Source organism: Mugil cephalus, chromosome 22 (genome assembly GCF_022458985.1).
Source record: "Mugil cephalus isolate CIBA_MC_2020 chromosome 22, CIBA_Mcephalus_1.1, whole genome shotgun sequence".
Lineage (NCBI taxonomy): Eukaryota > Metazoa > Chordata > Actinopteri > Mugiliformes > Mugilidae > Mugil > Mugil cephalus.
In genome coordinates this window covers 2,170,084-2,272,507 of record NC_061791.1, presented here as the reverse complement: position 1 = coordinate 2,272,507, position 102,424 = coordinate 2,170,084, and the positions used below count along the sequence as shown (strand labels likewise).

Sequence of the window (102,424 nt, the reverse complement as noted above, 5' to 3'; positions counted from 1 at the left end):
GAGAATCGCTGACAGTTGGACGCGTTGGACATGTAAAATGAAACCTGTAGACGGAGACATGTTGGACAGTGGGACATGTGCTACTCTAACAGCAGATATATTTGTGTTGTGCAAACAGCAACTTGAGAGAAATGTGGATGTGGAGATTGTGGACACATGAAACTCTCCATGCAAGATAAGAAGACAAATGAAACTGGAAGCTGCAAATGCAGAAAACGTAAAAAATAAAAACATAACCATAGTAGTTTGTAGCTGTAACACGCGTCTGTGTCACCTCAGAACTGGATATATTTTTTGTTTTAAGCAGTTTGACCCATATTAACATGTACCACATTCAGTTTAAAACGAAAGTCAATTTTCTCTGTTTCCTGATTTGAAACATAATTTTCTCATTAAATAGATTATAAATATTGTATGAGTGCAGGATGATTTTTTTTTTAAATTGAATAAGTCATTGTATTTGATTGCTACTAATTGTGTCTATATCCTAATTTAAAACATAATTTTCTGATTAAATAAACAAATATGAGTGCAGGTTGATTTTTTTTATTGTTATTATTTTTTAAATTGCTATTACTTGTGTCTATCTTCTAATTTATTTGGTAATTTCTGGTCAATTAAATAATAATAAAGAATAATTAAAAAATTCAAATAAAAAAGTTAAAATAATGCAGATTTCTTTATTTACTCCATGGAACGCAATTTGTTGTACAGCCAGCAAAGAAGATTTATTTTCATTTATATACACTCAAATATACAAAAACTATACACTGTCTATGCAACAACGGTTAACAGATCAGTGTAACACTAAGACATAATACATCGTTTATTTAATTTCCTTGTCACAGTAGCGCGGGATTAGACAAGAATATATACAAAAACAAATTACATAAAAAATATATGGAGGAAAATAGAAATATAGAGCATCTTCAGTATTATTAAGTAGGGACCCTCTACCTATTATATATGTTCTGTATGAAACTTAGCTCAGTGCTATTTATAAATATACATTATTATTATTTTTGCATTAAATATTGAGCTATCCCTTATCCCTAAAACAGTCTTATACTAAAGACTTATACTAAAATATGTTGGATTCATGTTAATTCATGTGTATTTAATGAAACTTAAATTTGTGGGTGGACCTTAAAAATTATATTTTAAAAATCAACCAAAGATTTTCTGTTTGAAGACCTATGTTATGGAGACTTTCTGTATTGCTAAACTCAATGTATATAATAGAATTGCTAAGAGTATAAAATGTAGACAGTGAGGCAGTAGTTTGTGCAACATAAGGAGGGACATTAAACAACAACAAACAGATTTATTTGCGCAAAAAGAAAGAAAACAAACCAAACTAAAAGATGAGTTATTGTTGACTCTGGCTGGTGTTGTGCAGCCTCATGATAATTGGGATGAAGGAATACTGCTGCTATTATTATTATTATTATTATTAATTATTATTATAATTATTATAGTAGTGGATAGTGTATATGTTGCGGGCAGGGCTGAGCTCCATCCTCCAGCCCCCTCCAGCCTCCATCCTCCAGCCGGTGAGGCCCCGTCAGGCCGGCGGGCGGCGCATCGCTACCTGTGTGTGTGCGCGTGTGTGTGTCTGGGATCCTGCTCGGAGTTTGAGAAGTGCCCTGGACTTCCTGGTACGGGACCATGGACGCGCTCTGCTCCAGTCCGTGCGGGGATATTCCCGCAGCGATGTGATCGAGCAGAGGGGACCCGTCGAGTTGAGATTAAGGTGAGCAACCTGCCCCCACCACCTCCTCCTTCTTTGCTGCCTTTGCCTCGGTGAGTTTTATCGGTGCTTGTTGTTGTTGTTGTCGCCGGGGGTTGGAGAGAGAGAAGGTGGTGGTGGTGGTGGTGGAGGTGGAGGGCGGGGAGGAACTCCTGCAGTGCGCCGGTGTGGTCTGCGCTCACTGCGGGGCTGAATGACGGTCGCCCCGTGAGCACGGAGCTTTTTTTTTTTTTTTTTTTTTTTGTTGCAAAGTGAACCGGAACGTGGCGCCGCGGCTTTTCGCTGTTTCAGGGGGGCTCCGCGGGGGCGCGCGCGTCAAATTTTCTCCCGGTTTGTTTGGGGGTTTACCGGAAAGGGTACGTTGTCTTTTATTATTTTAAACTTTGTGCTTATTTGTATTCACCGAGGCCTACCTAGCCACCCCCCCCCCCCCCCAACTCGGCTACTCACCCCTCCTCCTCCCACTAACACCACCAGTACTGTGGAGCTAGCGGAGAAGAAGAAGAACGGTATCCGGTATCGCTCTACAAAATAAAAGCTCTAAGCTACATAGATGGGTAGATATAGATTTATTTATTTATTTTTTAATGGAAAGTTTCTCAAACGTTAATATTTAACTGATTTTTTGTATGGAAAAAAATATGGAAATAGATATTAATTTGCAAAGTGCAAAAATTACACTTTAATTGCATAAAATTAGCAGCTATTTTGTCCTAATTTGTCCCCTGTTTTAGTCAGAGAAGTGGACAGAACACATTGAGACCCACATTTATGTGACCAAATTGCACTTATTTGTCTTTTTTTTTTGTGGAAAGTTAGTGGAAAAATAATTGTATTTAACAGTTATTCACTTGTACTTCTATTTATTGGTTATTATATGCTGTGTGTTACCGGATAGATAGATTTAATTTTTTTAACCATCAACAAAACAAAAATAAAAAACAAAAAAACAAACAAACTCATATTTAGGACGTTTACGTGATGTTTACAATCATTTTGGAGCTCATACATGGTCTTAGTCTCTTTTGAAAGCCTTTCTGAAGTTGCTATCAGGCCGGCTTAAGTTCACATTAAACTGTATGTGGTCCCTGATCTAAAATGTTTAATTTTTAATATAATTCTTATGTGTAAAGATTCAGCTGATAACAAACGTAATCTAATAGTAGTAAATATACAAATGCAGTGATTATTTTTTCAAGCTGAAGCGCTAATTCTGACTCCTTCGTGTCTAAACTTTAAATTCTTTTCAGAGCATTAACGTGACAAGTCGGTGTTTTATTTTGTAAACCAAAACGCTCTAATTCCGGTCGGTGTTTCCGGCTCCTTGTTGAGACGCGCTCATTGGCTGCCAGCGTGAGTATCCTGGCTCCTGATTGGCTGATGCGGACTGTCGCTCATTTTGATGAGCTCCGAGCTGCTGCTGCGTTTACAGCGTTAGGAAATAAATAAATAATACGACAATAAAGAAGCCGCGTTCTTTACACCGTAAAACCAAAAGGGGCTTATTTTCTGTCATTATACACATATTTTGTGTATAAGTTTGTGTTATTTCCTGCTTCACGTGAGAGGGAACGGAGTTACCTTTGCAGCAAGGTGCGTGAAGTTGGTCAGAATGAGGCTATAAACGGATATTAGGTGAAGATCCGTACAAAATAAAGCGCAAAACGTGTCAATCACAGGAATCTAATTGACAAATACGAATGCTTTTATCAGTGGAATCAGTTATTTATTATATTAAATGCACACATAAGCAATGATGTAGTTAAAAACAGACCATTAAACAGAACATGAAGCTGTGAACGGTTTGACAAAATGACATTGAGGCTTGAAAAACTGGTGAAATGCAGTTTTAGGTTTCAGCAGACACCCAAAGCACGCTTCATTCACTTTGGATTTATGCAGTCCAATACAGTACATTTAAGTTTTATTTTGGAAAATCTCTGTAGGAAATGAGAAATTGAAAATGCCGGCGACTTGACGGTGCACTGTGCCTTTCAATCCTTCCTATCCCACTTCGGGATAATGCGGCTTAGTGCAGTCAGCAGCTTTACAGTTTAAAAACACCAGGCGTTTGTAGTGGAATAAAAAAAAAAAGAAAAGGCAGAAACATACGACTGAAAGGCCTTGAAGGTTGATGAGCCCGCTTCTCAGGAATATAAGTGGTAAATAAAGATTAAATGAATCACAAACTGGGGGAGTAAGTTTGTGCAGTATGTCAGGATGTGTCGGGGCCAGACTATTCGCTTTATCAGCTCCTATGTGGATCCATTGTGTCAGTGCCATGCTCCTGAGTGGCTCTTCTGGGATCGGCCCTTTCCCAGCTCTGATCCAAAGCAGAGATAGAAGGCAGAAATTAGACCCAGCATTCCTGGGGACAGGAAGTCACACCAGCACCAGGCTACAACTCATTCTGCTACACCTGCTGCTGAAATGCAAGGACCAGAAGCAATGGCCGAATAAAAACTAACAGTCGTAGATGGCGTTTCCCTGCATTAAATGTTGGTGTTTTTGTGTCATATTTGTAACAGTCTCTCAGTGTTTGGTGTTAGGAAAGTCATGTTTACTTTGGTCAACGCCTCAAAGATTAGTTCGACTTGGTACCCACCCACGTCATGTAGCCAAAGTTTTCTTTTTTTTCTCCTACCATCGATATAACTCGCTGAATTTCATTACGACAACGCCTCTTCTTGTTTTTGTGGCATCTCCATGTCCTTAAACTTCTTTCATTTCCTCTGAATGAGTTCTGTAGCCGTCCGAGTTTCAGTTTTTAGCTTAATTCTTGTAAGATCACAAGAGATTCAATCTTCCTGGGAGCTGAAATTCTCTACTTCTACTATTTCTAGGAATGTTTTTTTTTTTTTTTAGGTGTACACTTCCGCTGGCTGCTTGGTTTTCAAAACTTTTCAGTCGTGTTTAGACCATTTTGGCCCTTTTCTCCATGACTCCCCAGATACAACCACTTGTGTGAAGTTGGTTCTGGCCTTCAGAAGATTTGAATTAAATCAACCAGATTTAAAGTCGCGAACCAACAACGTTTAAGATTAGTTTTGCTCACAACAAGACTTACAGATCCGTTCACAGCTTGTAAAGAGTGTGATGTTTTTTGAGGGGCGGGGCTTAGCTGGAGGCAAAACATCTCATATATGTATATATAGCCTGTAAACGCCAGTTAGCATATTTTGGAGAGAATGGACAAGGAAAACTTTTAGAGAATCTGCAATAGCCCACCCGTGGACACCCCTGAAACACACAACTAATGTTGCGCTAGCTAGCGGTTAGCATTAACTTGTAACAAGATTCCCTTAAATAATGATTAGCTTAACGTAATTTCAGTCACAATTTAGTCTAACCCATTACCTTATCTAGGTTGAAACTGACGATGGATCACATATTAATCTTATCTGTTGAGTGTTATTGTTTATCTTCTCACTCTTTTCTTTCAATTGTGTTCCAACAGAGTTATCTATGACTGACAGTAGTAGCTGGTATGTTATAAAACTTTTTCGGTTTTGGCGCCAAAAAATACAGCAAGACGATTATTTTCATGGTTGACAGTGACAGTGTTTTCGCCTCCAGCTTCCCTCTCTTTTGCCTCCAGCTAACGCTGTGACGTCACCGTGACGTAGGCCGTGAAGAGGTCTGTAGGTTATTTATGATTGTTTTGCATCAATAAAGACGGAACACATCGAGGAAAGGTCAACTGAGGAGACACAGGCACTTTCGGCGAAAGTTACAGTCGAAAGTGAAGCAGGAAGTGGAATCCCGCAGTAGTTTGTAGCTACTCCTTCTCTTAGCCAACGTACTGTTGCCTTATGGACAATAATAATAATAATAAAAAAAAAAGCCATTTGGAAGTGATTTGACGGCTTTAACAGAGACGAAAACGAATTCCTTTAACTCGTAAAACTTTCAGAGAGGGAACAGAAGATGGACCGAGCCCAGCAGGTTTCTGTGTCTTGCTTCCAGAATCTTGGCTTTTGTTTTCGGGTTGATTGCTGCAGCATTTCGAGGTTAAAGGTCTGATTAGTCTTTCTACCACTCTGCTGCCAACACTTGACCTTTTTACACAAACCCCCCCCTGCTGCCTTCTCCACAGTGCCACGGAGACACCCTGCTAATAATAGTTATCTGTATTTTCTTACTTATTTTATAGGCAAAGCTCGTAGTGCAGCAACAACCTGCAGAATGACAGGTGTTTCTAAAGCTACTTTATAAAGTTTTTGATGATAATTCTTGCTCAACGAGACAACTATAGCCAAGAGATATTTAATTTAAAGTAGTTTTAAACAGAGAAAATAATAAAAAATCCACATTTATTAAATTAGTTTTGGTTTTATTGACTAATTTGTCCATGTTAATCTAAAAAAGCATCTTAATCCTCCGTACTGTTCTGTTTTTTTACACTAGACACATCCTTCTCTCACCTTCCGGACGTTTTTTTTTTTTTAACTTTCTTTAATCTAAACATCTTGTCCACGTTTGGATAAAGAACATAGAACGTCTGAGGATCCGTGGCTCAGTGACAGGAGAGGAAATGGAAAAAGGCCCACAGTCGTCAGGGTCAACAACCACAAATTAGTTCATCTCCTCCTCCTGTTGCTTTTTATCCCTCGGTTACTATCTGCAGAAGCTGCACAGAAACAATTGAATAAGTTGGAGTATGTGTGTGTGTGTGTGAATGAGAGAGTGTGTGTCATATCCTGTTGAAAGGGCAGTTTATTTGCCAAGGCGTCAGGTGGCTTCCAAAACGTCTGTAACATAGCAACGAGGCCTTTACTAGTTCAGTGTGTCGCTGTTTGCAGTTTTATACCTGACCCCCGGGTAGCGGCAGTCCCTGGAGGAGGAGACGGCATAAAAGACTTCAGCCAACTAAGTTTAAAGTTATTTAATTAGATTTCTGTCTCTTCCTGGCTCAGTTTCTCAAAGTTATCACCTTTAAAGAGTGACCAGACCAACTTTCTGCTGCACAAAAACGATGGTTGGGGAAGTTGCTCTAGGTCTTTCAAGTTAGCAATAAAAAAATATTAGCGCAATAAGAAATCACTACCACCACGTTACGGTTAGCCTGAAGTTGTGCTGCGATGAAGCTACTCAGTATCAGTTTAGTCATGCAAATGGTTGTAATAGATAATTAAGTTTTAATTAATTGAATTAATCAGAGTTTGATTTCATTTATTTCAGCTCCAGCAAGAAAAAAAATGTATTGTTTTTGTTTTGGTAAATAAATTGTATTTGAATCCGTTGCTTTTTAATCAAATTTAGTTAAAAAAAAAAAAAGGTTGAAAGAACGCCTTGGCAACGCAAAGATGCGAGAAAAGCTCCCCCTGGTGTCTGGCTCCAATATAGGCCATAAGCTCCACCCCCCTCCATGTTAGTGGGCGGGGCTTGGGCAGAAAGAAAACACTAAAATACACGCCAAGTTGAACTGTTATCCATGTAGTTTTTTTTTATTTAGTTATTTGATGCTATAGAAACAGAATACGACCTCATGATGAATATTGGTTGCAATGCCGACCGCTCCAAATCAGTCTTGTAGGACCGTGATTGTAGGAATAATAATATTATTAAATAATACTGAAAATAATGAGCGAATTAGACTGCTGAAAACTGCGGAGATGAGGAAGCAGCCGGAAACACTTAAGTAGAAACAGGCTGCTGTCTGTTACTGTATCCTCACATTTAACTATTGATAAGACCGATCATTTGCATCAAACTATTCATTTAAAAATTCTGCAGAATCCCCTGTGTGTGTGTGTGTGTGTGTGTGTGTGTGTGTGTGTGTGTGTGTGTGTGTGTGTTTTTGTGCAACATGCAGCCTCCTGGTACGTGCAGGTCAGCTGAATTTCTGTAGAGTGGATTTAACCTAGCTTGACAAGGCCGGGCACTCACACCAGATGTAGTCCACACATAGTCTACATTCCCTCAGTGCTGTCCAGGCCTTGGCTGCCGCCCGTCTTTATTGGCTGCTGATCCCTCCTGGCTCAGGCCACAGCTCTCTGTTATAATGCCCGGCTACCGAGCACCAGATGCTGAGCTTCCCTCTGGTCTGTTAGAGTTCTGTTTGGCTCCTGACCCTGTCTAACCTGATGGTCAGTGTTGGGACAACATGGGCTTATGAAAGGCCGATACAGGGCTAAGACAAGGCCGCCAGCTGCCTGTTTTCTGTTGTGATACGTAGAGTCTTTAATTGAACCAGAAAACAAGAGATGTGTTTGTTGGGGAGTTCAGTGGTTGAACAGATGCAAGTTTGTAATGCATCTTGGATTATTTGTCCTAATCCTGAAAGTCAACTCTCTAAAGGAGATATTCCAGATGTCCCTCTACCTAGGAACATTTTCTACTTCCTAATAAGGTATTTCCTGAGCCTACGCTGCAGTGTTTTTGTTTGTGTTTCGTTAACGAAGACGACTGCGACAAATGTTCGACCTTTTTTTGCCGTGGCTAAGATGGGACGCTGACGAAAGTTTTGTTTGATTTGCGGCTTTTTTCTTCCTCTTGTCACTTAAGAATTATGAAGGATGTGCTATAATTCAAAGTTCGGACAGATGTTTGAGTGTAAAGTTGAGATGTCAGTGAACTATTCACCTGTTCAGACCAGGGTTGAAATCATTAAATCAATCATTAATGTCTTCATCTGTAAAGGTGGAGCAGATTTAAATCTCTTATAAATAGTATCAAAAATATATTTTATTGTCCATTATAATTAAAAAAAAAAGGTAGAAAAGCAAAGTAATTACACATTGGCGTGAGATGGAGAGTAGCAGAGCCAGAACAATGGGATGTAAATTACAGTAAAACACAGTTTGTATATTCCGTGTGAATGCGCCACATGAACCACAGATGTAGGAAGTAATATTTGCATCACAGGACGCCCTCAGGTACAACTAATCCCATGTGAATAGGGCTTTGGTTGCGTAAGTAGACCTCCGTTATTAGTCGGAGTAACGCGTTTACATGCGCTTAAGTTGTCCAGTTAGAGTCAGGTTAATTCCCGTGCATGTAAATGTAACTTACCATACCCAGGACTCATCCTCACCAGATGCCTAAAGAAACTACCCCATCTCTAAGTTTGAGCTCACCCTAAAGAGGAAACAAGTTTCAGCCTCTTTCAGTCAGCACCCAAAGTTCATGACGTTAGGTGATGGTTGGAACATCGAATGGATTCGTAAAGTGAAAGTGTTGCCTTACGGCTCAGCTTCCTCTTCACTGTCCAGAGCTCTACGGCCTTTGACTTGGAGTATTATCAGTACACTGTTGTGTGGAGTTTGTGGTGAATTGTCCACCGTACGACACCTTAATATTACAGCTCTGATGAACCCTGGTGCAACCCACTCAGCTCCACGTCAGCATTATGAGTTCATATTGAAAGTGTTTTTATTTTGGGGAGAGCGTGCACTCCCTCCATCAAACCTGACCCTGTGTCCTCAGACCCCAGCTCCTCTGTGGTTGATTAGCTGTAGTTCAGTCTCGATAACCGGCCGGTCTGGTCTCAGCCCTGAGTAGAGGTGAACATATGGCGGATCTAATCTGAGGTCGGCCGCCTCCAGACTGAGACCGTCCATCTGAAACCCTCTGAGATCTCACTTCCTGTGTATCAGCCCACACATATCATCTCTATAATGGAGGAAGAGTTGGAGAGTGAAAATGACATATGATTTGGCTTTTTTTTTTCTCCCTTTACTGATGTTTCTGCCTCTAATAGTTTTTTAGTCTTATTATCCTCTTGTTCCACCGTATTGTTGGACTATTGAGTCGTAAATATGTCGATTCTCATAGAAAATGTTGAGTCGAATGTGCACTGTTCGCTTGAATTTCTTCACTTTTTGCGCTTAGCAAGTAAAGACCTGTAACCAGTGTGACCAGTATTCAAAGCTGCCAAAAGAAGAAGGTAAATGGTGCGTTCCATTTGTACTTAGAAGTTGCAAGTTGGAATTTTCTACTGGAACAACCCCCTGAAGTCGGATTTCCTGCTCAGAAATTCGTAGAATCCTCACTTCCCCCCGCGTTGAGTTTCCAAGATGGCCGCCCGTGTGTAAACAGTAATTAGAAGCTCCTGCATTATTCTGTTTATCAGCACTTCTCATCAGTTTTTGTTGCATTAATCCGGTCGTACAGACGGTATTTTACCACACACATGTTGAAAGCTCATGTCGCGCTAACAACGGCTACAAATAATAGCCTGGTAAAACCAAAACAGAGCCAAAGACTATTGTAGCAAACTGTGATTAACAGTGTATTTTTTTCTACATTTAAATTAAACAATTAAAACTTAATTAGTATGTTAGTGGATTATTTCATCACTGCAAAATTTTTCTAGTAAAAAATCCACAAGTTGGTTCAAGTTATCTGTTCATTTACAATTTGTGTAGCTTAAGTAGCCTAAATTTAATTTAACATTATAGCAATAATATCAAGATTTAAATTTATTTCACTCTTGTTCAAACACACAAAGTTTGGACAAGGCAAGAGCTTTCATGTACGCCCATCCCTAGTACAAAGAGCAATTGTACTTTATCGAAATCTCTGAAATGTCACTTTTATTTTTGCTTCAGTGGAAACAGCAGCTAGCGCTAATGATGTAATGATGGCGTAACGATGCCATTAGGTGGAATCGGCTCTGTTTTCCTGCGTCAGTGCATAAATCTCTGCACAGTTTGCTGCTCTGCCTCTTGTTTGTCATCCTCTCTGCTGCTCTGGCATTCTGCTGACCTGTGCTGCTTTTACCCGGAGCCCCGGAGGATATTGGATTCTCCACATCTGCAGTACTCGTGCTCATGGCAACATGGGGGGTGGTTGGATGAGGGTGGAGGGGCTTAATTTCTACATCACCTGCATCATTTCCTCCTTCCTCAGCCTTCCTGCCAGGCCCTCCCTCCATCCTTCCATCCCGCCATTCCTCCTGCTCCTGCGAGCATCTGCAGAGTGATCAAATTACCCATTATTACCGCATACTGTCATCAGATTACTGTTATTTAGTCCAGGGGCTGCCTCATGCACACACACACACGGACGCACAAAGTGCCCTGCCATTTATATCCCAGTGAAAATGTTAATGATCCTTCTCTCAGATGTGTGTGTGTGGAGCTAGTGGGGCCATGTGTTAGTTTCATTGATGCCTACGAGCATCTGTTTGCTGAAGAAATTCATTTATTGATTAGAGCCTCATCCATAAGTTATTGTTTTGTCTATTAAAGGTCAAGCTCAAAGATGACTTGTTTGTGTGCTGATATTGAGCGTCTGAAGTGCTCGTACACACACGAAACCAGCAATTTGCAAGTCAAACCGATCTCAACTTTGCAGAAAGAAAATAACCTGATTGTATAAGATGCAGATTAAATTGACTGAGCTCTTGGGGGAAGACCAGTTTCTTGCCATATCTGCGAACACGAAGCTGTAACCTGAGGCAGTTAGCCCTAGCGTAGCAGGTAGATCAGAGACCAGCTGCGATGGGAGACCGCAGAGTTTTAATTAAAGTCGGCCAGAAAGGGTTGTAACCTTGGCAACACAAAGCAGACGGGCAGGCGCCAAGCTGAACTAAAGGGAACACTGTGCATGACTTTACCACCAAATTCACTGGGCTGAACCCAGATAGAGCTCCAGCGTCATGGACACTATTTTATTTTCTTATAGAGCAGTAGGTCAGTAGGTTAACCACCATAGAAGAAGAACCGCAAAGTTTGTTTACATCTGCTGATTCACACAGGTTATATAAGATGTGGATTTTGCTCTATTGAGGACAAAGGAGGAAACAACCCTCAGTGTGTTTAGTGCAGAGTTGAAGTTTTTTTTTTTTTTTTTAGTAGTTGTACTTTTTTATTTCATGCATTTTGCATAAAAACAACAACTTGGTTAAAATGTCTGTTATGATTAATGCTTGAAGAAGTGGCTGAGTAGTTTTAATGCGCAGTGAGTGGGTCCTTGGATGTTTTTGTTCCGGCGTCATACACGCCAGCGCAGCGGGTTAAGGGAGCATGCGCACACGCGCCCGGTTAAAGTTTGAATTGACGTCACTGCCGCCTGAGGCCACGCCCCCCCTGAGTGGCAACAACATGGCGAAATGTAGCGGTGAATACAGCGAGACCGGGAAAAATGTGGATTATCAGATCAAATTAAGGACAACTGGACTCGACAATGAGCCACACGAACTAGTATGTATTTGTGAAAAAACGGATTAGCCTTTAGTTTCAGTTAGTTTTGGCTAATTTAAGTTATGATAAATGTAGCTAAATAAAATATGCTAACGCTAGCTTCGCTAAGAAGTAACGTTAGCTATACAATACGGTAGCTTTGAAAGGATGACGGGGATTCCGTTTATTGTTTTATTTATTGTTGGATCTGAAATAGTTACTGTCGACCGTAACTACACCAAAACAACAACGTCGACAAACTTATACTAAGGTATGACTTCATCAAAAAAAAAAAAAAAAAATTAAAAAAGCGATCCATCCATTTACTTCTCTTTTATTTGGCGGATATCTGTAAAAATATATCACTGTCTGCTTTTCAAATCTGTTGATACAGTCAATCACACAACAGCTCCTTTTTTTTTTAAATTAATTTTACAATTTAGACGCTATTATAGCCTGTGGTTCAAGCTAATGCTGCTAATCTCCATGTTCAACCGTCGCTTTTTGTCACCTAGTGACCGTAACCACGGAGACTCCAGCTAACTGTGACGTCAGTTATTTAGTTTAATAGTTTTAATGTTTTTTTTAATGTTATTTCATGTGTTATCTTTGGTTTCCTCCTCAGGTCATGAGTGCCTCTAGGAGAGACCCAGCGGAGAATAACCTCACCTGTCCGGAGCCCCGCCCTCGGGCCTCGTCCTGCCCCCCACCCCTGGACTCCCATCATGAGTAAGCGCCTCATTATTATTATTATTATTATTATTATTATTATTATTATTTTGTTTTCTGCCAGCTCTTTGTGTGCACCCTGGCGTGGTAACTGCGGCTGCTGGGTTTGAGAATTTTTGTGCGTTTATGTTTCTCACAAGTATCGTTTTTTGATAAAATGCTGGTTTGATATGATGAGAAAATATAACAAGCTCTGGTTTGGACATGATGTTAGGAGACTTTTTGGGCTGTTAATGGTGTCTGCCATAGTAAATGCATAGTTTAATCTTCCCAGTGGCTTTATTCATTTCTTCTTGCTTTCTTCTTTTGTACATTTGGTAATTTTGGAAGTTGTCGACGATTAAGAAACCGTTTCAGTCAGAGTTGTGTAGTCGGTTGGTGTCTTGGTGGATTTTTTGCAGCAGCTCAGCTTGACTTGATGAGGCCACCCTAGGAAAACCATAAATTTCTTTTATTACCAGGCGACTCCGCTGCTCAGCCAATAAAAATGGACGTGTGTTTGCTGCACAATTTTTCACCTTCTGTCTGTTAAATATTTAAGATGTATATGAGTATTCTTCCCTTACGCCGTCCTCCTCCTCCTCCTCCTCCGCCTCCTCCCTGGTGGTGGAACCATATGGCAGAGAGGAGCAAGTGATGCAACCCTCGCCACCTCATCCCTCATCAATCACCCCTCGCAAAGCATGATGGGAGGGCGAATGTAACGGGACGTGCACTCCATCAGCTCCGTCTATAGTGCATCTGTGCGCGCGTTGCCGTACATCAGCGTGAGTGCGACGGCCTCACATGTGGGCTCGGCGTGACTCATCCGGCAGTATATTCTGTTAATGCCTCACATCTTCATACGTGTGTGTGTGTGTGTGTGTGTGACGCACACACTGCACCAGAGGAGCTGTTTGCATCACACAGGGGTTTTCTCCTGCTGATTCAAGTGTCCGTTAATGTTGAGGGTTGAACTCACAGGTTTGTGAATTTAACCTTAATGCTCCTCGCATCGCGGCAAATGATGTTTGGCAGCAGGTGCATTCGAGGGAAAGGGAGTAATGACAAGAAGGATGAGAGGTGTTTTCAGCTTTCAGCGTCTGTTACGCATCGGATACTTGTTTTGTGTCACAGGGAGGGGAGTGGTCTCAAGGAGACAACTCCATTTGGCTCATTCTGTTTTGTTTTTGTTGTGCGTTAGCAAACGTGATAGTGTGTCGGGTAACTCCTGTGATAATACATAGATTGATAAGTAGATATTTTATTTATGCTGTGGGACATTCAGCAAAAACCCCTTTGGTGATGAAGTAAAATTGTTTCCAAACTCGAATTTCACTAAATGATTTGATGTTGACACTGTGTTGTCAAAACGGCCAAAAATCTCCAGAGCAGAAACAAATGGGCAGAAATTGATTCAGTGGATTCAGTGGTTTGGATGGATGTGGAAATATTTTTGCAAGTTCAGCTTCAAAGTCCTGCCAGATGTTACCTGCACTGACTGTCAATGTGAACTGAGCGGGGAGCTTTCTGAGAAGCTGGGATACAAAAAAAAATAATAAATAAAACCATCCATTCCTGGTACATTCGAAACTTTAAATCTTGAGAGACCAAGACCATGAATGAGCTCCAAAATTTACTTCGGGATTGTCCTAAATAGGCGATTTTGTTTTGCAAAAAAGTTTTGTTAATGTTACAAATCATTTAAAATACAAATACAATTTCATTTCATAATTTACAGCAGGACATGATTTTGTAAAAACTGATCTCCCCAGAAGAAAAACAAGACCTGTTATTAAATTTCTACCTACATTCTAACCCTAAACAGAATTTAAACACAGACTAGAAACTAGAATTTAAACACAGCAGCAACGCATCAGACACAGGTACATGAAAATACCTTTCTTTTTTAAAAATAGACAGGGATGCAGACTCTTTAATGCTGCTCTCAACCTCATTCCAAGTCTGTGGACCTTTAAATGTCACACTTGTAAGATGTTAATGATACGAGGAAACGATAAGAGGTTAATTATTTCATTCTACTGACAGTCTTAGTATTTATAGTCTATATTTAACTGCAGCAAACTTGGCAATAAAAACCTGTTTCATAACAGTTCAATAGAGAAAATTGCTTACAGGTAGAATTTACTGACACGTGTTAGTGTCTGTGTGTTTGTCCTGGTGTTGTTATGTGTAACAGAAACAGTTTAACTCGTCTTCAAACAGAGATCGGTTCATTTCTTCACCCTCCACAGATTTATTTCTGGCTGCATTTCCTCGGACTCTTCTTGTGCCCTTTGCTGTTTAGCTCGCTTCACTGATAAGGGTTTGAACCGGGTCCAGCTTCGCCTTCCTGCCAGCAGCGGTAACTTTGTGCTGCTCGGTGCAGAGCTGCAACGCTTGTGTGTCTTGTACAGCAAGAGGTGGCCTGAATGGAGGGAGGGAGGGAGGGAGGGGGGGGAGGCCGGGAGTGGGTTACCAGGGCAACCCGGCACATGTGAGGCTATTGGATTAAGCATATGCTGCTGAAGGGTAGCGCTGAGAGCTTTAACCCGATTACTGCCTTTTCCTTTGCACACTCGTCTGTTTGTGTGTGTGTGTGTCGGAGCGTGGGTTAGGTGGTTGATCTGATTGATTGTTGTGACCGATGAAAACAGAGGAAAGTGTGATTGACGAGTCGTGGAACAAAAGGAGAAGCCCGCCGGCGCCTTTTGGGGTTTTATCTGATCAGCTGCAGTATAAGCTTTGACACCGCACGTAATTAAATTTTCACGTATAAAACAAACAAAAAAAAAGTTAAGCGGCTTGTAAAAACCTATAAACTGCTAAACGTCAGATGGAATCGTTGAGGGGAAGTTAAAACGTCTTGAGAAAAGTTCACACCGGTCACATTTTCCCACCGAGGAATTCAATTAGGGGCGAAATACAACAGCTGAAGCCACTTGTTGTGCTTCTTGTTGTCTTAATTCAACCTGAAAGCGCTTACTAAGCAGCCGGCGCTCTGGGAGAACGGCTTTTATGTCTTTCATTATTTATCTCAACCTTTGATAGACTCACTCTCTCTCGCCTGGAGATGGTTGACGATGTTGATATCCTGAGCTAATTACTTTAATTAGCCCCCCCCCTCAGCACACACACACAGACAGCACACACAAACAGCCGTTAGCTCGGGGCAGGGCGGGGCTAGCTTCCTGTAACGAGTCTCTTAACGAGGATGGATGAGTCACCCAGGATGGTTTGAGCTTTCATGGGAGAAAGATGGCAACGCTCATGATTTTAGCGACTGCTAATAAACGTGCAGCCGCACAAAATTTGAATGTAACATGGTTGAACAGCTTTCAGATAGTCCTACAACCAGTCAGAGCAGCAGATTATGTGATGTACGCTTCTCAGTAAATGACTGAACGTTGTTTAGCGTAAATGTTAAACCTAGTCAAAGCTCGTTTGAGTTGATTTTCATACTTCTTACCTGCTGCTGTTAGCTAGGCTAATTATTTGGTGTCTGTTTTACTTCTGATCTTGGCAGAGGGTTCCATCACTTCTTACCCGGTACTGTTAGCTAGGCTAGTTAGCTAGGCTAGTTAGCTGGTGTCTTTTAGTGTTTTACTTCCCATCTTGGCAGAGGGGAGAAGTGCTGCTGTTGGCTAGGCTAGTTAGCTGGTGTCTTCTTGCTGGTTGCTAGTTGGTAGCTGATTGCTAACCTGCTGGTCGGTTTTTCAGTTGGACTAGTCTTCTAAATGTGTTTTGCCTCCAATCATGGCACAAAAGATTGTAACATCGTATCCTGTGTGTTAATGAATTGAATTGGGACAATGCACATTAATCAACATTGCGCCGGACTTAGCACAAATGCTATTCTCAATTGATCATAGAAGCAGGTACAAGTTGCATCAGTTTCCAACAACAAATAAAACAAATCTGTAAAGGCAAAAAAACCCAAAACAAAACAGAAAATAATAATCTAGTTTGAGGTTTTCGTGTTCTGCCCCCTCTATATCAGGATATCATACACAAAAACAAACAGAAATCATTTTGATCATTAAACATAATTAAGATCATTTCTGTGTAAAAGAAAGCAGACATTTTGTTGTAAATAAAGCCACCTTTCCTGCCCTAAAGATTCAGTTTTCCCGGTAGATGTTCCCCTTGTGGGTTCCAACTTGATGCCGTTTTCTTACCTAAAAGAGATGAATCAGAGCAAGAAGACTTAGCTCAGTGCTGTTCTACTCTGTTTATCTCGGAAATGTTTTTATCTGGGAGATATGCAAGAGAATGTGTCGTAACTTATCGAACACATTTTGCTGCCAGAAACGATCCCTGTGATGAGAATTCGCCATCTTGCCATAAATGTAATAAATGCGAGTTAATGTCGTAAACATGTGCAACGTGCAGCCATTGCTCATCTCTGGCTAATGTTATGCTGAATTTAACATTTTTTTATCACGATTTTCCTAAACAGTTCCCAAACAATGGCTCTGCAGCTTCTTTCTAATTTTTACTTGACATTATATTACATGTGTGACATTCTCGCTTTGGCTAATATTACAGTTTATTTTTATTATTATTGACCTGTTTGTAACCTGAAAACATCTGAATTATTGCTTTTATTTTATTAATGTTGAATGTTGCTCTCATGCAGCACCTTTAACTTCAATTAGCTCAGTTTAACTAGTCCCTTTGTACATTTTATTATTGTACCATTGTAGTTTAAAAGTTGCAGACAATAATGCGACATTACCTCGTCTCACCTCATCGCTCCACCTGGGAAATGAGAACGAACCGGTAAACACCAGAGTAAAAGACGAGAAATTGGGAAGGAATGAAGACGGAAACACAAATAACAACGTCTACTTTGTACGAATGAAGCAGCGCCATCGCGGGGCGCACTTCCATTACCTCCGTATGTACATTGTCGAACAATTCATTTCATTCTCAGCGTCAACCTTTATTACACACCTGCGCTCGCTCTGCTCCGGCCAATCAGAGCCTGCGCTGGTGTTTTCAGACCGTCTGTGATGTTATCTGAGGAGAGGAGAAACTGTTTGCCCAAACACTCATTATTTCTGATAATAACACGCCGCAGCTCAGTCTGCAGCCAAACCCCTCGCAGCGCCGACGGGAGGAAATGGATTCAGAGCAGAGCGATAGCGGTGGAAGGAGAAGGAGATTGATGACAAATGAGGAGGAGAAACACGAGCTGTGCAGCATTTTTTTTATTGGCGTTGTATAAACAGCACAGTTAGTTAAAGGAGGATAATGGCTGTGGAAAGAAGCCGGCAGAACGGGACTTTCTTTGAGTTTTGAGTCAGCAGCAGCAACAGTTTACGTTCCCGTTATTCTTTAACATAACGTGCAAAAGATTCACCGAAAATGTTCACATCAAGCCACAGGAAACACTTGAGCGTCAAACATTCCTGGAATTAAAGATTAACCACATTAACGCAACATGATTAACCAGAAAAAACGGACCATGTTAAACTTTTAAATTACCTCGTCATTATTAAAAGGGCATCCAAGTGTAAAAGCTGGAGATGCACCACATCTTCATCACTTCTGAACACGATCAGCAAGGACAAGCAAACTCTTCATTAGCCTGATTCCGATGAGATTTAATTATTACATGATATATCAGTATCTCATATAAATTAGCAGTAGTTTTCCTTGGAGTTCATGGTCAATTCTCCAGCGTTCTGACCTCTGAACTCACCGGGGGAGGGAGGAGGTTTCCAGTAGGCAGTTCCCTTCAATCAGCTCACCTGTCCTTCACCTGCACCCTCGCACTCTTCACACACTTCCCTTCATCTGTCAGAGGAGGACTGATGTCACTGGGCGGCCCACGGTGCATCTGGGTGCGGTGCAGGATAATCATCTTCTTCTCAAAGCCTCATCTGGCCTCCATCTGCTGGACTCAGACACGTTTGACTTAACCACAGAGCACGTGGAGAAAATGGAGGAGAAGGTTTTTATTATCCTGCACAAAACTGCAGCGTTTATTAAAAAGGCAGCTTAGCTGTGCAGTTGTTATTAGGGATGGGTGTCGTCGAGGTTTTATCCCAAAACCGGTGCCCAAACCGGTGCTTTTAGAACGAAAGAACAACAAATTTTGTCCCAAAACGGTGCCTTAAATAGTATAAATACAACTTAGACTAAGAAATAAATGAGCCAAATAAAATAAAATGCATAATTATAGTAATGAAAACTGTGGTGTGGGGTCTGTCTGGCCATCAGAGACGCTACATTTCTGGTCTTTTAAGAAAATGCTACGTGTGGTGAGATGCTGCATCTAATTCCAGGTGTTACCTCCCTTGTTGCAGGTTGCCCAGTCTGCATCTTAGGTATTTTGAACTAGTAGGGCTAAGCTAATTAAAAATTCACCACGAAGCACCCAAATCCGAGTTGCTTTACCCATCCCTAGCTATTATTTCATCTTATATTTTATAGTTAGCCAGGGAGAAGTTCTGCTGGAAAACTTTGAACACCAAACGTCGCCTTGTCTGTATCTCTGGAGGGAATGTAGAGCATCATTCACTCCGTCACATCGGCCTCCGTGAAACATGGCCTGTGAGCTGCCACTCCTCGCGGTGATGTTAATCGCGTTGGTTAGACGCACGGCTAACGGCGCTAAACGCCTCCCTGCGGTGCTTGTCACTCTCCACCCAGGACGTTGCGCATTGCATCCAAATAGCTCTTGGCGGGCGCTCCGAGTGGAAATAGACCTCCGCTCGGATGGAGACATGTTGGTTCCGCCGGCACCCGGCGGGTGACGAGGAAGACGGGAAAATGTTCTCAGTTTGCTGCCGTTTCTACAGGGGAATAATTGTACTTTATGCTACGGAGAAGATTTGTTAAGCAAAACTGTGGAAATGCTTTGTGACTGACCTGTCATAGCAACAGTGCAGCTTCATCCCTCCATTCATCCGTAAACGTTATAGATCTCAACTGAATCTCAAATTTCAGATACGTCCAACTAATAGTAGCTACTCCTGGTAGATATTAAATGGGACACATGTCTGTAGATAAAGGTAAAGTGTTGTGTTTGTTAACTGGTCTTGTTCCAGGTGCCTCCATATAATATTAAAAACATTTGCTCTTCTGTGGTGGGATCATTTGCGTTTCTCTGGAAGCTCAGATGAGCTCAGTCTTGTTTACTACCGCTCTTGTTCCGTGGGTGTTTTAGCTGATAACGCCACATTCCCGACAGCACTCGAAGGCAGCGTTTTGTTCCTGTGTTTTGTTTCTGTCAAACCCTTCGAGCCTCAAAGCGATGATGACACGTCTCCCGGTGCGAAATGCAGCCTCGTGCACCGGATAGCTGAGAGCAAACTCTGCCCCGCAGAAATGACTCAAAGCTAATTACTAGAACGACGGGTACTTGTTTGTGCAGAAAGCACCTGAGGAGAGAGGAGCGTTTCCGTTTATTGTCGTCACACAGGTCGGGCAGGTTTATTGGCCTGCTGCTGCTTCCTCCACTTCCAGGGCCTCGCTACCCCCGAGCACGCTGTGATTTTGAATTTGAACCAAGATTAGGGATTTAGAATAGTCCGGATTTCATAAGAGGCGACGTGCTGTTTGCATTAATGCAACTGTCAGAGCCTCTTCTGAGGTCTCCCACAGAAAGGAAGTTAGCGTGGCTCTAGTGTGCCATTAACACTGCCGGCTTTATGAGCGTGTTCTCACTAAAGTGGCGAAATCCTCATCAAGCCTGTGATATTTACTCCCAGAAGCGCTGCATGTTGTGGCTGTTACGCCGACTCCTTTTCATCCCACAATTCAATTTTGTTTTGTCGGCCGCTTTATTGACACGGAGACTCCACCAAAAGCAGAAGCTGGCAAAATGTAAGGCGTTCGCCGCGGAGCGCAATCCGTCAAATAAGAATTGATTAGCTCTCCTTCGGAGTGTTTCGCCTCCCATTCTTCTTTAAAGCTGCATGACCCTGCTCTCTGTGTTAGCAGCCGCAAGTGGCAGCAATTTAGACAAAGCTTTTGCTTCCAAGGCTTCCTGCTCTTTGCTTATTTTCGGATGTTTACTACAACACTGTGACTGCTTCTGTTATTTTCGTTGATATTTGGAAAAGAATGAAAGCCAATGTCTCCTTTGAAAGTTGGACAATATATTCAGGTGAAATCTCACTTTGAAGTCCAGTTAGTTGCTGTGTTCATGCATTCAGGATTATTACTGGATCTTTTTCTTGCAGATTGGGTTTGGACGCCCGGTCTTCTTGTGCATGAACCTTGATTCAATCCATCCAATCCAATATCGATTCATAAAAACTCAAATGCTCTTTATGATACATTCACATCATGACAGCTCCTCAGAAGTGAAGCCAAGGCAGAGCTCCCCCTGGTGGAATCTTTAATCAAAACATTTCTGCACATAAATCCCTGTCACATTTGAAAGGAAACTCTTTCGGGACCATTTCCTCCAACTCTTTTTTTTTTTAACTAGCTCCTCCTCTTGTTTCATTTAAAATCTGTTCCCTGACGATTGAAGGTTTGTTGTGAAAGGCGTGATGCGATGCCAGTTGTGTGCTGGAATGCGGTTCTTTCACTCTCCGTCCCTCTCTGCAATTTCGGTCCTTTCCCCGCTGGCGGTGATTGATGCTCGGATGTCATGTTTGTGGTGACGGAGATGTGTGTCGGAGGAGGAGGAGGAGGAGGAGGAGGAGGGTGCGGGGTTACAGGAAGGAAGGCTTGTTGGAATATGATTACATCGCTCAGTAAACAGGGCAGCGGGAGGAAATGGATCCACAGAGCTGGTCCTCGGGGGCATCGGCTGCACATGTCGAAGCCACCGGAGAGAAGGATTAAATGAGTGATATAACGTTACCGAGATTCTGGTCGATATCACGACCCGAACATTGCAAACTTAGACCTGTGTCAAGTTCAGATCATCCGGTTTGTGAAACAGTCAAATAGCATCACATATGTTTTTCACAACAAGTTCCTTCTTCCTGATAAGCAATTCACTTTTTCTTAGAAGGAAGACATGTGGCAAACTCCAAAATACTGAATTTACAAGCATAGAAACCTAAGAAGCTGGAATCTAGTAAAATAAATGGCCCCTAATCTCAGATCTAGTATTGGCAGTGGTTGATTCTGTAGCAAAATAGTCGTTGGTCAATGGTTGTTGGCTTGACCAAATCACAGTTGACTGGTTTATATTGCCGGCAACCCACAAACGTACCCAGAACTTTAGATGTAGTAGATAAGTTTAAGGAGACTAAACTAAACCAAACCTATGACTTCCTGCTGTTGGAAAGAACTGGAGCTTTTCTCTGGTTGTTCAACCCTTTGGTAGTAGCAGGACTTTAGTAGTAAAACAGGGAAGAACTGTTCTGGTGCCCTTTGACTGCTAACGCCGCCATTGGCAGCTGAAAAAGGGGAGGGGCCACTCTTCCACAGTGAGTTCCTTGCCAGCTTGGATTTGCCAAGTTTGCACTTCCACCTGGTTATCTGACTGCTGCTGGGAGCATTTCCCATACTGTTGCACTTTTATCACGATTTCCAGCAACGTTGTGCATCTCAAATCAACCCTTTAGGGTTTATAAGTGACTGGCCTCTGTTTGCCCTTTTATTCCTGATAAACTGTTTCATTTATAGATAAGAGTTTTAAGGTACAAAGAGTTGTGTGTTCAACCTGTTGAACTGGTTTAGACTCGGACGTCAGACGTTTCACCGAATAAATAAATTAATATTGTTAAGCCAAGATGAGCGTTGACTTTTCCCAGAAGATGACAAAGCAAAGATTTAGAGAAAGCAGAGGAACCTTTTTGCCAAACAAGATGATTATGTTAGAAACTGTTGATACCAACCAAAACTCACTGTTATGGACACACATTAGTTTGAATGGTCACAAACTGTTCAGACCACCTCACAATGTGGTACCAAATATGTCTTAGATGTGATCACAGTGGGGTCGCCCAGGACACATCTTAATACCAGGTATGAACATATTAGCATGGTAGCTTCTGCGTAGCCCGATGGCGTAACCTCCAGTGAAATACTAAACTAAACAACAGTGGCTGTGATTGGTCCAAAATACAACAGATTCAAATCTCTCTTGTTAAGACCAGTAGAGCTGCCACAAACTATTATTTTGATTTTTGCGATTAGTTGAGTAATTGGATATATTATATAATCAATGTTTAAGGTATGAGAAAAGTAAAAATAAAAACACGTAAGATGATAGTTCATTCAACTTTTGATGAAATTTGCAGCTTGTTCCAGCATTTCAGACACATTTAAATATGGTATGAAAACTAAAATGAAGGCACAAAGATGTCACCGTCAGCTCTAAATAAGTAGTTCACTAACGCTGATGTTACTGTTAGCGTCTAACTAGCTTACCGAGATGACTTTATATTTTTGTTGAAATGCAGATTAGCATGTTTTAGCTAAAAGTTAGTGGGTGAAGAGCTGCCGCACCTATTGCTTGATATATATATTCAACAAACCAGGAAGAAAACACTGTTTATTTTATGATGTATTAACTATAAATAGTAGCTTATCGTTTTGTAGCATGGGCTAGCTAGCTGTAGAGACTCTCTGTGTGTGAGGTGAAGTAGAAGTATCTCCCACATCAAGATCTGCTTTTCCAGTTAATCAGAGAGTTTTGCGGTTTCTAAATGCTTATAAGAATGTGTTCCTCATTGCAACATTGTCTTACTAATGTTTCACATGTAGTGATGACACACACTGACTGTAACGAGCTGTTTGGCTTGAAGGGCGTGGAAGAATCACGCAACCAGGTCCAGACAGTTCAAGGTGAATATCTGCACCAGAGAACAACCAGAGGACAGAGATTCTCAACTTTAAAAACAGCCACAGCCGAAAACAAAGCGCTGCACACAGGCAGGATAAAACCACAAGACGTGAAACAAACAATAAAAACATGGGTTTTAAAAATGGACACGGAGGAGTCACAGGAATTATAGAAATCAGCTCAGAATAGAACAAAGATGTTTATGATGCATGATTCTCAGGACGTCTTATCAGGCCTCGAGAAGCTACACTTCCCACAACAAGCAGCCGCCTCACAGCGAACACACACACACACACACACACACACACACACACACTCACACACACACACACTGTACCCCCCCCCCACTCGGTGACAAACGCCTCTCCGCCTGTCGACCCGTGATAAACGACACACACCCTATCGACCAATGTCAAGCGGGATCCACCTGATCGACTGCGTGATGTATGAATGCGAGAAGGGAGAGGAGCAGCGAGAGGCCGGGAGTGGAGCATTGTGGGTAATGGCTGTACACTCCCACGCCGGTGACACAGTCGGTGGGGTCGGTGTGTGTGTTATTAATTCAGGCGACATATGTTAAATCTGTTCACACACGTCTCAGTGTCGTGGTTTCTCTTGAAATGACCAACGATGACCAACTTTTAAAATCAGTTTATTTTTTAGAGAACTCTGAAATATGAGGTATTAATTCAAACCATGTTGTGGCTGATTTGTGTAGATGTTTAAGCCCGGGTGGTACACAGCACCTTGTAATGTTTTTTTATGGAGTTACACGATGGAGTTTCCCAGGAGAACATTGAATTGTCCCACGATATGGTTGAATGTTACTTCTCCTGTCAGTGGTCCTAATGTTGTGGCTGATGTATGTCATATTTAGTTCACTCACATTTTTTTCTCTTCTCTGAGTAAAGGGGTCTTTGGGTAAAAGTTGTGGCACAAAATTGTAATAATAATAACAATAATAATAATAATAATAAACAAAGCCTCTCAGGGAGATTTGTGGTTTTTGGGATTTTCAGATAAAATGGACGTGACCTCAGACTCCTTCACACACTCAATTATGAGTCGGACTTTTATGGATATTTTTGAGACAAATATTGACTTTGGACTGAAATGCAACACAAGTGCCCTGGTGCATTTAAAGCCATCATGACGAGTGCTGTTACGGCTGCAGGAATGAAACTCACACGAGAACTTACGAGCTTACGAGCCGTGTGACTGTTGTTTTACAAACCGCGGTTTTTCGTTTTATGAGGCGGCGCAAATCCTGACAAACCACATGACAAAAAAAAAAAAAAAAAAAAAAAAAATGCTTCAAATTAAGAAGCTCAGAGTGGACGAAACACAGACAGAAAACAGGCTCAGATGCACCTTTAAAAAAAAAAGAAATATCTTTCACGTGCACCACCTTAGTTTGGTTTGGTCCAGGTTACAGCTTATTTTAAAAATGTTCCAACCAGGAGTACAGGTGCAGCTGGAAAATCTGACAGCGAAGGACATCAATTGCCCCCCCCCCCCCCCCCCCCCAAAAAAAAAGAAAAAGTGAAGCACACTTCAAACAGGAAATGACACGGGGAGGGCAGACAGGAAGCGCGAGGCCGAGCCGTAATGTTGTTCCAGCGTGTTTTCTTTCCCGTCCGTTCATGTTCCCTCGCTCGGCGTGGCGCGACGCCAGGCCCGGGGAGGAAGGAGGGAGGAAGGAAGGAGGGAGGAAAGGGAGTTAGAAAGTCAAGAGAGACGAGGGCATTTTGGGGGAATTCCCACCACCCCTCTTGTCACCCTTCTCCCGCTTCATCCACAAAACCGTTGTGAAAAAATGAAAAAAAATGCTGACTCAAAGTGTGTTTGCTTCGTTGTCTCCAGGGAGAGTTTGCACTGTGACCTTTGGGTTTGTTTCTGAGGCCTGTTATTGACACACAGTTCATTGTTATTATTATTATTATTATTTATTTTTAGCATTATTTAAGATTCAATCCTCGATTAAAAGACAGATCAGGGTGATTAACCTTCACCCTGCAGCTTTGCATTTTGCATTGGACGCTTTTTTTGATTCATTCTTGCCGAATCAACACTTTAATCCTCATTTCCTGCTGTTTCCAAATTACCAGCTGGTGAGCGCGACAACGCGTTAGCTCCGAGTTTTAAGGGTGAGCTCATTCGCGAGCCGACATGTCGACGTGATTAGTCGGTGGTTCCTGCGCCTCGTTGGCATTCAGCGGCAGGAGTTCCGTGACGCACTGAGGCGCATTAATCAATGCGCCCGGCTTAATTCAATCCCTCCGTCCGACAGAACGCTGTCATTAGGTCGACAGATGCACGCGCTTGCGTTCACGCCGACGTGACGGGATTTGGCTCGTGACCCAAAACAAAACCCTTCAGAACAGGCAGAGCGGGAACAGGAAGCAGGTAGTGGTGCGTTCAAGTACAGGCGCACCTTTGTTATTGTTGTTGTACAAGTCAGTCAGGGACCTCATTCTGATTGGATGAGAGAGAACAGAAGACTCTTCCTAGAATCAGAGCTAATGGTAGCATGTCCTAGCCTCCTAGCTAATGACAGCTCTCCCTAGCTTCTCAGCTAATGGTAGCTCTGAGTCTAGGAGGAGCTAGACGCAGAGCTAATGGTAGCTCTTCCTAGCCTCAGGACTAATGGTACCTCTCCCTAGCCTCCTAGCTAATGGTAGCTCTTCCTAGCCCCAGGGCTAATTGCAGCTCTTACTAGTCTCAGTGCTAATCTTAGCGCTTCCTAGCCTTGCAACTAATGGTAGCTCTTCCTAGACTCAGAGCTAATAGTAGCTCTTCATAGCTTCCCAGTTAATGGTAGCCCTCCCTAGCCTCGGAGTAATGGTAGCTTTTACTAGCCTTCCAGCTGAGGGTAGCTCTTCCTAGCTTCAAAGCTAATGGTAGCTCTTCCTTTCCTCTCAGGTAAGGGTAGCTCTTCCTAGCCTCAGAGATACAGATAGCTTTTCCTAGCCTCTGAGCTAATGGTAGCATATCCTAGTTAACGACAGCTCTCCCTAGCTTCCCAGTTAATGGTAGGAGGAGGAGTCTAGGAGGAGCTAGACGTAGAGCTGATGGTAGCTCTTCCTAGCGTCAGAGCTAATGGTAGCTCTCCCTAGCCTCCCGGCTAATGGCAGCTGTTACTACTCTTAGCACTATACTTAGCTCTTCCTAGCCTTGCAGCTAATGGTAGCTCTTCCGAAACTCAGAGCTAATAGTAGCTCTTCCTAGCTTCCCAGTTAATGGTAGCCCTCCCTAGCCTCGGAGTTAATGGTAGCGCTTCCTAGCCTCAAAGCTAATAGTAGCTCTTCCTTTCCTCTCAGCTAATGGTAGCACTTCCTAACTTAGGCTAATGGTAGCTTTTACTAGCCTTCCAGCTAAGTGTAGCTCTTCCTAGCCTCTGAGCTTATGGTACCTTCTCATAGCTTCATAACCTCTCTGCTAATGGTAGCTCTTCCTTTCCTCTCAGCTAATGGTAGCTCTTCTTAACTTCAGAGCTAATGGTAGCTTTTACTAGCCTTCCAGCTGAGGGTAGCTCTTCCTAGCCTCTGAGCTCATGGTAGCTTTTCCTAGCTTCATAACCTCTCTGCTAATAGTAGCTCTTCCTCTTTTATCTTTATCTTGCTAGAAAGAGTTCACTGTTTTCCAATGAAGACCACTGACTGACACCTCTTATCTCCACTACAGCTGTACCTGTAAAATGTGTAGACTGTTGTATATTCTTGGTTGCTAACACAGTAGCTTGTGAATAGAGGTTTCACCAGCTTCTTGAAATAAAACATAACTCCGGGCAAAACTGGGAATGTAAACACAACGATCCAGAGTGGGATCTTGGTATGTGCCACTTTATTTTGGGATATAGACGTAGGTAAAACCACAGATGAACAAAAATAACGAAACAATCTTGTTTTGCTGCTTTTACAAACCGGAACAAGCAAAGTGATTTTTGTCAGTCAACATTTCTAATTGCCCAGTTTGTCTTTTTCCTCGTCAAGGATGAGAAAACATTTAAACACTTGATTGTCCTGCAAAGATTCCTCAATCGATCTTTCCACCGGCCTGTTTCAAATCATCCCCGATGTCACTTACGTTCTTTTTTGGTTTTATTTTTTTAAACCTTCGTGCGGTGTCTCTTTGTTTCTGACGTCCCGGCATCGACGCTCTCCAGTTTGAGTAAAGAAAGGCTGCCACCGGGCCGAGCTCTTATCAGGCCCGTATATTGAAGAGGGGAAGTTTCAGCCACTTGTTCCGACTTACAGTATCTCCCTGTTCTCAATCAAATAGGGGAAGGCCTATTGATTCTGAGCCTCAGCGAGGGGCCTCAGTAAGACTATACATATGGGTGCTGTTTGAAGTCCTCCATCGATACCTTCCTGCTAGAATCCATATCTCTGCAGGCGCATCCCCCCCATTACCCCCCCCCGACTTCCCTTCGGGCGCTCACCTGAGTTAATCTTTATTTCACATGCGTTACTCCTCTGGTAATCCGTCCAGAAAAGCAGAATGTGAAGCAACTTTTTCAAAGATTGCATATTGATCCTTGAAGAGGCTCTTTCTTGTGAAGGCTTGAAAGGTGAGGATAAAGTCGAAAGGTAATTCCAAAAATCCAGTCGAGCACGGTAAACAAACGGTGTATGTGTGAACTGGAGCTGCTGAATAAGATTGGAGAGCTGGTTCTTTAAGATGTACATACGTAGCTGAGATTTGTAGACACGATCATGACTCGATTATAAGTTTGTGACGGCTTAACAGAGCGAAATGAAAGGAAACATGTGTTGTTGTAATTACTAGAGCTGTTGTTGCTCAGTCAGTCGGCTCGACTTAATTCTTTTACGTTAGAGCGGACGATGAATGAACGAGTGGAAGTTGTAAATTCTGTGATGGAGATGAACTGTTTGCATGTGATAGAGATGCTTGGAGGCAGCAGCCTGTGACGCTCGCATCCCTCCTCTCTCTCAGCTTATTACCTCCTTTCTGTTTCCACCAACAACCATCAAATAAAGGGCATTAATAAAAGCCAGACATAAATACCTTGTTTTGCCTTGTCTCCAATTAAGAAGAAAATCGTCTGCTGAAAAGGAACGAGGCTGAAAACGACCGAAAAAAGCCTCAACCTGATGTTATAACTGTGGGGATTCATTAAAGCGCTTACTTGAAATGAAACAGCCGACACATTTACCAGCTACACCGGTATATACATCGACCTGGCATAGCATCATGACCCCCCTTCCTAATGTTGTGTAGGTCTCCCCTGTGCCTCCAATCACATGATAATAATGACACAATGATAACAAATGTTACAAGTCTCAATTTAACCAGCTAGCAAACTCCTACTTTGTGGATCTGTTTTTTTTTTTAAATAAATAAATAACCAGCTATACTCTGTTAGTGGGGGAGGGGTAATATATGGGCTGCACAGGTCCGCAGCATCTCCAGCAGCATACAATACAGTATATTTATTGGCGAATGCACCTGCGTATTGGCTGATATCGATACCAGTAAAAAACGCAAATAGTGAATCAGTCGATGTCTAATCAGGCAACAGGATGTTGTTTAGTGGGAGGGGCCTTCGTGTCATATGGGCTGAGGGGAGGGGCCTCTGTGGATCATCCCACAGATACTTGGGATCTAGTTCCTAAAGTGTGTGTGTGTCATTGCTATGTGGTGGGGGGTGCCTGGCCTGGTCTGGACTTGGTGGGTGCCATGATGGTCAGCGTTGTTGACTTATCCCGTGGTCATAATGTTGTGGCTGATTGGTGTTTAAGGCTAAGAGAGAGTGGATGGTACTTTTTTTTTTTGGAGTTACACAAGAGAGACCCACACAATATTAGGAAGGTGGTCATAATGTTATGGCTGATCTTTGTACTCACACTGTAATAGTTCTGACCCAAGCATTTGCCTCCTAAAGTCCGGATTCTATGACTAGTCTGAGTACAAGTGTGCGGTGAATGAGTGCGCTACACTTTCTTGGCCCGGTACAGTTGGAGGAGGAGGTGGACTTTGACACACAGTTGCCATAACCACAACACAACAACAATCCGTGCTTTGGCACGACTGGCTCCAGTGTGAGTGCAGCCTTAAAGCAGGAAGCTAATGCACCTGGTTGAATCGGTGTAATGCGCCTGTTTTCCTGAGACTGATTTTTCAGAAGCAGGTGCTTTTAAGGATGAAAGGCGGCCACGATTGTGTTTGCAAAAAAAAAAAAAAAAAGGACACACTTGGGCTTCACGCGCCGGGGTCACAGCCTTAGCAACGGAGGGTCTGAGGCATAGCAACAACGACGGCCACAGAGTCGGTCCAGCAATGCGGTAATTGGGCTTTTTCTGACACGGCGGCGGAAGGAATCGGCGACGCTATCAAACACTGGCACACTTTTCATCACGAGGACGCACGGACGCCGCTTTGTGTTTGGCGGCGTGCATGAGCGAGCGCGTGTCGTTGCCATTAGAGGGAAAGAGATTGTGAGGAGGAGAAAGCGTTGGCTTTCATTTGAGCAGAGTGTTATATAGCGACTCCATTAGTGTAACAAATGGACCTGGTCGCTGGTGTTTGCGATTGTTCTGCCTCTCGTGTCTCGTGCATGCGTCTCCGTCCTTGGGTCGGCGCAATATGTATGAGGTGTTATATCGTCTCATTCAGCGTCGCTCTGAGCGCCAGCGGCGCGGTGGTGGTGTGTTCATGTACCTTGAAGGTATGTGAAATGTCGCTGCTCAAGGTCACTTCTGGGCCACTCATCTTCTCGTAGAGACATGGAAGAACATTACTCATCAACGGGGCTGATGGGAAATGTTCCCTTTCATTTCCCCGTGGATATTAAATTCCATTTTCACTGTTGAATTTCTTTGTTTTTTTTCCTTCTTTTTTTTTTTTTTAGAAACCAAATTCACCTAAAATAAAAAGCAATTTGTTATTTTTTGGTTAAAGAATTTCATTTGGCATATATATTTTTTTATATATATTTATTTTAATATATTTTTTATATTCTTTATTTACTTTTTATTTCTTCAAGTAAATATTTTTTACTACCATATTCCTATTTAGTTTATTCACTTTCTTTGTTGTGGACAGTATTTTCATATAAAGTATTATTTTTTTATATTTTATTTATATTGTTTATTTTGATTTCTTTATTTTTCTACCATTTTCTTTAATTTCTTAATTTTTTGATTTTATTATTTTATTTTTATTTGTTTTTATTATAATTGTTTTTATTGTAACTAATTCCTTTTTTAACACATTTTTAATCCTGCATTTGTAATTAATTATTTTAATTAATTGCACCTATAATTTGATTTGTATAGCTTTTATTATTATATTATTTTGGACTGGAGTCACTTCAGCTTCCAGTTCCATGGGGGAGACATCATGGGAACCCTTAATCCAAACCCCGATAGCAACTACGAGCGAAAAAAACGCAAGCTGTTCATTCCCTTTCTACACTCGGTGCATATGTTGTTTACAAAGCAATCATCTTGTCAGAATTCAATAACATTGCCTGGATATTCCTGCAAGTAAAAGGTCAACATAAGTGTAACACACATGGAAAACTGGAACTGGCCTAAACTGAATAAATGGGATCTCGAGGGATGCTTCGCCCAAATGGGAAGCATAAATGGATTTATTACAGCGAGATGATACAGTTAGAGCGAGGACCAGGGAGGAGATGCAGTATGTGGACAGATTAGAGAGGGAATAATGGACGGACGGAGAGCGAGGAAGAGAAGGAATGATGTACTTACAGCTAACGAGAGAGATGGAGCGTCACAAAACATTATCTGCACTAGAAACACTGGACATAATCTCATTAAAGAGGAGTCTCAGGGGGAAGAAAAAATCTCTTATCAGCCGCCTTTCTACACTTGAAAGTCCAGATTTCTAGGAAAGGATTTGTCAGTAAGGGAACGGATATTGGATTATGTGTCATTTATACATAACGTTATCAGTATTACATTTTTAGAGATGAATTACATCGAAATAGTTGTGAAATAATCACGCGTGACCTTTCATTAAAAAAATGCAAAAACATGAGACACACCTCGGGTCTGTTTCTAAACCACAATTACATACCTCATCAAAATGATGTTAGGAAAAGATAATAGGCCCTATGATTGATCCCTGTGGAACGCCACATCAGGAAATGACACTGCCAGCGACCTTTAAAGTGGCTCCTTCATAACCAACCTTCCAGCCAATCTTTAAATATTAAATATATAGTCCTGATACATTCTTAAATAAGTCTTTCCTTGTCTTCTCCCAGAGTCAACTGGATTCGTTTCAACAAATCTTTCAAAGTTAATGTAGCTCCTACTTTGTGTTGTCTAAGATTTGTCTCTAGGAAACCTTTCTCTTCCTTTTAATGCAGCGTTCAGTGTTTGTTGTTGTTGTTGTTGTTTTTTGGGTGCAGCCTTTGAATCAAGTTGATAGTATTGAATGATGATCTCCCGCTACCACTTCGCCCAACATTTAGGTTGGTAGGTCAAGCTTTTCTAAAGAGCATTACCGATGTGATCGTTTTAAAAAATATGCCTGGATTGGACACCAGTCTTTTGGTACTGAACGATTTTGGACATAGACGCAACAATTGAACTACTTTCTGCCATAAAGGCAGAGCTAGGGTCTAAACCTTTAATACCAAATAAGGAAAAATAAGGACAGTGGTGTCTAAATGTGTCTTCGTAAGATTGCAGTTTTGTCTGCATGAACAGCTCATAAAACGTTCTCTTCTTACAACATGTCGTCCCTTGAATTCCGCTGGTAATTTGCTAAAAAGCTTTTTAAAAATATCCTCATTACGATGACGGGAAAAGCTGGGGGAGAGAAGACAAAGACGGAGGTGGAGGGCAACGACAGTTTGAGAATAACGAGAGGGTGTAACCTCTGGATGAAAGTGTTCGTACAGACGCGGCATCTGGACGTACTGTACATCTCTTTCCTTTACATTCTGCCCACAGCTTCACTGTAGATGTACATGAGGAAAAATAGGGAGGGGAGGGAGGAGGGGGAGAGCTGCACAGAGAGAAGGGGGAGAGATGGGGAGGAGGGAGGAGTGCAGGAAAGCAGGAGGAGGCGAGGGAGAGGGAGAGGAAGGGAGATGCGCGAGTGGAGTGGAAGTGCTCGTTTAATTTGAATTTAGAGGATGCGAAGAGTCGGCCGGCGTTCGCTGGGACCTGAGGGGGAGGAGAGGGTGAGAGAATAAAAGGGAGACGGACGAGAGGAAAAGAAGCCGAGTTTGAAAAACGAGATGAGAGAGTTGGGCAGTCGAGAGGCGTCAGTCGCCCGTCAGCTGTGCAACTATTGATCAACGGCAGCCAGGTGGTCGTCTGACGGAGAAGAAATGATAGAGAAACCGAGAGGTGGTGGTGGGATCTAAAAGAAGAGGATCGCTCTGTTCTGCTTTTCTTGATGCCAACCTGTGAAATGAGGAGAGTGTGTTTGAGAGCACTCCAGCTGAGCGACACTCATCACACGCCAGATAAAAAAAAAAAACCCATTCAGTTTGCAGAGTCTGTGCCACCGGCGAACGTCCACCGTCTACTTTGAGGAGCTGGCAGTAGTTGAGTTGTGATTTACAGGCGGCGGCGGCGGCTTCACGTGGACCTGAGACGGCATTCAAAGCAGCTTCCAAGCATCTGATGAGAATACTGCGAAAGAGTGTCTGAGGACGTTTGCGTGGTTGAGAGTTTTCTAAGCATTCCTTGAAATCTGGAGAAAGAACAACCACATCCTGGAATAGTTTTTGCATTTCTAAGGGATTCATAAAGATCCCAAGGGAACTGGGAAGTCATGATGTGGATACGGACATGAGGAGGGATGAGGTGCTGGTGGGTGCGAGGGCAAGAATGGGCTGCCACTGCCCCGTGGCACCTCCGACTGCCTCCACCACCACCAACACCACCACCACCGCCACCACCGCCGCCTCCCCGTGAGCATGCAGGTCCTACAGATTGTCAAGGAGCTGGTGTCGCCGTCCAGACGCAGGGCAGCGGCCAGATTTGGAGGTGTGTTTGTGTGTCTGCACAGTGAATCTTTGTTTTCTTTCTCGTGTAATGACCCGTTAAGTCACTGTCATGGCCATTGGTTGGGGTTCTCCGCTCTGTGCATGGACGAAGGTTGGACCCAACTGATTATGGTGCTAGTTATCTTGTCTCTTGGGTTGTCCTGATATGTATCTGGATCCAGGCATATTCAGAATGACTGTAACCGATCTGTTTTGGTGTCAGCGTAGCCTGATCTTTAGTAGTTGTTTTAGGTTGTGCCCTAAACCAAAACCATGTCCTTGTAGAGTCAAAACATCTTTGTCGTCTTCTGTTTTAACGGTGGATGGCTAGCGTCAACGATGTAATATAAGAAAAAGTAAAGGAAGAGAAAAGTTTCCTGGAAAATAAATCTTCCAGAGAAGATCAGGGAGTTTATGGCAGCGTTGGAGGACCAGGATGTTTCTGGAGAACGCAAGGAAAGAGCTACCTTCTCCACACTAGACAGATTTATTCGAGTTGACTCTAGGAGAAGACAGGAAAGACTTAGGAATCCACTTTAGGACATTTAATATCAGCTCTAGACTAGGATTGTGCGATACTAGTATTAAAAGATCGGTATCTGATTGGGGTTCAGATGATGATGATGATGATGAACGCTGCTTCACTTTCTGTCAGAAGCTATTAAACCACCTGAGACAGCTTCATTAGTAGACAGGTAGCTTTTTATTTGGTGTCTCCATCTGAGCGTCTTCCCAGTTTAGATCAGCATTTGTGTTTCAGAAGTAGAAAGTCTCATCCAACTACTTCTCGAGACGATAACTCTTTACGAATGGCCGTACTCAAAGGAACTTCATGAGTTATGGGAAGAGGAGTTGAAACCATGTCTGCTTTATCATCCATGGTGCTTTCTGTGACTTGGATTTGTGAAGTTACATGACTGATGGATTCAGAAACCCAACCAGCACCAACGTCACAATGAAGGAGGTCGGTTTACAACACACCTGTCTGAAGAATACGCTCTGAGAGCTCCAACCTAAACTCTTTATGGGAACCCAGAGAGATGATGTGCTTCCATATCATGAAACGATAATCAGACTTTGTACATTTGCCACTCGTTTAGTTTCCCCTTTGATTCTTTGCTGGTAAATTGGCCTTATTAAATGAGGTTTGTTCGTTCTTAATTGTTGCACACTGGCTGTCGTTGTGGATGTGGTTCAACGTGTTTTTTTATTTTTTGCTGTGCCATGTGTCATTAGTCTGAAGTGGAGGGACGTTCCCCCCCGGAGCTGCCTCTGTAATAGCCCTGTTGCTGTGGGATGTATGTGAATGCGAGGGTTGCATTTGTCTGGTGAGCGATGAATAATGAAGCATGGCGCTCGGCTCGGGGTAATAGAACACTCTGACCCTTGATCCCTTGTCCCGTATCCTTTTTTTTTTTGTTTTGTTTTGTTTTTTTTGATCAGTCACTTTGCGGGCTGTGATCTCCGCTATTGGCAAGCAGACGATTTTATTGTCGCTGCCATGCGATTATTTGCCCCTGCAGGGGGATGACGGCCACAGCTCGCTGACTTCTCGCTTCAGTGCTCTTAAAATAAAAGAAAAATGGGAAATTTACATAAACTGATGGGTTGAATGGCAGGTAAATTGGTGCTTCTTGCAGGTTTCCTCCTAAAAAGCGTATTAATCAGGACATTGATGATAATTTATGGTAATCTTCTGTCATGTTTCTCAGGTTATGTGTCCCTGTGGCCGTGCTTTTTCATATTTTTCAACTCATACATATTCAGTTTTCATTAGAAAAGTCTATATGTACAACACTCTGTTGTGGTCAGTGGAAATTTTCTTTAAGTTCAAATATAATTTAATACATTGTCACTTATACGGTTTTCTACATGGTTGTATATGACTGAAGATGTGTTTTCCAAAGTCGTGATCCTTTTATCATCCTGTATTAAAACACCTGGACGTTAGCTCGCTAACGTGTTAGCCTGTGTTGGCTTTTAGGCATCAGCAACAAGTTCCAGTCGAAGATAGAGCAACACAAACAGATTCCTATTCACGATTTGTACTATAATGTACTATATGTTAGACATGACACCAGGCCACAGCTTTCTGAGGTACAACATTTTTAGCCAAAGAAGCTTAATGTAAAACTCCTTATATAAATACCTTTTAAAGGATTTTATTCTTTGGTGTTTACCCTTTAAAGCCAAAGGCTTCACCGGTGGCATTACAGTGGATTACAGTTTTCACGTGACAGATTGTGCTATTGGAAAAATTCAAAAAGTTTCTGAAGGCTGAGACGTTGCACTCTACAACCAATACGGTGTCATTGTGGTGATCTCACATGCACCCATCCTGGAAGGTTATTACACTCTTATAAGTGTCAGACATCGAACTTTCCAGGTAAACACATACTCACAGGAGATTTTATGACATTTTTATAGTGAAAATAAGCAAAAATCTGGTCAGACATTCTGAGGCTTGAGTGTTAAAGGGTTAATTCACCAACTAAACCCAATCATGAACAGCCAATTAAACCTCTGATTTAACCGCTGCAGCTTGGGTTCTAATGGGAAGTCCAAATTTTGAGTGGAAATTGTTTCTTTGTTCTTGAATGACTGCTGGTAAATAATTTATTAATTTGGTTCCACAAGGGACCAATAATCCACATAGTCCAGCGCCACAGGAAAAATAACAACTTAACCTCTTAACCTGAACTGCAGGCTACTCAGTGATGGCTTTAACGGATTCGGCCCAGAGGTCCTGCCGTTGATGCAGTTGATAAATGTTGCAGCAGAGGTTGCATGATTATTTTTTTTACCCCTCATTTTTATTGAACTCTCTTAAAAAGCATTATCACCTCCCGTCTCCTTCCTTTATCTAATTGGAGCTACTTTATCTGATTGATCAGGGACTCCCCATACAGCATTTCCCTCCGCGCTGAGCTCAGTGAAATGTAGACAAGTTTTTTTTTATTTTTTTATTTTTTTTGAAAAACACTTTTGAACGTGTAGATTTTTCACGCTTTCTGCTCGGCCGCCGTCTTTATCTCGGCCCATCAGCCCTGCGGAGGAATTCACCTTGGCTCTTCTCTCGGCTCCGATCAATGCGGGCAGATTTAGAGATGGCAGCCGACAGATAAAGGACACACATGCGTACATTCGCACATTGGCTGCACTGATGCCACGGTGTTATGACTGGGTGCTAGGTGCTAGCGGAGTGATGTATTCCTTCGTTGCACCCAACGTGATTATTGGGGTTTGTACTTGAACCACTTCCTTGAGCGTGCGCAGTGATGTCTGCCTCCGTACACGTTTCATGTTCTCTTTAACGAAGCGATGTTTCCTGATACGTTCATACCGAGAATACGTCCTCAGCCCTGATTACATGGACGCTGCCCCAACAATTCAAACCAAATAAAAGCTTTTTGACTGGAGCGGTTCGTCCACTGAGAAACGTCCAACTTTATTAACTTTAGAAGAAACTTTATTAGTGGACAGCGTGGAGACGTGGAGACATCTTGCTTGTCTTCTAAGACTCTAGACATTCAGGACTGGAGACAAAGATGGAGGAGGACAGTTATTCTTCTTCTCCTCTTCCTGCTCTTTCTTCTTCTGTTCTATTTCCACCAGATTTCACGATCCAAAACCTCAGAACAGCTTCTTCTTCTTCTCCCGTATCTTATCCTGCCTTCTTCTTCTACTCCTCCTACTCGTCCTCTGTCTTCTTCTTCTATTCCTCCTTCTCTTCCTTGTCTCTTTCTTTTTTTATTTGTTATACTTCTTGTTCCTTCCTGGTTCCAGTACATGTGACATTCCTCATCATCAGAACCACTTTTTCAATCAAGTTCTGTGTCGCTTGATGTTTTGAGGTGAACACATCTATCTGGCCACTCATTTTTATTTTGAATTTAGTCTTTTTACTCTAAGCTTTTTCTAAAACACTGCAGCAACATTTATCTGCACTGAGAGCAGGACAACCAGAGCAGCTTGGGTTTATAACAAATCTAAAGCTGGACTCTGAGGCTGAACCATGGCTGCAGCCTTCACCAGATCATCACCACCACCAACCACCAGCTGCTCACAATCTCACTGCATTATTCAGCAGCTCGATGCTCTGCCTCTTTCTCTCTGTCTCATGCCCTCTCTCCTCTGTGACATCTCAACGGTAGTAAAAAAAAAAAAAAAAAAAAATCAAACACTGCACCAGCAGCATCTAACAACTTCTCAGTGTTTTACAAACCAACTTGTGAACCATCTGTGGCCTTTCTGTGGGTTTGTGTGTGTGCGTTTATATTTAAGTGTGGACAGAAGCTTGAAAGAGAAACCGCATGCCCGTTGGTTAAGGACGGAGCGGCAGCCAGTCCGGACCCAGCGGGTGTTGGGTTTGAGGCCGCCTGCTGACATCAACGCTGTAGCAGCCGGGCTAATTGCCCGTCCGTCCTCCCTAAAGGGCGAAGCCGCTGTTCGTTTCACACCGCTGCTGTCGGCTTTCAAGGCAGAACACAGTCTGCGGTGGCATCATCTGAGCATCCAGGCTTGTTTTTTTTTTTTTTTTTTTTTACCATCTTTATGGTGGTTGAGTGTGAGCTGGTGTGATGGCATTTCACTGCACTCTTTCGTCAGGTAAACAGAATGACTTGTGCTTCAGTATCTTAGCTGTTCCCAGGACTGTCACGGCTCTTCTGGACTGACTTTATCCACCACCACTGTGTCCGGTTAGTTAGCTAGGACCTGCTAGCTGTTGAAGCTAAAGTCAACACAAAACCTTGGCCCTGTTGGTGTGGCCCATTGGGACTTGGGTGCAGATGTTCCCGTACACTATCCCAGCCACTTAGTACTTAAGACCTGGTCTTGTGCTGCCATGATTAGCGCCTCTGTGGTGGCTTTTAGTCCAGCTTTTTCCAACCATTGGTAGCTTTTATTGATATCAGTCGATTTCTCTTGTGGCTGAATCCTCCTGAATTTTATTCTGCATTTAATCCTCATTAGATTCTTTTAGTGGTTTTCATGGTACAACAAAAAGAATAAAAGTCATGAACAATGTTTACGACTGCAACAAAATATAAAGACATCATTTGAACTTCATGGTCATGGCCTTTGTGTTTTTTTTTTTTGTTTTTTTTTTTGGGCATCTGATTTCAGCAGTGAAACCTGCTGAGGTTGTTTTTCATCCGTCCCGACTTGTCCCGTCTTGTTGATGACAAACTGGTCTGAATTAAAGTTGTAGCTGCATCACATTCTCTGCATAGCTTGTGTGGTTCTGCCCCAGTTTAAAGAAACGCATTATTAAAATCATTTGTTACTTGCGTTTTGTTTGTTTGTTTTTTTAACTGCAGAGCTTATTTAATTTATACAACTGTGGTTAGCTTTGTTTGCTAACTCTCTCCCGGCTGTGACTGCTGTCATAATCCAACGCAGTTTGAATTCTTCAAACCACGGAAGCATCTTTGCAGCCGTTTGTCGTCTTCGTGTGTCGACTGTGAGAAAATTACAGCTATACAGCCTTAAAATCAGTCTGTTTAGACGGGGTTTACATATTTTGGGCTTGTCGTAATGAAATACTGATAATACTCCATCAAAGTAGGTCAGTTCAACTTTCATGGCGGTGTAATGGCTGTAGATGTAAGCGTGTGCACGGTCGGCGAGCCAGCGAAACAAGGAAATGACTTCCGACTCTAACCAAGGAGGAAGTTGGACTCGAGGCCAGTGAGGAACTGTGATTTTATTTACTTTCTGTTTGCTGAGCTTCACCCCTCGTCCAACTCTGCTAAACATCTGTCTGCAGTTGATTTGCTCCTGTCATACGGGAAAATGCAGAGTAAATGATTGAAAACGAGTTAAAATCAACACGAGAAGTAAGAAATTATCTCCTGGGACGTGTCTGTATTTAGCTCTGGCTGCCTCTGATCTGTTCACACATTTAGACTCTTTGAACAATGTGCTTGTGTCTAATTATCTTCTGGGGTGATGTTTCGCCCACTGACAGACGCTTTTTTATATTGATTAATGTTTGTCTATCTGGTACGTGCTGCAGTGTAAAAATACAAGTCTGAAAGTGTGGCTTTGGTTTATCACCAAATACCTGCAAAACTAAACAACTTTCATCTCCACTTGTGTTTATTCGTTAGCTGTGTTTCCATTACAGACTTTCGCAAAATAAAATCACTATTTCTGAAATTTCGATAAAGTACGTGTTTCCATTGAAATGTGTTTTGCGAATGAGCTGTAACTGATATCTCGTCACTTGGAGGAAGATGGACTTCCTGCCTCATCTCTGATGATGCTTAACATGGCGTCTACAGCTGCCGCCATCTTGGCAATTGCTAACCCTCAGCTAATTCCAAAACATTAACTTGTAAATATGTTTTTTTCTGCTGTTAAGTTAGATATTTCAATATGGAGTCAGACTTTAGTGGCTGTGTGAGGAACTGCAGTTTTTGGCACTTCCTGTAGATTTAGCTAATTTTGCCGTGTTTACACAATAAGCCAAGATGGTTACCGTGGTTAAAAATTACAACATATCTTCGTATTTCCAGGAACTAAATCAGAAACAACAAGGTACTTTCTTTTTTATCGTTTTCTCCAGTGAACGCAGCTTGTATTTTTTAAAGGTGAAGGCAAAGTAAAAGCTCTAATAGGCCGTAAGGGAAGTCTCATCTTGAAAAGCAAGCATTTTTGGAACGCGGCTTGTTTTCTTTTCGGGTCACGCACAAGCACTTAAATGCAAATTTGTCTGAAGTATCAGTTCACCGATCTTATTTTCCTTTTAAACAAGAGGGAGACTCTTCTAGAAATTAGATGACACAGCGTATTCCTTCCTTTTGTTGCAAGCACATTGTCAGATTCAATGGCCGTGTTGTTGTGTGGAGGCTTATTTCGTTTTTTTTTGTCACACGGCTGAACCCACTTTTTACTTTTAAGTAAGTCTGAGGCCTCCTGGTCATTTTCTCTCAAGCTTTTTGTCGTTGTCCTTGTTAATTTATTCACAAGAACATTTAGGTCGGTGCTAGGTTGACCGCCCACTCAGCAAACTGCCTGTTTGCATTTCATATACAGAACTGAAGACAGGAAGCAGATGTAGGATTAAGCTGCACAAGTTGCAAAAGATAAAAAAGAAAAAATACTACACCGGAGAAACTGCATTGGTTTGTGTGAGGATAAAGTTCTGCTTGCTTTATATCAAGTCACACCTAGCATGGATTTTAGAAGATTTAAAGTCAGTGAAATGTGAATCCTACCCCAGTCACTCTTGGTGCTTCCGGATTTGACCGGTTTAAAGTCTAAATAGCCTAAATAGTTGTTTCTTCCACAATGCGGAAAGGCGGCATTGTAGCTCGCATTCTTTCTTTCATGGATCCATTAGTGGTGACTGTAATTAAACGCACTGTCAAAACTCACAGCAGTGGCCGTGACCACAGCTATTTGTATGTTGTTAGTCTGTGGATATGCCGGTTGAAACAGTGCCCTCTTTATCTTCTTGAAGTGACCCTGGAGCTTCAGAAGTGATAACACCAACTTTCCTCTCACATAAACAGAGATTTCCTGTCCCCAAGCGGCACAGCGCTAGCTAGCTGTACAGCTAGCATGATGGTAGATGACATTTTTTTAAGTTGCAAAGTAGTTCCTCACATTGGGGCTGATTGATTTAAGCAGAATCTTCGACTCTGGTACGATGGATCGTCTTGATATTGTGAGACTCCAGCTGTCTCGCCAAATAATAAAACAGTGTGAAGGACATACTTTCCTTTGGCATTCAGGAAGCCTTAAAAGAGAGGGCGAGTTTCAGAAGATGAATATGATGGATGAAACTTTGTCCTCCTCCTCTTGTTGAAGTGACCGTGGAGCTTCAGATGTGATAACAGAACTTTATCCGACAACTTTCCTCTCGCATAAATAGAGATTTCCTGTCCCGATGCAGCACAGCGCTAGCTGTACAGGGAGCGTGATGGTAGGAGATTCCTGACATTTTTTAAGGAAAATTTGCACACTAGTTCCTGGTAGAGAGCTGATTGATTTAAGTAATATGGTTCAGGAACAAGTGCACATGTTCGACTTCGGTGCGATGGATCGTCTTGATCTCGTGAGACTCCGGCTGTCTCGTCAAATAACGTGTTTTGGCTCAGGGCCTTCGTCAGGAAGTGTTTAGTCTGACTCCAAGAAAGATCTGATAAGAAGTCTGGTGGCAGGTGTAGTCATTTGGTTTGTCAACTCCATGGTAGATACAGACAGAACGTGGCCACTACTACTAAATAAAACAGGTCCATTTTGAAATACAATCAGAAACTTCTGTTGACATTCAGTAAGCCTTAAAAGAGAAGGAGAGTTTCAGAAGATGAATACGAATGTTTGAAACTGAGCCCTCCTTCTCTTCTTGAAGTGACCCTGGAGCTTCAGAAGTGATAACAGAACTTTATCTGACATACACAGATATTTCCTGTCCTGATGCAGCACAGCGATAGATTTCTTTTAGACTTTGATATGCCACATCACAAGACTCTTCACGGTACATTGCGTCCATTTCATAATGAAGTTTTAATGGAAACTGTTTATCATCAAACTGTCGTCTGACTTCTCTCTCAGCCTCTTTCTCTTTTTTTCCTCGGCTTTCACTCAAACATGTCTCGCAGCAAAGAAGAAGGGAGCGATTTGGAAATAAAAAAACAGCTCAGTTAAGTCCGTGAATCTGTTGTGGTCCACTCCGTCCTTAACACGCTTTACGGTTTCTTCATGAGCGAACTCCTCTGACATTTAGTTTCGTTAGTTGGCCTCAAACATTTTTCCAGATTCCAGCTGTCTGGGATGTGCTGAATAGCGCTTGTTGTTGTGTTTGGGTGGGGAATGTTGTGAGTGGGAATGACTCGCTCCTGAAGTCAGATGTCCTTCCCTCCCTCTCGCTCTCTCTCTCTCTCCCGGTCTGTCCGAGTTGTAGCTCCTCTAACAAACAGTAGCTTTGTGACAGCCTCTGATCTCACTTCTCTTTGCCGCTCGCTCTTCTTTCTCCCCCCCCCTCCCTCACAACCCCTTCCCGTTGCGTTGCGTTGCGATGGCGCAGTGATGGGATGAGGTTGGTCCGGCTTGTCTCTTGGTGTGTTGGACCTGGTTGAACCGTGACCGATGCGGACTAAGGCTCGCTTGGAGGAACCAGTGGATGGCTTGAAAAGAGGTAACAGATGAAAAGATGTCGCTGTAAGTTGGACTGTAGAGGTCATAAAGGTTGTGTTCATGTTTACGCTGGGAATCCTGAAATCGCTTTATATGTTAACGGACTTTAAATTGTGTTGTGTTCAAGTGCAGTAGATTTCGGTCGGCTTTATTTCAGTCTTTGTTGTCCTTTGAGGACGTAAATGGGATAAAGGGTGAAGTTATATTTATAGCTCTGCATCATACCTCCATAGAAACATAGGTACGTGTTGTTGCAGCAACTCAAACGGCAATAACTGTCGTTGGGCTTAAAAGCTTTTATTTCCCCCGTCCATGTCTCTCATCAGTACAGAGAAGTACAGAAAATTCCTCTTCCTTCTTCCTCCTACGCTCCCTCTTTCCTGTGCTGCAGTGATCTCAGTAACACACTGACCCTAAACCCGAACCGCTCGGTTAACGTTGCAGGAGCATAAATCAAACTTAACTCTTCAGCAGTTACTTGATGAATTTCCAGCTTAGTTGTCGAGTTAGCTTTTTCCAACAGGTCCCATCTAATGTGACATTCATAGTCTTCAGTCAGTTCAAAGAGTAGGTGGTCTCTGCTACCTGCTGGTCTTCTCTGGTTGCCGGTTCGTTTTAGTTGAATCAAGGATTTTACGGCCTGTTTTTAAAAGCTTTGCATGACCCGTTGCCAAGTTTGTGACCTTTTAACTTCTTACAAGCCTTATCGTTGCTTTGAAATCCTCGGCCAGGAACTTTCTGGCTGTTGTTCCTGTTCCTCGGAGACTTAGAAAAGTGCAAAAATAGTTTTTTATAAAACAGCAGACAACTTCCTGTCTCGTTTAGCTGGACGTTAAGATTAAAGCTAGCATGCTAACAGGCTAATATTGGCATGTACTTAACACCCAGCAGCTACTAACCAGCAAACACCAGCAGACGTCTGAAGAGATGAGCTGCAGCCTCCTCGCTGCTAACACTCTGCTTCTAAATACAGGGTCCTGATGACAGAATGCTAATTACAGAAATACTGCTAAGTACTTGAAAATGTCTGCAGTTTCTTCGTCGGGTGCTACAAGCTGAAATTAATGTGTAGTTTTGCCTGCGTATGTATCAAAGTTTATCCAAGTCTGGAGCAGAGTAGGAATGTTATTCTTTTTCCTCTTAGTTAGTTATATGATTTTTTTATTCAACTAACATCCCATATCTATGTAATGGCACATTCAAAAGCAGAAAGAATCGCAACTATTTGGATGAAAGATCTTAAAGAACCCCTACATGTCCTTGTTTCAGCTCGTCCTTTAAGCTTCCGCTGAACACTTATGTTTTGCTTCGTAGCCTCGCGCTGACGTCTAAACGCTTTTCTTGCACAGTTGAAATGAGTTGGACGGTGTGAAAGTCAATAATTTGTGTCTGGATCAGGATGTCGTGTCGTGTAAATGTTTCCTGGAAGCTGCAGGCGATTGTTAAGGCAGCACAGGAATAACACAAATTAGTGAAGTGTAAAGTTGCCTCATGAGTTTGTTTGTTGGTCTCTAGTATCTGTGAAGCTGCATCATCGTGTGAACGTCTCAGTCATGACTTATGTGAAGGTGCCACATGTTTTAGTCAAACTTTAATTAGCAGAGCTTTGTTTGTGGATTGATGGACCTGCCACATGTAGCGTAACAGCTGCTTCACTGGTCTGTTGTCGATGTTACAGGTTCTAGGTGGAAGCTTGGTTTGTGCAACTAAGAGTCCAGGACTAAAAATAGCTTCACTTTACAAACATTAACAAAACATTAACGTCTGATGACTTAAAAACAAAGAACTTAATGCTCTTGAGAATCTGCAGAAATAACAAAGTTGGATCCAGGTTATATAATGATCACGTTTAGCTCTTTAACCTCTCAAACCGCTCGCACGCTCAACTGGACCGTCCAGATTCTCTGCTTAAGTGTTTGATGGAACTTGGTTTTGTGATTGGACATGACGTTGAAACTCTTGTAGTTTGAGCCCCAGCGTTAAATCAGTTGTTTCAGATCAATGCAGCAAATGTGTAAAGCAAGGAAAAGTCTTAGTGGAGGAGTTAAAACCCAAGAACTTTATGCAAAATGTGACCTCGATGATAAACCAATCATTGAGTTGTTGTTGAGAGTGTTCTTTACCCACAAAGTGATAATTCCAACACATTTCTTGCACATATTAAGATTAATAGAAAAGAACGTCTACATTGCACGATAGCAATACCAGATATTTTGCAGTATTGTGGTTTCAGAGCGGTCTAAGTCTAGGATAGTGTGCAGAAGTTAATCCCTAGAGCTTTGAAAGCTTTGTGCAGATTCACTACTATATAAACTGTCCTTTTAAAGACGTGCAAACTGCACAGGTCCACGTTAGCAACGACATGTCCAAAAGTAGTAAAACTACCAGTCGGCTGCATGTTTGGTCAAACTAAGGCTCCAAAACCCAGATCCTTGTCTCAGTTCCCAACAGAGAGACTCCAGACCACAACTACGATATAAAGCTTCCAAGATAACTTCTACCTCATGAAAATTAAATTTCTTCTCAGAACAAAAGAACATGTTGGTATCATGTCGGCCGGTTGTATCAGTGCATTAGAGAGCACGTAGGGAACAATCGAAGTGCTCTGTAGGTGTGAAGAGCAAAGCAGGAACAAAAGACAGGAAATGAGTTGGTCTCCAGTCGTCCCCTCCGCTGTTATTATTACACTTATTATAATTATTCCTCTTTCCGCGCAGATAGCATCTGCGTGAGGCCAAGAGATGCATAAACAATGGTTGGAGGGGAGCGAAGAGCCGCGAGAGGCGAAGGACTCCTCAACGTCTAGAACAAAGAGGTTCTCATCAGAGCAGGAAACGAGAAGCACTGTGATTACGCCTGTCGTGTTGTTCTTTGTCGAGTTACTTTCCAACAGCGAATGACAATGAGGAACGGGCGCACAAACGCACCGCGTGTCGCTTCCCGTTTACCAGCGCATGAGTGGCCGACAACAGAATTATTATGTGGACACGTCATCCTCACGTTCACAACTGAGTCAGAATCCGGGTTTAAGAGGGTTCAAGGACGAGGCGGCAAGCAAAACCACAGAAGAAGAAGAGATTTTACTTCCTGGAGCTCTACATGAACCATAACTTAACATTTAAACGTCCCATGTTTTGCAGAATTGCAACGTTTCTAACCTCTTTATACATAAGAGACATTCAAAGACAGTCAGCCACGTCTGTTTTAATAGGTTTTATTGTCTTTCTCCTTCCTCATAAAGCTTCACTGTGTCAGTATTTCACTGCATATGTATGTACGAGGACGTTGGAGCGGGTGAGAATGAAAAATGATTGGATCCTGAGTTGAGGTGCTGTGGTTGGTTACCTCCATAACAGGCCCAAATAAAACATCTGTGGTCTGGGCTGACACCTTCTTTAGTTCTAGCAAATCACATCAGAGTGATACATATTCTCTGGAGTCGGAGGCATCGTGTCTTTATATAGATTAAAAAAATGAAGCTTGTTGACTCGAGTTTTCCTGGATAAGTAACTTGTGAAGCTGCTTTTGTTATTTCGTTGTTTCATATGCTCATTTACATCAACATTTAAACAAACAGAAGTATCGTTTTATTTCATTTATATGTGGCTGATTGTTAGCGTTAGTTCTTGGGTCAATGTACAAGTGAAATACAAACGCTGTGTTACTACTCTGGTAAGATTCAGTTTGAAGTTTCAGTTCAGCTTTTTGCTCATATGCTGCAACCTCAAACAATGAACTTCAGCACGTTTTTGCATCGTTTTCTATATTTAAACTGCAGTTAAACGCAGCGCTGCATAAAATATACCTGTAGCTGTCCTCAAATATCTGTCCTTGCAACGTGGAGTTAAACACATCCTCAGCATTGAAGGTGGCTACTGCATTTGACGCTAGTCAAACCTTTTATTGAAACCACATTAATAAAAGTCTGTCAGAAGGGTTAGCAGCAGCACCTGAAGGCAGCATCAGGCCTGTTTCCGTGCAGGTTTTACAGATCGGCTCAGTCAAAACCACAGGGATCAATTCTGTCTTGAAATATTCTCTCATTGTCGTAAAACAAACATCCTTTTATTAGAAGCCATTTCTCTTTATGTAGCACTGTAACGATCCAAATAGTCTCAGGATGCTTTCAAAGAAACAAAAAATGGACTTTAATCATCAACAGTTATGAACTTCACTGTAAATGACAAGTGAAAACCTGGAAATCACAGCGTTCAGATCACCTGCTTTAGCGGTTTAACCCTGGAGAGGAAGCAGTCGCCTGACTTCCTGAATTATTTGTGCTCCGTGATGGTTTCGCATTAGTCGTCACAGAGGAGCACGTCTGGGTGACAGCGATTTCCCACGTGGCCTGAATGCAGCACGGTGGCGTGAAGGGCAGAGCTGGAGGGCAGAGCCGGAGTCCAGCTGGTCGGGTGACGGACCGGGACATTTTAATCACAGCGGGACGGGGACGGTTATTCAGGAGGAGGTGGAAGGTCAACTCCACGGGCGGCATCCGGGTTTTACTGAAGTATGAGCGGGGTGACACGAGAGGGCACCTGTTAAAGGGTAACCCCGAGATCCCGATAAACGCTGTGACTCATAGTTTGTCTGGAGTATTTTATTTTGACTTTTAATGGTTTGACAATCTGACAGGTTGACCCTGAAAACAAATACTTGGATGATTCTGGCACAAATGCTACTTAAATATTATATTTGAAGCAAATAATTGATGTTTCTTTCATATGGCTGTGTTCACCGCCCCCATTAGCATTAGCTCATGCCATTAGCATTGTATTCAGGCCGAGCAGGAAGATGATTTTAGCTCTAACAGAACTTCTTTTAGTTAGCTAAAAAGACAAATATTCATTTCAGGAGTCGGTGGAAACCAAAACAACAGCAAAAAGAGCGTCACTGTTGGATTTATAGTCACTTAACTTGGCATTAATGTTGCTCCGTTGTCACTGTTTGCTAACAAGTTGAACATATTCAGTTAAATATGTTTACAATTAGCTTCGACTGCCGCCAAAATGCAAAAACATAACTAATTAATAGCAGTTTGACTACACTTTGAACAAAAATCTGGTTGAAATCCTGATTTAAATCAGGACCTGATCATATAATAAGAAAATTTGTTTCCTTGTCCCAAAATAAGACCACAAAACTAAAAAAAAAATTGCAAAGATTTTCTAAAAAAGAGTAGTAAAATAATTGACTAATATTTTTCTCCTCTGTTTCTAGGAATTGTGTACATGTATGAATGTATCGTAATGCAGCAAAGAAAAGAAAAATTAGTCTCCAAATAAAAATTTCCTCTTTGGTGGCACAAGATCTTAAGACACATTTCAAAGCCATCGAGTCACTCGGGTTCTTCTACATATGGCTATAAACCCCGTGGACCCACTACAAGCCCTTAACCACCGATAAAAACATAAATCCAATCTTCCTCATGGATGCCAGCGTGATCCTTGAAGCAGGGAAGGGCCTCTAATTGCATTTAGCTTAAGTCGGGCCGCTGCGGAATACTAATATGGCTTTAAAGAACCCAGAATCAAAGTTAGCGTCAGCGCAGTGAAAGGCCTCGAATCCCATTTCCTCCCCGGTTCCTCGCTATGGGAACCGCGGGGCCTCCTGGGGTGGAATTCCCAGCAGAAAAAAAAAAGGGCTTTACTGTATTTGTTTGTTTGCCCCAGACAGTTTGCCTTGTTGTGGGGGGGGGGGCTCCTTCGCCTCCTTCGCCTCCCAGCGTCTTCTGGCGCTGTGTGCGCTCTTGGCAGCCCACGGCGACATGCCTTTCACCGACACACACCATCCTGTCATAAAAATGCCAGGCAGCTCAATGAGAAGCGTGTTTGTCTCGGAGCGTTTTGGAATTCCTCTCCGGACTTTTCCTCCCGTCGAAAGCCCCAAGAGACACTGAGAGGAAGTTAGAGAATGACTGGAGTCAAATAAAACCAGCTGGAAAAAAAGCAAGAGTTCGTCAGTGTTACTCAGCTGACTTTGGTCTTTTCTTTTATATTTGAAGTATGTTCTGACTGAAAACTATTTCAAGACCATTTCAGTCATTTGGATTTTTTCCCCCCCGAGTGCTTCTCATTAAATAGTTACTGAAATTCTTCCAGACAATTTTAGATCAGGTCTAAAAATGTTGCAGCCTGACTTCAGACTTCATCTCTATCTTATTTACTGCAGGAAGGTGTTTCGCCAAAGTTACAGACTGACGTTAGTACTGAGATATTCCAACAACTGTTGGATGACGATGTGAGAAATTTGGTTCATAAGTTGACTTTCAGTCCGCTCTTGCTGCAGTTTGGTGTATTTTTTGAAAGTTTTTGTCGTTTTATTGTATTGTTTGTTGTATTTTTGTGTTGCACTGCAGCAGTGTCCTCTTGTCCAGGACAAATAAAGAAACCTAGACTTGATTTTGCATGAACTCTCATGATCCTTGAACTTTCCACCAACTAAACTAGATGAATTAGTGAAAAGGTTAATGCTAACATAACATGCAAACTTTTAAATGTTAGCATAGCTTTGTCTGGAACCCTCATACCGTCCTATAATCGTGGACGTCCCTTTCTTTAACACTAATTTATGCACCTGCTAAGACAACAGAAATTGCATTGTGGGATTTCTAGCTGTAGGTTTCCTGAGGAGCAGTTTTGAAGCTCAGTGTGGAATCTACGGGCGCCACCATCTTCCCAATGTCCATCTAACCCCCAGCTAAATCTAAAACCGTCTTCATTTGATCTTTATATCTTTTCCTTGCACTTCAATCTCTTTAGGTGATTCTTTAACTTTCCATTAAGTGCGTTTTGTTTTTTTAGATTTCTGTTTGATCCCAGGTCTTTGCCGTCGTCTTGACTTCTCATTCAGATTTACTGAAGAATTCAGTTCTAAAGTTGTAGACGCTTCAAAAAAAAAATGCCGCATAGTTTCCTGCCGGCTGCTTGTCCTCACTGTGCTTTGCAGGTATAATTCATTACAAGCCTCCATTACACCGTGCTGCGCGCCGAAGGCAACACAAACACAAACCTGAACCCACTTAATAGAGCATGCAGCAGCTTTGTTAACACACATCCAGATGGCTGAATCAGGAAGTGTGTGTTAGCCGTGTGTAAACTGTTGTTGGAAACTCTGATTTGCAGTCCTGAGGCGCACAATGTGTCGGGTTATCAGCGTGTGCGGCGACAACAATAAACACGGAAAAGCTTTGTGAGCTCTTAGCTCGATGCGGACGCTCGTGTTATCCACGCAGGCCGAGGTTAGTCGAGGTTAGCTGCAGCGTAGCGTTCATTCTCCCAGTGTGGTGAAGAGTGTTCGCTCTCCACGTCAGCTCTTGGCACAGTGACGGAGGGCTGCGGTAACACAAAGCATGTCTGTGATGACAGAGTAATCTGATGTTTAGTCAGAGACAACAACGGTCGTAGCGCCCAAGAAAACTCACACAGGAGGCAGAGAATACAGTAATAAAGCTCGATGTGGTATTTTTTTTATCCAGATAAAATCTAAATTCAGTCACTTAACTTGTATTATCCTTTAAGTTTCCATAGAGCCCCTGACTCCTCATCTAGCACCACCTACTTGTCCAACTCATGTTAAAGTTTCCTCAGTTCACTAATGAATCTTCTAAATGACTGATTTAATTAGCGTAATGTCAGGCAAATGCTAACGTAGAAAGCTAACAAGCAAACTTTTAAATGTCTAAAAGTTATTCGCTGTTTCACCATTGCTTTCATAGTGAACATTTACCCTGTCAGACGTCACTTTCTTTCTTTAACATTCATTTACTCATTGTGGGACTTCTAGCTAACATTTTAGCTGCATTTTGTAGAAGGCCTACATTTCACACGATGTATAGGTTTCCTAAAGAGCACTTTTGAAGCTCAGTGTGGCGTCTCCAGGGTGCCGCCATCTTGGTAGTTTTCACTGAGACGTCTAGTAACCTAAAGAGCAGCTCGCCTTTCACTCAATGAGTTTGATTTAATTCAAACAGGTGGATTATTTATAAATTTGCATGTTTATGTGTAGGTCTATTGAGAAGCCTCACGTGGACATTTAAGGAACTGCAGTTTTTTTCGTGTTGGCAACTTTTACGTTCATACGACTGAAACATCCACATGATCGACACAACCGATCAAAAGTTTTAGACCAGCACCAGTTTCCTCTGGTATAGTTGGTCAGAGCTTCATCCTACAGCAAGATAATGACCCAAAACTTTAGTCCAAGCTAAACCAGAACTACCTCAGGATAAAAACAAGATGGAAATCTTGAAAACATGGAGTGGACCTTGGCCCAGTGTCTAGACTTTAACCCTATAGAGCTGGTTTGTGATCAGAGAACAAGTGACACACATTTCTGGGAAGAACTCTCGGCAAAACATTTGATTTCCATTTTAGAAAGAAAGAATGTCACAAGTTCACGTGTTAAATCAAAGATTAATCCATGAGTTGAAAGTTGAAAGAAAGTTGAAAGAAACTAATGCGTCTTCCTTCTCTGTGTTTCCTCTCTAGCGTCTGATACCGAGCAGGATGCTGCAGTGAAACTCGACCAGGAGCGGGCGGAGATAGTCGCCAAATATGACAAGGTACGGTAGAAACTCCTCAGCCTCCGGCTGCAGCGAACGCACCAAAGCTCTGGTGAAGTCGCGACAATAGTTTTTCTTCCCTTGTGGTCACCCACAGCCACTTTCCAGTGACTGACTCACAGCGGAGCCTCACAACGCTGCGGTGGGATCGCTCCATAAATCACCGCTTTATTGCCCGTGAAATGCAATAATAACAGCGTGCGGCGCGGAGGATCCGCCGCTGTGTGTTTTAAACATTTTCATAAATTTAGCGAAGGCTGTGATTACCGGGGTAATGGCCGCATTTCAACGTGCTTCACTCTCAGCTAAAGCTCAGCGGCCGCCGATGGATATTAACATGCAAATGATGCATTTTAAAAAGCAACCTTGATGATTCGCACAGCGCGCTGAGCATTAGCTGCATTAGGAGGGCAGAGAACGGCAGAAACCCCTCCTGCAGGATTGTGGGTTTAATAGAAGAGGGAGTGAACTAAGCGCCAGGGTTAATGTTATGTAATGGACGTGAAAGCCGTTTATTTTACACACTAGGGTGCGACGGCGTCTACGTTGTGATGCTCGTGCGTCGGCGGCTGTGCTGCTGCGGTCGGCCATTTACTTTTATTTTTTTACTAATTGTGCGTCCTCCCACACTTTTTGACATTTGGGTTCAGGCTTTTTTTGGTTCATTTCAGGATTCGGATTGAACGTAGTCATTGAAACACGCAAATCGTTACGTTCACAGTCCTAGTTTAAAAATGATAATTCAAGTAAATCGAAAAGTTTTAGTCTAAAAAAAAAAAGTCTAAAAAAGAAAAAAAAGTTGTTGTTACTTTTAGAATGGACAAAAATAAAAGAACAAATATGGATTTTTTAAAAAAAATAAATCTAAAATACTAAAATTCACAAAAAAATTAGGGAAAAAATAATTTTTTTTTTTTTAGGTCTGACTTTTTTTCCCAGAATTCTGACTTTGGTCACAGTAGCTTAGTTGCGCATAAAAAAAACACTAAGAAACACAACTACAAATGAAAATAAAAATCTAATAAAGCTAAAATTACAATAAAATATAAGTACAAATCTAGTAAAATAAAATAGAAATTAAATATAAGTCATTTCAACTTAATATGCTATTGTCTTTGCAGTTTAAACATTTATTGTTATTATTATTTGTTCATATTTATATATTTCTCAAAAATCTAATTTGAGGATTGGATTTGTAAATTGTGACTTTAAAGCTGAGGAGCCCGTCCCCCTAATGAACCCATAAACCTGTCAGACTCTAATAAATCATCCCTTAATGTGTGACCCTTGGAGCGTATTAAACATAATAAAAGTGGCTTGTCCTCGTCGTCCTGTCACGTTTGTGGATTTGGATGAAGTCCTGGACGGTGTCTCTCTCCGCGGTTTCTCCCTCTGTCTGTGTGTTCGGACGTAATGACGGGCGATATCAGCCGGACCAGCACCAACCACCATGCTCCGTCTGTAAATTAGTCTTTTTAATTTAGTCCAGCAGGCTGCATAATCAAGCTGCCTCATTACCAGTGAATGGACCGTGGACAGCGGAGATGATGGAGGTGTGTGTGTGTGTGTGTGTGTGTGTGTGTGTGTGTGTGTGTGTGTGTGTGTGGCGAGGCCGAATAAAACGTAATCAGCTCTATATCAGTGTCATTGTCGCTGTCAGGGATGGGAGGAGCCTAATGGAGTTGGTTGTCACGTCCGACCGAACGCACACGTCGGCTGCTCGACACTTAGTTCGTTTTAGTGAATATTAAGAGCGATGTCTTCCCTTGTGTTCACGATGACGTTTCTACTTTGGACCGTCTGATAATTGTCCACGTTTGGAGCTAATAGCTGGTGTCCTGCTTCATGCTAGTAAAAGTGTAAAAGAAATAACAAACATGTCGACTTGTTGTGTTCAGACGTTCATCCTTCTAATAGTAGAATCCAGAGAGATTTGTTTGCTCCATTTCGGTGCCAGTGAATTTTTAATTAGCTTAGCCCTCTTAGCATTGTTGCTGTGCAGGCGCTACACGTGACGTCACGAAAAAAAGTTTCAGTTGCCATTGTTGAAATAGAAACAGGAAGAGGAAACAAAGATTAACCCAAATAAAAAAGAAAGACACAGCAGCGCCATCTAGTGTTTGGGTGGAGTTGTTACAAAGAAACTTGACTGGGTTATAGCGTCGAGGTCTCACCGTACGTTAAATGAGTCTTAACCCTCGGCTAATTCAAAAGTTGTTAAAGGTTTATTATCTACTGTGAACTTGGTTGTGTTTAGAGATTCACTCGGAAATGCAGTTTTTGTGTTGCCTTGATTTGCCGCTTGGCTTTACATCCATAATCGCACACTAAAAACTAGACGTTAACAGTGTAATATGCTAATGCTAACGTGCCAACGCGGCCTTAAGTGTGTTGATTTAAACGTCAGTTGTGTTTCTTCATCTTAACTCAACGCTGATTTGCGACAATAACTTGACATAGATCGTCTTGCTTTGCGGCCTCCAGTGGTCTTTTGAGGAACTGCAGTTTTTATACTCGTGTGTTTCGTTCTAAACAGCAAACACGTGAACACATTAAACATTTATTTTGAACTGAGCCGCCAGTCTGGCTTCATACTCTGAGAACTCCTTAATCCTCTGGAGCCACATTATTTTAATTAAAACCTGCTGAGAAGAAAAGTCGACCTTTGATAAGATGAGACACGCGGAGATAAAGATTTATTATAAGGGAGCAGAAGCTAGAAGGACGTCAGGAAGCACAGATCCATTGTTGTATTAATGAAGTGGAACTGCTGTTGAGACGATGAACCTGCATTGATAAGATTTTGTTGATATTTTTATTGATATATCAGTGTTCATGATTTTGTGTGAACAACAGGAAATCTATAGAGTTTCTAAAGAGAGATAAGAGCTTCAGCGTGTTGGGTTCTGGATGCTCGTCCTAATTCAGGAGTCGTGGTGCGATGGGAGGATGAAACACTGAGTTATTTATTTAAGTGGTGAGCTCGTGCTGACTGGGTGGGACGGAGGGAGGAGGTGAAGTCTGAAAATATTTCACCTCAACATCTGTTCAACAGGTCGACCTGAAAAAAACGCAGCCAGGCTTCGGCGTAGTTTACTGGATGAAGACTTGTTTTTAAGATATTTACGGTCCGACCCACCGAGGAGGGGCAGGACAGTCTGGTAATAGTTCAAGTTGTGTTTTTCCACTGTGCTTTGATGCGGCTTTAAAAAGTATTTTGACAAAAATTTGGGAGGTTACCCGGGATAAGGAGCTGGCATCCAGTGATGTATGATACTATTTGTTTGATTTAATAGGTTTATATTAGGTCCCGTCTGTGTGGAAAAAAAACTACTCATCTGAATTCAGTCGACGTTTTATGTGTTTGTTTTCTAAAGTGGGATGAATCAATAAACTTAAATGATGCACTGTTTGCGGTAATTACTTTGAAGTTCGAGCAAATGAGGCAACATTTCTTGTTAATTAAGCCGCTGTAATATGTGCAGAATGTGGTTCGTCTTTGTCTCGTTGAAATAATTGAGGCCGTCCCTGAAAAAAGACGCTTGTTTGTTGTGCAAACGAACCAGTGCTCGGTCGAGTCGGACTCATAAGGATACGAGTCTGGTCGTTTGGATTCCGTTAAGACGATATCACTCGCGTTTGGATACAACCAATCAGAGCCGTTTATTGGAACCAAACCCAAGTCCACGGCCTCAGACGTTGTCCTTCATAAAACATAAAACCCAACCAAACTATTCGATCGGTTCGTCACGTCTTTGCCAGAACATAATCAGTTCCCTACGGAGAAACTTTCTGCTGGAAATGTTCTGTGTCTGAGTTTATTTTAGTTGCTCCGACCACAGAATCTCTCTGAGATGAGCTGAATTCAGTTGACGTTGGTGTTTCTGGACGTTTGTGTCAGATTTGAAGTTAAATAATACGATGTTCTCAGCTCTGAGGTATTGATAAAAGAGAGAAACCGGTCGGATTCCTGTGTTCGTACTTGGCTCCATGTGGCCGCTGACTCTCAGCAGGTGTTTTTGAAGTAACTCGTGACCTTTTCATGAGGCTGAGCTGAGAGGAATAAAATATTCAGGCTTTTTATCTCACAGTGAAAAGCTTTCATATGTTCTCAGAGACAGTGGAGGAAAAGTCTCGAGTACAAATCGACTGCTTGACTCTGCAGCTCATATTTTTACGACTTGACACATTTTTTCCCGTTCAACAAGGCCTCGAATTAACCGGATGCAAAGCGAAACTCGGCGTTCGCAGACTTTTAAATTTGCATCTTTTTCTCCGGTGGGTTTTCAGTTTCATTCGTCCAAGGAGACGCTTTATTTTTTAGAGGCCTGGAGTCAGATGGTGACGCAGGTGAGAGCGTCTGGTTGTTCATTTCACACCTGTTAATCGCTGCCGACACACAAACACACAAACGCACACTCATGCCCACGCACTTTCCCAAGGGCGCCGGAGTCGCGGCTCCTCTCGTAATCTAGCAGCCAATCAACACATGACTCTGCCCTCCAGGAACGTGGGTGGCATGTAATTTGGAACTCAATCAGAAGCTACTGTTCAGTTTATTTCATTTCACAGCCAACGTCAGTAAAACAAAATAAATGACTGCTTTACCTTGAACGTGCCATAAAACACAACTTAACAGAGTTCTTCAAATTAATAAGGGACAGAAACCAGGGAATAGAACCAACTAATAGAATATTATAGAACAAAAGCTCATGCGAGTGATCATGACTTAAGGAATTTGAATGTTGTCTCCTTTTTTGTATTTGCTGCTTCTGTTCGTTCGGTTTGAAGGAAGAGAGATAAATCTGATTATCTGCCTGAACGATTAATAAACTGGTATTTGGACAACCTTTCTGACGGGGCAGCTATGCTAAGCTACGCTCGTCTTGTCTCCAACAAAGCTGCCAGAGATCAGACCGAGATCTGTCGAGGTTGACGACGCATCTCGTCGCTGTTTGATGAAATTGTCACCGGACAAAACTTGCCAGAGGTTCGTGAGTGAGCACTTTGTTTTCCACAGTCTGGGAACAGCCAGATTAAAATGTGGTACACAACTTAACAAAACAAACAATATCAATGAGATTTATCAGCGCTTAGTGAAAGGGGCTCGGGCCGGCTACATCAGGGGATTTCATCAAACTTGACAGGCTGCAAATTACTTTTGGCCTCATATCAAGCAGTTTGGTTGTGGTCCATGTCTTTGTTTCTAACAACCAGTCTCCAGTGGACGTTCAAGTCTCTGGGGTCTATTTCAAGCCCTAAATGTTTCCTAGTGAAAAACTGTGAGTGTATGGACGGAGCTGGCTCTCCTCTATATTTGAAAGAAACTGCCATCAATGAAGCTCGGGATTATTTCAATTTAGCCAAAGTCTTGTTCTAAATGTTGTGATAGGAACCAAAGTCATGGATGAAGTTTCCTTTCAGTTGAGAATTTGACGTCCCATTCGTTGTTGTCTCAGTCACTACGTCTCAAAGTTTGGATTATTTCAACTTAGCCATAGATTTATTCACCTTTTATTGCTACAACCCTGAATTTAGTCGTAGGAACCAAAGCTGTGGATGGTGTTTTCTTGGGTAATCATTTGTTTTTTCACCATGTGGTAACGGAATCAATCAACGGATAATTTGTTGCAACTCTGCCAAAAGTTTGTTCTCCTATTCTCACTATAACTCACTTAATTTCATCATCACTGCTTTGCCCTGAGGAGCTGGTTGTAGTAGCAGCATCTCAGTAAACTGTGCGTACGTTCCAGTTTCTAATGTTTTTCTTGGTGTTTCCTTCGTTCTGTCTCGGTTTCCAGGGGAAAGAGGCCACCGTGGAGCCCTGGGAGGACACCAACTTCCACCTGTACAAAGTCATCGACCGCTTCGGCTTCGTCCAGTAAGAACATCCCAACCTACAATCAGACCACCCCACAAACTTAAATGAGTAACCTCCAAAAAGCTGCTGAGCGGTAGTTACAGTAGCTGGTTGAAAGAAAAGAAAATAAGAAACTGGGGGGGTTAGAAAATGAGCGGCTGTGCAGACGAGTGTTGCTTAGTGAGTCTGTGGCTTCGAGGCCGACGAACGACACCGAGTGTTTTAGATGTATATGTATGTGTATAAATAGACGGGCAGGAAACAGCCCGGTCGGCCACAATCACAGGGCATCAGTGTTCGGGTTGAGTGGTACGATCCAGACCAAAGGCGGCGGAGGAAGAAAGAAAAACCTCCGGGTTGTATGATTGTTTAAGACGGAGTGAAGGTCAGTGACGAGGCGGAGAACGAAGCTCAGACACTAGACGTGTTAATTAAATCAGCCCCGGAGTTCGATGTGAAGATGTTTCTCTGTTTATAAGTGGCAGGTAGAGAAACCTGCTCGGTTTATCTGTGAAGAAAAATAAACGTTTCACCGAGCGACTCTGAGCGGCTGAGACTTTCAAACAGCAGATAAACGAGAGGCGAGATAGAGGAACGTCTAATCTGTTATTTCCTGTTTGTGTGATCGCTGACATGTGAGATGTTCTTCGGTCTGATAAGAGTCGCGATAAAAAACTCAAGTCACTGTTCTGAGGATGGAGAGGAATCTAACAGAAATATGTAGAGAACAGACACTGATGCTCATGAGGACGTTTGACACGACTATGATTCATCCAAGAACCAAAACAAACCAGAGGTTAAGAGATGAGATGTGGAATATTCATCTCATTCGTTTTTCATTTCTTTCCTCAGTGAGAATGAACTTCCAACCTACGACTCGGTGGAGGAGAAGGTGAGCGACGTTCTAACTTCATTAGCTTTTTAAGTTTATCATGTCAGGATGTGGTTATTTGTTTTAGATGCTCAATAAACCAAAACCAGACTGAATCCAGTCGACTCTAGGAGAAGACGAGGAAAGACGTTTAAAATCAGATTTCTTGACGTTTCTTCGTCAGTTTTGTGTCTGACACGTAAAGTTTCCTCTACGTGAGATTCTATTAACACTTTGTCTCTATCGGCTGTTGTTTCTTTCTTCTTTCTCTCATTTCCAAATCCTCCGAGGAATATTTTCATGCTTTTTTTTTTTTTTTTTTTTTGATATCGCCTTCCCCACGAGATCTGTTGATGCATCAAATGCTGCATTTACGACTCCTGGGAAATAACAGCTTTCACACCTGAGAAGATGAGTTTAACTCTCGTACCACAGCTAGAACTCAGACTCAGGAGTTAAAGTCTCATTCTGAAACAAGTCGGCGTTAATGTTTATAATTTAAATTCCTTCAAACGTCGGAAACACACGAAGTGGAAGGAGTTACAAATTGTCAGCTGCAGAACCCAGAATCCTCAGAAGGCTCTGAACACGAAGACCAATCCTCCGCATGTTGTTCTTTGTTTATCTGTCAAGGCTGCGCCGGCGGTTTAATTCCCGCCGGACGTGAATTCAGCCGCGGAAGGAAAGAAGAAAAAAAAAAAGTTATTAAAGTGTCACTTCTCATTCCTCACAGCAAAAACACACGGAGGTGGAGAGGACCAACAAATGGCTGAAGATGCTGAAGAGCTGGGACAAATACAAGAACAGCGAGAAGGTGATTTATTTCTCTTTTCTTCTTCTTCCTCTTCTTCTTCATCCCTTCACACTCGCATCCATTCGTCCATCACCCTGAGCGTAACTCGCTTTAACGGAGGTAAAATATTAATCATTACACACATTTGTTGAATCAGTTTCTGATGTGTGAGTGAAGCCAGATTCAAGAGGATCCAGTCTGGACCTCAACGTCCAGTCCAGGTTCTCTGCTAATGAGAAAACATACAGATACAGACTCATTCTACCACCTCATGTTTGAAAGGTATAAAAAAAATATAACTACAAGAAAAAAAGAAGCTACAAGGAAACAGAGACAGGGACGACGTTGTTGAAGGACCGTAACTATTCTTGAATGGACTGGGCCTTTTGAGCTGGTCCTGTGGGGTCTTTGGTTCCTATGGGTTGAGGGGAGGAGCCTCTTTCCGTGGATCATCCCACAGATACTTCATCAGTTTGGGATCTAGTGAATTTGGAGGCCAGGGCAACACCTGGGTCCTGGTCTGGTCTGGTCTGGTCTGGTCTGGTCCAGGTGTGTGCTACACAAATGTCAGATCCCAAACGTTTCTCAGCAGAACATTGATTTATCACCATGTTGTTTACTTCTCCTGTCAGTGGTCATAATGTTGTGGCTGAGGTTTAGAGAGAAGACAATCTGTGACGATGCTTCTGAAGTTTGTGATGAATGAGTTAAATAAGCAGCTGTAGTTATTCAGAGATAAATTCTGAAACCACACACACTGTGTCATCGTCGCCGAGTTGATATCGATCTGCTTCCAGTTCCTCTTCCTGTCAGCAGCAGCTGCTGTAGAGGACATGTCTCCGTCCCGCAAGGACAGTCATAGCGGGGCAGGGATCTGTTACTGCTGCCGTCATTACAGCCTTTTTCAGGAGCAGCTTGTGTCTAAACGTGTCCTTCGTTTGTACCTTCAGTGTCCGTGGGGATTCAGGGAACTGCTTTTCACATACGAGCTTCAGCTTTTCTTTGTGGGAGGAAGTTTCTTTCGTCTGCGGCGAGGACACGGGTCACGCTTCAGACGTCTCTTACTCTTGTCTGCAGCTGCTGAGGACATGTAGCCCGCGGTGTGGACGGACACAGGGGACAGATGCAGGGGAAATCACACATGACAAATCTGGCCTGAGGATGTTCAGCGTTAATAACGTCCGACCAGATGAGGACGGAGACGAGGCTCCTCCTCAGATTAAGAGACGTTTAATGTGTAGAAACCCAAAGTTTACCCGGAGAGTTATGACCTCGTCTTATAAAGAGGAAAACATCAGGTCAGGTATCGATCGATGAAGTGATTTAACTAAAACCTTTTTCCGGATTATTTCTTCATCAATGATGAACACGGTCGAATAGACGCCAGGTCCAAACGTTTCCCAGCACAAGATATTATTTCCTTCTCCTCTCGGGGGTCATAATGTTGTGGCTGATCGGTTGCCAGGTTCAGGATTTTCCAAACTTCAATAGAGGAAAAAAACGTCTGCTCCTCTTTCATTTAAATGAACACAAACAACTCTGAGTCGTCTCCAAACCCAAAACTCAAAGCCTGGACTCGACTAGATTCAGTGTAAACGTTGACACAAGTGTGTGTCGTCACACACACACACACACACACACTGAAGGATGATTAGTCGACCAGATGCTCCCATTGACTCGCTCATCGGAGCCTAATTACAAGGCGGCTGCACTAGAAACGAGTCCCGAGTGCGACGGTTCACGACACACACATGAAACCAGACGCCATTAATTCTGATGTGACGCACACAATTCTTTGCCTTTTAATGTGGAAACACACACCAAACACACACTGACATCCAGCAGAGATTATGGACCGATCTGATTTACGACTCGCGCTCACACGTCCCAGTGAATCAGGCGTCGTCACTGCGCTCGACTTCCTCAGATACGACCTCATCGTCTCCTGAATCTTCACATTATTAACAAGTTGACTCCATTTAAGAAACATTTATGTGAAACATAATTAAGTATATGTGACGTTTCTCCAACAAACAGAAGCTGAATTTCCCAATATTTCCTGTGAAATGAGGGAATTAGTTTCTTGTTTGCTAAGTTGCGTGTGCAGGTTTTTCTCCGTGGGTGTAGCCGGATGCGGTTGTGACGTTTTTACCGAGGATTCACTGAACAAGGGGAGGAAACTTGTGTGGACTTGGTGCAGCCACGTATCCCAGAGTTAATTTAGCGTGTCTCATCAAGTGCGTCCTCCAGAGTCCGTCCTTCAGATTTAAACTCGTCTCCGTCTCAAAGCAAAGATTAGTTCAACTTATCAACCCGTCGTCGTTCCAGTCCCTTCATGTTTATGTCTTCTCTCCAGTCACCTCTGCAGCTCACACACACACAGACACACACATATATATATATATATATATATCTGCTGTGTAACCGTTCCAGCCGGTTGATTTGTAACAACGGCCGACAGAGAATTGACTGCAGCGATTAGCTTTGCTGTTCCAGCAGTTTGGGTTTTAAGACTTAATCTTCTTCGGCTGCAGCGCCGCGGATTTTCCTTCCTTCCTTTGTCTTCTGTGGATGCTGAATTACTCTCGACTGTTCTGCATTCAGAGCAGTGTGTCTCTGTCCGTCTCTGTCTCTGTCCTGGAGCTCGTCCAGCCAGATGGTCGTGGGTTCACCTCCACGAGCCCTTTGCTTCTGTTCAGGGAGTTCGTTCGCTTTGTGTCAGATCTCTAAAGCCGAAGCAACGTCCTGATCTGAGCTGGACGCAGAGTCGTCTCTTTTTTGTTCTCAGGTTGATGATTAACGTTTTAACGTTTGTCTTCTTGCAGCTGGCCAGGAGGATCTATAAGGGAATTCCCCTGCAGCTCAGAGGGGAGGTTTGGTGTCTGCTGCTCGACGTTCCCAAGATAAAGGAGGAGAAGAAAGACTTCTACGAGGTACGGGAGCGTCCGGCGTTTCATCAAGCCTCATAAACATTCATCAGCTGTTGTGGGTTTTTGCAGGTTTAATTGTGTTTGCGGCGTTTCTGCTCACGCTCGGGACTTTCAGAAGTTTGGATCTCATTAGAAAAGTTTCGCTGCCTTCAGCTAAACTTCCTGAAGGAAGTGGAGGTTTTTTTATAATTAAGTCGGTCCACGTAGAGCGAAACAAGCAGAAATATCCAAACTGTGTGAGAGTGACCTTCACGGCTTCTCTTTTCGTTTCATTTCGTTTCAGAAGCTGAAGGCCAGAGCCAGAGGCGTCTCCCCGGACATCAGGCAGATCGACCTGGACGTCAACCGCACCTACAGAGACCACATCATGTTCATGCATCGCTACGATGTCAAGTGAGAGACGGTCATTCGTAGAAAAGCTTTTTACGGTCTAGTGTCGCCTCTATAAGAGAAGAGCTAAATATATGGATCAGCCGTAACATTACGACCAGGAGAAGTTAATAACATTCAAACCGTCTTGTGACAAGTCAACGTTCTGTTGGGAAACGTTTTCGACCTTTGACCTGGCCTCCAAATTCACCAGATCCCAAACTAATCAGGTATCTGGGGGGTGATCCACAGAGGCTCCTCCCCTCAAAGGCCCCCACTAACAACACTGTGTTGTCAGACATCACAGGACATAAATGTCCATTCTCTGATGAGTCAAAACTGATTTGGAGGCACAAGGGAGACGTAGACCATGTTAGAAAGGTGGTCATAATGTTATGGCCTGATCATTGCAGGCAAACAAAAATCTAAAACATTTAGAGCTGAGAGTCTTTTAACATGTAGATTATATAATGTGGTAGTGAGACATCTCAGATCCTCTTTCTCCGTTTTGACTTCTGCTTCGTTTTGTAGCTTCTACGTCATTTTAACTTGATTTTAACAAACAAATATCAATCAAATATTGTATCTATAACATTTATTTATCGTCTGGACTGCACACGTGCATTTTAAGAGTAAAAGTCAAAGACGTCCAAGAACCTAAACTCTTGTTTCTGAGTGTTTGAAGGGTTTTGTGTTGACGAGGTTCGTGTTGTGTTGTGTTGTGTTTGTGTTCTCAGGCAGCAGGCGCTTTTCCACGTCCTCACGGCCTATTCCATGTACAACACGGTGAGTAACACACACTCTGACAGGAAAAACATTTTAAAGATGCTCAGGATTCCTACAAGGTGACAACTACTGTGTTAGAAGAAGAAGCTGCAAATAAGTCGTAAGATTCAAGGAAAAAGTCAATGTTTCTTTATTTTATGAATAAGTTGGTTTTAGGATGTGACAGGACAGAAACTGATGCCTGTCTTTCTGTTTTTGTGTTGTTCGTTGTGTGTTTGCAGGAGGTGGGCTACTGTCAGGGCATGAGTCAGATCACAGCTCTGCTGCTCATCTACATGAACGAGGAAGACGCCTTCTGGGCTCTGGTCAAACTCCTGTCTGGACAAAAACACGCTATGCACGGTAACACTCCGAGAAAACACGAAAACATCTTAAAACTTAAAATCAGAAAAACACGTTTTAGAGGAGTTTGGTATAAATAAAAGGTTCACGCTGAATTACCAGCTGGTTAATTATCTAAACGCCGCTCTGTTAATAAAGAGATCGTGTCCACATGTTATGTTTTAGTCTTAAAAGATTTGAAGGAGCAGCGTTCGATTAAAAAAAAACTCTGGAGTCGTTTATCCAATTAGTAACAACAGAAGAAAGAAAGAAGAACAGATGCGTCACAGCGTGAGTTAAACTAACCACAATAATCACATGGAGACCAGCTGTTTTATAAGCTTTTAAATGCTGAATAAATAAAATAAACACTGGCCCTTAAGATGCAACATCCAGTCATATGTGACAGTTTGTTTTTGCTCTGAAATAAACTCGTGAGACTCAAACACAACATGAAGTTGTTGATGAAAAGACGTCGGAGACGAGTGAGCTCATAACTGCAGCCGCTAAAACCTCCCGAGTGTTCGTTTTATATATATGTATGTGTGTATTTACTGTATTTATATGTTTTAAGGGTCTGAAAAACAGACTTTTAAACAATGAAACATGTAGAAAACTTGATCTTCAGCCTCGTATGATGCCGTTAACTTGTCGTCCGTCTCTTTGTACCTATGATGAACTTGGTGGTCGGAGCTTGAGTTGTTGACGTGTTTCCTTGGACTTGGTGAAACTCTTTGTTCGTGTTCTCAAAGTTGAGATTAAACTTCCCGTCATTATTAATTTATCCGATTAAAACACCTCTGTCCTCCTCTAGGCTTCTTCGTCCCCGGTTTCCCGAAGCTGATGCGTTTCCAGGAGCATCACGACCGCATCCTGAAGAAGATGATGCCCAAACTGAAGCAGCACCTGGTGAGACTCGACACTGCAGAGGCTTTTAATTATGCAGCGGCTGCTGAATAATGCAGAAATGAACCGGCTGCAGGGAAAAACTCAGGGGACTCAATCAAACCGTTATCAACAATTAACCGTTTTAAAAACAGAAGAAGGCTTCATCTGTTACTGTCGACATGTTTAACTGCTCGATTGCGCTGAATAGATTTTCTGTCGGGTTTGTTTGCGCTGCTGCAGGACAACCAGGAAGTGTTCACCAGCCTCTACACCATGAAGTGGTTCTTCCAGTGCTTCCTGGACAGAGTGAGTCGAGCTTTAGTTTGCTTTCTCGTTAATGGTCAGTGCAGGAAAACCAACAAACAGATCTCTGTCTTCTGCCTGTGTTCAGACTCCCTTCACCCTCACCCTGAGGATCTGGGACATCTACATCTTGGAGGGTGAGCGGGTGCTGTCGGCCATGTCCTACACCATCCTCAAACTGCACAAGAGTGAGTTCCTCCAGCTCTGCTCATGTCTGAATCTCAAAGACTTTTTAAAAAAAAAAAGAAGTCTGAACTCATGCATGTGTGATCCACAGAGCACCTGATGAGACTGTCCATGGAGGAGCTGGTGGAGTTCATGCAGGTGACTCTGTCCAAAGACTTCTTCTACGAGGACGACTTTGTGATCGAGCAGCTGCAGGCGGCCATGACGGAGCTGAGGAGGGCGAAGCTGGAGCTGCCTGCACCAGGTACAACACGACCACGGCCAAAACAGAACCACAGTGTCCATAGAGCTGTATAATAGCATCTACAGTCTTTACTAGATCAGTTTTGGTGGATCAGGTTGTTGGTCAGAGACTTTAACTCATGAATTTGGACTTTCTTAGACTCTCAAAATAAAAATACGTCAGATCAGGTCATAAATACCAATGAAAACAGACACTGTTGGTTTAAATCTGACACTCAGACTCTGCTTCCTGCTGTCTCTGAGCTTGTAGTAGTAGTAGTGTTGTTTCTAAACTTGCTGTCTCATGTTAATCTTGCCTTCTCTCCCTCTTCTTTCAAACATTGTTAGCCAACAACAACAAAAGTGTGGCCGTGAGTGGTGGCCACATTCCCTCCTACAACAGTAACCGGTGGGCTATCCTGACTGGTCCTTCCTTCTCCATGTCTCTGTCCCATCTTGTCCCCTCAGTCCGTCCGTCCTGTATTTGTCACCCGTCTCCGGTTTTTCTCCTTCACAAACTGGTCTTCCAGCTGTTTAGAAATATATTTATTTTATTTTATTTAAACAAAGCTTCAGTCCTGCAACAATCCTTTCTTTCCCTCTTCAGTTTTAATCCTGTTTTGATTCCAAAGTTAAATTTGGTGACATGATGCGCCCTCTGGTGGCCGACTGAAGGTACTTTGTTACTGTCCTGGATGCACATACAATCTTTTCCAGGTTCTCGTGTCGTTTTCCTCCTGTATTTAGTCGCTATAACCGTCCCCTAAATGCAGCAGATACTGTAGCTGGAGAAAGAAGACCAGAACTTTCCTTTCTTCCAGAGCCCACGCTTCTCTGACAGTAGCCTCTTTGGTTTCCCTCCGCGCTGACGAGATAATGAGACATTTTTTCCAACACTGGAGGCTTTTGTTAGACGTCTATTTTAACAACCGTCTGCTGGTTCCAATCAGCCTTAACTGTGAGAACTGACACTGCTTTTACAATTCACATTTATTTTTAAACTTGACTATTTTCAGCTTCCTTCCACAACCGTCGCCACAGAAATACAGTTTGTTCTGTGTAAGCACCAGCCAGGAGAATCTTTGATAGTTTGTAGCTTGTAGTTGGTTGCAGAGAAAATAAGGCCAATATTTAGTTTCTGGACACGTTCACTTCCTGGATGACTCCCATGGTGACTTCCTCTTCCTCCAGCTGCTGCCTCCTGGCCTGAGTTTGGTGATCACGCTTTCCCTTACAGTCCCTCCACCATCTCCGTCTGCACTCTGTCTCCGTTTGTATAGATTCTTTAAACTCAGAAGGTTCATTAATGAAGAACTATTTTTAAATCCAGAGGCTGCAGCTAAATACTGTTAATGTCAAACCTTTGTCTTTGCTCTTGGCCTGTGGATACGTGATAACGTGTTGTCGTTATTTTTTTTTTACCTCTTTATGGCAGTGTTGTTGCATGAACTCATATCCCTGTTGTGCCTGCTCATCCGATGTGAATCAGCGCCGCAAAGTGTGTTCAACAGTCCACGTTTTTTTTCTTGATTCTGGTCCAATAAGTCGTCTCTGTCTTCGTGTTGCAGGTAAAGACGAAGAGTTTCCCAAGAAACTTCTCGGGCAGCTTCCTCCTGAGCGCGCTGCAGCAGTGGTGACCAACCACGTGGGCAATGGGCAAAGCCACGCGGAGCCGGCCGAGGCTCCCAGGAACCCGAGTCCGGCACCGGACCAGCAGAGGGAGAGTCGGCCTCCGAGCAGGTCACGCCGGGACTCGCTGGACAAACCAATACGCCACCACAAGGGGATCAAAAGGGGCCACAACCAGAGGTCTGACGAGATCCCCAACGAGCAGCAGAAGCAGTTTACGTCCCCCACGCCTGAAAGGGGAGCTACTCCGTCCTTGGTCCACACGCCGCAGAGCGCCATGGTGGACGGAGGGAAGCACCGGAGCCACGCCGCCGCCAACCACAACTCTAACGCCGCCTCCAGCTCCCACAGAGACATCGCGCCCCGCTGGTTCAAACCCTCGGAGACGAAGCTGGAGGCCGCGAAGGCGGCAGCCGCCCGGGACGTCCACCTGAGCCGAGGGCCGTCGCCAGCCCCCTCCAGCCCGGACGACGTCAACCAGCATCGGCCTCGCTCCAAGGGGTTCATCCCCGGCGCCGACCGGGGCTCCAACGCCTCCCAGTACGACAACGTGCCGGGACTGCCGGAGCAGGACTTTGAGATCCTGCAGCTTGAGAGACCTCCGTCCACGATGAGGACGCCTCGCAGCGGGACGCCCGCGAGTGGATCGGCCCTGCATCAGGGCAGCCCCAACCGTGGACCCAGCCACGCCGGGAGCGTCGCTTCTGTGGCGTCCGGGCCGAGAATGAACAAACATCCTCCTCAGTTTATCTACAACAATCCAGCAGGGGTTCAGAGACAGTACCACACGCCCCCCCAGCAGCAATCTCCGGGAAGAACCGAGGTTCCCATCTTACACCCGGCCTACAGCGTGAGCTTGGACAGCAGAGGGGGCGAGGACAGACATTTCTCACCTCCCTCCAGGATGGCGTACGGGGAGCGAGCGTACGCCACCACCCAGCGGCAGCCCAGCAGCCTCTCCCCGGAGAAGGCGTTCATGAATAATTCCTTCGCGACCTATCGCCGGCAGCCGCCGACACCGAGCGCCACCCGCAACTTCCAAAGCAGCAGGCCTCCTCCTCCCCCGGAGCACTCCCAGGGTCGCTCCACCCCCATCTACCTACAACAACTCACCTCCGCCGCACAGCGCTACACGCCCGAAGACTTCAGGTTCGAGGGGCATTGGAGAGTCGAAGCGAACCCGCACTACCCGCCGCCGCCGGAAGGAGGAGTACCTCGGCGGGGCGTGGACAAACTCCAGTGGGAGCCGGAGCTGCCCCCGGTGTCGCCGGGCGGGATGCCCCGCTCGCCCAGCTTCCAGCGAGCGCAAATGTCCCCCGTCCAGCAGTTCACGTTCCCCGACAGCCCGGACTCCGTGCTCCACTATCGGACGCAATTCCAAGAGCAGCAGCAGCAGCCGCCGCCCGTCATGAGGCAACAGCTCCCCCAGCTGTTCGGAGGACCACGCTACCGGCACGCACAGGAGGCGTTCGCCCTGCAGGAGTCCATGCTGCTGTGACGGGGTTTTTAGAAAACTTGAGGGGGATAAGTCACCGACACTGTGGTTAGGACAGGAAGTAGGTCCTAGCGTTTGTTAATGTGTGAAGTACTGACCTTCTGACTGTCGCGCTGCATCGTAACGTTGCAGGTCACACCAGCCTCCGATGTTTTTACTGATCACTGTATAAAAAAAAAAAAACAAAACCGACTGAAGATTTAATTTTATTTTTGGATGTAAATCATTAACAAAAAGGTGACAGTAAATATATATATCTTTCAGAGTCTGATATGTACAGTGGATTTTTCTTGTTTTATCAGTAGCAGGGGAGCAAAAAAAAACTCTTGATTTATTTTCCATCTTTATTTTTTTATATCGTACTTCTGAATATTTACAGTAGAGATCACTTAACTCTATATGCCTGTGAATGTTATTTTCTAAGAGAAGAAATTGAACTTTGTCCCCTGATAGAATTAAACCCCGGAATGGATTTCTACACCTCAGCCGTAGGACAAGCAGTTTTTTGTTGTTTAAATTTTATGTTTGTCCCGTTTCAAGAATAATGTTTATTCCTGATGAACGTATGTGCAATGGATTTCTCTTTTGCAAGTGAAGTACAGTCACACATAGATGAGGCCAGTCTAGTTTTTTTTGGTTAAATTTGGTTAAATTCCAAATAAATTAGAATCTCAAGGCTTAGAGAGCTAATTTGTGAGGGCTATTAATATATTCTTTTGTGGTTTGATGGCTTTAAGTCGTCCAATTTGCTTTGTAACCATAGATAATATGTTTGTTTGTTTTTTTTAAAACTGCTGTAACATCGTCACCACATCTCAAGCACATTCAGCCAGAGATGGACGTGAACTAGTTTTGCTTTACTTCATCATCATGTCTTATTATTCTCAACACTGTCATATCAACTACTGTTCAGCTGCTGGTAAACACAGTCATCTGGCACAACACAAAAAAAAAAACAAAAACACACACTACATTTCCACATTTAACGCGTCACATTCCTGGTTTTGATGCAGTTACTCTCAAACAGTATTGAAGTGCTGTTCATTACATTCCTTAAGTTATCTTGTTTTTTTTTCGTTCAGCGACTAATTGCAGATCATTCTGATACTTTGCTTAATAAAAAAAGAGGTTGGGGTGAAAACGAATCGTCTGGTGAGGTCATTCCAAGACTTAAAAATGTCACTGACTCCTTAAAAATATTTAATTTGTACGATCCTCGAACAGATTTGTCTAAAGAAGCTATTTCCTGCTTTCCGCTGTCAGGAATTTCACTGTGGTCTCATGAAACTAGTTTAGTACGACAAGGTTTAATCTGCTTTAGTTCACAGAGACAAACTGGACGAAAGCAAAGACACATGAAGTAAAAGTCAAAAATCTCTAGAACGAATTACTACTTTTACTAAAGATCGTTTTGAAACTGTTAAAAATGTCTTAATTGATGAGATTCACAGAAAAGCAGAAATTAAAATTATGAAGTAAAACATTTATTAAAACTCACCCACTGACTACGTCAAGAAACTTCCACGTCTGGATCAGAAAGTTGACCTGCAAAAAAAACAGATACACCAATCAGCCACAACATTATGACCACTGACAGGAGAAGTAAATAAACAATGTTAATTAGACATGTAGCACCCAATTAATAGCAAAGACACTCCTCAATGGCAGCAGCCAGCAACACATAAAACACGAAGAACAAATTCACTAGATCCCAAATTGATCAAGTATCTGATGAGGCACAAGAAAGACGTCCCTACTCTTCATACCAGTATAAAAACAAATCATATACATAAAGCTAACATGCTGCTGGAGGCGTTATAAGAAGAACATGTAGTTGACATCATCGCTCCCATGCTGAGCATCTTTCTGGGTAAATCAGCTTCAGAGACGTCACGTTGAGAGCTTTTTTTTTTTTTTCCCGGATGAGCAAAAACTCTGGGGAGCAACACAATCCTCCCGCTCGTGTCGGCAAAAAGGACGTTTGTTGTCAGGGCTGCGACAATTTGTGTAAATAGGGTGACAAATGTGTGGTTAAAAAAAGAAAAGCCCAAAGGAGGAGATGGTGCTTTGAACCCGCACGTCTTCAGCTCAGACAAGTTATTTCACAATCTCACAGCTGGAAACTGTCAAATAAATATTAGAGGAGGAGCTGTGAGTAGTTTACGTCTGACTGATCCACCTGAAACCGAGGGGAAGGTTTGGAACGACACTGGTACCAATATGTTTTACATGTGCTGAGAACATGCTGACACTTCTGAAAGAGTAAAGTTTAAAAGACAAGAAAAAAAAAAACGAGCTGAAAAGATTAAGGCATGAGTCAATTTTCCATTAAAACGATTAAATAAAAGAGCTCAGAATGTAAATTTAATCTTAAACTCAAACTAAGAGTAACCAAAAATACAGATCTGATTATAATCTGTAGGATAAAGTCAATAAATCTGCATTAATTGACAAATTTGGTGTTTAAATCTGAATAAATCAAAAATGATTTGTCTTCATATGAGGATTTGAGAATTTTCTCTTTATTATATAGATATTTGATTGACATATTGACAAGATGTGTACTGGAGGAAGTGCACTCCCAGATTGACACAATTGCGCCATCGTGTGGTCATTTGGTAACATTACAGCCACTGCACAATTTAATCTGCTCCCACCTATTAAATTAATATAAATTTGTAAGAATTACAACAAATGCATGAAGGCTTCCTCATTAAACACACCATTAAAAATAACACAAAGTGTTTATAAGTCAATATGCTGTAAATATAAATAAGGTAAATAATTCATCCTTAAAACAGGTGAGTCTGTTAATCTCTGACAAGAATAAATACGACCTGAGACACTAAAACACACTCACGGCTGAGTCGACTTCACACACAAAGAAAGACAAACAACAACAATCCTGATGAATCCTGCATAAAACTTGGTTATTTTGCTGCTGACTGAACTAAGATGAAGCTCATCAAACTATAAACAGCAAAATTGTGGATATTTTCTATATCTTCTGGAGGTTTTTGATCATTCTGCTGAGCTCTGGGCCTGAAGTCTACAACATGCCACCAAAGCTTCCAACAACACCACTGAGGACACAACAACAACAACAACGGCTCAAGTGCGTCAATTATTGGATCAGCAAAAAGATTTCTACACAACTTTGCTTGAACAACAGGAAAACAAAAAGCTTCCAGACTTGTGTACAGATCATAGTTGATTCTTCAAACAAGAGGGTTGATGATTTGTTCATGGTTTCAGGGTCTAGAAGTGACTTTAAAGGAATTTGATTTGAGACTTTAAAGTCATCAATTCATGTGTATGTAATTTATTTGACTACTTGATCACACATAGTTTTTGTTGTTGTTTTTTTATTTATTTTATTTATTACAATACATCTGTTTTTAATAGTCAGACATTTAACCCCTTTTATAATTTAGATGTTGACCCAGACCAACATTTCTTTTCATCATTTAAGTTTTCAAATTTCTGTAGTTTCTATAATGAATCTCAATTTAATAATTTATGTGAGTCTTTGCCTCCTGATGTATTTTCTACTTTTCACTTGAACATAAGAAGTCTTTCTAGCAACTACGATAAATTTACTCATTATTTATATTCACTGAAATATGATTTTAATATAAACCTCTTTAAAAGTAAATTAGATTTCCTCAGTTTTCTTTATTCCAATTATTTATTTCCTCTTATTCATAAATCTACACGAGTAAAAGAAAATTCGGCAACTTTGATTGATAATATTTTAACAAATTCTCTAAACGAAGGAATAATATCTGGTGTCTTGTATTCTGACTTATCAGATCACTTCCCCATATTCCAGTTTTCTCTGATCAAGATTAATAGACCTAAACATACTAAAAAAATAATGCATAAAAGTTTTATGAGCAAAGTAAATATCTCAAAATTTAAAGATATGCTTATCAGGACCTTTATGAGGAAAATCACGCTGATCAAGCATATCAATGTTTTATGAAAGTTTTAAACTGCTGTTTCAATGATTATTTTCCAAAAAGAAGAGTCATGACTTAAAGAAACCCTGGTTTACAAATGATTTACTGAAACTCCTGACGAAAAAGAACAAATTGTACAGAAAATACGTCTTAAATCCTCGTCCTCTTACTCATGGTGATTATAAATCCTATAGAAATAAATACACTCATTCCATAAGATTTGCAAAATATTTGAAATATTTCAGTGAAAAACTGAAAAAAACATTCAAATGATTTGAAAACCACATGCGAAGTGATAAATAGGTTGTTGCAAAGAGGAAAGACTGTATCAGAGCTGCCGTCTGTCTTTCTGGATGGTGAAAAGTCTTTCAATAGTCCACATGATATCGCTCAAAAATGTAATGATTTCTTTGTTAACATTGGTTATGAACTAGCTAATAAAATCCCTCCCTGATCCATTAGACTTCAAGAAATTTCCTTAGTTTCTCTTCTTTTAAGCCTCCTGATATTCAAGAAATAAGTTTTGTACCAGAGGATCTAAAAGTTGCCAAAGTTATTCCATTATTTAAAGCAGATGATCCAGGCTGTTTTTAGAAAAGATTATATACAAAAGAATACCTTTTCATCTAGACTCTAATTTAATTATTTATAAACACCAGTGTGGATTTCACTGCTTCACCTGATCGACAAAGTTCCCTCTGCTCTTGATAATAATGAAATTACCTGCAGTATTTTTCTTGACTTTTCAAAAGCATTTGACACAGTTAATCATCATATTCTATTAGAAAAGTTGTAGAAATATGAGTTCATGATACTACATACAAATGGTTAAAAATGTTTGGAACATATTTGTTTTAAGAGTTACTGTTCTAGTAAAGCCAGACTATTCTGTGGAGTTCCACAAGGGTGCATTCTTGGACCATTGTTATTTCTTATTTATATTAATGATTTGTTTAATGTCTCCAATATCTTTTCTCCAACAATGTTTGCAGATGACACAACTTTGTTTCTCTCTCATTCAAACTTCTACACTTTGATGAAGGATGCAAATGCTGGTTTAACTGCCTGCAACACATGGTTTAGATTAAATAAGGTATCATTGAATATAAAAAAAAATCTAATTTTAGTATTTTCGGTGGTAAAGAAAATTATGCTCAAAGGATTTATCTAAAATAATACTAGAGTCTGTTGAGTTGCCTCAGGTGTGAAGCACAAGATTCTTGGGAATTATTGTTGATGAAAGTTTGAATTGGAGAAATCAGATTGATTGTGTAAACAGAAAGATAAATAAATTATAAGGAGGATTAGTCATTTTGTCACTACAAATTGTCTCCTTACTCTTTACTATAGTTTAATAATTTATCCCTATCGTTCATATTGTAATATAGTTTGGGCAAAGTAAAAACTTTGATCCTCCAGAAACGTTTTATTAGGATCTGATTAGATTAAGCTACACGATCAGAGTCACATTTTCATCGACCCCTCTATTTCAAAAACTCTAAAAAATTCTAACTATTTATGACATTAACATCTTTTAAATATGTGTTTTTCTTAACAAGATCATTTCAAATGAAGGAAATATTCCAAAACAGTTCAAGACTTATTTCAAAGAAAACTAAACTAAAGTTCATTAGATCTGAGAACAAAGCTTATTGTAATTATTTGTATAATTATTTGTGAATTTACACTAATGTCCAAAATAGTTTTGAAATTTTTTTATATAACATAATTCATATGAGACAAGTTGCAAAACAGTTCATCTATCAAATGTTAGAAGGTTTAAACATGCTCGTGATTTTAGGGCAGAAGTTTATTGCATTCACTTAGGAAAATAACAAAAATGTTTTTTGGGCTAATTATTTCTGTTTTTCTGAGTAATATATTTCTTTGGTCCGGTTTTTCAGATTTTTTTTCAGTGAAATTATTCTGTGAAAGACAAAAAACAACAACAACCAAAAAAAAAACAAAAACAGGACAAATAATTACTCAGAAATCAGAAAAAAATACTTTTTTAAACCAGATTTTTATTAATTTTTTCAAGTGAATGCAATACGCTTCCATACTTCAGGACCAAAACTAAATGCATTTATATATGCCACTAAATTCAACATTTTTCACAGCCAATTAGCATATTTATTCAAATCAAATATAACGTAACTCATAAATTATACTACGTTATATTAGATTAAGTTACCTTGTTTGTACTTTAATTACAATGAGTTCCAGTTGCACCATTAAACTGATATAGATATTTCAAGTGCATTGACATTTTAATTTAAAACATTTGGTTATTTTCTCATTTTGGACGCATACTTCGTATTTTAACATCTAGTTTTGCGGCTATATTTTATATTTTTCAAGTGTGGACAAGCTCAAATCGGATGTTCAGGACAAATCAAAGACATATTAGCTCATCTGCTACATGGTATTATTTTGCAATCGATAGTATTTTAAATTATTAAAATTTAACGGAGGCAGGCAGCAGCAATACACAAAAAAAAACAGCCACCAACACAATAAAAATAAAAATCAACAAGCAGCAGAATAACACTGGAATTGGAGCCAAACACCCTCCACAACGAATGGTTAGCTTACAAAACTAGCCAAGGCACCGAACCTGCAAACACAAGCAGCTCGTACTTCAACAACAACATTTAATTACTTAAAAGTCAGAATTAAGCAGCCAACAACAAACAAACATCACAGGAAAAACCGCCACAGCGTCAAGTTACCGTTTAGCCTCCGGCGAATGCTAACGGTCGACCATGAGCTAACTTACGTAGCCGCGTAGCCGTTCGCAACTAAAACACGTTTTACGCTACATCTAGATTCGTGAAACACTTACCCCACATGGGACGCAGTTCCGTGGCCTCGATTAAATGTTATTCCGTTCGCTAAATAACAAATAATTATAACAAACAAATATTTGTCAAACTGCATCTAACTCAACACACTTCCCGAACTGAATCCAAGATGGCGGCCGGAAGTGACGTTCCTCCTTATTCGTCTTGAAAACTTGGAAAACGTTAAAAAATATAAATTAAAAGGATTAAAAGAAACAGCAGTACGTGTGATTGTTATAAAAATAATTAAAAAAAAAGGTATGTAGCTATAAATAATAAATGTTAAATTATAATAAATTTGGTACTTCTACTTACAAAAGGAACCATCAATTCTTATCAATGTAATTTTTTTAACAGCATTCATTTATTGGTTATTTGTCATATTTGCAACTTTCAGAAAATTAACAGAATAGACAAATAGTGGGAAAAGTGGTAGATAACACACTTTAGTATGACCTATTAAAACAGTACTGTGATTTGAAGTTGTTTTATTATTTTAATAGTTGTTTTAAGTCAGTTCCATTTAAATTAACCCCAGATCTGAATGAAAACTTATTTGCAATGCTGCATGTTGTATCAACCCCAACTTTTTTTTTGTGTTACTTAACCGAAGACTAATTCAGAAAATAAAATGGACTTTTACAAACTTCCTCCTCTAATGTGTACCCCCGTATAATGTATCTAACATAGACACATACAGACATTATGAGCCTATCATGTCTCACACAGGGAAAATCATGTATTCCCTTCTCTTTACCACACTGCAGCTTTCAAGGCACAGGTTTGTCTTTACTCTCCACAAAATAGTAGAAATGCTCAAGACGACGTGAACAATTCAAACTTTAACTCTGGTAATTTTACAAATTACATACATACTTTTTACTAGCAGTAAAAAGCATTGACTGTCTGAGCATTGACTCAGACACTGGCGGCAATTACACAACACCAGTGTCTGAAAAATGATGTGCACCCGTTAAGACGACCACTAGATGGCAGCGTCTCCAACGGTCCATCAGTCATGAGCTTTTTCTGCTTTGTGGCTCCACACTGGCTTTCGTTTCTCTATGAAAGCCCGGATCCCTTCCTGTCCGTCTCTCAGAGCCAGGTTGTCGACCATCACCTTGGAGGCGGTGGCGTACGCTGCATCTCGGCCTTGAGCCATTTGCCTTTTGAAGAAACATTGAGGGGGAAGAACACAATACATGAAAGGAAATCAAATCTAATGATTGTTCAGATGTTTGACCTTTTCACCATAAAAGCAGGTTTACCAGTACTTTGTAAACTCTCACCTTTGGAAAGTGGCCTTTCCCAGGGCTACAACCGGTCGGCTAGCCTGACACACCCTCTTAGCGATGGCTAATGTCTCCTCTTCCAGTCGCTCCTCTGGTACCACCTTACTGACCAGACCATGCAGCAGAGCATCATGGGCAGAGATGGGAGTTCCTGTAAACAACATCTCCATGGCAACCTGGTAAAGGAAGACAAAGGTTTTTAAGACCCTTGTGCAGTCATTGAGCTCATTCGGTTATTATTAGTCAGGATATGTCACAGATGAACAATAAAATTAATTGCCAAAGTTAACAATAACAGTACATATGAAAAATAACGAGGGCTGAAGCTTCCAGTTCACTTATTATAGATAAAATAATAGTCACTTGCATAAATAATAATTCCCTGTTCAAGTATTGTCTGAAATTATTTGATGTGTCCAATCAACAGTCCAAATTTCAAAGAAGTTCAGTTTTTAATGAACATTTTCAGAACCTGGAACAAGAGAATATTTGGTATTTTTGATAAAAGATCGGAGTTGTTGCCAAATAAATATTATAAAGACTGACAAACAAGGAACACACTTGATTTAATTGATCATGTCCAGACTCATCCCATCTTCCATAACGCTTAACCCTGCACTAGGGTTGCGGGGGTTGCTGGAGTCTATCCAAGCTGGCATCAGGCGAGAGGTGGGGTCCAGCCTGGACAAGTCGCCAGCCTATCACAGGGCTATGTCCAGACTATTTAGGGTAATTATTCTTGCCTACTTCATGAGTAAATATCAACATTATCTAATCATTAACTGTACCTAAGCTTATTATCTTCAGGAAATATATAGGTCTAAGAAAATCAGTCTTTTTAATGTACTAACATGAAAAATAACAGAGGGTTTCTCTGAAGGAATTAAACTTAAGCAAACTCAAGTTTTTATGAAGAAAACTGTCACACAGAAAGATTATCAAATTATCATGAATGACATGGCTATATTTTTCCTCTTACCTTCCTTGGCACCGCTCTGCCGATGGCCACCGCCGGCGTGGAGCAGAACAGGCCCACGTTGACGCCCGGCGTGGCAAAGGTGGACTTCTCCGTCACCACGGCAACGTCACAACTGGCGACTAGCTGGCAGCCGGCGGCCGTGGCGACGCCGTTCACCATGGCGATGACAGGAACGGGTATGTCCTGTATCAGGGTCATCACCTGAAGCACCAGAGCCGTGTAAGTTACTGATATTAATACAGACCGTGACAGCAGATAAATAAAAATAGATCAAAAGTGAAAGAAAACATAAATCCCCTCACATTATTTGATTTTAAAGGGGGAAACAAACCAACCTCAGAACAGGTGTGAAACACCTTTGTGTGATAGTCTCGGCCCTGAGATGACGTCAGCTCCTTCAGGTCGTGTCCGGAGGAAAACACTGGACCCTTGGCTGAAAAAAACATTACATGGTTGGACCAGCATCTTTCTCTTTTTCATAACACACATAAAAAAAACAAAACAAAAAAACTTGCCTGATATTATAATAACTCTGAGCTCCTCGCTGTCAACATCAGTTAGGATGTTCTCCCTGAGGGACTCCAGCATGGACAAAGACAGAGCATTCCTCTTCTTGGGATTGTTCAGTATTATCCTCCTAAAATAAAAGAAGAAGAAAGCTGGTGTTTTAATAGAAGGATCTGCTAACACATTAGTACTTAACAGTTTTCTTTTTTAGTCAAAAATTCACCATAATGTTGTCGCATTTCTTTGTAAAGAAGAATTCTGTAAGTTGTTCTCATCATGACGTGGTGCACAACAACGTCTGAAGGAGGGAGTGTGAGTAAGTCACTTTTTAAACTCACTACTGAAGAGCAGAGTCTGTTTTAAGCCTCACCAGAGAAATATATTTTTTCACAAACTAGTTTAACCTGTTTATGGCTCAATCATGTTCACTTCCTTGTGTCTTTTTGATCCAGTGTTTATCTGACACCTCTTTAGTCATTAATGAGAAGGAATAAACCTTTTATAATAGGATTTTTAAATGAATAAATTGAAGGGAACATTCTTAAAAGAAAGAAAGAGACATAATTTAAGTACAATTTTGAGTATTACAATCTTTGATCACTACATTCTCAGTTATTTTCACATTTTCAATGAACAAAAACCTCATAATCAAAAAAAAAAAAACACAATCTAAACCACAATGTAAAAATGCTCCATTGTAATAAAACCATAATTCATAATCTTGTGTATGAACGTGTAGATAGGCACCTGCAGCAAAATGAACTTAAAGAATCAAAAGTAAAACCAATTATATGCAAGAAGAATTAAAAAATAAAAAGGAGAAGAAAACTCCCAAACTGGAGCTTATTTGAACAACTGCATTTGGTAATTTAATTATTTTTAATAACTTTTCTAAAATAACTGAGTGCAGTTCTTGTGTAGTTTGTTCAGTTTAACATATTTTTTCATGCAGAGCCGTTATCACGCAGTTAATATGTAACTAGTGTTTTTAATACTTACCCGAAAAAAGTTATTTTTATTTGTGCTGTTATTTGTGCTTTTCACAGGGTTAATAATTATGCCGAATTAACCATAAGTCGCTAGAATACGCATTAATGACTATATTTATCACTCCAACCTGCTGCAGTCGAAAAAGTTTTTATTTTCTCTATAAATATTCTTTTTCTACACGAGGTTTCGTGCGAACGTCGGTTACTGTGAACGCGGACGTATTTAAACTCTGCACCTTATTCCGTTGTTTTGTTGTGTCACTGTCAGCGGCTCCGCTTCGGTCTGAGAGTAAAAACGACTCCCAGACAGTAAAGTCCTGCTCCTGCTGAGCTGAAATACACCTGTAACACCTCTGCAGAGGAAAGTACGAGCCATGTCTGTGGTTTGTTGATCCTCAGCGCTTGTGTTCACCTTCCCCACGGTCACTTCCGGGTGTGGTGACGTAACCGACACGTAGCGGAACGTCAGACGTCAACGATTAAAATCATCATAACTCACTGTTTAACCGACTTTGGTTTATTATAAATGTCAGATATAAAGTTACGATCCAATATAGACTGGTTAAATTAAAAATGTCAACAATGTGCAACATCACTGAAAAGCTTCAAGGTATTTGTCAAAACGGAATGATATACAACAATAAAATATAACAATAGTGATAATGCATTTAATAATACTAATGCAACAGCACAATAAAACAAGTCACAGTTACAGGAAGAGTGTCTAAGATAACACAGTATATAATAATAATAATAATAATAATATTTTAATAGATTTTATTTATAACACTCTTTACATTAGCCACCATTCAGACACATATCTTATGTTAGCAGTTAACGCTAAAATTATACGTATTATATATAACTGATTTAGGAACTACATGACCTACTTAGTACAATTCTTTACAGTGGCTGAAGTCAGTCATTTTAGTGTCAGTCAGATGCACTGACTGAGGTCTAACCATTAGTCAGAACCCCTGCCCAAGATGGCGGCCGCGTTGACAAGCCTGATTGCGGTATATACGTGTATATATCTATGGAGGGTATGTACGTGACATCAATACTGTGTGGCTATAACGTTACTTTCAGTAAAGCTCTTAGCATTAGCATCTTTTATTTTACTTACATTTATCTTAACTGAAATTATCTACACCTAGGGGTGGGCGATATGGCAAAAATATCATATCACGATTTTTTTAAAAATAAAATCACGATTTCGATTTTATCACGATCGTATATTGAAAAATGAAAAACAGACAATTTAGTCCAAAGAACCTTTCTTAATAGATTTTATTTTAAGTAGTCGCAGTTTTGCCTGTATGTGCAAAAAAATCAAATTTAAGGTAAACAACAACAACAACATTCTAATAAAGGGCACTCTTGCAAAAGTAGTAACAGAAAGTTTTCTACAGTCTTGAACGGTATCATATCTTTTGCAAGATAAAAAGTAACTGTTTCTATTACCTCTTTCCATCGCTTGCTTGACTTGTCATACGGAGAGTGCCTTTGTTAAACGCCTGTGTTAATGTTGACTGTTTTGGTTTTACGCTAGCTGCTGTTTGGCTCTCAGCATATTGTTTGGGATGCGTCCTCTTCAAATGATTAAATAGGTTTGACGAACCTGTTCTGCGCTTCAGCAATGGAGGAAAATCCAAACCAATTCCATATAATGGAAGTGGATTTTTTTATATTTATTTTTATTTTAGTAACCAACTCCGTTTGACTTTCAGCCTTGGCTCCATGCGGCTACCGCTACACACATAAACAAGGAGGCGCGTCACTGCCCGTAATTCGATGATTGGTCGTTCAGGTTGACGACGTAATACGTCTGGTGCGTCGGTGCATCAGCATAAAAATGCAATTTATAGAATGTGCCCTAGATGATCCCACGATCTCTACAGTTTGACAGATCGTCTTCACGATGTAATCGTTCACGATTTAATATCGTCATATCGCCCACCCCTACCTATACCTAACTGAAACTGTGGCTAATCCACTTTTCCAAATCCATACTAGTTTGTATGGATCATTGTTGAGTCCAATTATGATTTTTTTCCTGGTCTCGCTGTATTTACTGATACATTTAACCATGTTTTTGGGCTCGGGCAGCAGTGATGTCAATGCATAACCTCTACTACTGTATTAAGTTAAATAAAACAAATCTTCTCTAGATAGACAGATACCATGCATAATATATGACGAAAAATACAATAAACATTAACCGAAGGGTTGGTCCATGAACTGAAGGGTTAGCAGTTCGCTCCCTGGAATATGCCACATGCCGGAGTGTCCTTGAGCAACCCCAGTTGTTCCCAGTGCATGGCACTGGTGTGAAGATGCGTCTGTGGCTGTAAAAGTGCTATATAAAAGCAAAACCATTTACTAATATACGATACATACACATATCTCTCAGGTTATTGTTTGTACGAGCATCTCTTTGTCCATCAGTTCATCGTCTAATCATGTGGCTCCACTGTTACAGAGACCTGCAGTGGGACCATCTTTATCGGGACGTCACCCCAGGTGCTGATGTATGGAAACAGTTTGTCGGTGAAGGTGTCAGTGAAGGTGTGGATGTGTTCGTCTGTGTCAGAATCAGAGAACGTCAGTCGTCCTCCGTCCTGGTCCAGCGTCACCCTGATCTTCTTTGGGTTCGTTGCCAACATCACATCAGATCCTTCATCAGACGGTGAAAGGGTTTTGTATTCACCATTGCTGAACATCAGCCTCCACAGACCGGGCCATATGACTCCTTTCCTCGGATTCCACTCGGTTACCACACCCAGGACGTAGGCCTTGTTGTCTCCAACCTCCACCTCCCAGCTGTGGCAGCCTGAATCAAAACCCTCAGAACCAACGGCGGAGATGAAGTGGTCAATTCTCTCTGGGTTGTCAGGAAGCTCCTGCTTCATCTCTACCTTCCTCAGACTGGTCAGATCATCAGACAGGACGACTTGTGGATGAGCAGAGTTTGGATCCAGAATCACAGGACTGTAAGACACCATCTCCTTCATCTTGGTCCAGATGTTGAAGCTCAGGTTGCCCAGATGTTTGGCCACGTCTATCAGTGAACCTGAGTCCAGCTCTGGATCTTCAGGCAGAAGTTGGTGCTGGACTCTTTCCTCTGCAGCCTTGAAGTTCTGCAGGAACGAGACGTCTCCAGCTCTCAGCTCCTTCTCTGTGGCTTTGATTGTGATTGAAAGAGCTTCAGTCTCTTTGCTCAGAGCCTTAATCTTCTCCTTCATCATCAGACTCTTCTGCTCCTCCTCCTCCTTCAGTGCAGCCATCCTGGCCCCCTCTTCCTCATCTAGAAACTGATGAAGCTTCCTGAACTCCTCCTTGATCTTCCACACGGTGCTTTCTGCCTGAACTTTAATGTGCTCTGCTGTTTGATCACAGTCTCCCTTCACTTGATGAATGAGCCTCAGTTTAGTTTTTAAAAGCTTTAAAAAATCCTTAAATTCGTCTTTGCGTTCTTCAGCTGCTTCTTCAGTTTCTTTGAATCTGTGGTTGCTGTGGGTTTCTGAATCTTTGCAGACGCTGCACACCAGCTGCTGGTCGTCCAGACAGAAGAAGCTGAGTTTCTCAGAGTGCACACTGCAGATTGGATCAGACTCTGAGGATCCCTCCTTTAAAAAGACCTCACATTGGCTTTTAAGTGCAAAAGTAAGAGGAAATAAATCCTTTGAGGACCGTCTCTTACAGACAGGACAGTCATGTGTATCCTTTTCTGTCCAGTGTTTCTTCAGACATTCGTTACAGAAGCTGTGGCTGCACGACAGAGTTACCGGATCTTTAAAAATGTTTTCACACAGAGTACAGAGCAGATCTTTATCTAGTTCAGTAGCCATGTTTACGTCCTCTCTAAACTCAGATACTTTCACTTTCGTTTTGTCTTCTTAAACTTATTTTATTTCTGCCATCAACAGCAGCTCCAGTACTTTACCACCAGCAGCATTCCCACCAGCATTCACTGCAGTAACGTTTGAGTCCTTCAAAGGAAAGTCTGAGAATATGGTTTGAAAGTTGAAGCTATTGTCTCCAACTTGCAGAATGTCCGGTCTCTCACTTGAAGAAAAAGTTTGCTTCCTCATTCAAGGGCGGAGGTGGAGCTCAGTTGCTCTTACTGCGCACTTCAAAGACTTAAAGTGGTACACATCTTTTGTGATTATTTTTGTAAATTAAGACTGAAATAATTCACATTTATCTTCAGTTTTTTCTCTTAGAAATAATGTGCTGTTTGCAGGTATTAACTGAATTGTTTTCTGCAAAGATAATAATGTTTTCCTCTAATTTTTTGCTCCTTTTCTAATCTGTTACTTCCTCTTTATATCATATCATTACATACAAATGTAGACAACCTCCATGATAACCTCAAGTGGGAGGATTTTATTATGAAAATGTACCTACAGTATATATTATATATAAAATAAATACATATGTGATTATTATTAAATTTAAATTCATGCTTTATACTAATAGTTTTAAAAATAGAATACAAAGTACACACCATATAAAGTGTTTAATTAAAATATGTCTTCTGTGGAGAAATTTGAGAAATTATTGTTAAACTCTCAAACGTGAGAAGTGTGATTTTTATGTTTTGCAACAAAATATTTTTACACAAATCCAACTCTACCTTTCCCACTATTACAAATGTGTCACATTGTTAATCAAATCTCAGTGAATCAATGAATGTCAGTCAGAGTTTAGGGTTTTCATTCCTTTGCATTATGTAGTTATATATATATATATATATCATGAAAAAAAAAACATTAAGAATGAACAAATCCCTGATTACTTCATTACAATCATAGAATAATATTGTGATTTCCTTCCATATAATTTTTTTTTTGAGAATTTTATTTCCTTTGTCATGATTTGGTTCATATTATTTAATCTCTATAAAAAAGGTAAATAAATTTATTCAAATTCCCACCGTGACAATAACACAAATCAGAATTATATTCGTTTTACAAATACTCTGACACAAAAACCTGTTAAAATGTAAACCAACTTGATCAATGCCCTGAGAAAAAAAACATCAAGTCTTAATCATTAAGTCTAACATATAACATGTACAGTATGAAGTTAATACACATTTTTAAAGTAAACAATACTTGCACTGTAGAATTTGCAGATGCTTAATTCAATTTTTGGTTTTCAACATCAACACACATGAAGTAATAAAAAAGATTTTAAAGTTAAAGAAACATGAAAAAACCTAAATGTTGTCAGTTGATTTAACTAAGCTTGCATATGTTTTATAGTGTATGGCAGCTAAAGCTTAACTTTAATATATCACATTAATGTCATCTTATTGTTTTAGTTTCACAGGTCACAACCTTCCTGTTTAAGCTCAGTAATTTCATCGTTAACATTTTTAAAGCACAACATTTAGCAGCTAACTCACATTCAACAGTAAAAGTTAAACCCTTTGATCTTAAAACATAAAATGTTCAGAGTCTCCACTGAGCATCTCTTTGTCCATCAGTTCATCGTCTAATCATGTGTCTCCACTGTTACAGAGACCTGCAGTGGGACGATCTTTATTGGGACGTCACTCCAGGTGCTGATGTATGGAAACAGTTTGTCGGTGAAGGTGTGTGTGATGGTGTGGATGTGTTCGTCTGTGTCAGAATCAGAGAACATCAGTCGTCCTCCGTCCCAGTCCAGCTTCACCCTGATCTTCTTTGGGTTCGTTGCCAACATCACATCAGATCCTTCATCAGATGGTGAAAGGGTTTTGTATTCACCATTGCTGAACATCAGCCTCCACAGACCAGACCGTGAGACTCCTTTCCTGGGATTTAACTCAGTTACCACACCCAGGACGTAGGCCTTGTTGTCTCCAACCTCCACCTCCCAGCTGTGGCAGCCTGAATCAAAACCCTCAGAACCAACGGCTGAGAAGAAGTGATCGATTCTCTCTGGGTTGTCAGGAAGATCCTGCTTCATCTCTACCTTCCTCAGACTGGTCAGATCATCAGACAGGACGACTTGTGGATGAGCAGAGTTTGGATCCAGAATCACAGGACTGTAAGACACAATCTCCTTCATCTTGGTCCAGATGTTGAAGCTCAGGTTGCCCAGATGTTTGGCCACGTCTATCAGTGAACCTGAGGGCAGCTCTGGATCTTCAGGCAGAAGTTGGTGCTGGACTCTTTCCTCTGCAGCCTTGAAGTTCTGCAGAAACGAGACGTCTCCAGCTCTCAGCTCCTTCTCTGTGGCTTTGATTGTGATTGAAAGAGCTTCAACCTCTTTGCTCAGAGACTTAATCTTCTCCTTCATCATCAGACTCTTCTGCTCCTCCTCCTCCTTCGGTGCAGCCATCCTGGCCTCCTCTTCCTCATCTAGAAACTGATGAAGCTTCCTGAACTCCTCCCTGATCTTCCACACTGTGTTTTCTGCCTGAACTTTAATGTGCTCTGCTGTCTGATCACAGTCTCCCTTCACTTGATGAATGAGCTTTCGTTTAGTTTTAAAAAGCTTTAAGGAATCCTCAAGTTGTTTCTTGCGTTCCTCAGCTGCTTCTTCAGTAGCTTTGAATCTGTGGTTGCTGTGGGTTTCTGAATCTTTGCAGACGCTGCACACCAGCTGCTGGTCGTCCAGACAGAAGAAGCTGAGTTTCTCAGAGTGCACACTGCAGACTGGATCAGACTCTGAGGATCCCTCCTTTAAAAAGGCCTCGCATGGGCTTTTAAGTGCGAAGTGATAAGGTTGGTCCTTTGAGGATCTTCTCTTACAGAGTGGACACTCATGCGTTTCTTTTTCCATCCAGTGTTTCTTCAGACATTCGATCAGAGTTACCAGATCTTTAAAAATGTTTTCACACAGAGTACAGAACAGACCTTTATCTAGTTCAGTAGCCATGTTTACGTCCTCTCTAAACTCAGACACTTTCACTTTCGTTTTGTCTTCTTAAAGTTATTTTATTTCTGCCATCAACAGCAGCTCCAGTACTTAACCACCAGCAGCATTCCCACCAGCATTCACTGCAGTATCGTTTGAGTCCTTCAAAGGAAAGTCCGAGAATTTGGTCTGAAAGTTGAAACTATTGTCTCCAACTTGCAGAGTGTCCAGTCGCTCACTGGAAGAAAAATTTTGCTTCGTCATTCAAGGGCGGAGGTGGAGCTCAGTTGCTCTTATTGCGCACTTCAAAGACTTAAAGTGGTGCACATCTTTTGTGATTATTTTTGTAAAGTAAGACTGAAATAATTCACATTTATCTCTCAGAAGGAATGTGCTGTTTGCAGGTATCAAATGAATTGTTTTCTGCAAAGAATTTGCAGGATAATAATGTTTTCCTCTGACTTTTTGCTCCTTTTCTGATCCGTTACTTCCTCTTTATATCATATTATTACATACAAATGTAGGCAACCTCCATGATAACCTGAAGTTGGTATGAAAATGTACCTACAGTATATATTACATGTTTTGGGTTCTTTGTTTGTGTAAAGTGTGTTTTGCACATTAAAAAAAACAAACAAAAAAAATGAATAAGTAAAGCTAAAACGAAGGCAAAGGCTGGTTGAGTTAATATAAAATTAAATTATATAAAATAAAATAAATAAAAAGTTCTAACTTCTTTTATTCCTTCATTAAGTACATATAGTAGTATTTATTATTTTGCACTAGGTTATGAAAAGAATGTACATATTATATATTATTATTTACAAAGGGGTCCGTACAAAGTTACCTTAATTTAAATATGTAATATGTATGCCCAATTAACCATAAGTCAGCGTAGGAGACACAGTAAAAATACATGATAAAATATTCATATTTCTGATTTAAACGGGGATAAAATAACCTCAACTTGAAATACGTTGTAAAATAAAGTGTAGTAAAATAAAATAAAATAGCTTATTAGTAATATTAATTAATACTTTTAATACTAAAAATAAATATATCTGTCATTATTATTAAATTTAAATTTATGCTTTATACTAATAGTCTTAAAAATAGGTAGAATACAAGGTACACACCATATAAAGTGTTGAAAAATTTGGATTACCATGACCTGGATGACTAAGAACCTTCACAGACTTTGATCTTAAAACATAAAATGTTCAGAGTCTCCACTGAGCATCTCTTTGTCCATCAGTTCATCATCTAATCATGTGGCTCCACTGTTACAGAGACCTGCAGTGGGACGATCTTTATCGGGACGTCACTCCAGGTGCTGATGTATGGAAACAGTTTGTCGGTGAAGGTGTGTGTGAAAGTGTGGATGTGTTCGTCTGTGTCAGAATCAGAGAACGTCAGTCGTCCTCCGTCCTGGTCCAGCTTCACTCTGATCTTCTTTGGGTTTGTTGCCACCGTCACATCAGATTCGGGGCCTAATGGTGAAAGGGTTTTGTATTCACCACTGCAAAACATCAGCCTCCACAGACCAGACCGTAAGGTTCCTTTCCTTGGATGTTTCTCTGGTAACACACCCAGGACGTAGGCCTGGTTGTCTCCAACCTCCACCTCCCAGCTGTGGCAGCCTGAATCAAAACCCTCAGAACCAACGGCTGAGAAGAAGAGATCGATTCTCTCTGGGTTGTCAGGAAGATCCTGCTTCATCTCTACCTTTCTCAGACTGGTCAGATCATCAGACAGGACGACTTGTGGATGAGCAGAGTTTGGATCCAGAATCACAGGACTGTAAGAAACCATCTCCTTCATCTTGGTCCAGATGTTGAAGCTCAGGTTGCCCAGATGTTTGGCCACGTCTATCAGTGAACCTGAGGGCAGCTCTGGATCTTCAGGCAGAGGTTGGTGCTGGACTCTTTCCTCTGCAGCCTTGAAGTTCTGCAGAAACGAGACGTCTCCAGCTCTCAGCTCCTTCTCTGTGGCTTTGATTGTGATGGAAAGAGCTTCAACCTCTTTGCTCAGAGACTTAATCTTCTCCTTCATCATCAGACTCTTCTGCTCCTCCTCCTCCTTCAGTGCAGCCATCCTGGCCTCCTCTTCCTCATCTAGAAACTGATGAAGCTTCCTGAACTCCTCCCTGATCTTCCACACGGTGCTTTCTGCCTGAACTTTAATGTGCTCTGCTGTTTGATCACAGTCTCCCTTCACTTGATGAATGAGCCTCCGTTTAGTTTTTAGAAGCTTTAAGGAATCCTCAAGTTGTTTCTTGCGTTCCTCATCTGCTTCTTCAGTAGCTTTGAATCTGTGGTTGCTGTGGGTTTCTGAATCTTTGCAGACGCTGCACACCAGCTGCTGGTCGTCCAGACAGAAGAAGTTGAGTTTCTCAGAGTGCACACTGCAGACTGGATCAGACTCTGAGGATCCCTCCTTAAAAAAGACCTCATTCTGGCTCTTCAGCTCAAATGTAGGAGGAAGTCGTTCCTTTGAGGACCGTCTCTTACAGAGTGGACACTCATGCGTTTCTTTTTCTGTCCAGTGTTTCTTCAGACATTCATTACAGAAGCTGTGGCTGCACGACAGAGTTACCGGATCTTTAAAAATGTTTTCACACAGAGTACAGAACAGATCTTTATCTAGTTCAGTAGCCATGTTTACGTCCTCTCTAAACTCAGATACTTTCAATTTAGCTTCGTCTTCTTAAGATCTTCTACCATCAACAGCAGCTCCAGTACTTTACCACCAGCAGCATTCCCACCAGTGAGTCCGTCTTCAAAGGAAAGTCCAAGAATTTGGTCTGAAAGTTGAGACTATCGTCTCCCACCTGCCGAGTGTCTGGTCTCTAACTGGAAGAACAGGTTTGCTTCCTGATTCATTCCAGGGGTGGAGCTCAGATCAGGTGTTCTCATTGTGCACTTTATAAAAGCCTTCATCGAAGGTTTAAAGTGGAACACATTTTAATGATTATATTTGTAAATAAAGACAAAAATAATACAGGTTTGTCTTTGGCGTTTTGTCTTGGAAGTAACGTGCCATGTGCAGGTATTAACTGAAGTGTGTTCTGCAGAGAATTTGAAGAATAATAATGTTTTCCTTTGACTTTTTGTTCCATTTTTTAATCTGTTAATTATTATTCATATATTGCTAAATGTCGGCCATCCTTATGATAACCTGGAGTGTGATGACTGTGTTTTTCACAATGAAAAAATGAATTAATTAACAAAATAAGTTACAAATACAAAGGGCCTTTGAGTTCATTTAAAATAATCATAAAAATATATTTTAAAAAAAATATATATATAATATTTTGGATTATTGTTCATTGATCAATAAAATAGGTACAAAAAAATAAAATAGTATTCATCTATAATATAAATTATTAATACAACTCCACCTTTTCTATAGTTTCACATACAGCACATGATGACAGTGTTTAGGCAGAACAACATTATCAATAAAATCTCAGTGAATCAATCAAAGGTTTTAGAGTTGGTCACTACAGGTTTTCAAATAACACTAGTTCACAGAATAATCACATTTAAACACTTCAGTAACTTACTATTTTAGTTCCCTCACTCTTATTTGGTTCATATTATTCGATTCCATAAAATAAGTAAGTTAAATACATTCATCTTAACTAGAATCTTAAAAAGAATAAGAAGTTTTAATACTTAAAATGCTAAACATATAAATACATGAAAACATGAATAAAGTCAATGTGCAGTTATTACAGCATATTTAAAAGTGGACAGTATTTACACTGTAGAAGTTAAAACAATCCACCAGGACCTTATATGAGTTAAAGTGTTAATTCTCAATGTACGAATAATTTCAACCCCTTATTATTCATCATAGTGATTTTAAAGTTAAAGTAATGTGAAAAAAGGAAAAGTTATCAGTTGATTGCACTTAACTCCTGTATTTTGTTTTGCAGTGTATGACTGTAAGAAGACTGGAATAACAGGTTTGCGTCCGGATTGATTCCAGGGGTGGAGCTCAGATCAGGTGTTGTTATTGCACACTTCATAAAAGGCTTCATCAAAGATTTAAAGTGGTACACATCTTTTGTGATTGTATTTGCAAATAAAGTTTAAAATAATACAGATTTGTCTTTAGCTTTTTCTCTTGGAACCTACATGATGTGTGCAGGTATTAACTGATTTGTTTCCTGCAGAGAATTTGTGGAATAATAATGTTTTCCTCTGACTTTTTGCTCCTTTTCTAATCTGTTACTTCCTCTTTATATCATATCATTACATACAAATGTAGGCAACTTCCATGATAACCTCAAGAGGGAGGATTTTGTTATGAAAATGTACCTACAGTATATATTATATGTTTTGGGTATTTTGTTTGTGTAAAGTGTGTTTTGCACATTAAAAATTAATAAATAAAGTTAAAACAAAGGCAAAGGCTGGTTGAAAAAAGTTACCTTAATTTGAATCATGTGCAACAACATTTTATACGAATGGTCAGTAAAAAAAATAGGTGGAATAAAATTAAATAGTTTTCATGTATAATATAAATTATTAATACTTTGTTATTAAGTACAGACAAATGTCCCTTTATCAAACTTGTGAAATTACGAGGAAACTTTCAAACACCAGATGTATCATTTTTATTTTTCACCTGCAGCCACAAAATATATTTTACACAAACCCAACTCCACCTTTTTTATAGTTTCACATACAGCACATGATGACAGTGTTTAGGCAGAACAACATTATCAATAAAATCTCAGAGAATCAATCAAAGGTTTTATAGTTGGTCACTACTGGTTTTTAGTTTACATTAGTTCACAGAATACACAGATTTAAACTCTTGGATTAATATCTTATTATTTTGTTCCCTCACTCTTATTTGGTTCATATTATTCGATTCCATAAAATAAGTAAGTTAAATACATTCATCTTAACTAGAATCTTAAAAAGAACAAAAAGTCTTAAAACTTAAGATGCTAAACATATATATACATGAAAACATGAATAAAGTGAATGTGCAGTTATTACAACATATCTAAAAGTGGACAGTATTTACAGTGTAGAACTTAAAACAATCCATAACTTAAAGTGTTAATTCTCAAATAATGCATGATTCATTTCAACTGGTTATTACACTTCAGAATAAAATAGAGATTTTAAAGTTAAAGTAACATGAAAAAAGGAACAGTTATCAGTTGATTGCACATAACTCCCATATTATGTTTTACAGTGTATGACAGCTAAAGCTTAACTTTAATATTATCACAGATTAGAAAGATGTTTCTCAGCTTATTGTTTTAGTTTCACAGGTCACAACCTTCCTGTTTTAGCTCAGTAATTTCATCATCAACATTTTTACTGCACAACATGTAGCAGCTAACTCACTTTCAACAGTAACAGTATAAGTTAAGCCATTTGACCTTAAGAGAGACACAATGTTTAGAGTCTCCACTGAGCATCTCTTTGTCCATCAGTTCATCATCTAATCATGTGGCTCCACTGTTACAGAGACCTGCAGTGGGACGACCTTTATCGGGACGTCACCCCAGGTGCTGATGTATGGAAACATTTTGTCGGTGAAGGTGTGGGTGAAGGTGTGGATGTGTTCGTCTGTGTCAGAATCAGAGAACGTCAGTCGTCCTCCGTCCTGGTCCAGCTTCACTCTGATCTTCTTTGGGTTCGTTGCCAACATCACATCAGATCCAGTGTCAGATGGTGAAAGGGTTTTGTATTCACCACTGCAAAACATCAGCCTCCACAGACCGGGCCATATGACTCCTTTCCTCGGATTCCACTCGGTTATCACACCCAGGACGAAGGCCTTGTTGTCTCCAACCTCCACCTCCCAGCTGTGGCAGCCTGAATCAAAACCCTCAGAACCAACGACTGAGAAGAAGTGATCGATTCTCTCTGGGTTGTCGGGAAGATCCTGCTTCATCTCTACCTTCCTCAGACTGGTCAGATTATAAGACAGGACGACTTGTGGATGAGCAGAGTTTGGATCCAGAATCACAGGACTGTAAGACACCATCTCCTTCATCTTGGTCCAGATGTTGAAGCCCAGGTTGCCCAGATGTTCGGCCACGTCTATCAGTGAACCTGAGTCCAGCTCTGGATCTTCAGGCAGAGGTTGCTGCTGGACTCTTTCCTCTGCAGCCTTGAAGTTCTGCAGGAACGAGACGTCTCCAGCTCTCAGCTCCTTCTCTGTGGCTTTGATTGTGATGGAAAGAGCATCAATCTCTTTGCTTAGAGCCTTAATCTTCTCCTTCATCATCAGACTCTTCTGCTCCTCCTCCTCCTTCAGTGCAGCCATCCTGACCTCCTCTTCCTCATCTAGAAACTGACGAAGCTTCCTGAACTCCTCCCTGATCTTCCACACGGTGCTTTCTGCCTGAACTTTAATGTGCTCGGCTGTTTGATCACAGTCTCCCTTCACTTGATGAATGAGCCTCCGTTTATTTTTTAGAAGTTTTAAGGAATCCTCAAGTTGTTTCTTGCGTTCCTCAGCTGCTTCTTCAGTAGCTTTGAATCTGTGGTTGCTGTGGGTTTCTGAATCTTTGCAGACGCTGCACACCAGCTGCTGGTCGTCCAGACAGAAGAAGCTGAGTTTCTCAGAGTGCACACTGCAGACTGGATCAGACTCTGAGGATCCCTCCTTAAAAAAGACCTCATTCTGGCTCTTCAGCTCAAATGTAGGAGATAAGATTCCCTTTGAGGATCTTCTCTTACAGACAGGACACTCATGCGTTTCTTTTTCCATCCAGCGTTTATTCAGACATTCGTTACAGAAGCTGTGGCTGCACGACAGAGTTACCGGATCTTTAAAAATGTTTTCACACAGAGTACAGAGCAGATCTTTCTCTAGTTCGGTAGCCATGTTTACGTCCTCTCTAAACTCAGATACTTTCAATTTAGCTTCGTCTTCTTAAGATCTTCTACCATCAACAGCAGCTCCAGTACTTTACCACCAGCAGCATTCCCACCAGTGAGTCCGTCTTCAAAAGAAAGTCCGAGTATTTGGTCTGAAAGTTGAGACTATCGTCTCCCACCTGCCGAGTGTCTTGTCTCTAAGTGGAAGAACAGGTTTGCTTCCTGATTCATTCCAGGGGTGGAGCTCAGATCAGGTGTTGTTATTACGCACTTCATAAAAGCATCGGGCAACTGTTTCTGACTTTCATTCAAGAGTCAAAAATGTAGGTGGCACACATCTTTTGTAAATGAGGACTAAAATAAACACTCAAATATATGTTTGCAGCAAGGAATTTGCTAAATTTTTCCTCTGCTATATTTCAAATCTCTTAATTCATATAAAGCATTATATACCTGTAGCACTCACCTCATTAGTTATACTGAAGAGGACAAAGGGCTTCTGGGTTCTTTTAAATAGTTTTTTAAATGTTAACTCAGTTTTAAATATTATCTTGCATCTCTTTTTATAACCCATGAAATCACTTTTTAAATCAGTTTCAATAAAGATTTTGAACCAAATGTGTCTCAGAATGAAATGCTAGGTAAGCAATAAAGCAACAAAATACAGGCTTTTAGAAAAAAATACTTATCAATTATTTACTCTACTAAGATTATGGCTAATGAAATGAGAAAATGAATTCAAAATAAAATGTCCCCTTTTTTTTTAGACTTATAGACTTATATCCACGAGGGAAATTACTTTGTCACTGTAACTTTGTTGTACATAAAAGTAAACACTTATACTACATACTCATTTATATACTCATATATAAAATAAATGTGATTAAATTAAAGAAAAAGAAAAAAATAAACAACGTAATCATTGTCCGACGTGTTCGGCCGTTTGACCCGTTGCGTAGCAACAAGGAGATACTCTCAGTCCTGTACCATATATAAATGCATTAACTACAATATAAACCTTTTAACCCTTAAAAACAGACTAATAAAAGTTCAGTTTACCAAATTCAAGGTCGCTTAAACAAACTGTGTGGGTCCAAACACACGTCACTGCACTTTCTACTAACGCCAGAAACTAAAACATCCTGTCGCAGACCTGATGCGGGTTTGCTCGGGTTTGTTGTGGCTCGAAACTAAACGGTTGCCTCACTCCTTAGAGAGCAAAATAAAATGAAAAGTACCTGAATTAATGTTTCTGTCCCGTCCTTCCTCCAGTCACAGGTCCTTGTCATATCAGGATCTCACGAAAAGACTCCGTCGACTATCTTTTCTCCTCCTGCCAGAAGAACACACTAATAAATTCTCTATTTTTCAGCCGAAAACAGCAGATAAACCCCTCAAACAGTTCAACTGAGGGAGTCAAATTTAAACTAAAAAGGCGTCTATCCACTTGCAATGAACTGACGTTCAAGGCGGCTAATCATTAGCATTAGCATTAGCGGTAGCACAAACGGTTTTAACCTCCTGTGGAAATTCCTCCTGTTTTTAAACATGCCGCTTGTACTCTTCTCTCTGACAGTCGTGTAAACAATCATAATACACAAGTTACACGTCGGTTTGTAAACTGTTAACCAACAAACTAACATTTAAATCTCTCCCTAACGGTCACTCTTCAGCTCTAACGGCTCTTCTGGATCGTTCCACCGAGATCGATACTGAAACATCGATACTTCCGATACCAGACAGAAAACACAATCATACACAAAATATGGGAAAATGTTGTTTCAAAGACTAAATAAAAAAGAAATATGTAAAATAATAACACTATTAAAAGACTTGTTTAACTATTAAGAACTACTGTAAAGTGAAAACTACCATCTTATTCATCCTTATCCACCACTGTTCTCAATGTAACTACATGTACATACAATTGTACATATAATTTTATACCAGGTCTTTATGGTCTAAAAATTATTGGAGGTAATGTAGTAACACAGTGGAAAGTGCATTAAACTATTGCTTTGTGGCAACACAACACCTCAGGTTGAACCACAACACAGAATATGAGGCACTTATGATGAGGAGGACAAAAAAGGAGTCGAATTTAAGATGCAGGTGTAGTTTTTAATAGTTAAACAATTATTTTAATGGCAACCTCCATGATAAACTCAAATGGAATGATTTTCTTATCTACATACCCATATATTATTTGGCTAAATATAAATATTATATTTACATTTTCTAGTTTCACAGATTAATGAAAGATTCAATCAATATTTCTCTGGTAACGTTTGACCCAAAGATCCAAGAAATAACTTCCCAAACATGAAGATAAAAATGTTTTTTATTTTTTATTTGTTTGCTGAGAAGGTTTGATTAAATATTTTAAATGGTGCAACCTCTGGCGACCTCGTAGTTTAAAGATGGTATAGATGCAGGCCGTTGTAGTGTGGAAAGATTGTTTTTCCTCTGCTATATCTCCTTTCTCATGTGTTTAGGTTAAAACATTCCCTCAGGAGGCCTGGGTAACTTTAAAGGCTCCGGGAAGAGAAACAGGATGGGATGTAATGTATGCAATAGTTTAAAAGGAAGTTATTAATGCAGTGGTAAATGTGATAATGCCAAAAAGTATATTTGATTGTAATTTACTTGGATGTTTATTATGGATCTGGTTTCTGGGTTTGATTAGTGGCAGACTATGAAAACAACCTGTCATGAATTTCTTGGAGCAGATGGGACACGGAAACTGATTTTCATAACAGGTGGATGCCTTTATTCTGAAACGACACAAAAGTGAAAATATACAGGTTACAGTATACAGTACAGAGTTTGTCACTAGTTCTCAGTATTAGCAGTTAAACTGTGACTTTAAATCAACAAGAAAATATTACTGAAGCTGTACATCTCCCCTAAAAATCAGTAAAAAGGTGTTGGAACCTGGAAGTGAGTGAATCAAATAATTTATTGTATTCATGTAGTGAAACAAGAACGTATTAAAGTTTTTTCCTTTTGTGGCATTAAAACAAAAAGAAGAAAGGAGATTTAAAACATGTTTTTTTCATCATCTTTTAATATTTTATACATATTATTATGATTAATTGCTCATATTTTTTATATAATCTCTTTAAAAGTGAAAAACGAACATCCCAATTTCCCTACGATGGCACTTTGGAATTAATGACAGAAGAAGAAGAAAATGTTTGACACTTCTGTAAAAAAATACGTGTTTAGTTGATTGTTTTCACTCTTAATTAAGTGCTGCATTTTCTCAATAATCAAATGACGTGTTTCAGGATGTAAAGTGCTGGGTTGTAAAGAATGCTTGGCTACATATATGATCAGTCTCTGGACTTTTATTTGAGTAAACATGGCGGCTTTTTGTTGTGTTCATCCCGGAGCCAGCTGTGTTTCTATTTTTTGTCACTTTGCGGGTCAGAGCAGAGAAACTGTTCCGTTAGCTTGTTCGCTGCAGCAGATCGGCGTAGACCCGTAAAGTCTAAAGAGAAGAAGAAGATGAAGTAGAAGAGGAACGAGTCCGGGCAAGGAAACAGAAACACCCACACTCCTCCTCCCCACCAGGAGGAGCAGGGCGGCCAGCGGCAGGTAGGCCTCATGTCAGGTGACGGCGTTCAGGTTCTGGCCTCCATCTCCCGGGGTGAAGAACTGGACTTTGGGCGACACGAGCCCCGAGTTGTTCCTGCGCAGGCTGCCGCTGCTCCCTGCGCCCTTACGCATGGAGTTGTTGCGCCGCATGGAGTTCCGCTTCCTCAGCGAGTTCTGGTGGGACAGCTCGCTCTTCTGAAGCGTCTGGATCAGGATGGACGGCTTCTCGTCCAGCTCTCTGGCGCTGCAGAGCGGCGTTGCTACCTTCAAGGACAACAACACGATACATGGGTCACTTGGTTCGCTAGCCAGCTTTTTGTTGATAATTTTTTGACAATTTCTGCTAGCCGAGAAAAAGGCATCCGTTCGGGCAGCTAAATGATCATTACCTTAACTGTGTGCCAACTTTGATTCCTCAAGAACAAAACCACTTAGAGTGATTCTGACTTTTGTGATTGAAACTTCAGAGTCTTAGCTTTCAAAAGAAACCAAGCTCCAAAATGTTCATGAACAGCATTCAGTTTACTTTGGGTATGTCCTAAATTGGAGTTTTTTTGCAAAAAGGCTGAAATATCAAGACATTAAACTAGCAACTACCATTACAATTTCTCTCACCCGTCTCTAAGTTCATTAAGATGCTAAAGTGTCCAACTGAAGAGCATGTTTCAAGTATGGGAACAAATTTTGGCAAAAGCAAATAAAAGCTAAAGAAAATCCGACTAATAATAAGAATAAAATGTGAAAAATTAAGAAATTAAAATAATTAAAACAATAAAACTTAATATAAAATATTAAAATATTTAAAAGAACCTGTTACTGATTCTCGGTGTTGATGATAAAATAAAAAACAGGATTTTTTTTTTCTCTTAATTGTCAGTGTTGTGGTGGTGAATAAAAAGAAAGGATAATTACTTTTACCTTGACTGTATTTCCAAATTTGGAGTAGTCCACAGAGTACACGCCCTCCTCCTCTGTTACTATGGGAACGAAGCGGTGGCCCCACTGGATCTCCTCGGAGACGTAGGAGGTCCTGGCCTGTGTGGTGATCCCTGTTGTCTCCACGACTCCCTCCAAGATGACGATGACCTCCAGGTCGCTGCACTGCAGCTCCATGGCCGACAGGTCGTACAGCGGGCTGAGGACACAAAACGCTTCAGTCAGAGAAATAAAAATAAAATCCCACAATGCATCAGAAAGCCGACCAAAAGGCATCCACACCATGAACAGTTTTTTCTTTAGTTCGATAGGTCTGGGTTCGCCCAGCAGATGGAGCTAACGAACTTGAAATTCAGATTAGTCCCCAGAATGTCTCCCCTTTAAAAAAACTAAAAGTCAAAGGCAGTCAACGCTGAAATATAGGCAATGACTACTCTGATAATTAAACAAATAAAAGAAGAAATATAAGACCGAAAAGTTTTGATGATCATTTTATAAACTAAATGGTTCATTTAGTGACTGGAGGCGCAGATTAATCCCTTGTGATAATAATCAGTGCAATTTATTAAGTGATGAATCACAACCTCCAAGAGTCCCTGCCCCAAAATGAAAGAGTTTAAATTCTTGGGTGGATGGTACAATAGAGTTAGAGATGAGCAGGTGACAGTAATACTGGACCATCGTGGTGAAGAGGGAGCTCAGCTAATGCTAATCCAACGGTCCAAGCCTAAAATTTTGGTCACAAACTTTGGGTAGAGAACAAAGAAATGGCAGAAAACAACTGAAATGAGTTTCCTAGATAGAGGTAGGGTAAGGGACTTGGACGTCCAGGGTTGGAAAGAGGTAGGTTGTGGTATTTCAAGCATCTGGTGAGGATGCCTCCTGGATGCTAACCATTTGGGGAAGCCCTTGGATGGACTGTCGGGAGGAGAGCCCGGGGTAGACCCAGAATTCATTTTGGTCAAGGAGTGCCTCGGGATCCCTTAGGAGGAACTGGAATGTGCTGGGAAATGTATGCTAGGGATGTCTTGATCAAGTTTTTTCAAGTCCTGACCCAATTCTTAAATTACCAAATGTCCTTCCATTGGAGATTGATGTTCTGACTCTTTCTGACAAGTATCTCCCGACTCTAATGACCCTGATGGTCAGCTGGCCACTGCACAATAACCCTAGTCTGACATTACTTCACATCACATTACATGTCTTGTGTCTTTGAACCTGTTTTTGTCGATGATGTGGCAGATGATGAGTGGAGCAAGGAGGAAGAGGCTGTTGCTGGCCACGGCGCTCTCCGTCTGCACATCGATCTGATGGATGGGAATCACCTCCCCCTCCGGAGTGGTCGTCTTCCTCACCACCTGTAGATCACGTAGACTCCTAATTAAATTAACAGCTCATCAAAATCAGAAGAACCAGTCAGAGGTAACCGAGTTATCTGATCACCTGTAGCCTGACGGTCGCTCCTATGATCATGCTCTTCCTGAGGTCACCGATACGGATCATGAAGCACAAACGGTTGTTCCTGACGGCGATCACAGCGTGGCGGCTGAAGATCAGTGTCTCTGCTCGACGGTTGGACTGAGCTGTCTTCATAAAGATGCAACCTGAGGAGAGGACAACACACATCAGACAACAACATGAAGAAATATAACAATAATAATAACGAATGAAAAACGAATGAACAAAGAGAAACCACAAAGACTAAAGCCAGTGGTCAGCTAGCATATCCATTCGGTGCCTGTGTAGGAAAAGAGGCTACGAAGGCTAGGAAGAGCGACTATTAGCTAGAAGGCTAGGAAGGTACGAAGGGCTAACATTGGTTGGGAGACTAGGAAACTAGGAAGAGCTACTGTTAGCTAAGAGGCTAGGACACAATGAAGAGCAACTATTAGTTAGAAGGCTAGCAAAGTAGGAAGGGCTACCATTGGCTGGGAGACTAGGAAACTGGGAAGAGCTACTGTTAGCCTAGAGGCTAGGAAACTAGGAAGAGTGACTGTAAGCTAAGAGGCTAGGAAACTAGGAAGAGCTACCGTTAGCTAGCAGACTACAAAACTAGGAAGAGCTACTATTAGCTAAAACACTAGGAAGCTTCAAAGAGTGACCATTAGCTAAGAGGCTACAAAGCCCAGCTTGGAAGCTAGGAAGAGCTAGTAACCGTTGTATTTCTAAACTATGGACTCATAGACTTTGGTCATAATGGCCATAGAATTCAGTGTCACGTCAATAGACTTAATCATCTACGAAGACTGTGGCATTATGAAGAAGAAGTTACATAAAAAAGAAAATCTCTGATAAATAATAGCGAGCTACACTTTAAAACCTACAAAATGTCTCAGGCTCACTCGCTCAGTATTCACATGCTAATAGTTGTATTTACTTGCTTCTGTTCATTTCCCATGCTGCTCATTGTTGCTCTTCATCCGTTCAGTAGTAACAAGGGTAAAATGGTTCAGCTTTCATCAGTTTCTGGGATCGCTAACCGGTCGGATTCCTGCGCCATCCAATCTGCAGTGTCGTGCATGTGTTTAAAGTATCTCTTCTGCCTCTTCTCTCCACCATTTTTGTCTCTGCTTCAGAAACTCCCTGCTCTTAACAGCTCTCACATTTGGAGATTCTTTAGGAATACCTTTTATCTCTACCAGGATCTACTCTGAACTTTGAGATTCTTTGATGATTCAAAGAATTTCCTTGGAACTTGAGTAGTAGAAGCATCTCTTTGTGCTAAGAATCTTAGCACAAAGAGGAATACGGCCCCTGGTCTCTCCTGAATCATCAGTTGGTCTATAGTTCATTCATTCTATTCATTCAATCACGTTGTTGTTAAAATTATTTGCGGATTTGAATGTTCAGATGAAGATGAAGATAACGAACTTACTAAGACCTGAGCTTCTGTTTGGTATGAATTTTTAATTTCTCCAACGTATTTGGGATCAGTAGGACCTAAGACGTATAAAAACTGAGCATCATCTTCCAACAGGAAGTAGCAGCTTTTGAAAAAAAACAAAAACAAAAAACATGTTCTCTTATGTGGACACTGGGATTATTTCATTATTTATATTATAATAAAGACACCAATATGTGACAAAATATAAAACTGTTTATTTTAATACCTGAACATGACTGGGCAAAGACAGAATTGCGAACAACGAAGAACCAACGTCCTCAAACGAGTACTTGCTAATTAGCGAGGTTGTAGCTCATTGCTATTGATGAAATTTGTTAAATTTTCGAGTTTTATCAAACTAGAAACATTAATAAGAATAAATAAACAACTTTTAATGATAGAATTTGATGGGGTTTTGGTCCTCGTCCACTTTTGTCCTGTGATCGTCTGTGGATTGAAACCGATGAAATTCCTGCTATCGTGTTTTTACAGACTAGTGTATTGACCCTTTGCCACCACTAGATGGCAGACTAAAGTGTCCCCTAAGGAGGACAACGGGTTTAAATAAAGCAGAATTAGCTGCAATAAAACCTAAGGCTTAATGTCCCCATATTGTCCATCTCTTTGTGTCTGTTAATTCGGCAAATTTCCATTTGTCTTGGGCCACAGACGTCTGAGCTTCGTGACCCTTTGGAAGTTCGTGACCCACAGTTTAGATACTCCTAATCCTAAAGCTGCCTTCCAACTACCAGCTCTGAAGCCGTTTCTTACCCAGCATGACGGCGTTGATGATGAGCCCCACTATGTTCTGCATGATGAGGACGGTGATGGCGGTCGGACACTGCTCCGTAATCATACGTCCCCCAAAGCCGATGGTCACCTGGACCTCGATGGAGAAGAGGAAGGCCGAGGTGAACGACCTGGAGGGAGGAAGAGGTGTCCAGACCTTCAGAAACTTAGACTTAAATCTCATTTTCACCACATTTACACTCTTTTAATTGTTCACTTATGAGCTAGTGAGAAGCATCCATGAAGAAACTGAATGGAAACAAGAAAATGAATGAGTGGACAGTAACTGAATAGATGTTCTTAGTTGCTTTCCACAGTAGGGGGAAGGAAGCCTGATGGACACGGAGGAGGAGGAGGAGGAGGAAAGGAGAGAAGAGCGAGAGGGTGGGTGAGTTCGGAGGGAGGTGCCAGAAACCCTCCTCCTCTGGTCTTTTTGGTTTTATTTATCTCTCCTAAGAACAAGGAGAGCAGACTTTTCATAACTGTGTGGCATAATTAATGTCCCTCTCTACCTCGATTTAAAAATGGAGGGCGAGGAAGAAGAGAGGAAGAGGAGGGTTGGGAGGCACGGGTCAAGTGAGGATGGACAGAAAAGAGAAGAGAGAAAATGAGAGGAGGAATAAAAAAACAGTGACACCAACACACACTTTAACAGCCTTTAACAGATGAACCTTTTTTACTCTGATAATACGGCTCTCTCACTTGACGTCTGTGACGCAGTGGGTCCTGTTCTGCCGGTCCGGGTCCAGGTCTCCGTGCGCGAACGCCACCAGCCACCAGCTCATGGCGAACAGCAGCCAGCTGCTGACGAACGTCGTGGTGAAGATGACCAGCGTGAAGCGCCATTTCAGGTCGACCAGCGTGGTGAAGACGTCCTGCAGGAATCGGCCCTGCTCGCGGATGTTCTTGTGCGCCAAGTTGCACGAGCCGTTCTTGGCGATGAAGCGCGCCTTGTTCACGCGGTCCCTGAACACCGGCTTGCGGGGCATCCGGGAGGCGAGCCCCGCCAGACCGAACTCCTCCGGGATGATGCTTTTTCTCGCCAACATCTTCCGTCTTTCTTCTTCCCTTTCTTCTTCTGATTTTCAGTCAGGAGGAAAAAGAAGCGCCGGAGCCAAGTGTTCAGTGCGTCTTTACGCGCGGACACGGCATGTCCACCTGCGGGGAAAAAAACGCGCAAAGACGCACGAGTCCTTTCGCCTCCGTCAAGTCTCGGGGACGTCTCGGAGTGAACGCAGCGCGCCGCCTCCGCTCAGCTCCTCTGAGGGCTGGGACGGTCTCCTCTCTCCTGTTGACGTAGTCCAACTTCCAGAGAGTCCAGAGCCGCTCAGACCAGGGCGCTGCTGCCTTCAAGGACTCGTCAAGGACAGTCGGAAAAGACAAAGTCAAACCGAGACGCAGAAGCAGTTCTCACTTCTTCCAAATTGGTTGATTGTTCCACCTGAGGAATTTCACACATTTTCCTCTTAAACTTTCTTAATTTTTAAACACATTTCACACCACAAACTGTCAAATTATGGAAAGACATGCAGTTTATTTTGACTTATATGTGAGGTTCACATTTACTCCCGTCTTAGTTTAAATCTGTTTCCACACAGATAAAATAATTAATGGTACCACAGTTCAGATTTTTTTTGTATGACTCATTATTAATTTTCAAAGTTAAAACTTTACTTTTAATACAGACATAGGCTCTTCAAATATGTATAAATAAATGCCAGTCTATGTTCTTCACTGAGAATCATTTAAAACAATAAAAAGTCAATTTTATGTCCTTATAAACACAAAATAAGTTAATTGAAGATACATTCCATAATATATTATTAAATATGTCATAAAACCAGCTTGTCTTTGCTTTAAAAATATGGAATATATTTAATATTCAAGATATAATTTTTATTCAAAACAAACAAAAAATTTAAGTTTTATTATACTTTTTTTTATCTTGTATTAGGTGATTTGAGACGTGGCCACTAGGGGGCGCCATTTAGCAACATATTCTCCCTGTGTTGAAGGTTTAATGACCAAAAAGCCTCAGAAATCACTCAAAACCATTTTATTAACATTTCAAGAGTAAAAAAAAAAGTAGGCACACATAATAAAACTTTGATATATATGTTTGAAAATCCTTCAACAGTCTACAAATACAATGTACAATTGTTTTAAAAAAAAAAATCATCTGTGTGGCTGTGAAACGACGTCAGTGTTTAAAAGTTGCACTCTTGAACAG

At 41.3% G+C, this 102,424-nt stretch overlaps 7 protein-coding genes across 13 annotated transcripts; 1 reads left to right on the top strand and 6 right to left on the bottom strand.

The window, feature by feature from the left end:
* The first annotated feature begins 1,481 nt into the window (after nucleotides 1-1,481).
* usp6nl (USP6 N-terminal like) lies at nucleotides 1,482-68,849 on the top strand. 7 transcript variants are annotated; one of them, XM_047575265.1, is made up of 15 exons: nucleotides 1,482-1,753; nucleotides 12,503-12,606; nucleotides 50,978-51,051; nucleotides 56,853-56,932; nucleotides 57,764-57,803; nucleotides 58,516-58,596; nucleotides 61,401-61,508; nucleotides 61,789-61,898; nucleotides 62,612-62,660; nucleotides 62,882-63,002; nucleotides 63,796-63,890; nucleotides 64,110-64,175; nucleotides 64,261-64,360; nucleotides 64,450-64,602; nucleotides 66,149-68,849. In XM_047575265.1, exons 2-15 carry the CDS (start codon nucleotides 12,603-12,605, stop codon nucleotides 67,705-67,707), a joined length of 2,640 nt encoding a protein of 879 aa, XP_047431221.1. In that variant the 5' UTR covers nucleotides 1,482-1,753; nucleotides 12,503-12,602; the 3' UTR covers nucleotides 67,708-68,849. The 7 variants fall into 7 exon arrangements, with proteins under 7 accessions (XP_047431221.1, XP_047431222.1, XP_047431223.1 ...); XM_047575266.1 differs by having other exon boundaries at nucleotides 1,482-1,803; XM_047575267.1 differs by lacking the exon at nucleotides 1,482-1,753 and adding an exon at nucleotides 1,962-2,106.
* Nucleotides 68,850-74,854: 6,005 nt separating this feature from the next.
* echdc3 (enoyl CoA hydratase domain containing 3) lies at nucleotides 74,855-78,721 on the bottom strand. Its single transcript, XM_047575647.1, has 6 exons — nucleotides 78,513-78,721; nucleotides 77,296-77,417; nucleotides 77,116-77,213; nucleotides 76,781-76,981; nucleotides 75,799-75,977; nucleotides 74,855-75,675 (listed from the first exon to the last, which is right to left on the bottom strand). The coding sequence occupies exons 1-6, from the start codon at nucleotides 78,650-78,652 to the stop codon at nucleotides 75,522-75,524; spliced, it is 894 nt and encodes a 297-aa protein (XP_047431603.1). The 5' UTR covers nucleotides 78,653-78,721; the 3' UTR covers nucleotides 74,855-75,521.
* A 203-nt stretch (nucleotides 78,722-78,924) lies between these two features.
* LOC125000230 (zinc-binding protein A33-like) lies at nucleotides 78,925-82,677 on the bottom strand. Its single transcript, XM_047575642.1, has one exon. It carries the CDS (start codon nucleotides 82,125-82,127, stop codon nucleotides 80,733-80,735), a length of 1,395 nt encoding a protein of 464 aa, XP_047431598.1. The 5' UTR covers nucleotides 82,128-82,677; the 3' UTR covers nucleotides 78,925-80,732.
* Nucleotides 82,678-82,854: 177 nt separating this feature from the next.
* LOC125000233 (nuclear factor 7, ovary-like) lies at nucleotides 82,855-85,374 on the bottom strand. The gene has a single exon (XM_047575646.1). It carries the CDS (start codon nucleotides 85,147-85,149, stop codon nucleotides 83,779-83,781), a length of 1,371 nt encoding a protein of 456 aa, XP_047431602.1. The 5' UTR covers nucleotides 85,150-85,374; the 3' UTR covers nucleotides 82,855-83,778.
* Nucleotides 85,375-85,603: 229 nt separating this feature from the next.
* Nucleotides 85,604-88,066, bottom strand: LOC125000232 (zinc-binding protein A33-like). Its single transcript, XM_047575645.1, has one exon. The coding sequence runs from the start codon at nucleotides 87,784-87,786 to the stop codon at nucleotides 86,392-86,394; it is 1,395 nt and encodes a 464-aa protein (XP_047431601.1). The 5' UTR covers nucleotides 87,787-88,066; the 3' UTR covers nucleotides 85,604-86,391.
* Nucleotides 88,067-89,739: 1,673 nt separating this feature from the next.
* LOC125000231 (nuclear factor 7, ovary-like) lies at nucleotides 89,740-92,184 on the bottom strand. The gene has a single exon (XM_047575644.1). It carries the CDS (start codon nucleotides 91,990-91,992, stop codon nucleotides 90,598-90,600), a length of 1,395 nt encoding a protein of 464 aa, XP_047431600.1. The 5' UTR covers nucleotides 91,993-92,184; the 3' UTR covers nucleotides 89,740-90,597.
* A 2,545-nt stretch (nucleotides 92,185-94,729) lies between these two features.
* kcnj8 (potassium inwardly rectifying channel subfamily J member 8) lies at nucleotides 94,730-101,632 on the bottom strand. Its single transcript, XM_047575216.1, has 6 exons — nucleotides 100,897-101,632; nucleotides 100,177-100,325; nucleotides 97,965-98,125; nucleotides 97,740-97,879; nucleotides 96,504-96,720; nucleotides 94,730-95,849 (listed from the first exon to the last, which is right to left on the bottom strand). Exons 1-6 carry the CDS (start codon nucleotides 101,241-101,243, stop codon nucleotides 95,598-95,600), a joined length of 1,266 nt encoding a protein of 421 aa, XP_047431172.1. The 5' UTR covers nucleotides 101,244-101,632; the 3' UTR covers nucleotides 94,730-95,597.
* Between the last annotated feature and the right edge of the window lie 792 nt (nucleotides 101,633-102,424).

Bases quoted from the DNA above. Each gene is read 5' to 3' on its own strand.
- LOC125000231 (XM_047575644.1), bottom strand. From the start codon at position 91,992: ATGGCTACCGAACTAGAGAAAGATCTGCTCTGTACTCTGTGTGAAAAC.
- usp6nl (XM_047575262.1), top strand. From the start codon at position 33,273: ATGCAGGTCCTACAGATTGTCAAGGAGCTGGTGTCGCCGTCCAGACGC. The intron at 61,899-62,611 runs GTGAGAGACGGT...TTGTGTTCTCAG, and splicing joins ATGCATCGCTACGATGTCAA to GCAGCAGGCGCTTTTCCACG. The intron at 64,176-64,260 runs GTGAGTCGAGCT...GCCTGTGTTCAG, and splicing joins TCCAGTGCTTCCTGGACAGA to ACTCCCTTCACCCTCACCCT.
- kcnj8 (XM_047575216.1), bottom strand. From the start codon at position 101,243: ATGTTGGCGAGAAAAAGCATCATCCCGGAGGAGTTCGGTCTGGCGGGG. The intron at 100,326-100,896 runs GTGAGAGAGCCG...TCCTCCCTCCAG, and splicing joins CACTGCGTCACAGACGTCAA to GTCGTTCACCTCGGCCTTCC. The intron at 96,721-97,739 runs GTTCAAAGACAC...TTGTGTCCTCAG, and splicing joins CACATCATCGACAAAAACAG to CCCGCTGTACGACCTGTCGG.
- LOC125000232 (XM_047575645.1), bottom strand. From the start codon at position 87,786: ATGGCTACTGAACTAGATAAAGATCTGTTCTGTACTCTGTGTGAAAAC.
- echdc3 (XM_047575647.1), bottom strand. From the start codon at position 78,652: ATGGCTCGTACTTTCCTCTGCAGAGGTGTTACAGGTGTATTTCAGCTC. The intron at 77,418-78,512 runs GTGCAGAGTTTA...CTTTTATTTTAG, and splicing joins CAACAAAACAACGGAATAAG to GAGGATAATACTGAACAATC. The intron at 77,214-77,295 runs GCAAGTTTTTTT...TGTTTTTTTCAG, and splicing joins CAGAGTTATTATAATATCAG to CCAAGGGTCCAGTGTTTTCC.
- LOC125000230 (XM_047575642.1), bottom strand. From the start codon at position 82,127: ATGGCTACTGAACTAGATAAAGATCTGCTCTGTACTCTGTGTGAAAAC.
- LOC125000233 (XM_047575646.1), bottom strand. From the start codon at position 85,149: ATGGCTACTGAACTAGATAAAGGTCTGTTCTGTACTCTGTGTGAAAAC.